The sequence below is a fragment of the Gavia stellata genome, chromosome 1 (genome assembly GCF_030936135.1).
Source record: "Gavia stellata isolate bGavSte3 chromosome 1, bGavSte3.hap2, whole genome shotgun sequence".
Classification (NCBI taxonomy): Eukaryota; Metazoa; Chordata; class Aves; order Gaviiformes; family Gaviidae; genus Gavia; species Gavia stellata.
This window is the reverse complement of record NC_082594.1, coordinates 99,987,236-100,131,414: the sequence shown is the minus strand read 5'-3', so window position 1 is coordinate 100,131,414 and position 144,179 is coordinate 99,987,236. Positions and strand designations below refer to the sequence as shown.

At 42.2% G+C, this 144,179-nt stretch overlaps 2 protein-coding genes across 2 annotated transcripts; one reads left to right on the top strand and one right to left on the bottom strand.

The window, feature by feature from the left end:
• The first annotated feature begins 9,761 nt into the window (after nucleotides 1-9,761).
• KCNJ15 (potassium inwardly rectifying channel subfamily J member 15) lies at nucleotides 9,762-11,326 on the top strand. Its single transcript, XM_009807255.2, has 2 exons — nucleotides 9,762-9,829; nucleotides 10,180-11,326. Exons 1-2 carry the CDS (start codon nucleotides 9,762-9,764, stop codon nucleotides 11,324-11,326), a joined length of 1,215 nt encoding a protein of 404 aa, XP_009805557.2.
• A 38,357-nt stretch (nucleotides 11,327-49,683) lies between these two features.
• ERG (ETS transcription factor ERG) lies at nucleotides 49,684-113,940 on the bottom strand. The gene is made up of 10 exons (XM_059829849.1): nucleotides 113,849-113,940; nucleotides 83,200-83,417; nucleotides 68,817-68,968; nucleotides 65,665-65,868; nucleotides 64,623-64,703; nucleotides 62,465-62,536; nucleotides 56,677-56,745; nucleotides 56,261-56,317; nucleotides 53,566-53,613; nucleotides 49,684-50,767 (listed from the first exon to the last, which is right to left on the bottom strand). Exons 1-10 carry the CDS (start codon nucleotides 113,864-113,866, stop codon nucleotides 50,247-50,249), a joined length of 1,440 nt encoding a protein of 479 aa, XP_059685832.1. The 5' UTR covers nucleotides 113,867-113,940; the 3' UTR covers nucleotides 49,684-50,246.
• Nucleotides 113,941-144,179: the final 30,239 nt, after the last annotated feature.

Below are 144,179 nucleotides of genomic sequence, written 5' to 3'. Positions count from 1 at the left end.
TTTCTGTTTTGAGATTTAGTGACTGCATAGAGACGGAAAATTATTAACATGTTTATTTAAGCAGTGTTTGCGAATGTGTACGTAGAGTGGGATATTTGGGGGGTACTAAGTTCATTCCTCCATCAGCATAACGTCTCATGGTATGGGCTAAAGGAGTGCCATGATTTATGGGAAATGAAGCTTTTGTATGGAGAGAGCACATTAAAAAATCTGCCACAGCAGAAGCCTGACACCCTGCGGGGAGCCTCACCTCACGGCCACACCTACACTGAGCTATGAGAGCCCCGGTGTGCAATGACTAATTAAAAAACAAAACCCAACTTGACTGGGATACAGTGCATACATCATGCGATGAATTGGCACCACAAATGGTAATTAAAAAAAAAGCTGCTGAGCCACTGGATGTATTCATACTGTATGGTTGACATACAGGTAGGAGCCGATGCCCCTGCTCATCAGAGTGAGACAAGGCTGGTGCTGGGACCTGGTGTCCAATGGCGGGTTTGAGGCTCAGGGTATCTGTAGTCCAAGAAAGGAAACAGAGGCACAAGTGACTCTAAATGATTTGAAATATCCCACTGCTGCCTGATAAATATCTTTCATGTACCAGCCATGGTAGCGGAGAAACAGGGAGAAGAAGTGGCCCTGGGGAAGGCAGACTGCAGGCATTGTAGCCAGCTTTCATGAGCTACCAGCAAAGTGCTGCCTCTTGCATAACCATGACTAGGCACATTACTATTCATTTTCAGCCACCTGCTGACAATTTAAATTAAAAATCTAGAGTAAGTGTCTGGTTTTGGTTTTGTTTGCTTGTTTGTTTTTAAATGAAACCAGATTTTTATTAGACCAAGAAATTAATTTGAAGAAAAAAAGCAAACAAACAAGAAAAGGAACCAGACCAGCTTTCTGTCCCACCAATCCTTCCTCAGGTCTGAAACCAAAGCAGCAAATTTCAAACCAAATGCAGACTGGCAAATTAGTTGCTCTGAGTTTAACTTTATTATTATTACTATTATTCAGCAGGTGTCTGCCAGCTTGTGAAGTGACAGGTGAGTACTGGGGAGGTTAAAAACAAGGTGCTGTCCTTTACCTGCTGTGAAAGACGGGAAAACAAGGACACAGCCAACCTATGGTGAGCAGAGATTGACACTCCCAGCAAACTTAGGCAGCGGCCCAGTCCAGTACGTTTGTGCTCCGCACTGAGCTGGGAGGGGAGTCCCTTCCCTATGAACTCTGTTGGACTTCACAACTGGAGAAGCAGATGCGTTCAGACTCATTGTTTTCTGTATCGTTATAAAAGCTGCCACCATGTGACTAAAATACTAGAAGGAAACACGGTCGTTCCTTGGTTGTGTACAGAAACATGAAAACGTCTTGGCACATGAGCTCGTGCGGTCAAATTATAGCCAGGTGATTTATACCAGGCAGTATATAAATAAGCATAAAGAGAGGTAAAATATGCCTCTGGGCAAACAACTCAACCGTCTTGAGCCCCAACCCTGAAATCTGAAAAAAGAGCAGCGCAGCCTGTCTGGGTGCCTTTGCTTGGCCAGTGCTCCCCTGGGAGCCGTGCTCCAGCGAGGTGGCCTGTCCTCGCACTGGGACGGGGAAGGCAGCAGGAGCTGCGTGAAAGCACGCTCTCACAGCAGCCGGAGCAGCTGGCTGGCGAAGTGCCCGTTCCCAAAAAAGGAATTAAGTACTTAAGTAGGACTTAGGTAGGCCTTAGTTGACTAAGTGAAAAACTATTTCGCAGACAATCCCTGCCTAGCTTCTGGTTTGTGCTGGAAGTGCTCAACGTGTATAGGTGTCTTGATTTCCGACCCTCATTTTGCTGGGCACCTAACAGCTCTGCGTTTGGGCATGCCACAAAGCACCCTGTAAGACACCAAATTGATGAGTTTATCTCATGTATAAGCAAGAAGAGCCAGAAATGAGGCATTCCTTGGCTTGTCTTCAACCTTCTCCCAACATCCCCCCTTCTCTGCTTCTCCACCTCCCTCCTGTGTAGCAAGGCTCCCCGAACTATGTGGCTGCTGCCACTTGTCTTCCCAAATCTGACCATCGAAGGCAGTGGAGGTGAGACTCCTCCCCTTGTCTGAGGCAATTCATTCCCACATTTCCATCCATGCAGTGGAGTTCACTGATAAAGAGAAACTGGGGACATGGGAAGGGGGGACTCTGCACTTCCTAATGAAGCTGTATCACTGTATGGATGAGGATTTAATAAGGCTAGAAAGCAAGAAGGTATCAACATCACTCTATGGCCAAGTTGTTAGGGTGCTCAGCTGGCCATGGAGAGTGTGCGCCTCAGTCTTTGCACCAAGAAATGCTTTATGCACTTACACTCTGGCTTCCTGAAGGAAAAGACACCAAAACTGTTTTAACATGGATGTAGAAACATCCCCAAACATATTTTCTTGGCTTTGATTTTGGAAATGGATATTTTGTTCTGACTGACACATAAAGTAAATGAATAAAAAAGTCTGTTCACTTGTGATCAGTCTTGAGGAAAAGCTCAGCAAAATTTGAAACCATTGAAAACAGAGTCATGTAATGGAGAGGTCAGGAATAGGTGCTGTGAACCTATGGTAAAATACTTGCAGAACATAAAACAGTGTGCAGTCTTGTGAGAAACAGCTCTGCTTCCATCGCTACACGCTTCTCTGGTGGTGGTGTAAGCATGACTAGCTTGGACCTTTGGATTCACTGAGGTGGGAAAACAGGATAATGAGAGATACCCTGGTGGAAAAGAGAAATACCTCAGGGAGAAAGTAGGACAGGATGTAGCTACTGAAAACCCCCAAAGGCATCCTAGAAGGAAATAGTGAAGAAATAGTGGCAGAGACTGCAAAACAGGACAACAGTAGGTGTTAGGCTCTCTGAAGGTCTAGTCCTGGCCTTAGTATTGACTGCTAATGTCGATTAGGATGGGACATCACTGTCGTCCTCCCTTAGCTCGGTTCTGAGGTGGTGTTGCCGAGAGGTTTGCCTGTGCCAGAGGCCTACAGCAGCTCAAAGATGTAAATGAAAGTGGAAGTACAGGGTATGAGCTTGATAAGCATAATGCAACAGTAATGTTCCTTTCAGCCTTGCAGAGTAGTTCTGGCACCCAGCTCCCCAAAGACAGCAAGGACAGGCTCCCGAGAGTCTGTTTAGACTTGCCCGTGTAGAAAAAGCCAGGTAAGGTTTGCACAGCAAGAACGAGGAAAGGGTTAGTGGGTGGGAAAAGCATCACAGCAGAGGCAGGTTTTAAGTGCTTAACTTAGCTTTAATTGCTAATGAAGTCTTTGAAACTGAAAATAGTTTGAAGCAACAATATGCCAGCAAGGGAGACATTCAAAAGTATTGAACGGTGCTGAAGAAAAGCCATTTGAAAAAATAAAAGAGCAGAACAGATTTCTGGGGAACCTTTCTTTCTTTTCCAGCAGCATTGTATAAACCATATTACTGAACACAAAAAGGAGAGTTTCAGAAACTGATCAGTTTACTTACGTCTTTCTGAAAGAAGACTTCAGTGTACGTGAGGGTTCCCGGATGAAGGCTCTGCACGGCCAAGTCCCCTGTTCATCCACAGAGCCCAGGGCAGAGGCTGGAGGGCAGGTTTCTGGAAGGACAGATGGCTCACTTGCAGTGTGTTAGCTGTGCAGACGCTAGCGGTATGTGCTTTTTCTCCACTTGGAGGCCTGATCCAGAGACCTGTGAAACCTCTGGGACCTTCTCCATTAACCTCAATAAGCTTTGAGTCATCTTTTGCCTACTCTCTGCCTGCTTGGTTGATTTCCTATTTGCTTGCATCAGTGTAGTTTCCAAGGCTCATCTACGTAAATCAGTAGTTGCTGCAAAGCCTTACATCCCGCCCTTGGAAAGAACAAGATTCCTGTACAAATCTCCCTCAGAAACAATGCACCGTGAGACTTCTCCAGCTTTAACTCATCTTCCATGGCCAGTTGTCAGGCAGACAGCCTAGGAGAGGCAAAGATGGATTTGGGTTTTCACTGTCTTAACACTGGTCTGTGAATGGTTGTTGCCCTGGCCCTGCCGCGAGTGATGAAAAACATGCCGCTAGCTCCCCTGCCGCGCCACTCGACCCCACCTCCGGCACAGTCCCCGGGTGCTACGCTGCCTGCCGGCTCGGCCGTGCCTCTGCTTTCACCTGCTCATGGGTCCCCGAGCCCAGAGAGAGTCACCATTCACAGGGCCGCCCTGTGCTAATGGGTGGCTCTACGGAGGGATGGGGAGCTAGAGGCACAACTTTGGGAACTGATTTTGACTTGAGGGGGCAGTTACAGTTCTTTTGGCTCAGTCGTTTTGTGAAAGAAAATAAGAAGGTGTTAATTCAGTTTTTAAAGGCAGCATCTTTCAGAATATGACTGACTGCCAGCCTGCCTATCACCACTCTCAGTGCTGGTCAGTCCTAGTGCTGAAGGACTCTTATGAAGTCCAGGGTAGCAGTGTCCAGCTGTATGACTGCATGCACTAGTGGCGGAGGTGAAGCATCCTTTTGCATCCACTGCTTCCCTCCCTCTGCTTCTGCTCTCTCCTTTTGTATTTCATACTCAGCTACAGAGGAGGATTTTGCTGGTTGACAATTGAGCAGCATAACCTGGTGCATAGCCCAAAGGGAGGAGGGTGTTCATGCTAGGGAGAGCACTAAGAATTCAGGAGGGACTTTTATAACCTACTGAACCACATCAGACCTAGGAAAGATCTAAAGATTATGTAGTTCTTTTCAATGTTTTCTTTCCTCACCCCTGCTTTTTTTTAATGCCAAGCCTGCTAATGGTTTATGCTGGTTGAAAAAACAGTTCAAGTTTTGACCCTGTATCAGAGTGGCAGTGAAGCGTGCGTGAGGGTTTGCTCAAGTGGCAAAGCATATCTGATTTGAAAAAAAGCAAACAGCTGAGGCCATTTGAACAAGTCATGCTCCTGTACACTTTTAATCAGTTGTGTCTGCCAAAAGAGATCTTGCACAAGCAAATCTGGCTTCACGCAACAGGAACATTTTTGCATGCATGCAAGCTGGCTTCGACTTCTTGATAATGTGGTCTCTGGAAGCAGTGTTAATGTGCTTGTTATATCCCTGGCTGCTGGAATTACCTTAATATCAAGGTATTCATGGTTGGTGGTTTGGTATGTAGCTCTATGTTTTATTGACTTTGTCTGCACTAAACTTCCTTACCAGCATGTGCTCTGATGGGGAGTCTCCTTTGGCTGTTCCAAAGGGCTGATGAGGAAAGAAGGTAATTCATGGGTCATTAGAGTGCTAGACAAGCCTGAGTCGATTTCATTTTCTTCCCTCTTGAAGTATCTGTTTCCTTAGTTGTACTTCAGTTCACTTTTATTTGCAGCTACAGTTTGAGTAGGGTTTTTTCACAGTAATAAAAAATACTTTATCAGTGTAAAATCAGTTAGCTAATGGACAGTAGATGTTCTTTTAATTTAAAAATGTATACTACTATTATTATTATTCAGGCTTGTTTGCTTATTTTAACTTACTGTGGTGGACGTGCTTTCTGATTTAGAGGGAAAGGATTAGAAACCAAACAAACCAAAATCTTTCAGCTAAGGTGCTGGGGATGGTTGTCAGGGCACAGAGTATCTGCGGTGCCTATGTAAGGTGTAAGATAGAAAATAGTAATGCAGGTGTTATAACATTAGTTTTATACATATGGGCACCCACAAGTCATTTATTGTGGAATATTGTTGGATGGATGGTCGCAGTTACAGTCAGGAGTTACAATCAACAGTGTGATGTCCAAGTGGAGACCAGTGATGAGTGGTATTCCTCAGGGGTCAGTATTGGGACTGTCACTGTTTAACATATTTGTCGGTGACATGGACAGTGGGATTGAGTGCACCCTCAGCAATTTTCTGATGACACCAAGCTGTGTGGTGCAGTTGACTTGCTGGAGGGAAGGTATGCCATCCAGAGGAACCTTGACAGGTTTGAGAGGTGGGCCCATGTGAACTTCATGAAGATCAACAAGGCCGAGTGCAAGGTCCTGTACATGGGTCAGGGCAATCCCAAGCACAAATACAGGCTGGGCAATGAATGGGTTGAGAGCAGCCCTGAGGAGAAGGACTTGGGGGTGTTGGTTGATGAGAAGTTTAACATGAGCTGGCAGTGTGCACTTGCAGCCCAAAAAGCCAACCGTAACCTGGGCTGCATCAAAAGAAGCATGACCAGAAGGTCGAGGGAGGTGATTCTCCCCCTCTACTCTGCTCTTGTGAGACACCACCTGGAGTACTGCGTTCAGCTCTGGGGCCCCCAACATAAGAAGGACATGGACCTGTTGGAGCGAGTCCAGAGGAGGGTCACGAAGATGATCAGAGGGCTGGAGCACCTCTCCTATGAAGACTGGCTAAAGAGTTGGGGTTGTTCAGCCTGGAGGACAGAAGGCTCCAGGGAGGCCTTATAGCAGCCTTCCAGTACCTGAAGGTGACCTACAAGAAAGCTGGAAAGGGACTTTTTACAAGGGCATGTAGTGATAGAGCAAGGAGTAATGGCTTTAAGCTGGAAGAGGGTAGATTTCGATTAGCTATTAGGAAGAAATTCTTCAGCCTGAGGGTGGTGAGGCACTGGAACAGGTTGCCCAGCGAAGTTGTGGATGCCCCAACCCTGGAAGTGTTGAAGGCCAGGTTGGACGGGGCTTTGAGCAACCTGGTCTAGTGGAAGGTGTTCCTGCCCATGTCAGGGGGGTTGGAACTAGATGATCTTTAAGGTCCCTTCCAACCCAAACCATTCTATGATTCTATGATTCTGTGATTGTACTGGTCGCTTCACTCAGGAAGTAGTGGGGAAGTGGAGAGCAGGGGATAACCCTCCTCTGAAGCCTGGTTTTGTTCTACTGCTGATTTCATCAGAGTTTCTTCCCCCAGATGACTGCTGCTGGCTGCTGCCAGGGATAAGGGAGGGGAGCAAAGGCAGTGCTGTTCCAAGGCAAGATGACAGATCCTCTCTTCCCGTATCAGTGTGGCAGAGAAGAAGGGAAATATTTCTGCAGGGAAAGGAAACCAAGATGAATTTCCCTGGAGAGGAAAAGAGCACTAGAGCAATTAGAATCACACAGGAAAAAGTGATGTAAGAGAAAAAAATAGGAAGTAAATCAACACAAAAAATACCCTACCACCAAAAAAAGCACCAAAAATTGGCTGGGATCCATTTCAGGAAATCACTGTAAAGCTGAGTAACTTTGTCACATACAGAAATACATATCAAGGGAGGACAAAAAAGATGACAGGGGAGCTCTGATACAGCCTCTTTCATCTATTGCAGAATCCAAAACTAACAGCTCTGCCATGCTGACCTCACATGTGGAGACCAACTTTACACATGGGGACAGTAGAGAGGCACAGTGAGAAATGGCTTTGGTTGTGAGGTGAAACACAGTCTGGAGCATGCCAGACATTGCCTAGGGCTGCAGCAAAGCTTTACTTCTCAGGTTAAGCCTGAAATAGCAAATTTTGTAGCTGTCCCTCTGTTGGCGTAGCCCAGGGAAGACATTGTGCCTTGCAACTACCTTCCTACCTCCTGTCTTGTGGGGGGAACTCTTCTGCTATGGCATTTTGGTATATCTGTGACGTTAGGTGTCCTCTGCCAGGTCTGGAAATGTTGCAGGCTGCAGTTTCAGGATTTTCTCCATTCAGGGCTCCTGGACAGGGAACAATGTATTTCAGGGCAGAGCAGAGGCAGGGGCAAGAACTCTTACCAGACCCTTGTGCTAGTTGAAACTGTGGACCCAGCTGGTTCTGCAGATGAATGTGTACCAAGTCCGGCATATGAAGGAAGTATCAAAGCCACAGTGTGTGTGGGGCAGGGCTGCTCTGCACAGCATGCCCAGTGCATCCCAAACATGCCAGATTTATTACACGTATGCCGATCACTTGCGCAGAAGCCAGTGTTTCTTGGGCATGGTAGAGCCGTGGTGAGTGTGGTGTGCCAAGTCTCCACGTGCCTCTTGCCTTGGGCCACCCCTGACCCTGACCAGGTAAGTCTGCTCTTTGCCAAGCCCGTGAGTGCTGTCCCTGCCCCAGCAGCTCAAGCCCACCAGCTGGAGCACTGAGGAGGGAAGGTGGAGCCTTGGCCGTCTCCATCCTCTTGGCCTTCAGAAGAGGAGGAGGAGCCGGCAGCCCTGGGGAGCTGCTCCCAGGAGCAGGCGTCCAGGTAGGCTGAGCAGGGGGATGGGATGGGGACGTGTCCCCAGAGCTGGATTAGAGACACCAGCTATCTCCTGGCCTAGCGATTTGTAGCAGGGAAATTTGTTCTGACAACGTAATGTTTGTGACTGGAAGTAATGGCTAAGGGGAAGTGTGCTTGAGAGGAAGAACTGTTCTTATTTTGGGACAGATTTTTGCACACATTCTTTATCCATGGCTTATCCAGGGTGATGCTCAGTGTGGGGAATGGAGCCTTTTCACTAAGCGGTATGCATTTTCCCAAAAGGCTTCACATTAGAGGTTGCATGTATTTACCGTGCACTGACAGTAGTGCTTGATTTTGAGTTTGCCTAAAGAGCAGTTGCATGTATGCTCCTTCCCACCCCAACCCCTCCCACCCCCCCATTTCCTCCCGTTGTTCTTTTTCAGATCACTTGAAGGTTTTTTCCTGTTTATTATCCGGACATGCTGCACACTGTGTGTTGATTTGACTGTCACATAAGGAATCTCCTACTGGGATCATTGCTGCATTCCTTTCTTTTTTTTATATATATATATATATGTATGTATATATATATGGCAATGGCTCCTAGGCTATGGGAGAGAAATGTTGGTGATTAAACCAAAATTGGAATGAGCTACAGGTGTTTATGGGAGTTAAGTTTAATTACCCTTTCCCAGAAAACCTGCAACAGTGTGATGGGTATAGTCATAAACAAAAATTCTCTTTAATTGACATAACAGGAAAGGTACTTCAGTGAGCAATTATGCTGATGTCCTGAACTGGCACATGTGTGTACCACAAATATATCTTGTACTTCCTGCAAACTTCTTTTAAGTAGCTATAAGGAAGGCATTCTTTTTTTTTTTTTTTTTTAGTGGTTCACGAAAACGAATCACTTACTTAAGGCTCTTTATGAGGAAAACAATGGAACAAAACAATGCTTTCTGTACGACCTGCCAAAGCACAAAGGATGCGTGGGATGTTTTTTTTCTTTGTTGTTTTTCTCAGCAGGAAGTTTTGTTGTTGGAAACGACTATAACATGCACTGTCCTTGCTCTACGTAATCACTGTCTGGTCCTGCAAGCCGGGTCTTGTTACTTGCCTCATCAAACTGGCACAGGCACCGTTCTTCTTCACTCTGTGGGCTTTGTTCAGTCCTGAGTGTCCGCACACTTACTCTCCATCCGGACTGATGCACAGTAAACAAACTTCAGGAGTCGGGTGGTCCAATGATTGCTGGGTTCGCGCAGGTCAGGGCCCACGGCTAGAATGCTGACTTTGTGAACTGCCTCCTTTTTTTCCTTAGACAGCTTAAAATCGGAGTGCTGTACAGTGCAAACAGATTTGAAGTGTTTGCAGGTGTAAATATTCCTTTCCAAAACTCGACTTTGATGTGTTCAGGTCTGCTTTGTTTCCCTCCGAGTTAGTTGTAGTTTTGTAACAAAGAGCCAGACCCGATTGAGTAAATCACTTGTGGAAGTTAATTGTTCGCAGTGAAAGCTGGTCTGGCTCATTTTGCCTCCATCGCAGGAAGAGACAGAGGTGGTGTGCTGGATCTGCGTTCTAAACCAAGCATTGACGCGACTTTAATTTTGATCAGATGTCTCTCTTCAGGGCATTAAAGAAAACCTGCTCAGTAATCAAAAAGAGCCTCTTCTCTAGAGAAACGTAAGAAAAAGAAATCTAATGCATTTTACAGAAATAAAGTACTAATATAAAATTTCAACTTGGTCAAATTTCTTTTGCAGGCTATCATAAAAGAAACCTACTTCTCCGTATTTGGCAGTCACCAGAATCAAAGAATGATTTTTTTTTTTTCCTGGAAAAAAGAATATCAAATTATTTGTAATGTCAGATATTGTATAATGGTAACTTTATATTCCAACTGTTTTTATTCACTGCTGCTGTGTTTAGATTATGTTTGTGCCTTCTCTCCATCAACATTTTCAAATGCTTTTCAGAATCAGTTATGTGCTTTGATTTCATTAAGTAACAGCCTTCTTTTATTCTCTCCGTAGGACTGAAGCAGTGAGAATGGAAACCACAAAGATTAATATGTCCCGTGTCCCGCTGGTTAATGGAGGCATCGACACTGCCATGCTCAAGGCACACAAACCCCGTGTAATGTCCAAAAGTGGTCACAGCAATGTGCGGATAGACAAAGTTGATGGCATTTACCTACTCTACCTTCAAGATTTGTGGACTACAGTTATAGACATGAAGTGGAGGTACAAACTCACCTTATTTGCTGCTACTTTTGTTATGACCTGGTTTCTCTTTGGAGTTATCTACTATGCCATTGCATTCCTTCACGGTGATTTAGAAATAAACAAATTCACCTCAAAGCATGAGCCCTGTGTCAAGAACGTAGACTCTCTGACTGGGGCATTCCTCTTCTCCCTGGAGTCACAGACAACCATTGGCTATGGATTTCGTTTCATTACAGAGGAGTGTCCTCATGCCATTTTCTTACTTGTGGCCCAACTGGTCATCACCACCTTGATTGAAATCTTCATCACAGGTACCTTTCTGGCCAAAATTGCAAGACCTAAAAAAAGGGCAGAGACTATTAAATTCAGCCACTGTGCCGTCATTACTAAACACAATGGAGAACTTTGCCTGGTGATCAGAGTAGCAAATATGAGGAAGAGTCTTCTGATACAGTGTCAGCTGTCTGGGAAGCTTCTTCAGACTTATGAAACCAAAGAAGGGGAGCGGATCCTGCTGAATCAAGCCAGTGTCAAGTTCAACGTTGACTCCTCTTCGGAGAGTCCATTTCTTATTTTGCCTTTAACCTTCTACCATATTTTGGATGAAAGCAGCCCTTTGAGAGATCTCACACCTCAAAATCTCAAGGAGAAGGACTTTGAGCTTGTGGTGCTCCTGAACGCCACAGTGGAGTCCACCAGTGCTGTCTGCCAAAGCAGGACTTCCTACATTCCCGAGGAGATCCACTGGGGCTATGAGTTCGTGCCTGTGGTTTCTCTCTCTCCAAATGGAAAGTACGTTGCAGATTTCAGTCAGTTTGAGAAGATTAGGAGAAGCACAGATTCCACTTTTTATAGTATGGACTCTGAAAAACAAAAACTAGAGGAGAAATACAGGCAGGAGGATCAAAGAGAGAGGGAACTGAGAACAATGTTGTTACAACAGAGCAATGTTTGAATGGAGAAACTATTCTGATTAATCCTTTTTGCAAACTGAAAAAACATACCCACTGTGCTATATGTCTGCTATGAAACCAGCAGTGAAGTCCTTTTCAGCAAATAGTTTTGGTGTAGAGTTAACCTATCCCTTTGTTTGGCTGAGTTGTTAATCAAGTATTTTGTAATTAGGCAGGATTTCTTTGTTCATGATCGTGACTTAGCAAAGTTGGATTTGCATTAAGTCTCTGCCTTATATCACCACTAAAAGAAGACACACCACTTTCCATTTGGAAAGTGAAACTGGATGCACTGTGCTGATTTCTTGAAATATTTATTTGACATGGTTTTACTGTGAACATGCATTCGCAGAGACAGCACACAGTACTGCTAGAAGAAAATATGCTCCTTTAAAATATGTATATTTAAAATGTATTTTCTTGCACCAGGTATTGCCTTCGTGGGGATTCCTGGCACTGATAGTAAGTTGATTGGAGAGACAAATGTTTGGATGCGGGAAGAGCCCGCAGGGAGGTGATAAACTCCTTAAATCTTGAAGGAGGGTGACAGAGTAGTTGTGCTGGGTGGTAAGGAAGGGAGCTCGCTCTCTGTATCTGCTACTCAGAGTTTGTTTTGTGATTGTTTTGTGATCACTCACTTTTTAACCTTGTTAATGCCTGATTTATATATAATAGCAAAAAGGAGAGATGAGGGCAAGATACACAGAATCATAACAGTAATCAGCTAAGGTTAAAGCTGGCTTTGAGACACCTGTTTTTTATCCAGTGTAAATAGTTTGTAATAGCAGCATAACAATACATTTCTACAGATTGCTTGCTTTGCTATGGACTGTATTTTATTTTGGTTAAAAGAAAGCTGTATAATGTCTGTAGACAATATTTACTTTTTCTAGCAACCATAAAGGATAAGCATTCCTTTCATCCATTTCATTTTTGGTCTATTAAAACCATTCCATTAATAAAGGAATTTAATTTCAGCAGCTCCTGATCTCTTTGTGGCACGGGGAGAGGGTGTGGTACCTCGGAGATGTTGAAAGAGCCGAATGCTTGGTGTTGGCAGTTGCATTCAGCACACAACCCGGGGACTCAGCAGATCACTAAAGTGGTCAGATTACGGGTAGCAAACCAGGTAGCCGTGGTGTCCATGTAGCGTGCCTATTACACGTTTTTAACGGGACTTTGAAATTATTTCTGACTTGTATCACTTTGGCAGCTTTCTGAGTTCTAGAGATTTTGCTCCTTTAAAGCTTTGGCAAGGAAAAGCTGTATTAAGTACGAGTTTTGGGTCTGTGGGCCAGGTCTTGGCCTGAGACCCACCAAGGCCTGCAGTGATGAAAGGACTTTTGGCATCATAACACTTACTGTTACTGTGCTTAGCTTCCTGGCACCGTGTGGCCTAGTGGAATGTAGTTCTGCAGTCTGCCATACAATATTCTATACAATAAATGAATCTAGCTTGGTGCCTAAAGAGGCATGCAGCAAGTTGAGCACAGAGATGCCCATGGCACTAAGATTGAACATAAAGAAGAAGGGAGCTCATACTGCGGGGGGTGGTGGTGGTAAGAGGGGTCATGAGAGGCTTAAAACTGCTTGTTTATGTAAATGGTTAGCTCTCCTGTGTGAGAAGTCAGAGATCCAAGTACTTGTAAGAAGAGAGAGATTTCACTTCATCCAAGAAGGTTCCCTACCCACTACAATGCGAGCAAGGTTTCTCAAACCATTGTAATGGCAGGCCCCGCCTAGCATTTCTGGAAAGAATTTCCAGGTGATATTATGCTGTGTTATCACACAGGTTTTCATTTGCAACCACATGTAAAGGATGTTAATGTTTAAATTATTGATTGTTAATTTTCAATTTTCCTTCTCTTTGTCTGATCGCTTGTTTAATTGCAAGGAAGCGTGTATGCTCCATGAATTTTTGCAGTCACTTTGTAGACCTGAGGTTCATGTCCTGCAACCCAAAGAACACTTCTTTGGTATGCTGAGGTGAAAGTGCGCAGGTCTCTTAACCCTTCCTCTGCCAAGCCTTAGCCTCCGTGTTTTGATAATCAAATACACACTCCAATTCTTTCTTCTGGGTAAGTGCTCAGGTCATTCCTGAAGTCTCAGCTGTGTATTGACTGTAAAACAGCTTCACCAACAGGAAGTGAACAGGTCCTCCTCCAGAAATAGCTGATGATGAACTGATTCCCTTCCTCCCATCCCCTTCCCATTCCTCGAAATAAAGAGAGGCATGTCTATTTGTTTCTTTCAGGTGAGCATTCCACCCATTTCAATAAACTTTCTTGTTATTCCACTTTGTTGCTTATATCTTAAGAAATCCTAGTGCATTGAGCCCTGTAGGGTACACACGTGCCAAGTCCCAACAGGCCTACATATTTCTTGAGTGTCAGATCTAGGAAGTCCTGTGGGTACTCAGCTGCAGCAACGTACTTCTGCGGGGACTTTTGTGGCAGCCATTTAGGAGCCTAGACATCAGGCTGCTCCAGGCTTTGACAGCTGCTGAGCAGTAATTTTTTAGGATCTTCACTTTGGGAGCTAAGGAAGCAGGTAGAGACTTCAGTCCCTGTGTACACCAATCCCAGGGTTCAGTTGCTATGTTCACTAGGCCATTCCAGCCATTGGGTTACTCTGAAAAAAAACATCCTAAGCAAAAGCCTTGGAAAGAAAAGAAGCATGGCAGAAATTATTTCCTCTGAACTTTCAGTCCTACAGGTCTTTAAAAAAAAAAAAAAAAAGAAAAGAAAACACTAGAAATCTTTGGCAAAGTCAAAGCAAACCTTCATCAGGTAGTGAGAGACTATACTGTATTATATATGTACATTAGTATAATATATAATGCACTGCTAGTAATTCATTCCAGCTTCAGAACACAGTTTTACTCTGCAATGGGCCGTACTTTTCCCTCCTGCTTTCATGCAAGCATATCTTCCATTGTTCTATTTGCGAGTTAAGAAGAGTAGAAATGGCCTTGGAGCAGCATGCTTAGCTGTAGAGTACTGAACTGAAGTGGAAAAATGTCATGACATGCGGATCTGACATGAATCACCAGCAAACCACAACCTCTCACTGCTTGTGGTAAGCTCTTCTGGTTGTGTAAACACAGCTATGGTGATTTACCTCGTCTGAGGACCGACAGGATGGAGAAGCAGAAAGCAAAACTTCCATGGCCATCCCAAAGCTGCCTTACCCATGAGTAAGGACTGTCCTACCCACATGGTGATTAGGAGTGTGAGAGCCTTCTTGTCTGCCAACTGCTTGTTCCGAGAGTGTCAGGGCAGAGCATCCACAGCTCCAGCAGGTCAGGTCCCTAGACAGCTGGCAGCAGCACCTTCTCACTCCTCTCCCTGTCCCACAAATGGAAGACACCGCTTTGGGAACCACTGAGTTGGATGATTATACTAGTCTCTAAAATGTACAAACTTTATGAATATATTTAAATTTAATCTGAATCTAAAATTTCAGGGATTAAAGAAAGCAATGGAGCTCCATGTCCCTATGTGCACTAAGTGCGTGAGTATGTCCATCAAGCAAATCCTCCATTCCAGTCACTAGATCATTCAGAAGAAAATAGTCATGGTAAATTAAAGTTTACTTTTTCAAATTTACTGAGGAACATGACATATTTCTCTTTCTTTTATTCGTGAGTCATCAGTGAGCAGAATATTTTTAGAGTAATTTTAATTATTTGGACTTGTACAGCACACAGCTGAATGGGAACTTATTTTAGCTTATGGACTATTTGCTTTGGCTTCAATACTTCATTGTTCTTTTTTTTCCCCTCTTTTTTTGATTTTTCTTCTGTGGAGGTAGGTGATTGAAGAAACAAAATTTCACTTCTGTTGCTTCCTTGCAACGACTTAGGAAGGGAAGAAATGAACCCTCAGGCACTGCAGGCTGACTGTGCCAGAGTCAGATCCACCATCCTTCGCAAATGTTTCACTTTATCTTCCAAACTGATGACAATGTTTGTGGAAAGCCAAGAATTTGACAGGATAGCATAGTGGTCTCCAGAAAAATGTGGTTCTCTAATTTTCTGAATAGAGAGGTAGGAGTATCTAAAAGATACTGTGGGGAGGGGATGCAGAATGGAAAAAGAGAGAGAAAAAAACCCCAATCGTGCACACTCATACTCATCTGTATGACTGAACATTTGCCATTTCCATAGGATGCCAGGTTAAAAAAAAAAACACAACTCTCTCAGATTTGCTGAGATGACTCAAAGGACCGGGAAAAGTGAATGCAAGTTCTGTATTTGAACAAATGTTCCTGATGACTTCTGAATGTGTTTGCTCAGTGTTAGTCTGATGACAGCCCGATCTTGAAAGAGAACAGGTAAGACTCTGTGACGACTTTATCAAATCCATGATGGAAAGAAGCTTAAAAAAGCATAGTGTATGCACTAGCTCTTGCTTATTCATTACTAATACAGTTTGGCTGCAAAGCAGTCATGTCCTGGTCACCCTCAAGTTGTTGGGATTACATGAATAAAGGAATGTTACCCTGACTTGCCTGCTCAGCCTTCAGCAGGTACTCTCTGCAAATATTAGATTACCAGAACAGAGCCTTTTTAATGCAATAGGTACTGATTGAACATCCTGTACCTAAACGGCTTGAAAGACCTTTTGGAGCATTTCCAGGACATCATATATTCTCTCAGCAGAGACTGTTCAGAGCTGTCTTGTCCTGCATTAGCACATAGCACACACAGCAAAAAAACATAATTCCACAAGTAGCACAACATACATATGCTTTTTGCATCTCCTCTTAACAATAAATTCCGCAATGGTCACTGTGCACCTCACCATATCACATGACTGTTAAATTCATTCCTTCTTTACTATCCCCTGTAAATGTTATCCAGACAAAATATGGCATGATGACTGACATTAGTGATACTGAGAGGAGGAAAGTGTTTAAGGACATAGGATTTATGATTCTGACAGACACGTTGCCATGAATCTTTCACAACGGACAAAGACTGTACTGCTCTACCTGCCCGCTCCTCTCTTTTGCCCAAGATCAGCTTCCGCAGGATCAACAGCAGAATGGAACATTGCCTGGCATTACTGAGGCTCCAGCTGAGATTCAAATGTGTGGCAGGCTCTAATGAAACCAAAACCAGCTCACAGAGGTAAGTTGGTGCTAAGATACTGCACTGTAGAGGTGCAAGACATGTTCTGTTCTGCTGACTTTCATGCAGAGCAAAAGTGTCCAATGGGGGCAGCAACATAAAGCTGTCTTCGGCCACCCTCACTCTGTATCTACTCTCTCTCAGGAACATGCCAGCCTCAAACTAAAATGCAGTGAGTCTGAGTTACTATACATTAAAAAGGGCTGAGGAGTCTGAGGAAAAGACTTAACAGAGGTACGATGGCTCCAGTACTCATTAATGACTTTTGCAGTACAATTGTTCACCTCCCATAGGCCTATTTCAACTTCTTTTCCCTTCTACTGCTCATATTAAGCATCTAATTATCTAATGCTGGTTAGGATCATAATTTATTTATCTTTCCTTTGCAACAAAGATATATACTTGAATCATAAGCAGAGTAAGATTTCACTTAACAACTGTGGTTGAACAACAATTTTCAAGTTAGGGAGTTGTTATTCATTCTTTACCCAATGAAATTGGTAAAATGGTCTGTGAAATGTACCCTTCGCTGTGCTCCAAAATAAGAAATATCTCAAAATAAATATAAAAGTCCAAGATCTGGAATGAATTAGGTGATTCATGCTAAATGGCCAATCTTGCTAGTTATCGGAAAAAACCAGATTGTTACTTTCAGAAAAAATTATCATAAATGTTACCCTGATGGTAGACAAAGTTCAGAAAGAACAGTGTATTCAATAGTAGCCTACAAAAGATGCTTGTTGTAGGTCAGGGCATTTTTTCATTGTCAGGCTGTAGGCATATAGTTGCTTCCTGTGAGAAACAAAGGTTTAGGCAATGTTCATTTCCCAAAGCGTGTCCAGCTGATATTCGTGTGACAGAATCACTCACTTCAGTCTCAGTGCAGTACCATCAGGCGTCTGGGGAAGGTCAGAATGGAGGTTAAGTGTAATCCCCAATAAGATCCCCTCGTTTCTTCCTCCCTTCCTCTCTCCTCTGCTCTCTTCTATGAATTCATTTTGAGAAGGTCTGTTCTGTACACCAAGTGCCCTGAAATAGCAGTGAATAACAAATGGCATCCCTACACATTCTGTATGAACATGAAGCATCTCTAAAAGCTGCAGACTTGGGTGTATATTATGACAGTTTATGACTGGCAAAAAATAGGGAAAACACTTACCAAAAGACAGGCAAGAAAAAGAGGAACAGATAAATACCTTCTCTAAGTGAGTAGCACTTCAGAACTGAGACTTGCTTTCCTCTTCAAATAAGTTGCACCTAAGTATAAGGCAAGTTGGGTTTTTTTCCTAGAAAATTGCCTTAAAACCATATTTTGACTTATATCTGGGTGAATATGATAGCTGATCCATTCTCCTTCAACCAAAAGTGCTTGAAAGCTAGAACAGACACTCAAAAATTATGTTTTGAAAACAAGAAATGTTTGAATCTTCCAGCTGATATGTTGAAAAAAGTTTACTCAGCTGTGAAACGTCTACTAATGAAACATTGATTGCTTTATCCTATTTTATTTATACTAACCTCACAAACCTGGGCAAATCTTTCATTCTGAGAGGAAATAAGCAAGCTGAATTTATTCCCTGATAGACTTCTGCTGTTCCCCAGTTCTACAGAAAAATAAGAGCTTGTCTGCACATGGAGTTATTCCAGCGCAATCATTTAACAACTCCAAGTAACTCAGTCTGGAGCGATAGTACATGTGGACGCTGTGAGACTGGAATGCGTGTGTCTTTCCCTGCATCAACTTCACTGACTTTCATGACCGATTCCATCAGAAATAAAAAAGAAATAATTGCATTGCCACATGACTTACTCCATTTTACCACTCTCCCACTTTAAATTTACAGCTTCTTTTATTCCAGATGCATTTACTTGCATGTGCAGACAAGCCCCAGACTGGAAGGAATGGCTCCGGTTTTGCTCATGGAAGTGGTCCTTCCCAGGAATTCTTTCTGGGTGTTAATGTCACTGAAATCCAGAGGCCAAATTCTTGGCTCCACGATTCCCCTTTCTGCAGCAGCCTGGCGTTGCAAAGAGGCTGTAAAGCTGATCCAAGAAGCCAGCTGAACCTTTTCTCTGGCGCGGAGAGAAGCATCGTCAAGACCAGGCTATTTCCACTGGAAAAATGAACCTCATTTTGTTCAAGAAATGAATGTGCTCTAGTGAAATTTTACAACCCCCATAATAAGCCCATTATCGAGATTGTGACAAAATGTGAAAAAGCGTTAAACTTCCAGTAGTTTCATGCTAACCCAGAAGAACTGTAGCCAGCTCTAATTCTGTTTTGTGATGATCAGTTGGTGTCAGATACAGGTTTGTTTAAACATTGTATTTTACAACCATGAATTTGGCTTTTTAGCTGGAATTTGAACTTAGACTTCATTGCTAGTCCATGGTCAGTGATTGAACCAGTATTTCACAAGTTCGTCTGTGGACTTTCATATTCTGAAAGTGTCTATTTTAAACCTGCGACCTGATATCACCATACCGTTACCAGGTATCCATCTCATACCTGAATACAGCTGTTGACTAATAGTAACTCTGTCTATTTTGCTTTTGCTCCTCTTTAGTGCAGGAGGTTTTTTTAGTGCTTTATTAAAGCAGTCAACGCGATTTACTGTCATTCCTCTTCATAGCTGGGAAGCTGTGGCACAAAATAGCAAAACAGCAAGGGCAACCCAGCAGGTCAAAGCTGGAGGTGTCAATACCAGGTGTCAAAGCTGGACACTTGAGTTTTAGTTCAGTGAGGTTGCAGTTAGGTCACATGAGGCATGTAAACATTTTTAATACAGTTGATGCTACCTCAGAAGTGGTATGTGTCAGATTTTCTATCTGATCCTCCTATCATCCAGGACATAGTTCAAATTCACACTGATGTTTGTCCATCAAGGTAAACACCACTGTTACTGGCACAATTTTTGTTCTCCTCCTTGGCTCTTTTGGTCAGCCCATGCTGCCATTCCTGCCTGTTAGGACAGCCTCTCTGGTTATTTTTCTATATGTCTGCTCCATCTCTCTCTCTCCTTGGCCTCCTTCTCTCACAAACATATGTTGTGCTGAAATGGACATATAAAAATCCATTTACTCCCTCAGCCTGTCAATAGGAAAGGTGGATTGCTGCTGCTGAGACCTGTGGCTCGATCTCCAGGCCCAGGACAGACAAGACACAGGTCTGACTGAGAGCCGCCCAGGTGATGCATCCTGAACATGTCCAGAGATGCCATCTGAGGCATCCCACCAAGTCATTGGAAGCAGAGCCTATGAAGAGCTTTGTGTTTAGTTGGGCTTTCTCTGCATTTCTTCAATTGTGTGATGACTGGAGTCACTGCATTGCTCACGTGTACCTTCCCTACCCAGGCTGGACAGTATTTGACAAGAGCAAGCTCTGCAACTTAACGCTACTAACTAGTAGTTAAAATGCATGATCTTGCTCTCCGTCATCCTTCTCCTACCTAACTTCTGTGAGGGAGCTTTCTTGGAAAAATTATGTTTACAGCTAGGTTTAGAGAACAGACAGCTGGTGCAGGGCAAGAATATGTTAGCTTATAACCATATCTTTTCCAAAGAAGCTTCACCTAAAATAGCTTCAATTTTCAGGCAGTTACTGAGCGATTTGAGGGGGTGATGGAATAACACGCTAGAAGGAATTAAACTGCAAACAAACCAAGGGGCTGGACACTAAGTGGAAATTTTCTAAATGTGAAAAGACCAGCTCCAAATGTGGCCTTTGGTTACAGAAATAGAGTGTTTGCTGCTAGGGATGCATTTCCAGTCCCACTCCTGGGTGAGTACGTGTCACAACACCAAATATGTATGTACATGGTGATCCACAGTATAATTAATTCAGTTGCTGGCAAAACACATGGTACACTAGACATGATCCAAAGTCCCTTGAAGTCAAGGCCCCTTTCCATTGACTTCAAAGGACTCTGGATCTGCGCTGCAGGGATGGCGAGCCAAGCTCACCGCTGGAACAAATGATGACAACTTCATGGAAGCCAATGTAACTGTTTACTTGTGCCAACAGTGAATCTGGCCTATAAACTTTGTTCTGCAGCGATCAGAGGCTGCATAATTCATTCAGTGGTTCAGAAGGTAATTAAATTTTCATGGCCGTCAGCATGTCAGCCATGTTATGTACTCAATTACATTTTGACTGTATGAAATAGTTCTTTTCTGCAATCATTTATTTAAATGCTCCTGCTTTCTTGTTGTTGTTGTTGAAGCAGTCACGGTTTGCTCACTCTCCTTATCTAAAATGCTGCTTAATCTTTGAAGCCTTCCTTTTCACACAGTGGCAATGTAATAAAATTGATTGTATGATTATGAGTCTGGTTTTCATTTACTAGAGTGTTGATAGAGGACAAATGAAATCACAGGACTTGTAAAAGAGCAAAGCGGAAATAACTCTGGACATTACTAGCTCTAGTAAATGTAGCAGTAATTCTGAGCTGGCTCTATACTGGCCATTTTCAGCTCAGGCGTTTGAATTGAGAGGAGACCTTCAAAACATTGCATTTTGTCTTCTCTTTACTAGAAGGTCTTAGTGATAAATCCCTTGCTCAGTGATTCATGCAAGAAAGTCATGTAGACTGTAAAGGCAACATTTATGATCGCACAGACAAAATAATAAATAGGAGAGCATTATGGAGGAGGGCCTGGTATTTCTTTCCCTTTCTGGTGTTTTATTTAAGTCCATAGGCTGATCGCTTGTTTTATTGGATTTGTTCATATTAGCAACCTGATGAATGACCATCGTTTGTGGATTGTGGCAAATGAAATGCTCCACAGATTTCCATCTCTTTTTGGCCAGCTGAATGAATAGCCTTAATCCAGATAAGTGGGGTATATCTTTCTATGAACTTGTAAAACATATATGAAAAAAGTATACATTACATGTTGGCAAAGGGAGACAGCGAAAGTAATCAGGGCCCCAAGAACACTTACAAGCCTTATGTTAAAATCAGTCTGGGCAGGAGGAATTTTGTGATAGTGCAGGAAAATGGCACTTACGGGGAAGTAAAGGAATATTGCACCATTTCATTCTTGTTTGTTCATTTGTCCTTATAAGCACCACCAGTGACCAATGAGGAGGAAAAACCCTGTTAAAAATGCTTATTGCACCTCCCTCCTTCTTCAGTTTGGAGATTTCTTCCCCTTCAGGCAGACAGCAGCCCCATAAATAGTTAATCTGGTATTTGGCACATCTAAGGGATCTGTGGTGGAGGAAGGAACAAGTTAGTGATCGGTGGAAAACTCTGATAATGCTAATGAAAGGTAGCCCAGTTACTTTTCGTAAACATGGTCATCAGTAAACTGGTAAAGATTTAACAGCCATATAAGGAGCTATGCTAGAGTAATTAGGTTTAATTAATACAGAGTCGTTTATCAGAAAGAAATGATTCAGCCTGGCAATTTCTCATTCATGTCTTCATGAAGGGGAAGATGCATGCTCCAGTGTGGCTTTGCATCATTTCCTCTGCTTCCCATTGTTTGCACAGGAGTGAGGCCTTGATTCTGTACTGCCTGGAACCGAGCTCACTGGAATGTCAGAATGATAAATGCTTATCTTTCAAAAATGAAAATGCTTTCAACCTATTAAGAGTCTTCACAATTGTATTTGCAGTAATATCAGTCTATCCTGGAAAAGTTTTAGATCTCGGATATTCATCATTCAGGACAAAACCTGTCTCACATTTCACCTATGCAGTGAACTGTGCTGTCAACATTTCTGTGCACCCATGAGGTAGACACCTACATGGACAACCTACCACGAGGTAGGCTTTGTGTGTCAGTCACTTCTCCAGGAGCTCAAAGCATGGGAACTAATGGGTGGGGATGGCTTGGACATTGTACTGAATATCAAATGTAATTTAAAGCATGCTACTGAAGGTGGACACTTAGTCTCCCTGAATATAGGTTGGGATAGGAGTAGTGACATAATCCTGCCTGCAGTCTTCTGCTGGCTGACGTCACATGGGTGAAGTAAGCCCGACAAGCACAGTTTGGCCTGCGTGACCTGGTGGCTAGGTGTACATTTGGGTTTTCCACACAGAATCATACAGAATCATTAAGGTTGGAAAAGACCTGTAAGATCATCAAGTCCAACCATCAACCCAACACCACCGTGCCCACTAAACCATGTCCCGAAGTTTACACGTTTTTTGAACACCTCCAGGGATGGTGACTCCACCACCTCCCTGGGCAGCCTGTTCCAATGTTTGACCACACTCTCAGTAAAGAAATTTTTCCTAATATCCAGTCTGAACCTCCCCTGGCGCAACTTGAGGCCATTTCCTCTTGTCCTGCCACTCGTCACTTGGGAGAAGAGACCAACACCCACCTCTCTGCAACCTCCTTTCAGGTAATTGTAGAGAGCGATGAGGTCTCCCCTCAGCCTCCTCTTCTCCAGACTGAACAACCCCAGTTCCCTCAGCCACTCCTCATAAGACTTGTGCTCCAGACCCCTCACCAGCTTCATTGCCCTTCTCTGGACACGCTCCAGCACCTCAATGTCTTTCTTGTAGTCAGGGGCCCAAAACTGAACACAGTATTCGAGGTGCAGCCTCACCTGCGCCTCCCTACTCCTGCTGGCCACACTATTTCTGACACAAACCAAGATGCTGTTGGCCTTCTTGGCCACCTGGGCAATTTTGCTATTGGGCCCTCCATTTCACAATGCAGTGATGGCATTAAACAGCCAGCTCAAGCTTTCACGTCTTCAACCACAATCAGTTCTCCACTAGCCTTATTATTTTACTCCAAGGGCAAGCATTACATCACACTGGCTCTGACAAGAGCAGTAATCAGTTTTTGGGCTGAATGCATCTCTCACAAACCTTTCTAACAGGAATTTGATGAGACTAGTGAAGTCTCATCTACTTAAGAAAAGCCCCCCGAGCACAGAGCGGCGTTGGGAAATATTTTTCGTGCCTGTGACGAGTCGGTTGGAATTTCTAATCTGCAGCTTCCCCACAGCTGCAGGCACCCCTCCAAAATGGGTCTGTCTTGAGGTATTTATAACGTGTCTGTCACCAGGGTAGCCAAGCACCACATGGAAACGCAGCACCCAGGTTTGCAGCTGATGCGGCTCGTCATCGTTTTGTCTCTCCCAGGTTCCCCACCCTGGCATGCTTCCCACAGCATTTGCTCCAAAACAGCTTGTTACAAATTTTGCTCTTCCAAAAGCTCCCTTATAGGAACAGTGGGCAAGCTTGGCACCTGCTGCCCTGCAGTGCAGCATCCCCTCCAGAGAGAAAAGGCTTTTAGACAGGGCTTTAATTTTTCTGTTCTAGTTTGGGCTAGTATGAAACAGACTTCGGATGCTACAGCGAACAGCCACATTTAGCTGAATATTATTTACTCTAGCTCTTAGCACTCTTTCTGAATTAACTTTCAGTGTCTAAAACTACTGAGCTTGCCAGGTGAATACACTGCAAGGACCACAAGCTAATGTAGAGCACTGCACTTGGTCCTACAAAGCCATGAACTATTTTCCCCTCTAATCTCCTTTCTGACTGACTCTGAAGGTACTTCAACCTGAACTATCTAATAGCCTGATCAGCCATTTCATTTTCATTTTGTCTGCCATTTTCATCCCTTCCTTGCGTTATGCCCAATATTTACTCGTAGGAGAGTAATCTTATCTGAAAGATGAAGTTTCTGCTCTTCAAACTAAATATGCATCTTGGACTGCTAGTAAATTATCTGTAAAGTAGCTGATAAAGGAAAATCACTCCCAAGCAGTTCTGGTCTGATCCAGATCTGAAGCCAAGGTAAAAGACCTGGAACTGCAGAAAGCAGCCAAGGAATTCGAACATTTGTGCTGTCTAACTGCAATATATGTCTGAAACAGTTGCTAGGCAAACTCACCCAGTGCTTCCCAAACCAACTCCACCACTGGGTTTCATACACACTTGCACGTTTGAAGTTTGACAGTTTTGCGAAATACGTTTGGGAAAAAACACTCTAAGTGGCATTTAGGTTACAAACAGCTGAGAATTCACGGGGTAACCGGCATTCCTGGGCAGTGAGGCAGTCCTGTGCCCACACAGCCAGTCACTCAGCCCTTCTAGTAGGGCTCAAGTACAGGGACTTGCTGAGCTTCAGTGGCTGGGTAAGCCTTTTGTGTAAGCCCTCTGAACAGGAGTTTCTACCCACTTTGAATAGTTTGCTCCACCTTGGTGGATATTCACAGGGCAAATTCTCCTAGAGGCGGACAACCTAAAGGATGGGAATCTCAGACAGATACTGCTAACACTCCCTTTCTGTTTTCCTCCCTAGGGTTTCAAACCTGGAGCAAACAGGTCTGCAGTGGGCTAGCAGCAGCCCCCCTAGTGCTCCCTGCTAGCTTTGCCTCTTGCACATTTGCTGAACCCTGTAGTTACAGAAGGTTACAGACACAGAGCCAGATTCTGCCATTGATTTCCCATGTTTTCCCTAGAGAGCAGCCTCATTGACTTCCAAGGTATTACCCACAAAGCAAACAACTGCTTCCGCTCATCTGGGCCTCAATAGCCGTGTTACGTGCTTGCTTTGCCCACACGTTGCTCCACAGAGACTATCACAAACCATGGAAAATTCCAAAATTCGCCTTTAGAATTCCTGCGTGTTTTGAACAGGGGAAGGGGCTGGGTCTGCATCCAGATTAGGTTTAGATTTGGTTTGTGGCTCGAAGCTGACCCGGGACTAGAGTTCATATTCATAATTGAGGAGTGGAAAACTCATGGATTTGTCTGATGAGGATTCTTACCGAAACAGCTGCGTTTGGATTTGGAGCACACATGAAGCAGAGCAGGACACAGAGTATCCCCTCAGCATCCACTGATGTCTATGGTATAACCAGAAGACCTTTCAGTCAAGCCCTAAAACCAGACTATATGAGCCTTATGATTTTCTAATTCTTATGCTGAACAGTATCCACTGAAGCAGGTTTGCTTGTGGGGATCAAAGCCCTGGATATTGGAAAGATATTGTGTCTTCTAGCCTCCATGTGACACCTAGACTATGCCTAGGACTGGGCTTTGTCCTAATCTAGCTGGAGGGGACTGCACTTCTACTGCTGTGGCTTATGTAGGTGGGCATGCTTGCTGCACTGGCCGGGGCACTGGGATTGGGCTAAGGGACTTGTGCCAGCTGGCAGATATAAATATGCATTGCTGCTTACTCTTTGAACTTGATTCTGCAGTAGCACGGCTTAATAGAGCATGCTTATCATCAGAGTTTTTTATTCATTTCTGGGAAACCCCCTTCCCTAACATCTTACAACACTACATCTGACAACACACTCAAAAAGAAGATGGGGTCTTCAAAACTACTGAGGTTGGCATGTCTCTTAGCTTATAAAAGAAATACACTTTTTGGCAGGAACAACACAACCTGCCCACAGACCAGCAGCATCAGATGAAATATGCATCAGGTCCTCCTAGCTGATGTGCTCCAGCATCACTGGAAACAAATCTGTTTGCTCTTTTATCAGTGCAGCAGACAGCACCAGTTTTCCATTCATTCCATTGCTGATCCAAAAGGGAAAGAAGCCAAACCTTTCACTTTTCCACTGTTTGTTAAAGCACAAGCATTTTATTTGGAGATTCTGAGAACGTAATTGTTTAAAGTCTTAAACGAGATTCCTGTGCTGCCAAAGATATCCATTCAGAAACCACGAATCAGGCCACTAGAGATCTTAAGACTGGCATAAACATCATGAGACCTTAAAACCCAAGAAAATATGGATTCTTTCTTTCTTTCTTTCTTCCTTTCTTTCTATCCCTTTCCCTCTTCCTTTCTCTCTTCCTCTCTCTCTCTCTCTCTCCTTCTCCCCCGCTCCTATTTCTCTCTTGCTGTCCACCTCTCTCTCTTCCTCCAGGTTTAATATTTAAAGCTTTTCTCCGGACCATCAGAAGTAGAGAGACTTGTTTTTCAGTGGAAGCTGAGACTTAACTGTAGGACACAAAGTTTTTCTGAAAACTCAAATATTGGGACATTTTTAGTGCCATTACAAGAACCTGCCACACTGACCTGTCATAGGAGTTTCAGATAACTGAGAGAACCGGCAAAGTTTCCACTGGCATAGAAGCTCCGCTGCATGCCATTTATTTCACTTCTTTTTAGTTCGTATCTGGTGAGAGCGATTTCATGGCTACTTTTATTACTATTTATTTTCTATATTAGAATAACACTTACAGGCCCTGGCCAAACTCAAGATACTCATACACACTATGAGAAACAACCATTAACTTCAGAAGCTACAGTCTTAAAGGACAAGATGAACAAAGGGAGGAAGAAATGAGAGATTATCTCTCCCTTCCCCCTTCACAGACAGACACTGTGCGGCACAGTGAGATGGAGTGACTTTCCCACGCTATCTCAGGAAGTCCGTGGCAGAGCTCAAAACTGAACCTAGTCGCTGTTTTCCAGGCAACTGTCTTCCTTTCAACCAAAAGCCAAAGAAATGAGAGCAGTTACACTCAGACAGCAACCTGAGCTATCATCAGGCTCCGCTCTGCCTCCCCCAGGCAGCTGCCACTGCCTGTGCAGGGGAGGCACCCGGGGCGGTCGGGGTCCCTGTTGGGGTGTCCCTAGGCACCAAGGGGTATGTTTCTACAGCACAGGCCTCGGCAGGTGAGCTGTGACCTGAGGGTGAATTCAGGACTTGTCCTGACACACAGCACAGGGAGGCACCAGCGGTGCCGATGCGCAGCGTGAACTGCGGTGCTCAGTCACCCCCATCCTCCCAAGGGCTCCCAGTACCATCGGAGGCAATGGCCGGTTGCTGGCTCTCAGGTGGCTCGTTTTGGTCCAAGAGGAAAGAAAAACATGAACAGCTTCGCTTACCGTAGCATGACAGGAACAAAGGAACAAAGTCCACTATTCTTGAAAGTCAACACATTACGGAGAAATATCTCAGAGCTGGCAGGAATATTACTTTGATTAAAAAAAATTGGTTTGCTGGTAAACTTCCTGTATTTTAAGGAATCCATCTGACCTTATCAGAAGACAGGCTGGGGGTGCTGAATTACCTTCCACATACCTGGAAAACTATCTAATGTAAATAAATTTTATGACTCCCAACTATATATTATTAGGTAATAAACTTAATGGCTTTATGAAGGTTATTAAGAGAAACCATATAAACGGTATCAGGGTCCAGGAATAGGTGTTGTATGTTTTAGTTTAAAGGAGTCTTTGGAAAACTTAAACAGGGAAGTAACCTACCAGTTTTCTGGATAAGGTGATTTAAGGTTATATCAAAAGATAGTAAGCAGTGCTGTTGGGTTCAGAGGTCTTGTCTCCAATGCACTGAAAATTATATATCATTGGAGCTTGGGATCAAAAGGAGATTACAGAACTAAAAACCCTTTCTGGTGGGAGATAAGAGGATGGGTAAGCACAAGCAAGCAACAGGTTTGCTTTTGCAAAGGAAGAGGATGGGAGGGGCCTCCGCAGGAGCAAGGAAAGGTCAAGCCTTAGGAAGGGGCTCAAATCACGTTTTCTGTTTTTTCTTTTCACTGAAGTGGATTTGATTTAAGTAAAATAGTCATTGGCTCTGCAGGTTGTGCCTGCTACTGAAGAGCACTGTCACTGCCCTGGCGAGACTGAAGTCAGAGAGGCTGACATAAACAAGCCCAGATGGCCAGGGTGATGTGAGCAATGCAGAAAGTGCCTTGAACTGCAGCTGGCAGTGCCTGGGGACATGGGGGACCTGGGGAAACCTGGGGGGACCTGGGGGATGCCTCCCCCAGCACAGGGAGGGCTGGGGCTGAAGGCATGGGAGAGGGGTTCAGAGAGTGTGTGGATATCTCTGGGTCAAAGAGGTTGTTCGTTTGCTAACTCTGGCAGCAACAGGGCTGTACTGAAAAATATTCCTCTTCCAGGTGCATCTCATGGGCCAAAGCGTGCTCCCTGTCGCCCTGCGCCCTGACACGGACCTGCCCCTGCCGTGGCAGCTCCGGGGGCTGTGCTGCTCCCTGTCAACACCACGAGGGTCGCTATGGCTGGGCATCAGCAGCTGCACGGCTTCGCCCGCTGCCCCTCTCCTCACCACCATCCCAGCACCAGCTGCTGCCATCACCAGTCACAGGGCTCTGTGTCTTGAAAGAAGAGAGGTTTGCTGTTTACTTTGGAAGGCATTTACACCCCCTTTTGTTATTGCAGATCACACACTGAAGGACAATCTTTGTCTGTTTTTCTCTGATCCCTACTCAGACATTTTTCAGGGCTGATACCGATCTTGCTGCCTGCAAATGCAGGTACCCTTTCCTTCCTGCTCTGCTCTCTCCTTTCCCATGGTTTCCCAAGTAAAATAAATTCTTTACAACAAACTTTGTCTTTGCAGCATTGTTCAATTTAGTAAGAGGGGGCCTGTTTAAAGGCCAAATCACGATGCTCTGTAGACATACTCCCTGGACTTTGATAGGAGCTTACAATAATGTAATCTGTTTTTACTGTGTAAATGGGCAGATACTTTACAAAGCCTGTTTTGATTCTCCTAGAAAGGCTTTGTAGGAGTGGGCTTAGGCCAGCTAATGGAGGGCAACAGACCTTGCATGCACACATGAAGAAAAAGATCCAGGGCACCCTGAGCCTTGTCTGAAATGCACAGAGCTCATGGGTGAGCCACCCACTGACTGTGCCGGGCAGTGGTTCAGCCCCATATAGGGGTGTAAACACACAGGCTGCTTTTGTGGGCTTTTTTTCCTGTCTGAAGGTGGTACTGCTCAGCTGGGCAGGCCTGGCAGGCATCACCTTCGGGACATGGTACAGATCACACACCGTCCCAGACTGAGCTCTGTGGGCACCATCTCTGTGTTGTTTCACAGGTTTCGAAGACTGGGATGGCACAGGAAAAAAATGAAAACTAAGTGCATCTGCAGCAGTTTGATGATGTGTCCTAGACCTCCAGTATCACAGAGGCTTTGTCATTCCAGTTCCCCATTCAACAGGAGAGTAATTACATTCCATACACTCACCCTTTCCCTTTCTGTCCTCACAGAGCACTGACATTTCCCTGAGGAACATCAGGCCAATAAAAGATGCCAGATCACCATCTGTCTTTTCTTTAACATTTACATTTTATTTAACAGATCTTTGAGGTGTTCCAATGATGGATAAGCATTGTTGTTCTTCAGACCAGATGGGCAGGTACAACCAGGGAAAAGCACAATTTCTGACCCAATTGCAAAGTGGAGGGTGAAGACGGTGCTGGTTGGCCAAAGGCAGCAGTTGGAAGAATTTGCAGATCTACTGCAGCCTCTGGGGCCTCAATCTGCAGAACTGCAGCAGATTCTTTTAACCCGCAGCTTTGGGGAGATCCCGGGTCCTCCCTGTGTGTTAAGTAATGCATGATGGTACCAATAATCAACACTTTTGTTCAACTCCCATTGTCTAGAAACTGCCATTTTTTTTCTGACATGGCCCTTTGCACTCCCTTGGCTTCCTCACTTATCCTGTAGACCACAGCAAAACCATAAAGTCATCAGCTCATGGGAACACGAACTGCAAGAGAAAGCTGTGGCAGCTCTGCTTTGCTATACTGACTGCCACAGGCATGCCACAGGTCTGACCCCAGCATTTCTGAAAAACTGCCTCAAGCTTTGAGGTGGAGAATGACTTCTCTGCCACCAATAACTTCCCCCCATAAATTAAATATTCTTCTGTTCAGGAGAAAAGGTTGCTTTGGAAGCTGGTCCTGGGCTGTGAAATTATCTGCCCACAGAAACTGTGGGCTATCTCAGCCCTTGTCACCCTCTAATACACACACAGAGGAATGAGGGTATTAAGAAAAAAAAGCGCATCCTAAAAACCCTGAAAGCACTAAATCAAAGCACAACATTGCACAAGTAATTTTTCCTCTGGGAAAGGAAAAGCAAACCGCATGCACTGTATACTAATCATGTGATTTAACATAGTCTTTGAATCATGTACAGCTCCTGGGAAGATAAAAGCAGTATAATGAAAAAATACCAAAACTATGGACAGTAGAACAGCCTGAGCAGCACTGTTCACTAAATTCACAGAGCCGTTTCCTTTAAGCTGAAGTAGAGGATGGGTGAGATGCACAGACAGGCATTTCTGGTGTTTCTTTTTTTCTGCAGAGTGGAATCAAACCTTCAGTCAACAGGAAAAGCTAAATAAGAGCGCTGTGGAGGGCATGGATGAGAAGCAAGTCTCACACATATACATACTCACACAAAAAAAATCCCCACACATGGTCTTTGAAGCAGAGGTTAACATAAAAAATCCCATGAGGCTTGTGAGCCCCCTGAGGCTCAGTGTAGCGTGGGCACCAGCAGGATGGAGGGCTTGGGGATGATAGCTTCCTGCTCCGCCAAGGCAACAGGATGAGAGTCCCAGCATGGCCCCGTGCATGCCCTGCACTCGGATAATGTCACTGCTGCAGCCACTGAGCCCTCCCATTTCCTTCAGTGAATAAACACCTCTGCTTCCTCTTGATTCTCCCAACAGATATTTGGCGACCGAGCTTCTTGATTTCCTCATGAGAGATGAAGAAAAGTCTAGGTTTTTCCCAGTTGCGCAAATCCCCCCGATTATAGTCTTGGCATACATCAAGAAATTATTTCCTCTTTCATCAGCGAAACCTTTGCACAAGCCTCCCCTGACTCCTGAGCTGGCAGGAAAGACACTGTTGGATTTACCTTGGCTCAAGAGAGGGCACAGCGTGCTATGGGCCGGTGTAGCCTCATCAGTGACTAAATGTAAGCAGCAGGAGAACATTTCTTGGTATTTAGCCCAGTCACACTCTTGATGGCTCAATGGCAATTCATTGTGGACCACCTTCACTCACCTCTGCTCCCCTCTCCAAAATGGTTGGACAGCAGAGACATTGCCAAGTCCTTTGCCATACCAAACCGAGAGCGCTACACCAGTAAAGTCTCTTGCACAGTGAAAGACAAGTGTGATTTTTTTCCCCCCAAAGTTAGACAAGGTATTGGTGGCAATCTGCTAGTAGAAATCACTATAATTCATCAGCACCTCTCTCCCATTCAGCTTAGGAGATCCTGCAGTCCTTGTGCAAGGAAATAGTTCAGCATCTCATTTTCTTCTCTTTCCAGGCAGTGAAGGGCATGTCAGCTCTCTAACCGTTGCTCTGTTATCAGCATGCTCACCTTTGGTACAGGATTCAGCCTTCAGGGATGTGACTCTGCTAAGACAACAGCGTTACTGGGTTAGGCACTCGTAGTTTTCTTTTTGGCCCCTCACTGTGTCACAGAGTGAGAGAAGGACTCCACTTTATGAATAGCAAGGACAGGATGCTGTGCAGTTTTTAGCCTTTTGTGTATTGAATCCATGCTCTGCACAATGGCATGTTTCAGAGCTAACAGTCCCTCAGGAGGAAAACACACCGGAGGAAGCATTTCCTGCTGTGGGCAGTTGACAGCTGGTGTTGAAAAAGGGCTTCTCAAGTGATGGAGACGAGGCTATTTTGGGGAAGTTTTGGTAACATTATTTTACTCCTTTTGTCAACAGCATCGATGGTTACCATAACACAAGTACGGTGACAGATCAAAGGGAAAAGTAGTTAAGGGCCTCAAGTCAGTATGTGTGTCCCACCATGCAAACACAGGTATCTCCACTCAACTCTTGTCATCCTCAGATAGGGCCAGCTGTCCCTCACCTGACAATCATGTTTTTTGACCAAGGATGGAGATGATGAGCACAGAGATGCCACAAATCCTCATGTATGTAATAGCATGCATGGACTATGTCTCTGGAGAGCTGTGATAGCTGGGGGAGTTGCAGTGACAATGCAGAAGAAGGAGTAAGGGGTGAAGTCAAGCTATTTCAGTGGTTCAGCCAGGTCTTAACAGAGCAGGGATTTCATGGGCCAAATTTTCTGCAATGAGAAAAGGACAAGTGGGAATATAAGGGTCCAGATTAGGAAAATTCTGATAAAGTTCTGAAAAGACAGGACCATTTCAGCAGGTAGTGGGGATCTGAGAGGAAGAAACAAAGGAGAGGAGTCAAAGAAACTCGTCCACTGAGCTCCGAGGCCAGCAGAATTGCAACTGCCAGGGTCACGGGGAGCAGTCAGCTGGGAAATCGGAGGCATGTAAAAAAAATACTGATTTCTGCTAACTGGTAGCAAAACTTTTTATTATACTGAGCAAACCAAAGGGAATGCATCTAGTGCAATTACATATTTCTAGCCAATCACTACCTCCACAAAACCAATGGCACAGCTTAGCCTGGCAGTAACATCACTTGTTTTTGGGAGAAGAAATTTGAAATAAAGGTGATATAAATATGAAAAAAAAAAATCAGTTTGGACAATCATACAGTTTCCATGAGTGGAACTGGATGAAACCATTTTTAACAAAAGGGTTTACGTCAGAAAAATATCTATTTTAATTGACCAAATATTTTGGTGAATTCCCATCAAATTCATTGAACTACTTCAACCAGAAAGGGCTGAAAAGATAATGGTTAACCATTAAAATATTTAACTTCAAGATTCTCAAACAGAAATATTTGGTTTTCTACTTTGAAACTAAGTGCAGCTTTCCAAAATATATCTCTGTATAAATATATCTTTAAAATTAAGGAGGGTGGGCAAGTGTTTGTCTCTGGAAGTCATTTATTTGTAGTTTGGGGCAGCTTTACTGGAGATGCAAAGGGAGGTTGCAGAGCTTTTGCTCAAACTCCCTGGCATGTCATGCACCACATATGACAGGACAGCTGCACAGTCTTCTTTTGTCCATCCATCCCCTGGCATCGTGACTGTCATCACTTCTCATAGCTTCAGCTGACACAATGAACTTGAAAACACAGATGAGCTTGTCCTTTGTGTTGCTGCTTGGTCCATGACTACTCCAACATGTTAGACTATCCTTCCCCACATATATAATTTCCTTGTAGTGCTATTGCTGAGGCAAGGCTGATTGCCTTTTCTCCTTTTCTCCGTAACACTTCCTTTATTATAAAAGGGCTATGCAGCCTTGGGGAAAAAAAAAAATCCGCAAGCTGAATGTTTTTTTAATTGTTGGTCAAGAGTTGGCTCCTGTGGAAATGTTGGCTGAAGGCAACGCTGTAAAGCATAGTCCCTTCTACGAGAGTGCCAGAAAACCAAGGGGCAGGTGGCAGTTCTTGAACAATAGTCAATTACACTTTTTAGGCAAATATTTGCTCATGTGTCCAGACAATAATATCTTGTGGAAATGTGTTTGCACAATGTCCTTGAGAAAGGCTCGTCTATTAACCTAGATATAATCGCGTACAGCTCTGGAACAGTATTTAACACATGAACTTCTCAGTTCAAGCAACAACAAAACATCATGCATCCAACTCTGAACAAAATAATCACTGTAAATTACCTTCATATGGGGGGAAAAAAAAGCCTCTTGAAGAGGATTTACTTTTAACCTATAAAAGCATCTGACACGAATCCGTGTGCTGGGATTTGTGACTCAGTTCCTACAATTTCAGTGTGCTTCCAGTTTAGCCTTGCCCAGGTCACTTAAGAATGGAGCTTCAAAAGCCCCTGCGGGGTGCCCACGTTGTGCTGTGCCATGCCACCTCAAGTGAGATTTGCCTGTGCTCGGTGGGGGGCCCAGTGGTTGTCTCAACATGATGCTGCCTCGAAGCTCACGTGCTGAGACCAGTGAGTAGCTGACTTTGCTTGGCACCACGCTGATCATGCACACATGGCTTCTATCTGCCCCACACCTGGGCAGGGGATGAGTCTGACTGAGAGCTATTGAGAATCATCTTTGTTCCTCCTCAACCTGGATGTGGGTGGAAACTCTGAAGCGGGAATCCCCACCACAGCTGGGCAGCATCTTCTTCTGCCGAGCCAGTGCCACTGATTCCAGCCCTCTCCTGAGGATGGCAGGGACAGCAGAGCCTTATTTTCAGGGCATGAAGGGAGTTTTGTGTGGTATATGGTGTATGACAGTGTACCGCTATATTGCTAGCAGTCATAGTACTAAGAAAATAATAGTTAACCCCAATAGTGCCCAAACTTGGAGTGAGGCCTCCTGAGGAGGGGTTGTGGACTAGAGCAACACAAAGTTCAGCTGAATTTTCTATACTTCTCTCTAGATTTGGGGTCACACAAAATGAATGGTCTGTAATGGGCGTTCCAGCCAGAAGCATTTGGGAATTGTTAGTTTCGTACTTTGGGTTGTAAATAATAATTCAAAAGCTGCTCCTCTTCCCTCACGTGAATTCCTTAATGCGTACCAGTATTTTCTGAATGTTTTGGCTGAAAACGTTCCAGCCTCCGCTTTGCACACCACATGTTCACCTCGTCTTAATGGTGATTCAGTATCCACGAGGTGTGTGAGTCACCTCAGGGATGTGGGACTGTTTCCCATTCTCTGACTGACGGGTGGGCACTTATACAGGGGAGAACATAATATTTGCTATAGGCAGTAAACAAATAAAGGAACTAAAGAGCAACAAACACAATAGTGGCTGAAAGTTTGGCAGAAATACACATTTGTGCTAAAACTGATGAAAGTGACAGAATTCTTGTAGTTCTGCCTGGATATTAATAAAAAATTAAGAACCTGTTCCCCTGGTGTCAAGTTCATTACAGGAGTAGCTGGATGAAATCATGTGGCTTCTGCTAATGATGAAGGTCAAGCAAGATGAGCAACTGGTCCCTGCTGACCTCAAAACTGAATCCAGGAGTCAGAGAAAACTAAACTTGCCTTGTTTGTTCATAAAAAGTATTCCTGAGCCAATTGTATAGGTTTTGTCCCCCTTGATGAATGATAAAAATATCTCAAATTCCTGCTGCAGCATTCCTGGCAGTGAAATCGTGCTTGTAACCTTTTATTGTGATCATTATCTTATACCTCTTTCCCTCCCCAAGCTTATTTTTTTCCTGCATCATGTTGATGCCTATTTTTCCATAGGTTTTAAAAGCTCAAGCTTTTAGAACATATTTTGTGCACTAAAAGAAACTTTACTGTTCTGGGAAGCTAAGCTCAAGTTTACGTTGCGAGGACCACAGAAAGAGACATTTAAGGAACAACAGTTATGGTGGATTGTGCTGAAAGCCTTACTCAGTTATTATAATGCTTCCTATTTCCTTTCTTTTCAGTTCTTCATGAGCTATAAAGCAATGGCCCAACTGGAGGCACCTTTTGCTCTCTCATGATGTCCCAGTTTTAACCACTAATGTGTATAACTGAAGAAGTGCCTAATAAGTAGGTAAGTATCAAACACCAAGACAGGTCTAAATTGCACTCAGAATATTTCTTGGGGTAGTGGGAGAGTGATCAAAACTGCTGAAGAGGCTCAAGACCACAGAGTTCAGCACAGGTCAGTAGGTTTTCATGTGCCTAATCCACAGCATCATAAAGGAAATCCTCCCAGGAGTCTTTGTTCTGACCCCCAGTATGCTGCTGGCACGGCGCATGTGTTGATGAAAAAAGAATCATCTATTGAGAAGAGGAAAAAATCGTGCCTTGAACAACCATACTCCACAGCTTCTGAAGAACTAACTAAAATATATTGTCTCTTAATTACCTCTCTCTAGAAGACATTTAACAGCACAATTACAAAAATCAGGGCATATACAACAGCAAAAAATATTCATTCCCCTGGGCCAAAAGCTGCTTTCAGTTACACCCAAGAAACCACATTAAAGCCTCCTGCCTGCAAGGTGCCAAGCCATCCTCAAAGCACTGAATTCCATTTGCTGCCATTGACATCAGTGAGTGCAGCAGTTGCCCACAGCTCCCCATGGCAGCTCAGCACTTGCCAGATGAAGCGCTGGTGCCCTGGTATGGCAACGCACATACACACGTGCCGACTTCTGCATCTACGGCTGGCCCTGCCAGTATCTGCAAGAGCTGGACTCATGCCTACGGGCTGCAGGGAAACAGTCCCTGCAGCAGAGCTAGACTCAATCCAGTGCCTATTTTGGCACTAGAGTTTAGCTCCTGTCCTCTTTGGGATGATTAATTTTGGTAATTAGCTTTGCTTTTTATGTAATTTCTGGGCAATGCTGCTGTTAATGAAAGCGAGCGAAGGAGAAGCGGGGCTGGAGTCAGAGTGGGCTGGCACAGTTGCCGACAGCTGAGCACCTCTCTGCGCAGCGCCTCCATCCTGACCCAAAACCACACGGCTCCTTCAGACCCTGGCGCCTCTTGAGCGGAGGCTGACAAACATGCACAGTCCTGCCAGAACCCAGGATGGGCCTGAAATGTACTCAAAACAGGGTGTCCTGCAAAGAGGAGATTGCTCTAACCCACCGCACCATCTAGTGTCAGGACATCTTAAAACACTCTGTTCCCCCATGTGTCTTGTTCCAAAGCATCCTAAATAAATACTCTACACAGCGCATTTCCACAATCAGGGTCTACTTTGTGAAGTCTTTTTTTGTTGTTGTTTTTTGTTGGGTTTTTTGGTCCCGGGGTCTCCTGAGTTTACAGAAGGCAGAAAACTGCTGCCCTTCGGAAGGGTTATGGGTGAATCCAGCCCGGGGCAGTCCTCTTCTCTGAGACTGTTACCACTTTACTATTCTGCTGGTAGTTGTGCTGTAACAGTGCATGGCAGTTTGTAGTCCACTGAACAGACCAGCTTCCAACCCGAAGATGTGAGTAGCAGAAGTGTATTGCTAAGCAGAACAAAAGGAGTTGGCACATATAGATCACACTTTGCACTATTAAAATAGGGTAATGCTTAGGGACGGTACCATGCTCAGCTGCCACCTCCAAGCTTATGTACTTGGAATAACATCCACATTGCAAGGACCTCACATTCCCCAGGTCTATCATGTGGGCTTTTCAGATCAGGAGTAAGTACAGTCTTCAGACTGCCTTTCACACTTGTGTTTTTAATCATGCTTTAGTGGCGTGGAAAAAAAAAAAAGCATCTTTCTGGCTGCTAGCGGTAGGAATGACTGTATGCTAACCTCTGGTCCAGAATAATCAGAAGCACGTGGGAATCTTTTGGGAGACAGCAGCATTTGTAAAACAAAAGACCTTCTTGCAAGAAGTGTCGCTGCTGAACTTGCTATTGTTAATGAATACTATTTGCTTGGGCAATTGTAGGACCCAGTAGTCCTTGGAGGCTGCTGAGCTGCCCAGGAAGGTGAGCCGCTTTGACAAGGTGCTCCCTTCATTTTTAAAAGTACTGAGGCAGCACTTTCAGCCTTGGAGTTCTGCTGTCTTTAGAAACCCTTCATTTGCACACTTTAACTTCTTTTCATTTATAGAGCTATGATCCTATAATTTTCTTTAACAAAAAGAAAAATCACTGCTATTCAGGTGATGGGTCTATTAGAGACATTAATGAATACAAAAAGTCCATTATCTTGGAAAGGGGATTGTTTTTCAGGCAAAAAAACTATTGCTTCACTGACAGATAAAAAGCTTTCTTCAATATGTTATAAAAATTGCAAGGAAAAATAATCTCCCCAAGTTATATTCATTAGAAAATATTTCTATAATTATCGTTACATAGAAACATTTGCATTCAAAAAAACCTTAAAACGTGGCCTAAATTACCAGACAGACTCTCTATTCACAGGTTTATGGACTGTGTTGCTCAAATGAGAAAATAATTAACTTCTCAGTAAAAATCCTAATGATGTCAATTTTACTACAGCAGATAATGTCAGCATGCAAGAAGATTAATTCCAATACTGCGTATTTGTTTTTCTCATTGCCTTAGAAATAAATCACAGGATGTATGTGGGGGCATATTTCCATCCCACCAAAAGGCATCCCCTCCTGCTACATACTCTCAGCAGGTGGCAACTCATTTTTCACTCTGCTGTTGTTGCCCATAACCTAGGGCCCCACTAGGGTCTGCCCTGGGGAGGTGGTGGTTGCACATTCTGGAGGGCTCCTCCTCAGTTATGGGGGGGTGAGCCATGGACACTGCAGTGGAGGGCCCCCGTGGCATTTTTCACATATGCAAAAATATGCAGGGTGCCTGCCGTGTGGTTCACTTTTGGTGAATCCTAGTGCCATCTTTTGGGGGAAATAGGAATATGTCTTGACCGGCGCATATGCCCTGACACATTTGAGGAGAGCAGCTCTGGTTATTCTGCTGCTGGCACCTGGCTCCTGGCGGAGCAGGACAGGACGTCACTGGGGCTGGTGCCCATGCAGGGCAGGGCTGGACGTGCAGGATCTCCTGGGTGCCTTGATATTGCAGCAGCTTGAGTAGACAAACCAAGGCTGGCTTTCATGAGCAGGACTGTGTTCCAGGCCATGTAGGATGGTGTGGCATTCAACACCGGCCACAGGGGCCCCGGTCAGGGCTGCAGCAGGGCATGAGCACTGGGCTGGGAGCCACTCGCCCCTCGGGCGAGTATGCTGTCACCCATATCACAGGGACTTGCTGAGGGGATAGGAAACATGCAGGCTCTTCCCAGAAGGAGCAGCAGGATTGCACTCCCAGTGCAGTACAGCAGCAGCGTAAAGTCAGGCTGGGGCAGCACAGCAGGGACAGCACGGTCTGCAGTGTCTTCCGAGCCCACACTGCCTTCATCTCCTGCTCTCACACAGCTCTGTCTCTCCTTTGGCTGCCCTGGGGGGACCAGGCTCAGCACTGCAGCTTACCCCAGGCTGGGGCGAGGGGCACAGCCCAGACCTTCAAACAGAAACTTCTGGGAGCATCTGAAATACAGAGGGTATCCAAAAACATCCTGTGCCTTCAGCTCTCACCAGCCACCCAGCTGTAGCCCAGGAGGAGAGAGATGAGTGGAGAGGGCAAAGAGACTGAATATGACCTGTGTCGCAAAACATAGCCCTCAAAAAGCCAGTTATAAACCCCTTGGCAAAACCCTGCAGATCACTCAACACTACAGAGCACTGGTGTGGGAATGACGAGATCATGGGGAGACTTTACCAGGGAGCATTAAGGGCATGGAAACTACACACACGTGTGCGCACATGCACACACACGCATGCATACACTCTTCTGCTGGCATCTGAGGGAAGCCCTGATCCATGCCTGAGGGTGCTCAGCCCTCCCTCCATGGCTGGGGGAGAGGGGGGACGGGTCAGGTGGGGGCCACACAGGGCTGCTCGGTGGTTCACTGCCTGCAAAAGCCCCAACGCCACAGGTTCATGCCCCAAGATGAACCCCGCCATAGGGGGAGAGCAGTGGCCATGCAGGATGAGAAAGCAGGAGGTTTCGACTTGGCATCCCTCTGCCCCAGTGCCCCTTGGCATAGGTTGCTCTGGCAGCCTATGAAGCTTTCGTCCACAGCTCAGAGATGCTGAACGCTGGGGCTGCCAGCATGGCGGTGGCAGGGGGTTTGGTCCCAGCCTGGCAGCCCGCCTTGTCCACTACTCTGCAGGAGCACAGCTGGAGGAGCCCTGCCCCAGCGGTCCAGCCTGGGCACGCTGCCTCCAGGAACACATGGGTTTCAAATTCACTTACCAGTTCCTGTATTTTTTAAAACAGACTTTTGTTTTTCTTGCTGAAGAGAAAAATGCCCGGTGCCTTGCACACTCACAGCTCTGTGAGCAACCTTGTGTGTATGGACTGATGAGTCGGGGTGTCCAGCTGCCGCTGGAGCCATGGTTTCTGGATCTCAAAGCCTGAGCTAAGTGACAGGAGGAGTTGCAGGACCTGACTCAGTCAGTCACTGTGTAACATCAGGGGAGGTCAAAGTGGAGGCATGAAGTATTTGCAGGCTAAGCCCAGTGTACACTCCTGTACTTACTTCAACAGTCAAGCAAACCGTACCACTCCTAGAAAATGTTCAGGTCACTTCTTTCTATAGGAGGTGCAGGGGACTAAGCCTGAGAGTCTCCAGGAGCCTAATTATAAGGCTAATTACATGAATCATGCAAGACCCACCAGGTGTATGGGAGCACTGCGCCTTCCCTGGAGGCCTGTCAATTCTCCGTATGGTTCACCATGCACCACAACCCTGCCCAGATCACTTGGCGGTCAGACAACGCCACAAGCACCCAGACCTTCCTTAGTGTCTCCTATTACATTATTGTTCAGGAAACTCGTCAGCACCTTCACAGTCTGTGAGAATGCTTCTCCCTACAGATGCTTGGTAGCCTTGAAATAGGTGACGGCCCAGAGACTTGTTGGCTGCTACTACCCTGAAGGCCGTAAGAGGCCCCAGCAGCTCCGTGTAATGTGTTAGAAAATGCATGGACATTTTTTGTTGAGGTCCAAGAGTCATAAGGCCTGTATTTCTGTCTGTGTGGGAGAGCTTGCTTGGGGAGAGAAGGTCACATATGCACTTCAACATGCAGGTGTCAGACCAAGACTGTAGACTTCATAGTCAAAGGTACTCAAACACAATCCCAAATCTACATCGTTGTCCAGCACTTTTTCTTTTCAAGACCACCCCAAGCCCCACCATGAGGACATAAAGCTATTAATCACAGTTTTGGAAAGTACTTTGGTGAAATATTTTTTCTTTAACAGTGAACACTTTGTATGGTGGCATTTTACCCCCTGATGGCTGCCTTTGCTGGACGGTGAGTCACCCCCAGGGCTTTGCACTCAGCTTCGAGTCCTTCGGAATGAACGTGACTTTGTTAAATGACAAAGCACCAGGGAAGGATTTCTGGAACATCTGAGGGCCACAAATCCCATCGCAAGCCTATCAGATTTGAGAGCCTAAGATACTTCGGGTTTTTTGGGAACCTTATCATCAGTCAACTAGCTACATTTTTCCAGGTATTCTGACTAAATATAGCTGCTCTACCTCTTCCAATTTCTCTACTTTTGTATTGTATTGTGCCAAAATTGAAGAGAAAAGACATGTTAGACTCCAATGACTCTCTACAACGTAATTATAATTACAGTAAAGCCCATCAGACATTTTTGAGAAATAGATAACTGAGCCAAAAAACAAATGTCTCAGCTTTTAGCCAAAGTAGGGAAATGGAAATGCAACAGTAACTAAGAGTACCTGCCATGTCTCAGCTCAAGAGCTATCCCAGCAGTTACAGTGGAACATCAAAAATGTTGAAGTAGAGACTGGTTTCCCACGTCACAGACTGCTATGCTAAACCTTTCAGTGTGATCTGCATCAAGTAGGAAAAGGAGAGCATATTGGATTTGACACATAGTGGGAGACACACACTGTATGCATAAAACTCTACTGTTTTTTGGTATACAATTAAAATAACAAGAGTGAATAAAGCTGTTTACAGAGTGCTAAGCCAGCATTTTATACAGCTTATGACAAAACAACAGAGATGTATCGTCTGATGCTTTTATACAGTCTGGAATGATTTATTATGTTCTACACATTTAGCATTGCAATACATTTAATTGTTGAGGTAAGTGGTTAAAGAAATGAAAAATGCCGGTTAGCTCATTTTGCATAGCACTCATCAGTGATTGGAACTGGATATTACATTCCCAGTGCAAATTACCAGCATTGGCAAGGCTATTTTACAGCTGTTCAGTGTGCAGTCTACATTGTAATGAAGTCGTGACATGAAATGTTTGTGGAAATTATAATGAAATGTTAGCTGAAAATACACTAAAGTGGTAAGTGTAGAAAGAGAAATGAAGTATAACGTTTACAAACTCCATCATCTCCTCAGCTCAGGCGGCTTCAGCTCTTACATTAGCCCAGATGTGCTAACCTGCCTCCTACTGAATCACAAATCACAGTTCCACTCCAGCATTGAACTTCGGGCTCAGTACTTTAAAGTAAACCTGACCTTACCTTCTCTTTAAGCCTTCTTTGGTTCTCTTGAACCTCTAAACTCACTAGGGTCTATGATCTCCTTTTCTTCCACTTTCACCTCTCTTTCTGTTAACCTCTTGATAGCCAGCTGCTGTTTCCTTCCCCACATCCCTCAGATCCATCTTTCACTTGCCATGCCTATATAGGAAAACAATCTGGATTTTGCCAGGTATCGAAGCCTCCCTTGCATCCCCTGACTACATGCAATTCCTCTTTCCCTAAGGGGGAGGGGAGGTTAGGCTAAGTCAACCTCCTTGATTGCTGCCTTCACATTGTCAGCCCATGTTTTTATCCTCTGTTTGGCTGTTTACTGATGACTCAGATCTGATCTCATGTCAACGTCATCAAATCAAATCAAATTCCCCTTTCCAAACCCAACTCGTAATAGCTCCGTCTGCCATTTCTATGCATCCTTGGTTGTATGCCCCTTTTCCTGCCACCTCCTTCACTTTAATCTTCCAGGAACAGCCAAGGTAACAATCTTTATTTTCACACCTGTTTAGAGAATCAAGCCCTGCTGTGCTCCAAAGGCTGTGTGCCACTTGTTTTAGTTCTAATTTTCTGTCTTTTTCTTGGAAACTCGTGGTGGGAGGTTTACAACTTGCTTACAACCATACAGAGCCACATCCGACTTTTCCATAGTCATATCCAGCAGTCATTCAGGGAAACAGCAGGCAGTTCGGGCACTTGGGGATCCAGGCTGTGAGCTGTCTATTTGTGTCAGTATATAAGTCCATCCCAATGTCCAAGCACCTTCTATACATTTCCTGGATTTATCCTCAGAGCATGTTAGAAGAAAAAAACAATTCCACCCTCCTTTCTTGAAGAAAGAGCTGAAATGGAAAATGTTCAGCTAGTCTTGGTAAAAAATACAGCCTCTTCCAGCATTTATTAATCTTGTGTATTTAAAGATATGAGCACTTCAAAGCAACATCTGTTAGTCATGATCTCTATTTACCATATCCACCACAATAGGATCCGACTCATGGCTGGGTCATCTGAATGCCATTCTCATCCCAGGAAACTGAAATATCTTGATGTATCAGACTAGTGTTTCTGGGAACTAGACAGCATGGGGTGATTTTTCAACCATGAAACAAATGAATATTTTGACTTTCCCCTTTTTTTAATTCCCCTTGTATACTGTCTACAGTAATGCAGGTGAGTGAACGTATCCCTCCCCAACCCACAAGGGAAAAGGGACATTATGTTAAAAATTGACCATTTCAGTAGTCAGTGCTGTAGCCTATGTACTGGAGACCTTCACAAGCCCTCCAGCTTTTCTTCAGGAGGGTGCACAAGGTAGTCTTTGAAGCCCTATAGCATTGCCGGCAGTCCTACGCTCATGTCTCAGGTGGCCAAGGGGTCTACATGGCTGGTTTGCTGATACAAACTGGTAATTAGTTTTGCAAAAATGTATGAAAGAATTGAGTGAAATATGTGTCTAAAACTTAAAACTTGTCTTTCATATCCTCTTAGGACTGCTTTGAAGCCTAAAAGGACCATGGCAATCATTTAGCCCAAGTGCCTGTGCCTGTTTTAAGAACCCTGTGTCCATTTTCTGCAGAGCAGCTTTCAAGTCTCCAGTGGAGAAGAATGACATCACCATGAAGAAAATGGGAAATGTATAGGTACTTTTTTTGGTAATGTTACTCATGATTATCTAGTACTAAGCAGCAACACACTGCTGGGTGCTCTGTGGATGTGCATTTTCTGCCTGAAGCAGCTTTCAGCCTAGCCAGGACACAGACAGAACAGGGCCAAAATAAACACTGCGGAGTCAGGCGAGATGAGCTGGTGGAATTAGTGCAGCAAGTTCACAACAATAGTTTGGAAAAACCTTCCTAGTGGTCTGTTGGTGGAGAGATCTGAGGAAGGGAGGTTTTTCAGTTCATGAGAAAGAAAATGCTCTGAAGAAGAACGTGGAAGTCCATTCAGAACTGAAGGTGTGAAGGGTCTTTTAATTGCTCAAGACCTTTCAGCCAGGTGAGGCTACAAGCACATCAATTGCTTGACTGGGGAGAGAGGCATAGACTCCAGTAGGTAGGAGGTGGAAGTCAGAGAACTCATAGATGGAAATGGTTTAGACAGCAGGAGACATCAAGCTTGCTCATGTGCAGAGACAGAAAAAAAAAAAAAAAGAAGAAGGGCCCATTAACAATTATCAGAGAAGAAGAGGGATGGGTTTGTGAAGTGGAATACGTCTAAGCTTGGCTAACATCCAGTCGAAGGGAGCATGATAACAAGCTACAAATATTTGGAAAGCCATAAACATTGAGGCAGGCTAGGAACTCTGGAGTGTGATGCATGGGGAGCGTAATCAGAAGAAATTGCAAAATACAAAAATAGCAGGAAAACAAAAAACCCCACACTTTGATAATGAGATGTATTAGCCTCTGTGTTAAGGGAATGGGTGGAAATACCCTGGAGTTCAGACCTTTTCCAATGAGAAGAGGGTTAAGGAAACATCAGTAAGTATACAATAGAAAATAGTTCAGTAATAGTGAGGGGGATGTATGCGGTTTCCCAAATACACTTTCTCACTACTTTTTCTAGGCTTGTGCATAGAAGATGATTATGCCCCTTATTCTTTTATGAAATATATATGGCCCAAGATTCTGGTACACAACCCAAGAAATTTTCTGAGGCTGGTTTTGAGAAGTCCTCACTCCAGTGACTTAACAGTACATCTCAGGGCAATTCCTAGCCTAAGCAGCCTGGCTGTTCTATTTAGTTTTCTTGAAAATATGTGCCTTTTTAAACAATGATGACCATTACATTTTGAAACAATTTTCCACATTCCAGTTGGCCTAATATCCTCATTAACCAGCTCACCAAGTGGTCCCCCTTCTTCAAGCAAGGCTTTCACTGGGTCATGCATCTAATATAGTCTCAGCTGCCAGTGCCTCAAAGGAGCAGTCACACCGCCCAAGGGGCAGCGGTGGAGCCGAGCCACTTTGGAGGTTGCAGCTGAAGCCTGAAAACAAGCAGAGAGCCAGGACAGTCTTCTCAGCAGCCTCATTTGCTTCCTGAAAAAGGTGTGGCTTACCCAGACTTCATTTTCATGTTTTCTCTTGCTGAAATCCTGGTGTGACCCACTCATGTGGTCTGCACAGAGGTCAAGATATAACAGATGGTCAGAGGCATGAGGGAGTGCATAGTTGAGAGCTTCATGCCTTGACCAGGTGTGTGTATATGCAGTGCTCATTATGGAGGGAGAGGCATAGTGCTAATTAACCAAGGGAGAGGCCTCATGGACTCCTTAGCCCTTGCCTCCCCCAGTGTAATGCCAAGTGCTGGAGGGTGGCCTCATCTGAACCCTAAGGGCTGTGAGCTCTTAGCCAAACTCTGATGAGGAAGGGCTCGCCCAACAGCCCAACACAGCGAGGGTTGTGACAACTCCAGCGAGGGTTGTGACAACTCCAGTGAGGGGAAAAAAAGAAGAAATATCTTTACCAAGAAAGCACAAGGGAGCTCTGTTTTTTTCCACCAGGCGTTGCTGCCACATAACTGGGTTACTTGTCACTCATGAAAGGCCTTGTCTTGCTGATGGTCACCAAGGTCCCGGCCAAGCCGAAGGACTAGCCACAGTCTGCTGTGAGCCTCCGTGGTAGCACCTAAAATCCTTAACGTAGGTCCCAAAGGCAGGCAGGACCTGCTGTGAAGATATCCGAAGGCTCCCTCCACTGACCAGATAAGGAACTAAGCACTTGTGTTGCATCAGGATTACTTCAGGAGGCAGTTACAATTCAGGCATGAGTTAACTGCATCCTTTGGATGGATGAGGTGCTATTCTGACTTATCAGCGACTTTAGCAAGCAGAGGCTATTCTCAGGGCCATTCCCCTGGTGTGACCAACATTTTAAAAGATGGCACAGAAAATGATCATGGAATCTTTAAGCATCTAATATAAAGTGGAGTGGTTTTTTAACCTGTCTTTAATGCATCGGTAATTAAAATTTTAAAATTAGACCTTAGCCGGTGTAAGAAACAGGCTGAGCAAGAAGAGTTTGAAGAAGAAAGTCTAAATCACTAATGATCCCTGTGTTTCTGTGGGCAGTTTAAAAAGCTTGTGGCTTTTGAGGTACCCAACGTGGACTCTTCTGAATGTGGAAAGTATGGGGAATGAAGGACTTCATTACAGTTGGTGCTGTGCTGTCCTAATCTCTGTCGATCTTCCCTTAAGACTCACAATACAAGTGTTGTAAAATACATCCTTCAAAGGCATTTTTATATACTCACTAAAATCAATTTAATATCAGGGGAAATATCTTGATGAAGAATGGTGAAATTTGAGCTTCCTAGTTTTACTTTTAAAACTTTTCTCACCATCACTTTCCATGTTACAGTATAGCTTCTCAGACAGGTGTGTATTTCTTGGTGAAAGAAAAGCACACATGTATACCTCTAAGCTTCAGGTAAAATAAAGCTCCTACTTTCAGAGCAGTCCTCAGAATGCTGTAATAAGGTATGAGACTTGATTGAGAACTGATTTTAAAAGAAGTTCTAATTTAAACAAAGGGCCAAAGTTATCAGCATGACCAACTTATACGTATGTGGACTCATCAGGGCCATGGTGTCCATGCATTCAGATGCTTAAATGGCAAACAGACGTCATGTTCAGCCGAGGTCTTGGGGTCTGGCTGAGTCTCCTGTGAATGTTTCTCATGGTATGGATGCAGAGTTTCTCAGCTTCCCTGAGCATTTTGGCTGTACCGGACCCATCCCTTGTCATGGTCTGAACTGGGAACCAGCCCCTGAAACTCTGGCCTCACTTCGCTCTTCCTGGCTCCCAGTAGCAGGGAGTAGCAGGTAGCAGCACTGGGTAGCAGACAGTGAGCGGCAGAGACACTACCATGGGTCCACTGCCCCTTTTGCTCCTGCCAGTGCCCTGGGATACTGGGCTGGTCCTTGCCCTCTGCCGCCTCTGGGGTAGGGAGGCCCTGCAAGTTCCAGAGCCACCTGTCCCAGTGCAGCAGCAAAAGGGTCTCTCCATCCTTCACTGTCGTCTTTATCCTCAGGCTTGCAAAATCCAGGTTTTCCAAGGCTCCTGGAAAGCTGTGAGGTGGTCCTGGGGAAAGGTGTAGCTCTAAGATGGGTGTCCTGGACTGGTTCACCAGTGAGCTTACCCATGGCCTGCTGTAGGATTTTGCTCTTCATCATGAGGGGTCTCCATCACGCCATCTGCTGTGACTCCATCCCTGTCCCAGGATTTGGACCCTTTCTTTCAATGTCAGGATGTTGTTCCCATTGCACATGATAGCAGCCAGGCAACACAATCCGGAAATCCTGCAGGCAGCTCTGTGAGCACTGGGCATGCTTTGGAGGACTCCAGGCATGTCCTTGCCAGTCTAAACAAAGACGGTTGTTTTATCTGGATTTTTAAGTGTTTAATTAAAAGCTGGTTCAACAATGCACTTACCATTTTTTGAGTTGTAAGTACACATGAAGTAGATAGCAAGCATCTGTAGATACATTTCCACTGAAAAGAAAGCTATTATTCTTATAGTCAGCATGTAGGTGTGCCTGCCATAACTTTCTAAGTGAGTGACTAACCTTTTCCAAAGGTTCAGTTTTTCTAACCTTTCCATGAGTTTTTATTTTTTAAGAGATACAGACTTACAGTGCTTATTTCCCAAATGATCACAAGGCTTATGATGCCACTGCTCAAGTCTCAAACGTTAGTAATATAATCCTGTGCTTATAAACTGCCACCAAGACACCCATAACATGGGAGTCTGGCAAGTAGGCTCCCATTGCACAGCACTGATTAATGCTCCACAAAAAGGATATGCGGAACATTTGCTATAAAACCTGAAACCACACCCATTTTGTCTGGAAAAGAGACAAAAGAACAGCAAAAAAGAGGGATACAGTTGGAGGTCTGAGCTGTCTGGGGTCTCTGCAGTAAACACTGCCTGCTGCAGAGACCCACTCATAAATGTCAGTGCTGATTTTCCAGACCAGTTCTTCAGCTGGTGTTGCAAAAAAATGGAGTCATGCCATTAGGCACCAGATGTAGTTTGGGGGCCCAGGGCACAGTGTGGGAAGCCTCTAAATCTGAAACAGAAAGAAAACATCCTGCCCTTTGTAAACAGACAGGATGGACTGCAGTGACAAATTACAAGCTACCATACACTTCATTCTAAAGTGAGGAATAATGGAAGTTATTCATTACTCACTTTATTTACTAATAATGATACAGTATGTATTAATAGCAAGGGGGCATGGTAATTCAACATATGATTCAGTATGAAAATACATCTCAGGCTGAGATTATGCTGCACAACCTAATGGCAACAAAAGATAATTTCTGGGTGTCCTTATTCTTCCTTAGAGGCCTCCTTTAGACTTAATTTTCAATCTTGGCCATGAAGTTGTCAAAGAATTGGGCATGGTTACAATCTCTGGGCAAAGGAAGCTCAGGACAAGAATGGCAAGGCACTGTTAAAGAAGGGCTGCAAGTATTTAGCAGAACTGTCTGGAAAAGAAGATACACAGAACTAGTCCACTTTGAACTTAGGCTAAGCATTGCTATTTGGTCCTACATTTTCATGATTGCCACATTTCACGAAACAAAATTTTAAAACAAAATGCCTAGCATATTTTAACATGGTGAGTACGAGATCTGATAGGCGTGTCAGGCACTAAAAATGCAAATGCAAACTACAGTGTCAATCTGAATTGCCATGCTAGGCCAAGCTTATTTTATTACATACATTCTGCATTCTAAGTACTAATATGTTCATAATGTAAACATTAAGCATACAGAGTTAAAATTCAAGGCCACAATATTTTTGATTGTCCCTTTTTTGTGTCTTTGGTTGGCCGAGATCAACTCGTAGTGTATAAATGCATAAGTTATATAATAATTATATAAAAAGGAAAAAATAACATTGACTTGTATACTTCATTCTGACAAACGCACAGCGTTCGCGACTCGATAAAGAAAAACTGGCGCCCGCCTAACAAAAATACTTAGATGATTTCTGATTTTGGCAGTCAGGGGTTGTCTCTTGCTTTAACCAATAGAAAACAAACTCCCTTAATAATGATGAGGTTCTAACTGGTAAATTTAAATATCAAACACAATTCCAGTTTTACTTTTTTTTAAAAAGAGATGCATATTCTGATTTCTGAATTCTTCTGCTTTTCCCTTTTTCCACTTTTTTTTTTTTTAAACTATAAAATCAAGCCTGTTCCTCCTGTAATACTGGGAATGGTATGATACTGAGCAATATGTTTCACAAGTCCAAACAAGTGTTTCTTCATAGTCCCAACGCTACTAAGTTTTCAGTCTTTTCAGTCTCTACTGGTAAAGAAGTATCTTTTCTCCCATTCTCATCACCTTTGTCCTCCTCTTTTTCCTTTCTGCTTCCTCTATCAGGTGCAGGCCTCTGATCTACAATCATACACTTGCCCTTCAGCACATCCTTGTTTCCACTGTTTGGCTCAGGGTTCCTGTAATACTGTCAATGAATCTTATAGTTTGGGTTGTCTTCACAGTTTGAGTAGCTGATAACACTCTGATGAATAGAACGCATATAATTTTAAACGAAACAATGCTGTTATACTCCAAATCAGCTTCCACACTAAACCAGTCTCTTTTGTTGATATGTTTTGATTTTTTTAAATACAGGTAGGGGTTTTTTTCTTTTTTTTTTCCCCCCTTCTTCCCCCCTCTTTTGTAATGATTCATATATTGTATGTTAGGTCACTATAGACTTATCCTTATATTGCTGTAGTATAGTCCCAGTTTTGCACTAGCAAGATATCAAACTTTACACATAAGCTTATCAACTTTTTAAGACCACTAGCTTTCGTAGGTTTTCCTTATCATTTCATGCTTTTACCTACAATAGTCTATTGTTGTTTGGTCCACAGAGTCGATGCCCATATACATTACATTTTAGTATCTTAATACTTCTTGAATACCTCCTTTAAATCCCTACTACAAAGAGTCTTTGACATTTATTTTTTAATGTGTTTTTTCCCAGCCAAACCTTCACTTGTCTCTTCAGGCACTTTTAATTCGTGTACTCCAATAGAGTTCATTGCAATTCATCAGGGACTGTATCCCAGCGAGAAGTGTCTTTCTTTGCTTTTTCTGGTGTTTCTTTTTTTCCCCACTTACTTAGTAGTAGGTGCCAAGATGAGAAGGCATATGAGCAGCTGGCAGCCTGGTATTGGGGTAGATACCTCCAGTTGGTGAATTCCAGTACGGATTAGGGGCAGCGAAAAAGCTGGACGATGTTACGGGCAAAGCAGGGGGATGGGGAGCTACAAAGTTCATCTTCTGAGGGTGCGCATGATAGGAGCTCATGTAGGGGAGGTCTGACGGGTATTTGTACATGGACGACTCTGGGGGGTGAGGCTGGAGAGCCTGAGCGATTCCATGGAAATCAAATTTGTAGGCGTAGCGCTTACCATGAACCTTAGTCATAATATTTTTATCATAGTAGTAGCGAAGCGCACGGCTGAGTTTGTCATAGTTCATGTTAGGTTTGCTTTTCCGCTCCCCCCAGCGTCGAGCCACTTCATCAGGGTCGGTCATCTTGAACTCCCCGTTGGTGCCCTCCCAGGTGATGCAGTTAGAGTTGGAGCTATCGGAGAGGAGCTCCAGCAGGAACTGCCATAGCTGTATCTGCCCGCTCCCTGTGGAGGGAAACAAAATAGAAATGTCAGGGCTAGTGACTAATAATGTTAAGACATCAATTCTTCCAGGCTCTCACATAGGACCCTACTAGGAAATGTTGCAAAGAAGGTTCCTATTTCTTGCTCTTAACTAGTCCCCTTTCTTCCAGCCCTGTCTCATGAAATCCTAAAGAGCAGAGATAATGGTAATGTGTCATGTTTTACCTCATCTGAGTGGCAGAATGCCATTACATGGAGATTTAATAGTTACCTAATGTCATTCAGTGTAGACAACTGATGGGGAAATAATACAGTGCTCATTTAGGAAACTAATCTCTAAAGTTCAGGACAAACAGCTTTCACTTGCGTAACATTTTGCTTGTTCTCACAGCATTATGTTGCAACTAAATGTTCTCTGCTATGGAATAAGCCTACACAAAATGGAGAAGTTTAGAGAAAGCTGGGCTCCTGCCAAACCATACCATCCATTTGCAGCATTTGGGGAAATGCAGAACGGAAACTTATTAGCTTGCTGTTGCACTGCATACAACCATAGGGCAAAACATTTGCAAGAACAGTGAAAAGGTCCATAAAATACATTCTTGTCATCATTCTGTGTCCAACAGGTTTAAATGATTATTGAAGTTAAGACTTAAAATGTCGGTTTTTTCTCCCTCCTCTGCCAATTTCATCTTAAAAAGAAAATAATTAGTCTGCTGTCAACTTTGCAGAAGTGTGTTGCCCAGAGTTATAGGAACAAAATTTGACCATTTTAGGCAATTGAAAGTAGATTTCAAAGGGCCTTGCCACTGATACTCATGATAAAAGTTTAGCATTTCTTAATAAAGCAGCACTGAAATGATGCAAAATACAGCTGAAGCAGCTTGCAAGGCAATCTGTTTCACAAGCACAATGTCAGCAGAATTTGCCAACCAGCTTATATGTGCTAACTTCTAAGTACATCTCTGACCAGGAATTGGTTGGATTCCTTTTTTTTGCCAAACCAGCTATGTGGGTATAATAAACAAGCTTTTCTTTAGAAAGCTTATAGTAGCGAATTATAAGATCAAGCTAGAGTAGCATCTGAAATCCATTAGCAGTTTATACTTCAGTGCAACTGAAACCCATATTCATTTAAATTATATTTATCCAAACTGTCCTTAATGAATTTCTTCTGTTCCATTAACATGCATTAAATAAACAAACAAACAAAAGAATTCATGGTATGAGCAAGGCATGCAAGTTTTAATACACGAAACATAACAAGAGGATTAGCCTTTGAGAATCAATAAACAGTTCAGCACTGGACAAAACACAAATTTTTGAATAAGCAATCCAACATATGTTCTAACATAAACACTTGCCTTCCAAACGTAATACATAGTCCTATGAAAATAAATGGTTGCTGTCAATTTCCTTTTAATGAGAGAGTAATTCCACCAATTTATAAACACACACAAAACATGTTAAAGCACAGGAACAATGGTGTGTAGGAATTCCATATCCAAATGTTAAAAAAGTATCCCAATCCAGATCATGTCAATGTCTTCCACAGTAATGAAGGCTACCAAATGGACACTTGACAAAATTATAGAAGCCAGGGTTTATGAACAAATTAAAGGGAGGTAGTCCCCCACTTCAAGTTAAGATCAGGGTTACCTGGAAACCCACTGCCTTAGGCCATCTGGAAAATCTTATTCTTAATACTTACTTAATTGCCTTCCTATGCCATGCACAACTGTTTAGAAAGTAAGCTAATCTAGAACTGTGCTTGATTGCACTTGGGATAAAGTGAAAGGAAATGGATGAGTATTTTGGCATTTTCATGCCTTGAAAAGCCATACAATTGTTATAAGAAGAAATATTGTTACTGGGGGTTGAGGAGCAAGGATCACTGTGCCGTGTGGCTGTTAAAGCAAGGAAAATAGGAAGTGGCATGCACAATGTCAATCCATTGTGGCAGATTATGACGTTGATTATGGTGGTGTACGGCCACAGTGTGTCCTGCAGGCTCAGAGCAGCAACAGTGAAATCTGCACAGTTCACAATCAGTGTTACTAACTCACCAAGAAGGTTCCTTGTCTTTAGCTAAAATGCGCTACAAGCCCCTGTTCACAATGTGCCCTGTTGCTGCCTTCTTAAAGTAGGAGAACATTTTTGAAGTGTTTAACCCAATTATTCCTTGCAAATAGATTATGCTTCCCTGTTTCTTCCCTCTATATTTTTGCTGGTTTGGGTTATTCATCCCCAAATTTTGTATTTGCCAAGGTCAGTATGGCATTGTATTGTGGATTAACAGAATCTGGGACACATATGACACAGATCTATAAGAGAGTCATGCCCTTCTGGAGGGGTACCTGGAGGCCAGATGAGATATCTTACAGCACTTAACAAAATCCTGATGTTTAGGCAACTGAAGTGAACTCCTATTGATATGAGAAGTTCAAATACCTCTAATGAGGTATTTGACTGACTGAATGTAACCATCTACTCTAGGATGATTTGAATAGCTCTCTACGGAGAGCCATATTAACTATGTCTCCAATGAGTATCATGGGAAATAAGACACCTAGCTCATAGGTAGACACCTACATTAAGATACATGAGTTTATGTGTCTTAATCTGTGACCTCAGTCCCACCCTTGTGTGATTTTTTAGACACCTAATCCTGCAACACATTGGGTATCATCAGCTCCCACTGAGTCATACTGAAGAGTGGTAAAATAGGTCACATCACCTTCCAGGTCTGGCCTTAAAGCAGAAGCGGGGACACTAGCAGTGAAAAGAAATCTTCCTAAATCAGCAAAATCCCTTCTCACCTGGATTTGCAAGTCGGCTGCTGGTCGGTCCAAGAATCTGATACGGATCTACAAAATTGTGAAAGAAAGATTTTAAATCATGTAACAATGATGTCAAATATTTTAGGTGTTATTTTTTAACCTTGTAAGGGGCAGTGTATACCACCTGATGGGACAGAAGGTCCAACACCAGGGAAAGTAGTTCCTTTCTCTGCATTACAATATCTGCACATTTTCCCTTAAAATTGGGTGTGCACATGAACAATTGCAAAGATATGCATTTGCCTTTTGTACTAATACTAATACTAATACTAATACTAATACTAATACTAATACTCCCCTGTATTAACCTTGCAGCTAGGGTTTTCAGAAGAGCCTGTGTCAGCCACACAATGCCTGTAGCATTTCAATGTTTTCCTCAAGGGATTCCCTCCCAAAACGAAAACTTATTTTGGCCTGAATTGAAGTACCACAGGAAAAAGGGAAGGTTGTGACACAAGTACAAAAGCCAAAGTGATGGGCTGCAAGCACAGCCTGGAGCCCCTCGCTGAACGACGCTGTCACTGGGCTGCCTCATCTCCGGACAGCTGTTCTCAAACGGCCGCCAGTTTTACAGCCAAGAAGATAATCAGGTTACATTCCTTATACATTTAAATAATCTGTGCAGCTCACACACTGCCATTAAATGGTCCTAAGGACTTACATAAATATCAGTATATTTCTTGAAAGATTCTCATGATTGGAAGGCCAGGCAAAAAGGCAAAAAGCAGTATATTACTTCCCAGGCAGCATGCATATGAGTTAATGAGATGTAGTCATGCGCACAGTCTTATTTAGCTACAACAATAGCCAGAATAATGATTTGAAATCCATGTGATAAAAACAGGCTCAAAGTCTTCTGAGCTAAGAATATCCTCCAAATGTCTTTTGTTTCCTATTTCTACCCTTTTGCTGTTAACAAAAGCCGTGCACTCTTCACAGATGCACTATTCGCTGGGTAAAAAACTGGCTGGACAGCCGAGCCCAGAGAGTTGTGGTGAATGGAGTGAAATCCAGTTGGCGGCCGGTCACAAGCAGAGTCCCCCAGGGCTCAGTTTTGGGGCCGGTCTTGTTTAATATCTTTATCGATGATCTGGATGAGGGGATCGAGTGCACCCTCAGTAAGTTTGCAGACGACACCAAGTTGGGTGGGAGTGTTGATCTGCTTGAGGGTAGGAAGGCTCTGCAGAGGGATCTGGACAGGCTGGATGGATGGGCCCAGGCCAATTGTATGAGGTTCAACAAGGTCAAGTGCCGGGTTCTACACTTCGGCCACAACAACCCCATGCAACACTACAGGCTTGGGGACGAGTGGCTGGAAAGCTGCCCTGCAGAAAAGGACCTGGGGGTGTTGGTTGACAGCCGGCTGAAGATGAGCCGGCAGTGTGCCCAGGTGGCCAAGAAGGCCAATGGCATCCTGGCCTGTATCAAAAATAGCGTGGCCAGCAGGACCAGGGAAGTGATCGTGCCCCTGTACTCGGCGCTGGTGAGGCCGCACCTCGAATACTGTGTTCAGTTTTGGGCCCCTCACTACAAGAAGGACATTGAGGTGCTGGAGCATGTCCAGAGAAGGGCGACGAAGCTGGTGAGAGATCTGGAGCACAAGTCTTTTGAGGAGCGGCTGAGGGAACTGGGGTTGTTCATTCTGGAGAAGAGGAGGCTGAGGGGGGACCTCATCACTCTCTACAATTACCTGAAAGGGGGTTGCAGAGAGGTGGGTGTTGGTCTCTTCTCCCAAGTGACGAGTGGCAGGACTAGAGGAAATGGCCTCAAGTTGCGCCAGGGGAGGTTCAGACTGGATATTAGGAAAAATTTCTTTACTGAGAGTGTGGTGACAAACTGGAATAAACTGCCCAGGGAGGTGGTGGAGTCACCATCATTGGAGGTATTCAAGGAACGTGTGGATGTGGCATTGTGGGACATGGCTTAATGGGCATGGGGGCAGGGGGGGGGTGTGTTTGGGTCTTTTTTTGGTTGATGGTTGGACTTGATGATCTTACAGGTATTTTCCAACCTTAGTGATTCTGTGATTCTGTGATTCTGTAACTGACTCAGAATCTCTGCAGTGCTTTCTAGCTACCTGTCCAAAACAGTCTAATTCACAATAAGGAATTCAGTCCTACCCCATGGATTAGCTGCTTTGAAAACACAAAATGCACCCATTTTGCAAAACCACTAGTCTACAAACTCATAAACTACTTTCTCCTCAGTTTCCCAATAGACTGAGAATCCTTCCCATTTTCCTGCTTAATTTCAGGAGCCCAATTAAAACAGGTTTCTGTATGCTGTAATCCATTTTCCTTTCTTTGCTCATGCACATTTTCCAACTGCTAGCATTTCAACTACTGTGGAGTATATGGTCTTTTGACATCCTTACCTTACACCTTTGTACCTAAACTGTGCATACGTACTTTGTTTAACAGCTTTTTCACTCTGCAAGGTCGTCACTGCCATTAAACATTACTAAAAGCAACTTTCAATGGCCATGGGAGCCTTCATCTCAGATCCAGACGTAGAGCCAACACATACATGCCTGGGGTCACCAGCTGGAGCTCTCATTAGTGGTCTGAATCACATGTTGCAATTTGCTTCTGGTTAGTAGGTGAGAGCCATCCTTCTCATCATGTTCAACAAACCCCATCAGACCCAGGCATAGTTCAAACAAAATGACACCCACCTAACTGAGGACGCTGGTCTTCTGTTTTGGGAACTGTTGAGGATGATGGCTGAGTAGCTGAAAATGGAAAAACCCATATAGTTATTTTTCCAGTTTGGAAGATGGTCACCAAACAGATCACAGGCCTGGGACTCCTGCTGCTCACCACTCAATGATGGTCACAACAGGATTTAGCTATATAAGAGTACATGGTTATGGACCCGATGAAGCCTGAGTTCAAGGAAGGATGTGGCTGCCCCAGTGACTCCACCCAGTATTGCCTATACACAGCTAACAGACTTTCCAGCCAAGGCACAGGTAAAAATCCTCCAGAGCCTAATGCTGAGGCAGCTCCTATCAGTTCACTTCAGAGTCTATTCAGGTTGCACCAAATGTGCATTAGGCCCACAGGCTAGACACACACAGATGTTTTTTACCTTTTGACTGAGGACTGGGGTGGGTGTGACTCGTCCATGCTGATCTCCTGGCTTGCTCATAAGGCAAATCTACAAAGGAAAAATATACGGATTCATGCAGATATGGCATAAAGTGTTTATGTCCATAAAGGGCACACTTCTAGGTGACCCATTGGATTGGAAAAATTACTGAAATAGGAAGGACACTCTATGTTAAAACCTTTATCATCTTTATTGTCTCTAAAAATAACAGTACCACATTGCCCTCTGCATTCCTTTTTAGAGGTGCCTATTCTTGTTAGATGTCTGAACTGCACTGAAATAGCTGGTACAAACACTCAATAGAGTCCATCGGTTCCAAAGTGCTCAGAGCACTCCCTTTGGTCTCCTTTCTCAGCCCAGGACACCAAGGTATGACACGCACCACACATCATGGACAATTTATGCTGGAGTCTTGCAGGAAAAGTCCCCCAAGAGGTCACAGCTCAGATTAAGCACAAACCATTCCCCTCCAATCTCAGCATGTAACAGTATTTTAAGAAGATAGACTTTAGCTGATTTAATGTGCATATATATGTGAGACAACGAAGTCTTGGTTTTGTCTGTTGGAGATTCCTCTAAACCACTGTTGTATGTTTGTGTTTGCACCAGCTTTCATTGCCATCACACACTTTATTATGCTCTCCCTGCGATATTATTCCTCAAGCTTGCAAGTGCTCTCCTCCTCAGATGCACCCTCTGGTCTCAGTCTCATCATTCAGAATCCAACCTTTTGGGATAATTGATTGCTGCACTTTGCCAAAGTCTCACTTGTTTCTCTTCTACTAGGCATTTCAAATTATTAATAATTCTTTTTCCTTCACTTTCTCTTCCACACCCCAGTATCCTCACAGATCTTTAGAAACATCACGTGAAAACAGCGAACATGCTTAGATGTTAAACATATATAGGTATCCATATTATATTTCTTCCAAAAAGTGGATAGCTTTTTTCCTGCTTCATCTATTTAAATATTCCTTTCTGATTCTTGGGACAAGCTCCTTAACTTTACGTATCTAAATTTTTGTTTGCCTTTTCTTTCATTTACTCATTACTTCTATTTCATTTAAATGTTTTATCATGTAAAAGTAAAGAAACTAAAATGTAAGAGCTTTCTTCATAAAGTGTATGTAGTAAATTCAAATGTTTGGTTTACACTTTGAGATCTTTTGCAGTTGCCTGTGCTTTTCTATGGCTGGCTTTAACACATTAGATAAAATTGCCTCCAAAATTGGAGACTTATGTAGCCTGCCCAGGATCTCAGGAAGGCAGCAGTACTCACCTGCTAGAACTAAGTTGGTGCAGATGATTTGATTCTTAACAGTGCTTGTGCTTTATTTTAGAAATGATGTTTGGATATGAAACCAGTTAGGAAGTGAAGTTACAGTCACAGACTGGCTCTGTGCAAAACAGATGTATCTCTGCCCATTTCCAAGCACTATGAGCAGAAGTACTGAATGGAAATAAAGTGTAATGTGAAATTCACAACCAAATTGCCTTTAATTTATTTAGTCTGTTTGGCTTGAGGAGCAGACTGGCACCACCAGCACTGTCGTCTCCTGGAACCTTACACTTCAAAAACTTTGCTTTTGCTGAGATATGCAATTTATATTTGTATTACATTCGAATAACTAGTGCCTTTTTATCCCTGATTTCTTGAGAACTATTCCAGTCTTGTCCTTCAGAAACTTGGAGAAAACAACATGAATTGCACAAGTGCTCATCCCTGAGCAGAATACTGGTGTGCAGGTGAATCATTGTAACATGCAGATGTCCCGACCAGGTTGAAGTCAATACTGCTGTTAATTGTTGTAGTTAGAGCCACCTCATGGCCTGAGGAATTTATCATCTAACAAAATAATTCAGAAGGACTCTGGTCATGTTTCCAGGGGTTTCCGAGTTCTGTTTGTACAAAGGGGTACAGGGCTCAGCTGTGGGCTGCTTGCATATATCTTGCCCAGTCCTGCCTTGCCTGGCCAGATCTCTACATCCATGGCAGCCTTGCCAGGGAGATTCTGGTGACATAAGGAACCTATTTTTTCCCCCAGTTCTTCCCCAGAAAGACAACAGGCAAGTAAGGGAAAAAGATCACACAGAAGGTATGTGCTCATCCTTAGGTTGTGCAACTCCTCCCACAACCTCATCTCTCCTCTCCTCTCCTCTCCTCTCCTCTCCTCTCCTCTCCTCTCCACTGTCCTCTCTTCTCTACCTCTATGTATTTGTGGGTCTCCAAATTATTAGACACCTGTACACTGACAGTACTGCGTGATCTTGTATGCTTGTACTTGGTGGCACTTGCAGCCTTAAAATATATTTGGTACAAATTTAGTACTGTGAGAAAACTGTTTTGCCTTTTAACTCAACACATCATAAGATGGTTTTCTGACTACGCCCTCTCCATTAAAAGAAAAATCCAGTTATCAGCCTTTCTTGAAATAGCACAAAATTCCGACTTAATTCTTAGTTCAGTGTTGTGCCTTGATAAACATGTTGCTATCCTAGATAAGCAGATCTGTTCTTATTCATGAGATATTAGTACAACATGTCCTTATCTTGGACAGATCTTTGATGGGAATGCTCCTGTTTGATGAGACATGTAGACAAAGCCATATTAGGTCTTCCTGAGCTCCTGCTAGCTTCATTGTATTACTTTCACCTTGTTGAAACCTCATGTTCTGTTGTAAAGGTGACTGAAGAAATACGCCTTTGTCATTGCAGTTCATTACAAGCCCTGCTCATTTCCTATTTTCTATTGTAGTGCCTTAACAATGGCAATGCTTAATTACTTTCTCCAGAATTGCATCCCAGGATTTGGCTAATTCCCATTTAACATTATTTACTCCCCCTCCCCTCATTTTTGACCTTTTTCATGTCATCAAGTGATTGTCCCCACGATCTGCTATTGCTCTCACATGAAAGGCACTTTGTTATGGAAAAGCTTCTTTGCAGTCTAGTTGAAAAGTGACATTTAACTAAAAGGAAAGCAATGGTATAAGCAACAAAAGAGTTTCTTGAGAGAAAATTGAATTTCTGCAAAAAACTCTTTTTTTTTTTCTGAATGAAAATTCTGACTTTAAAGATGTTTGCCAACTTTCATTTGTGAAAGATAAAATAAAATAATACTTTCAAAATCACATGATAGTTTGTTGTAGGAAATGTTTAGTTAGGATACACCAGTTTACAGAGGAGAACAGAGACACCCCATATCCAAACTACAACTCCCACAAGGAATTGTGTTAACACAGGAAGGTGCTTTTAATGTTGACATAAAGCATTTTGTTTTGTAAGTGTCGTAAGTGTGATTTGGGTAAAAATGTTGAAATGAAGGACTTCACCATATATGATATGTGGGTGTTTTTAGACCCTTCTACTTCAGAGAAAAATAATATTTTATTTTTCCATCACAAGTCAAGATGAAACAAATAAGGAAATAATAGACTTTCTCATGGGATGAAAAAATCCAGGTTTTGTTCAAGTCCAGTGAAAACATACCCTTAAATTAATATTCTTTCACAGCAGACACATTCTAGCCTTTGCATGAAATCCTCTCAATTGGCATGGTTATTTCCTGAAGGACACCTAGGTCACTCTGGTCTTACCTTAGTTACATGCTCATTTTCATTGGAAACTACTGAGAGCTTCAGGCATCCATTTTTACACTGCGTAGTTGGTAATTGTTTCTATAGCTATGCTTTTGTCTTCTCATCCATATTAATGTCCAGATTCCTCTGTGCCATTCAAAGCTCCTGGGTGCTACTCTAACCTGTGACCATGAGAGCCACAGTCTGCTTTAATGTTTCATGAAAATGTCTAACTTTTTTTTGAATATCCTCTCTTCTAATACTGAGACTAAGCAGGTACTCTGGGACACTCTTTATTTTGATAATTATATCATTTTTCCTCATCCCCAGACCCTGCGTTGAGTAATTTCAAACTATTACATATTTCAACATGCTGGAAAGATTTTCCATATTCCCATGGCTTGCTCTAAGCACCTTCTAATTCTGCAGATAGCCTTTCTGATAAGGGATGATTCACACAGCTTTCCATACAAGGTCACACTGATGATTTATTTAATGGTACAGTCAGATTTCCTATATGATCCTCCACTGTGTTCCTTCATTTGTTTACTTTTTTTTCACTTTGGCCAACAACTACAGCAGTGTCTTTCATTGTGTCATAAATAAAGATGCCTATGTTAAGTTCTTCTTCTATGAGTGAAGAGGGTTAATTTGAAATCAGTAAGATATGCAAATAACTTGTGTCTTATTTATTTATCAACTTTTATTCTCAGCTGTTAACATATTGCCAGTTCATTGATCTCTAATAAGGCTCTAGTCACCTGTACAGGAATCCTTTAGAGGAATCTCTCGTTTTAAGCAATGACAGAATCATATGTCATCTCTAAGTTTTATACCAAATTTTATTGTGTCTTTTTTTAGTTATTAATAACTACAGATCATGGCAAAGAACGCTAAAGAACCAATGACTTAAGCTGTCCATTATTTAGTCCTCAGAACAGGTCAATGAGCCAGTTCTGGATCTGTTAAAATATTTTGTTTCTTATGACATGCTGATTCAACTTTCATTGTAAATAGTTGTGGGGCACTTTGGTAAATGCCTTATGAAATCCAAATGCCAAATGTATGCATTGGATCAATGCTTCCTTTCTATTCACTACAGTATTGTTATAGACAAACAAACCTAGCAGAAGAGTTTGTTTTCCTAGAAACTGCGCAGGGTGGATTTGATCATGTAATGGTCTGGTAGCCATTTCCCTATCTATCTTTTTAAATTATCAATTAACAAATCTACAGACATGCATATATACAAGTGTACATAAAAGAGTTACTTGTGTATACTCTCCTGGATTATAACCTAGAGCGTTGATAAAAGATAGGTAAAATATTTGCTATCCAAAACCCTCTCAGTTTTTAATGAGAGACTGTATCTTTTCACAAGAGCTCAGTCAATTCAAGTGTATCTCCCTTCAGAAGTATTTTGCTGCAACTCCTCTTCATGTCTCACAGTACTTTGCGCTTATTACTGGAAAAGCGAATGTCCAGATTAGGCATTTTTCCAGCATCTTTAGTGGTGAAGGGTGATGCAAAGAAAATTTTTTGCTTCATAGCAATGTCCTCATCTTCTTTAATTATTACCCTTAGCCCTTCATAAACCAGCACACCCAGAATACTTTAATGGGCTTCAAACTTTTGAGCAATAAGAACTTTCTTATGTTTTGATTTTACTTATTTAGTCTCTTAAACTCACAATCAGATGTGGTGGAGTTTATTTGCCTCAAGCATAAATAAAAAGTAGATAGCAGGAGAAACACGTATCCTGCATTTTTAGAATACTTTTCCCCAATATACTTCAAATAGCATTACGAAAGAGGGTATTCTTGGCTCATTTTACAGACAGAGAGCTGAAGCACATCATTGAAAAGTGACTGCGCTGGGACAGTGCAACAGAACCAGTGAACACAGCTCTGGTCTTCTGATTCTCTGGTGCTTTAAACACTAGATAGCATTACTTCAAAGACAGAGATATGTGGAAGAAACCGACATTTAACTGCTCCACTTAATCATCTCACTCTACATAATGATATATGCACACACATACATATAAAATACATGAATATGATATGTGTGTGTATTCAAAATATAGCCTAATATTTATGAAAAGAGAGTTGAAGGAGAAAAAGAACGAGATACTTCAGGAGATGAAACGAGGAAGATCACAGCATACAAAAGGTGGTCATTGTTCATACCTGGCCTGGTTGTAATTCTTTGTGTTGCTTCTGGATAAACTGATGTATTTGGGAAAATAAAAGTGGCACCTCCTAAAGAGAAAGAAGAAGACATAACACCTAAAGATTCATTTTGACAGTCCCTAAGTCCACTGAAATTTTCCCTCTTGTACTGTGTCTGAATGAAGACTATGAATAGCTATTTTCTATCATCTTAGGACTGTTATATATAAAAGTTAATTCCGATAGCCTTTGCATCTGTGTAAACCCATTCAAATTACTGCATAAAAGTCTATGCAAAATCTGTGTTAAGAGAGAAGAGTCAAGTTCAGGAAATCCCTTCTACCTTTCCCACAATCACCTGCATCTGTGCAGGTGGTTTCATATCTTCTGAAATAAAACTTCTTTGCCTTCTCTTCATTAGTGCATGCACTTCCCAGACAGGTTCATATTTTCAACAGAGACTGTAGGCCTGGGCCAAAGCCTGCTGGTGTCTGTGGGAATCTTCTCACAGACTTTGATCAGCTTTGGGTCAGACCCTCAGAAATCTCATTCTCTTCACAGAGTGAGAAAATCAAAAATACTGAGCTTGATATAGAAAATGGTATCTCACTTATCTCAGGCATTGAAATTGCTCTAACTACATCAACAGACTTCTAATGACCATTTCTATGAACATGAGAAGGGTCATAAGGTTTTGTGCAATTACTGCTGACTTCAAGAAGAACTTGTTTCTAACTCTTTTGTGGTCTCTTGAAAATCCCGCTCCAAAGTTCTTATGCCACCAGAATAACAAGTTTTCCTTATGCTGATGACCAGCATGATATTATTCATCCTCCCAATGATAGAAATGCAGACAATCTCATTTTGGTGAAATGAATTTCAAAACATCTTTGTCAGTGCACACATATAGAAAAAGATAATACATAGAACTGCTGAACAACACTTGGATAACTGTATGTGGAAACTGCTTGGCAAATTAGAATCTGGAAAGCCAAAGATGGAAAAGACCATCGAGTCCATCTATTTTTAAAAATGGCTTAAGGCTTATTCCAAACCCCATCAAAGTCAATGGAAAAATTTTGTTGCTTTTGGTGGGGTTTGAAGCAGGCCTACAGCGCACAGTAGGACTTTATATCAAGTGGCAAACATCTAAGCTCAGGGAGAGATCTTCTAATCTAGTTACTTTTGCTAGGAAACTCACTGCTGTTTACCACAGTGAAAAAATAAATGAAATATGAAAAAGGCATCGCAATCCAAGGTTTTCTTTTTTTTTTTTTCCTTTTGCATTATCCTTTGTATTATCTTTTTCATTTCTCATAAAGAATTGTTATTTCTGGTCACTGTAGGTAACTAATACCCTCAGGCATGATGATGCAATATTCCAAACATCTTTAATCAGTATGTATATCATACTATATGTACAATTCCATGCCATCCTCTGTTGCACAACTGCGAGAGCAAGATAAAATTTATTCTGAATTATTTTCATAAATATTTTAAGTCACATCGTGAAAGACAGATGCTTTTGAGGCATGTATTGTATTGTTCTCCTACCTACACTCAATACTTTTCTGGGCCAAATTAACAGAAGGGTGAATATTAACAAAAATCATTTTACATTCAGATCAGACTTAGTGGAAGTTACAACATCGAACGTAAGAGTTTCCAGCTCAAGTCCCATATAACTGACAAATGGGATGAGCTAACTGCCTAAATAGCAATTTTTTTGAATTATACGATATACACTGCATGGGAGGGGAGACAGACCCCATTCACCAGAGCCCAGAGCACTTAGGCCAGCACTGAAGCACTTTTGAGCTCCACCAACCTTCTAGGGATCCATGGAGTAAATGTGACAGTACAATGAGACAGAATGAGAAAAAAAAGTTCTCCGAGACAAAGGCCCTGAGCCTGCAGTTGATCATGTGTCAGGGACCCCATTCTCTTGTAGGACACAAAAAATTACCAGTAAGGAGACCATTTTTGCACCATCTGGTCCTACATGACCTCACCTTTTTTCTGTGTGTCTGTGCGTAACACTCACACACACAGCAAGGAGAGAATACGCTTGTCTCCCTCCTGATATACCATTTCCATTTTTAGCAAGCAACCCATAAAAAGGAATCCTGTGCTTTTAGAAGATGACCTATAGCAATGGGAGCAGTGCCAGCATTACCTGTGTTTCTAGCATGCATTAACCGTGGAGAGTTTTGTAAGGCCTTATCAACATCATCTGAAGTCAAATGTGGAAGAGGAGCTACAAAACAAAACAAAAAGCAACACCAAAATGAAAAAAAAATTGTGAATTATCTTTTTAAACCATATTTTCCCCTGACAGGATTGTCTGAATGCAAGTCTACCGACAGTCAGTTTCAGTCTGCAGTTTGGAGGGAGGCGTGTGTGCTACAGCTTAAACTAGGGCATTCATTTATTCAACATCATGAATGCATAATATTTCTGACTGATTATTGACAGCGTGCGTGTGGAGAAGACTGCACCGCACTGGTGTTGCAATGCTTGTTGTTTTTTTCTTTAAAAACCATGTTCACTTTAACTTCTTTAAACTGAGGCAAACCTGCAAAATTTCCTCAGCTTAGATGAAAGCCCTCAAGCCAGCAATTCACTAGTCCCTTCTTTCCCTTTGAAATGCTAGCCATGCACTACAAGTAATTTGCATTTGGACTTCAGGGACTGTTAGTTTTTTCCATGAATTTACAGAACTTTTATTCAATTCAGTGAAATCTCCCTGATCCTTTTCAGAGTAGAGCAAACTGCTGTCAGTCCTTAGAATCATGCCTGGAATTCACTTTATGAGTCAATGTTTGCACTCTTGTTTAGCATTTTATCGTTAAAATGGAAAGAAATGAGTATGTGACCAGAAAAAACATTAGCACTGAATCCCATATTATTTTCTTCCTACAGTATGCTGATGAATATGCTGGGTTTCAATTTGATTTTTCTCTGAGATGGACATGTAGAAATATTCCCTAACTCTTTTCTTCGATGAACATGAGTGAAAGCCAGCTAAAATTAATGGGAATCTTTCCATCAAGCTCAGGAGGCTTTGGATCAGGCTCCCTGCTATGTTCTTAGGAACAGCAACATTTGCAACAGACATTTGAAAACCCCGCTGAGCGTATCCACACCGTTAAATCTAAGACTGATATCAACAACAGATTGATTGTAGCCACTACCATAACGACAGCAAACTAGCTTACTCTCTCTGAGGTAGTGTAGGTGTGACAGGAGGATATCTGCATTATAGCTTGGGGTGAGTCTCTGGAAGTCGTCTTTGGTCATTTTACACAGCTCCTTCCCATCAATGTTCTGGAACAACAAGATGTCCACATCTGGGAGACCGTACTCCTTCACCGCCCATTCCAGCCACTGGCGTACATGGTCTGTGCTCCATAGCGTAGGATCTGGTGGTATCACAAAGCATAAAATTAGGCACAGAGGGGAGAGTGCTGATGCGCTGGACCAGTACAAAATAAATGTAGACCTCAATCAAACTGGAGAGACCTTAATCCCCTGTTTACTGGCTGCTGGAGATACATGAGGAATTAATTTGGCCTGTTGAGTGCAAATGAGAATAACTGTCTGTGAAAAACTATTAGGGAAGAGCTGTGAGCTCTGATTATTAACAACAAACCCTCTGCTGTTGAGCTCCTTCTCCCATTTAGTTCTTTTTTCTTGTTATTTTTATGCATTACGCTCTCATACAGAGAATACTCTTTAGAAACGTATTTAAGAGAGCCCACTAACAGCACTGGGACTTCTATCGGAACAATTTTCGAAGCTCACTGTTGAATTTATATCTATATTCAAGTGAAATTTCCACTCCAGTCAGAAGTACTGTTTCTTTGGCATGGGCTAAGTAAGCATTCACAGATTTGGCGAGTTATTTCATAAACTAGAGTGGGTCATATTAAAATATCCTGCACTTCCTTTCCTAGACTGCTGTGTTGTAGTGGTGTACATTGCTGCATGGGTTTTTACTTGCTACCTGAAGTATTGGCAAAACCATCTGGGGTAAAAGCAAGAACTAGTCCAGATTTTTAGCAAAACATAAGGCCAAATACCTTGTGTTTTTGACTGAAACCTTGATTTCAACTTAAACTTCCTTTTTGCTTCTAAACTCCTTTTCTATTTCTCTCCCATTCTACTTTTCCCCATTCTTGAGTTATAGTAAGCACCCATCAACATGCAGGCCTGTAACGACCTGCAAAGCACATCCCCATAATGGAAGACAGCTCCTACCATGAAGAATTTATACTTTTTGAAGAGAAAAGAATAGATTTAAGGGGAAACAAACTCCTTGGGACTTTGTGCCTTCCAACCTAAATGATTCTGTGATTCTGTGATATCCTGAAAACTGAGAATGGAGCACACAGAGGTCAAACGGCTGTACTCTGTCACATAGAAGTCTGTGGAAGGGCTGGGACTTGAGTGACAGCCTAAATAGTTTTTCCGTGGCTTAATTCAGTGCCATTCCCTCTCTTTTGACTGTTGTTCAGGCTGGTCTGAAAGAGGTGGGGACCTCTTTCCATGGGCTAGGAACTATTCAGAGTCTGTCATGCTGTTGCTCACTCCCAATCCTTCACCCACTAGTGCCTCCCCTTTTCTGATGCTTCTTTTGGCATTTTAAGTCCATGCAAGTCGGAATATTTAATCCTCTGGAGCTGCAGAGGGTTTCTCCGTTCTATGAAGTGCACCAAAAAACACTTAAAAGAATGCCCCCATCTGATATGAAATACGTAGCAATCTAGAGAGATGCAAGTCTGGTTGATAAAACTAGGGTCTGGATGAGATTGCCCACATTTACAGCTGAGAACTCCAACAACTACATTCAGTTTGGTTTGAAGTAAACAACCGAACACCAGGAAGTTTACCAAAACATTTCGATTATGACTATAATTTTTAAATGCTTCTTATTTATGATAATTAGAAAGTTACCACAGCTGGAAATGTGAATTTTGTTTTTTCTATTCCTAGACATTGCCACATAGGCTGCACACTGCCTATATGGTAGTCAAACAAAACCAACTTATTTTTACCCATACGTTTCTTCTAGGAACCTCAAAATAGCAAGGCTGTGACTGACCATCTTGTTCCTTGAATGTCACTCAAATCCACCTCAAAACACACCTCCAGGAATACACTGAGAAAAAAAGGTCTTGCTGAGCTAAACATGCTAAGGGTTACTAAAAGACTGAAAAAAGTGCCAACCACCAAGAAGACAAATGTTTTAGAAGAACATTGAAATGTCATGAATTTCAGTGTGGTCTGCTTCCAGTTAGGCAGGACACTTCATTATTCAGTGTATCACTCTTCTGTGCTTCAGAATAGAACTGTCAATACCATTGCAGAGGATACTGCAACATATTTGTCCACACATATCTTGACAAATAACTGAAATAATCACAGCTTGCAAAATTGGCCACAGTTAGTACTGTTGCATATCTTAGCAACTGAAAAACTGTAAGAATATTAAGCAACATAGCAGTAGCAGAAATGTTTCAGATAGGCACATCTCTGCTGGAGAGGAACTAGCAGCAAAACATTCCCTTCTGTTTGCAGGTTGCAGGTGTTGTGTCTACGCTGCGTATATCCAGTGGTTTATGAACAGCCACATATGTCATGATGGTCTAATGCTTTAACTTCAGAAATAGGCATGCTAATTATTTTGCAAACCGAGGCAACAAACCTTCCAGCAAAGGTTTGTTTGGAGGACAAGGCACACAGGAGTGAATGCCTTCTTGTTCAACTAACTGCTGAATCCCACAACCAAGCTTGCCAAGACTAACCAAGAATTTCTCAATTGTGCTCTTATATTGCAGTGGAGTTGTCAGTTTGCTTATTAAAATGTTTTACACTGTCCAAACTCAGGGGATAACCTAGATAAATGCTTTTCATGCACTGTTAGATTTCACAGAAGCTATTGTGTTGTTAGCATGCTGAGGGCTGGACTGCATTTGGTACTTGCAGCAATATCATGTGGTCCAGTGATCCCTTCTCTCTCCCACACACTCTGCACCCAGCTAGTCCATAGTGTTAGGAAATGGAAGTGACTCTTCATTTTGCCCACTTTAGGGTGAAATACTCCAAAAGGAGCTAGAGAAGTCATATAAGATCTGACTGTCTGTAATCAGCCAGTTCTGCTGCTGAAAGGGGAAGAACAGGTTGAGAAGGTGGCTTCACTATGATATTTCTCAGCTCGTTCTCTTAATAACCCTGGGAAATTACTGCTCTTTTCTTCCTGATCACCTGTATCACATTGCCAGTTTTCTCCAAATCTTCTTAAATAATGTCAGTAGACTTAGGGGAAATGCATTTTTTTTGCTTGAAATTTTTGTGTAGAGGGTCTAACCTGCTGGCACAATGACTCTTCGTTCATTGGTAGTCATATTTGGGGGTGGAACGTGCTTCTCTTCCATGTAGTTTCCATAGTTCATCCCAACATTATCTGAGCCGCTAACCATTTTCCCTCCTTTTGCCACGCTGCAGTCATCAGGAGAATTCCTAGACAGAGAAGAGAGGTGTGCTTCTATTATTACTCCAGTCCCTACTAATATCCTCAGCAAAGAATCACGCTGAACAAAATGGAAAAAATGAGACTCGAGCACCAGGGTCAGGCTGTCACCAGAAAACTCAGTACCTACCATCCAATGACTCTGCTGATTCCTTCAGTTGCCTCAGAAAAAATTACCAGCCTCAATGGACCAGATATTTATTTTTATTTTCAAAGGATTAGGCTCTTATGTCTCCAAACATATAAACACTAACAATTTATTTCCAGAGACTGGGTTAGAACGGAGGCTTGTTCATGAGCTTGCTGAGCCCGATGGCTGCAAGTAGCTCCACTTCTCTCTCCAAACATCTTACAGACAACTCAGCAAACATAGAGATGCACTCATTGTAAATTATGAGGGAAAAACTATTATTAGTTGTCATTGTCCAAGCCTTGGACAAGGCTTGTCCAAGCCTTGGACAGCTTCCCATCTCCACTGCTGTCATTGTTTCATGTAGGCCACGCTCAGTTGCATTTTATGTCATGCAATGTAGACACACTTCTACGTATGGCTTACAGAAAAAGAACATTTGCCAAAGCCATGATTCAAAATACCACACGCATGACTGGAAAAACCTTTCAGCTCCTGACTAGTACAGTCTCCATGGTACTGTAGTCAAGAAATGGAAATCTGCAGAGGATCTGCAACCAGACACCTCTTTAATTTTGGCTTCACTTTCTGAATAGAGTCTTTAGGTTTAACATCCCACAGAGGGTTCCCTAATGGTATTTTAATTGCATCACAGTTTTCTTTCTGGCAGACACAGACATGCTTGTCCCTTAATTTAACGTCTACAACGTGTTTCATCAGAGAGAGAAAAATTGTTACAAAAATCAAAATAAAGAACAGAGCCATGGGGAATATCTTTAGATGTAAAGAGGCTGTTTGGCAAGGGAAGGAGGGTGTTAGTTGGGTTTTGGTTTCTTTAGTGATACTACATTACTAACAAGCTTTCTTTTAGTCCTGCCATTTAACTCCTGAAACTGTACTTGGTCTTACTAAACAAGCAGCAAATCAGGTTGCAATGCTTCATTTTGGTTCCTTGCAAGCCAACTAATTTGCAGTCCAGAGAACCAAGAGACCCTCCGAGACCCAGACTCCTGGAAATGAGTGGCCCCCAAAACGTGTTTAACCCAGAGCCTCTTGCTCTCCCTAGGTTGGAAATCCCACCTCTTGCTGCAAGTGTTCGGCAGCAATGTCACTGTAAACCCACCTGCGGTCAGAATACAGGTGCTTTCCCAGAAGAGTTTTGCTATTGTTTGAGGACAAAAGATGAAGAATAATATACAGTTTGGACCACTGTCTGCTCAACATACATCAAAAGGATGTGGCAGATATTTTATCCAATGTCCAAGTGATTCGGTTGAGTTGACTGCTCAGCACTACCATGGGTCAGGAACTAATGCAGTTACAATTCTCACATGTGTGTTTTAAAAGATAACTAGCACTTGGAAAGCTGAAAAGATTTAGTATACATCTTAAATACTAAAACTAAATTTTATCAGTTTTTTTCTATGCAGTGTTACGACTAATTTTACCATATTGTGTTAATGTATATATTAAGAAAAAATTAACTGCTGATGGCTTTCAGTTTAAAAATAAAATGTAACACAGAAACCATTCAATGGGTACTGTCATCTTCTTTAGGAGAAGGAACAGGGCCTTGAATGTTGCCTGGGAAATGTTGGCTTCACATACCTCTTTCAGGTATAAAATATCTTGGGTGCTGCATAACATATTACATGTGAAATCTGCCTTGTGTAAAGGTCCTACAACTGCTTTGTCAGCCACAGCACTGAATAATAACCACAAGGGAAGATAAAATCAGCACATGGTCTTGCCTGTCATTGAGTGGTGGTGAATTTAGCCTTTCCTCTGAGAACCAGAATACTTGGGCATTATTCTCTCAGGTTTAACTTTTCTATCCCACTACATACCTCTAAATGTAATTCTGGGATACAGCTTATTTCTGTCTAAAAAGAGCTAAGCAAAACAAAGTAACTTTTTCTTTCAGATGTAAACATGTTGAAAAAGAGCTTTTGTGATGATTGCTTGTGACTGAAATGTTGGCTTTTTCTATTTACCTTTAACAAATACAAATGGCATATATGCATAAGTGAGTCTGCATACTAAATCACGTATATTTGGAAACATCATCTAACTCCTGCCCTTATACTTCTGCAGATGCCCACCCTGACTCCTAAGGTCAGTTATGTTACAAAGACAAAAGAAAGAATGATTTGGCCCATTCACTGACTTTTTAGGGATGTTTTTGGGAAACAGAGAGCTAGCAGCATCCTTTGGCCTAACTGGCACAGTTACTTTATTTTGTTTTTCTGTCAAAAGGAACTTGGGATATAGGGACATCAAAGTCTTGCTGCTGACGTGAAATATCACATCAGTATTAGCCTACACCATTTCTATGGGCAATCCTGCATTTAAAACACTCTTGTAAACACTGAACAGTAAATGATGTGAAAGATCCAGTAGTAGCACACAGCTTTTGGCAATCTGACAGGGCTTCTGAGCTGTTTTTCTGATCTGAATATAAACAGACGGGAGTGGGGAAGAAGAGCATAAATAAGTCATAACTTTTCATTAAAATCCAAAAGCAGATGGTCAAGGGTTTTGTCCCATTAGCTTACTGGGTGAACAAGCAAATCCCCAGTTCAGCAAATCTTCTAAGACCATGTTTAACTTCAAGCATGTAAGCAGCTCCGTGGGAGCTAACAGGACTACTCAGGTACTTCAAATTGAGCGTGTGCTTATGCATACCACTGAACCAAGGCTTAATTCAAATGGCTGGAATGGACTCCTACAGTATAGAAAGCAAGACTGAAAATGCAAGCAAACACTAGAAAATGGTATTTTTAGTGCCCAGAACAACAAGAGAATGATTGTCTGCAAAGGCTTTTTTTAGGACTTTCCGTGAGTCTGCTTTATTTCTGAACCACCAGGGGAGCAGGGGCAGTGGAAAAGTAGCTTTCAGAAAGCGTGCCCAGTGTAAAGGGTGCAGCTTTGCAGTGATTCATCCTCAGCTCCAGGTCTGAAATGAAACCCAAGATGTTTTTCTTCACAGCTGCATGTTATTTTTACCCTTTGTAAATATACTGTGTTACACCTGGAATTTACAAAAAAAAAAAAAAAAAAGTGGAAAGACTACGATCATGCTACCCAAGAGCACTTTGTCCAGTCCTGAGCTGATTCAGCTCTGATTGCTGATATATGTCTATTGAAGAAAGTATTTCTCCACGGGTCCTTGGACCTGCAAGCCTTGCCTTTATTCAGGGTTACTTAGAATCAAGCTGATTTGATGGTTAAATTTAGCGCCCACTCCTACTGAAGACGATTGGAGTTTTGCCAACCATTGACTCTGATGAAAGCAGATGTAAGTTCATAAATAAGTGTATGAAACACATTTTTTTCTCTTCACTATGCTACTATTTTCCCCATGTGACGTAAAACACCTGTGTTGCGTTAAAATGCAAGGTGTCAGAGAAACACAGATTAGGAATCAGCAAAATTTTACATGATCTCTGTGACATTCCCATAATATAAACCCCTCTATTTAATATTTCTGAATTTCAGAGGGAAATAAATGAGAAAAATTGTATTCTCCAAGTATCTACATAGCTTTATATGTTTATTTAATAACCACAGCTTGGATAACTTCCTTACAGAGGCTACTTATAGAAAAGAGGTCTCAGGAAAGCAGAGCAGTGTTAACGATATCTTTGAAGAGTTTTCCATGCATGGTCACCATCCAGCCCATGGCTGGTCAGGTCAGAGGACATGCTGAACTACCAGGAACTTTTCTTCTGTGAGGCTCTTGCGAACAAACCATGACACTGTCCTACAGGATACAGATCCCTCTCCTCATGTCTCCTTTCCCATTTCGTAATGCCAGTGATCTGAGAAAGAGGGGAATGGCCACAGCAGGGCTGAGATGGCCCCACCCTGTCCTTTTGTACAGGAGGGAGAGCTCCGCAAGTCAGCTCCCTCAGATAATTTGGGCCAACATACGTAAATTTATATTTAGCCAAAATGACATCATTTAAAGGTCAGCTCATATGGAGTGTATTGCAAAGCATGCTCAGGCTCATCTCCATTCACTGCAACTACTCAAGTTATTGTGAATTTGGTCAGCACTTCCCCCCCTAAAATGGTTTGTCACTGAAAAAGTGGCCGATGAAGAAGAAAACAAAACTTGCCTGCACAAATAAAACAAAACTTGTCAGCACACCTGACATACTTTAGTCCACAATATCAATTCAAAGGGCTACAAACCTGTAGCCCTACATCCTCTCCCCTGCCCCTCTCTACACCCTCTTCCTCCTCATGAGTAAGTGGGATTCATATCTGCTGAGACCTGTCACAGCAGTGACATGCAAAGAGGGGTCCTACAGATCCCCCTTTGGGTTGCTTTTTGGCAGCAATCACTGGGGACAGCCCAACCCTCCCTGATGAGAAGGAGCCCGTGCTCCCCAGCCACCAGAGCAGGAATGTGGCTGCACTAGCAGCTTTGCAGAGCCCCAGGGGCTGCTTCCCTGGCACCAATGGTGATCCCTATGGGTGCTAAGTGAGACTCTGAAAAGTGTTTTCAGTGGTGATATCAGAGGCCCCAACACGTGCTTTGACAGAGCTCGGTTTCCACCATGCACACTCATCGCCCAGCACCGCAGCTGGACGCAGCTGCCCTGCTTCTTCTGTGTGTACACCAGGCCAAGCCCTGCAAGCACACCAAGCGCTCTGCTCCTGTGCAGGCACCTGCCCTTAAATCTGCTGCATGAGCACCACCACGCTTAACCTGCTGAAAGGAAAACAGAGGTTTTATTTTCCCTTCCAAGGATTCTTGTGAAAGCAGCGCAAAAATCCCCGCAGAGGACTCCAGCATAACAGAAGCATTAAAATGCCAGAAAATGCATGTAGGTCGAAATATCCCTGGGGTGCTCACACAGGTTCTCGCGCAACTGCTTAGTGAACTGGGCTGGGGAGCTGTGTCCCCAGCAAGTACGCGAATAAGTAAATAAATGGGTGGGTGGTAAGTATTTCAGTGCTTAGCTATAACCTGAGTCACTCCCCCACCCACGTGGGGCAGCTGTGTGAGGGTGATGCTCGCCCACAGGAAAGGGGACAGCCAGGGTGGAAGCGAGCTGCAGAGGTCTGTGGAAGGGAGGGAAGCCCCTCGGGACCCACACCGCTGGCTAAAGCTGGCTTAAGCTGATGCTGAAGCCACCGTGACAGTCTGTTTATCTTTGCTATAAGGTGAGTGTCAAAAGCAGTCCTAACAAGACAAAAGGAAAGAAAAAAAAGGAAAACTGAAGTCCTCCGTGGGCCACACAGTCATGGAGGTGCACTGCTCCATGCGGGGCTATGCAGGGGTAACCAAACCTGTCTTCAACAGCCCCAAGAGATCAGGGCTGCCGTATGGCTGGGCTTGGAGTAGCCCCACGCTAACACACTCCCTCAGCATCCAAAACAGGGGCAAACAGCACTGTGTGGGGTGCACAGGGCTTGGCAGGTGAGCAGGATTGCATGGAGCCGGCCCAGGGGTCACTAGGAGATGTCACAGTGTGGCACATAGATATGCCTTCAGCTCCTTCTTCCAGTGAAAGGAGAAAGCAAACACTACGTGCCAACACATGCAACGTTGTTGGCTTTCTGTAAGCAAAACAAGAGATGTTTGTTTATTGAGTTGTATATGCAGCAGCCATTCATTTTCAATCAAACAATAACTTTTGCTAATTGAAACAATCTTTTCTCTCTTTTTTTTTTTTTTTTTGCTTAACTTCCCCTGGCTATCTTGCGGTCCACGGCTGCTTCAAGCCTTAAGGCCATCATGGCAAATTAAGGCAGTCAGCGTCTGGCTCACTAGAGGCCAGTCAAGCTATAAATATTACCAGCCTGGCTCTTGGTGTTCAGAGTGTGGAGAAACAGCTGGTTTAAGTTTGACTGCACGTTGTCATTTCTCCATTAGTGCAAACACTTCAATATTTCTTATGTGTGAGGTTGGAGTGAAGAAAGGGAAAGAAGGGAAGGGGGTCACTAAAAGCCAAAGCTAAGAAATGATGTTCTGTATATACATAATTTACAATTAGATTGCTGCCTGGGAGAAGGCTGAAGTCTGACATGGTGATAGCTAGGCCAAAGCCACAATGACTTCCCAGTTGGCCTATAACTTTCAGGACCTATTTTCTCTTGTTTTTCTTTTATTATTTTTAGAGAAATTCTATTATAATGGTAATGGATTACATTTCTCAAATTGTATTTCATTTCAAGAGCTTGTAAGACTGTTGTATTTGTGGTTTCATAAAATTTGAAATACTGGGAGACAGGGCCCTTCCCAAACCACATATGCCTTCTTTTGTGGGCAGGGATCATATAGAAAGTTAGCAAAGTAGAGCATGCCAGGCATAAACAGAAGTGACATCTTGTATGGAAACCATAATCCCCCTTGTCTGTGGAATGTCTGCTGATTTTTGTGATTAGCATTATCAGGCTGGGAGGCTGATAGGTGCAAAATGGTAAAGTCAATGATTAGCCATTTTTATTTTTCTTATTAGCCTTCTGCTTTGTCTTAAAATGCTATTCCCAAACTTTAAATACTGAACACCCCCACTGATACTACCCTGATCAAAATAAAACACTAATGATGGGGGAGAGAAGACTCATCTCCAAATGCGCTGGGTCAGAGACAACCTACCTACTGACAGTGCCTGTGCAGTGCCAGCCTGAGGGAACACCATGACCACCGGCTCTAAATGCTCTAGACGCAGTAAATACTGTACTGGAAATAAAGCAGTAATGATAGCAATAGTCATAAATAATGACAGCGATCATAACTCTTGTGGGGTCCTATGTCATTATTTGAAGACTAATTTTATATTTCACTACTCATAGGAGAGCTTTTGGTTGCTTAGCACTTTTGAAATTCTGGCTGTCCTCATCTCCCTCTTAAACTCCTGAAGCTAAGCACACAATTTAAGCATCAGTGCTCAATCCAAAATGTAACCACGCCAATCATGAATGAACACATTATCCCAAAGTGGAAAGCTTCTTAGCTAGCACCTGACAGCCCAGCAGCCCCCAAAAAGCTGCAAAAAAGTAGCTATAGTAGTGGTGAGCTGGGTTTGTTTTCCTCCTTGGCAACACGTTTGCCTCAAGAACAGAGCCAAACCATGCACACACACACACACACACACACACACAGAGGCACACATGCATGCAGGCACTAACGTTAAGCTGGTGGATTTTCAGCACAAAGAGGAACTTCTTGACGTAGTCACACGTAAAGCCCTACATGGAGAAGATCCTGAATTTGCAGTTTTTCCAGTTTGGTAGGCAGCCATTCCACCAACCACCCAGTCAGTAGGAAAAAAGATTATCAGTCTGAGATAACTAACACCACTTCTTTTTACCCAAGATTAATGTTACTTTATATAGACAGCTCCAATAAGTGCATTAGGAAAGTCATCCTCTTAAGACAGATCTCCCAGCTTTGCTGTGGACTGACATAGGGGCTGGCTCAAGCCCTGTTGGAGACAGAGGAGAGAGTCCCATTGACTGCAATGGGTTTTGGACCATGCTTGTTGTTTAGTCTGAGCTGAGGTTTACCAAGAATACCAGGGCTGCATGCCTGTGGTACGCCACCAGATGTGGAAGGGATGGCACTGAGCCTCACCCATGGGGTTGTGCTCCAGGGATGGAAAAAGCCATGCCCTTGAAAAACAAGTGATGTCAGGGTGATTACTGCAGATCAACCCTGTTTCTCCACATGTCAGACACACGCAAGGTGTGCAAATGCTGTAACTAGATCTACCAGTATCATACCACAGACTGGAGCATAATGCAGAGGTGCCTTATCTAGCTTAAAGCCTGTCAGCCCGGATCCTGGGAGCAGGATGGTTCTGTTGTGGTGGCAATACAGAGCTTCACATGGATGAATGCACCCTCCTTAGTGGCTGGGCACATCAGCCGGCGCATGGCTAGACTGCAGAAGGTACCTCAAATGCAACCCATTCAAATTTGCTGGTTTGTATAGCACAAAATAGCTACCACTTAGGAGACTTTACATCAAGGGGAAAAAGAAAAAAAAAAAAAAAACAAAAACTTGAGGTCACTTTGGACGCTGAGAAGTCCTCCTGTGTGTCAGATGCACCCGACCCAGCTAGTACAGAGGCTCTTTAATGAAAATTTAGAACAGTAACATGCAAAGAAAAACGGTAATTCCTAAAAGAGTCAGCACAAAAGATATATTCAGTGATAATTTCATGCTCAAATAGTTTTCAAGCCACAATTGGTAGCCCTTTAAACAACATTTTGCACATGATTAAATCTTAATGACAACTAATTATTTCTTGCATTTCTTTAAAACTTCTGTATCAGCCAAGCTGATGTTGGAAAACTTCTGCTGTGCTTTCACTGCAGCTAACTTTCAAAATGCTTTTTCAATGAAATCATCACACTGCTCACGGCAAGTGAAATTTATCTGTGGCCTGAGTAAGACTCTGTGTTCCACTTCAGCCTTCCTTAAAAAGATTGATTACCTACCAGTAAATGTAGTTCTTCCAAGCTACCTTTGTACAGACCCACCCATGGGCACACTGGAGTCCCGTGAGTGAGTGTATTCAGAGACCACTGAGCAATCAATGGATTTAGACGTTGTTTAAGCAGTACCCACAGCCTCATGAGAACATTTCCTCAGGACTGAATTTCACCCTAAATGCATAACATGAATTGCATTCATTCATTGTAATAGAATTGCTCATACTTAATTTGATAAAACATATAAAGAACAATAAACAGAAAAGTAAGTAACAGTATGACATACGCAATCTCCAGTTTTATGTTATAGTACTATAACAGGGCGAATCTTTTTGTCTAACTCAAGAGCAATAAATAGCAGGAAACAATATTATTACATTCAGGTGAATTATTGACTATATGGTGGCACAAAAGGTCTCATTAGATTTATGTACCTAGAAGAAATACAATGGCTGTACCAACACAATGGATTTGAAGAAACACAATTTGATAGCACCTGTGACAATCTGCATTATATATGCAACAACAGCAAGGTAAATTACAGCTTTATTTTAAACTTTTCTTGCTTTATTTAATTTAAGGTAGCCCTTATGCTATATTTTCTGGTTCTGCGCAGGAGGGTTTAGCTTTAAAAATACTGTTATTGTTAAAGAAAACTGTGTAGCTAACCCCTCTGCAGCACACTGGAAATAACCCTGTCATTTCATTCTAATGTTATTTCTTTGGTATTCACAGGAATGCCATTTTTGGGACTGTTACGTTTTGAGATTTAATGTAGGGCAATTACAGCCAAAGTATATCTGGGGAGAGTCCTAGCAGAGTGAGTATGTTTCTGCTTTGAGTGGGTACTTAATTGTTTATGTGTAAGAGGTTTAGTATACTCCTAAAATTTTATACCTCCTTCCAGATGACAGAGTATATGGCCAGGAAGCAGCCTAACACAGTGAGAAGGGAGAGCCGGAGAGCAAAAAATCAAAAAGCTAACATTCTCTGGTTACCACTTTGTGGGGTCTGGTACCCTGTTTTGCATCCTCTTTACACCATATTATTCACACCCAGGCTCCCCCGTAGGAAGACGATCACCGAGGATACTCTGGAGATCCTACAAGTAGTACTTCTGTGGCTCTGCAGTGTGGCTGTGGTATTTTAGACTCCTTTGGGATAACCCAGATTTTAAAATGGGCGTAAACAGAGAAGGTACAGTTTTACTAAAAATGAAAAGCAGCCCCAAGCTCTACAGCTGCTGCATGTGTTAATTTTGAACATACGAAGCATTTTTAAGAACTGAGCATTTCATTCAAGGAAATAGATTTATGGACAGCAAATGAGCAGGGTGGGGAAGGCTTCTGCAGAAAAGAAAAGCAAAGTAGCCTACAGAATGGCAGGGTACCACTAATCTGCACATATATATTGTGGCTGATATTATGTATGTGACGAACAGCAGATAACGTGTCAGGAAACCAGTGAAACACCAATATGCAAATGGCAAAGGCCTAGCGGGACTTCAGGAAGGAAAAATGGTTTTCAGATTTGTAGGAGATGCAACTATCACACTGACCTGTAGTGACTTCTGTATTGACAGTACTAATCAATATATCAGAATATTTGTTATGATTATTTAGCAATAACTCATTACTGATAAGTAATTCCATTTTATGCAAGGCTTGAGTGATACACACTTTTTTCTACAACTGGCAGCATTACAATTCCCAAAGTATTAACTCTCTATATATTACATACACACATGTATATACGTTTTAGAAATGCCCTAACATATTTATATTCGTTACTTGGCAATGTCAGTTCTCCATTAAAAGTGTAATATTAAAATCTATTTTTTCAGGCATGTGTTAGGCCTTATAAAATAATAGTTTTCTGATGAAATAAAAAGTGTATGTTAATTACAATAATGATTTTTTATTTGTCTGTTAAGTATAAGCATGCTATATATGCATGAAAATTTTTTTGTACTGTTAATATATTCTTATCTTTGGTAGTTTATAAGTGATTTTTCTTTGTTTATTTTTCAGCATAATGTCATGTCTTAGGAATTGCAGTGAAGTATGAATTTTCCTTGTTTTCTCCAGTTAGCAGCTCCGCATTGCTCTGTAATTAGGGGAGGCTTTCAAATCCAAGATTAATAAATGAAACTCTCTCTCCAATGCTGCAGGTTATTTTTAATTCAATACAGAAATAACTACATTTCTTCCCATTATATTTTCAGCCAGAATGTGCCCTTTAGAAAACCAGTGTTCTGATCAAAAATGTTTTGCAGTTCAGAGCAGTAACTTGTACAGCCTCTTCTGGCAGCGTAGCCCGTGTGCCAGCTCACACGCTGGTTGATACCGGGAAAGAATGGCCACTGCTGAGCTGTTCACTTCCTAATGACGGCCACATTAAGCACCTCTGAGTGATGCTGTGCAGAGAAAAATGAAGAACTTATTCCTCATGTGCTCCTCATCTCATTTGCACTAAAGTCCCAGTCCTAATGATGGAGTAGGTAGACCTAATGCTATTTTTTTAGAGAGGAGGTATACAAAATTTCTTCTCTTCATCTCTTTACTTCTGTAATGGTGGTAAAGGTGGTCAGGATGGTACAAAAGTGTGTCACTGGGGTTCCAGATACCTTGGCAACTCCTGGCTGCCACCTCTTTATAACAATTAACAGTTCTGCTGGAAAAGCATGAATCAAAATTATGCCTTGTGACAAATCAAAAAAGATTGATTTAAAGACAATTCCAAGATTATATATCCTTGCAAAAGTAGATGCCTTTTCTGCTAGTAACAGTGCGGACCATATGCACAAACATTTTATGCAGCTAGTGTGAAGACCAGCGTACATCTGAAGGAAAGTAGATACCTCTCTTTGCAAAGAGCAACTCAGGCAGCCTAAACCAGTGGCCAGTTCCTGTCTATTGTCTGTGCAGGTATAGCCTAAGTATCGCCCTCAGTGATTCAATGCATGCACACACTGATAGAAAATGGCATAAAGGAAGGAGAAGCGATAGGTATTATGAAGTTATGTCCAAACAGCCTGTTTAATTCAGGGCTTCTGAATGCTTATCCGGGCCTGGAAAGTATTCTGAGTTCACTTATATAAGGTGAACATACCTTAGATTTGGGAGATACAGCCAGCGAGCCCCCCCAACCTGAGTGCATGCCCCCATCCACCAGGCTGTAAAATATGCTGAAGACGAGCCCGCCCTGTCCTGCCTGCTGAAGTCGGGCTGCCAGGCAGGCAGCAACACATGAACTGCGGGTTCAGGCGAGGGTCCCAGCCCTGCAGCTGGGACGCTATGCTCTGGTGGCTGCGCTGTGGTTCCCCGCTCCCTGGGTTACTTCTGTTTTTATCCAACGACAGCAGGAGAGAAGCAAAGGCACTGAGCACAGGATCTCTCCCAGCTGCATGGCCAAAACCACATCCATCCACAACGACACTTTCAGGCCTCTCTGGATAGCAAGGCAGGGCTCGGCTGCCGCTCCAGGCACCCCGCAATAGCAGGGGTGCCTCAGGCTGCCCGGCTCTCTCTGGACCAAGGCAGCCCCTGCAGAAGCCAGGTACTTTAGTGCTTGGAGTTGTCTGTGTTCCCAAATCAGGGCTCTTACCAGTCTCTACTGGTTTGGGGCATGCTGGTGTGTGACAGCACATTTTCTACACCATGCTCTCACCCACAGGCTATACGGGTTTGCCTGGAGACCCAATTTAGCTGATCTGACTATGGACACGTATTTGGGTCTTGGTAAGGGTCCTAGAATCTTAAATCAGAGTATAATCCTTACCAGGGTTGCTAACAAGGATTAGACAGGACAAGGTTTCAGCTAATAAAAGATGGTATTACTGCCTACGGTTTTGTTCTTAAACCATCACAGCAACAGCCAAATACCTGTGATTCACAAACTGAGCTCTAATATTCAGGCTAGTTACATATTTCAGGAATCCAAGACAGCAAATTTGGGATTCTGGCTTGATTATTTAAAAAATGTGATTGACCAACAATTTCAAATGGATCTGTATCATCTAGACTCTTCCTTAAGGTCTGGGAGTATGTCAAAGTAGGAGTTTGTGTATGACTGACTTTAGTTGTATATAACATTACAAATTATTACCACTAATCTCAGCAACAATTAACACTAATTTTCTACTCGAATGTACTTCATGGAATTTACACTGAGAAAAACTGTGATCATATCTCTTACAGAAATGCCAGCACAAATACTCAGAGGTAATTTTTGGAAGCAGGTGAAACTGGTTTTGAATCAATACTCCATTTGTGATTATATCTGTGCATTTGCTTGGCACAAAAAAAGAAAAAAACCCACACGCTGAAATTGATTGTGAATAAGTTCTGAATAAGTAGGTTTACAAGAAGACTTCCCCTAATTCTTTGAAACTTCAGTTCACCGTTCATTTCTACGTATCTCAAATCTTTGACTATTCACTGGAAATTCTCATTTGACTTCAGCACAATTTCCATCCTTACCAGTGAAAAGTGTAGGTGTGATAAGCTGTCAAACCACTTTGCCCTGCTTGTGGTGCTCATCACATTAGCACAGCAAGTGTGAACAGTAACCACAGTGCCCATGGCTGATGCTGGGAGATGAGATTAGTAGGCAGGTGTTTGTGACAGAGAGATGTGAAGCACAGTTTTCACTGGTACATCACCAACAATTGTGAGCAACCGACTCTCTGGACCTCTGCCCTTCGGCAACACCAAAGGAAAACTGTTTTGACAGACAGGCATTTTAAACAGGAAAGCACTTGTTTGGATAGTTTCCTTGGAAAAAAAAAAATCTTCATTGTGCTTTTTCAGATGGAAGAAATCCCACAGAGTGCTCCTATGCTTTGGAGAGCTACCAGTCAATATCCACAAATCCACTGCATTACCCTTTCAACTTAATTGATACAATACTCCTTCACAGCAACATCTATAATATAAGTCCTGAGACATCAATTAATACACTGACACGCTGTTGAGCTGAGTAATTTCTTTTCCTGTTCCCTTCTACTCCCCTGCTTGCCTCCATACATGTGCTCTTTCCTGAGCGTGAGCTCTTCTTACATCCAACTCCATGGTTATGCTTCTTGGCACTGTGTTTACAATAAATATAAAAGTAAAGATCAATAGTTCACTCCCACTGAGTTACAAGAATTTACTTGCTATGCTTCTCTGTTTGGTAATATTTAGAGCAAAGGCAATTGCCCAAATTACTGTATTTTGACAACTTCCATCGAGTGTTAAATCACGTATGCCATACCCTTAGATGGATCAATGGTGCTGCCCCAAACTACAGCAAACACATTTTGCTAACTTTAGTATATGTTCTTTCACCCAGAGCGCAATTCAAATTCACATACAAAATTATCCACAATCAGAATAAACACAGAAAGGTGTTGCACAAGCTCATGAGAAGACTGAGCCTGTAGCATCATTTGAGACCCTCCATAACATCTGAATGGGGCTGGCAGGTGTGACTCACAACATATGGAAGAGCTGTAAGCTTCTGGGACAGCAGCTGGTGGCTAGGTGGGATATCTTGGGGCATCTAAAATGGTGCTAGATTCACAGATGTAGACAACTGAGCTATACCTATCACAAGAAAAAGTGTACTTGAGCACGGTAACACTGGCCTTATTACCTTGACCCGTTAACCTGGTTTGGGTTACACTCCATCTTGATGGTGACTCTGGCTGGGGGCTGCGATAACCAGTCTTGCTGGGGAACACGTGGACTCATCTTTGATGTCTGCCCATATTCACTGGAGGAGGAGGCCGTCATCTCTGTCTTTGCAAGGTGGGGCGATCCGTAGGTGCACTCGAACAAGGACTGGTCTTCACTCACCACTGATAACGCTTCCTGCAAACCCGAGAAGAGAAGTCAGCACGACCGTGTTTCGGAGCAGACATTACAATATACCCCAAGGCAAAAAGAACTTGTCCATCTCACGAGAAGACGAACAGCTGGTCACTTGCTTAAATGCTCATTACTTTTTAGGCACACCACTGCTCTTGGTGGAGTTGAGGACTCATGGTGCCAGACACGTCTTCAGCGTGTGGTGGGAGGACAACCTCTCCCCTGAGGAGACCCTTCCCACCAGTGACTGAGAAAATGCACAGACACATGCTACCAAATGCTTAGGAATTGCTGGGAGGGAGGAGAGGGCAGGACGGGCAGCAAAGCTTGGGCCTCTCAGGTCCCAGGTAGGGATGCAGAGGGCTAGATCTGCTGGGGGCGTAAGCAAGCTCCCATTGCTGCTTGAACTGCCCCTGCAAGAAGCAACTGAAAGCCGTGCCTTGCTGACTCACTGGGAGCTCCTCTTCCTTCCTCTGGGACTGAGGCCAAGTCCCTTCTGGACAGGGAGCCAAAACACAGCTGGGCACAACCTCTCATCCAGGGACCTTGCTCTTTCTGCCAGCATCCACTGCCAGCTTCGGCGGAGGTACCTGCCACCAGCCCCAAGAGGACACTGTGACCACCAGCCGCCTCTCGCTCTCTGACGGCAACCCGGCTGGCTGGGCGTCCCGCTCCAGCCCTGTGGGAAGGGCTTCCCCGACCACCTTCCCTCACCATGGCAGCACTGCGATTACAGCCCTCGAGGGCAGCAGGGTTCGCCAGGCCCCTCAGCAGCAGGGCAGCTGCCATCGCGGCTGGCTGGAGACTGGACAGACACCAGAGGGAGTGAAGGCCACCCTCTCTCCCCACTGCCACACACTCACATCAGCACAAAATCCTTCCCCACATTATCTGGAGCCGAGTCATGGGAGTGTGGCGGTGCCCAGGCCTGGCTCAGGCAGGCAACGTGTCCGCCAGGCCCATCGGGAAGCCATGGGAAGGGCTGATGCTGCTGGAGGGACCCGTCCTGCCTGAGCCGAGGCTCCCTGGTGACAGGAGTCGGTCTGGGCTCCCTTACTCCTGCTGGCCCTCAGCACTGCACAGGCTAGGGGGGCTGCCCCTCCAAAAGCAGCCTTCCGAGGAAAGCTCCCCTCTCCAGGGGCTACTTAGGGTGAACACGGGGCCTAAGAGTGGAAATGGATGGTAACCCATAGCACGACTCAGACTCTGCCCTGAGATGACTGAAACAGGGCAGGCGGGCAGCCCAGCTCCTCCCTCTCTCCCGCACGGGCCCCTCGGTGGCTGGGGAGCAAGCCCCAGCACTGGGCCGGCGAGGAGGCTCAGCGAGCAGCGCACCAGAGGACAGCAGCCGTGAAGGCGCCAGCTGGTGATGGCTGGAGGCGCAGGGGCCAAGGATGGGGGCGCAGGAGGGGAGCCTGAGCCAGATTCGGGGCAGGGTGCTCCGTGTGTGACTGCACCCTCGCAAGGCAGCCTGTGTGGGCGCACGCTGCTGCCACCCCCACTGCTGACGGCCGAGGGGGACAATAAAGCTGTGTGGCCCTGCCAGCAGAGAAGGACACAGTGGAGACGGGAGAGAGAAAAGAGACGGAGCGATGGGAGTCCTCCGGCTCCAGGAGGAGCCTCCAAGGGGCTGCCTGCAGGTTCTTCCCTTCCCCGGCTGCTGAAAGAGGGCTTTGCACAAGCTCCGGCACTCGCATGCTGCCCTAAAAATCAGCAGTTGTATGTGTTTGTTTTAAGGGGGTATACATTTATCATTCTTTTTATTCACCTGGTTTGTGAGTCCTCAGGGTGCACTCTGTTAATATTCATCGTTTTCTCTGCAACCGCAAGGGCTGGAACATCACTTTCTTATTATTACTTCTCATGAAAATTGAGATCGTTCCTTAATCTCTGGACTTGGGGAATGGGATCTTAAGCAGCCCTCCAAATGACACGAGACTCGTGACTGAATCACTAACGCTTCCCACCACAGGCCAGGATGCAAAATTCAGACAACCATCTGCACCATTTCATTGCTGCTATTCAGATGTTGTTCAAGCGCAAAGGTCACCACCAAGCTATCACCATGAATATTAACTCCCCAATTAGCACCCCTGCTTTGCTCTTCTCCTAACCTGTGCCCAGCTACCAAACTGCTGCCTCTTGGGTCTCTGGGGGTGTGAATGCGCTTCTGCGAGACAGGAGGCATGCCAAAATAACACCTCTCCTTTTTGCCATGCCTCTCAAACTGCTGTTGGTCTCTGGCTTGTTAAAAACTGCTGCTGTTGGTGGTCTGAAGCTTTTCTGATGAGCCATTTCTGGGAAAGCCTGCAGATGGCTCTTGCTTTTCAAGGAGGTGTGGGGGGAGATGGCTGCTGGTCCCTTGCTCCCCATAGATTGCTCTCTGGCTACACTGCGCTGAGAGACAGTGGGGGGACTTGATGTGCTTGGATAGTAAAGTAGGAGGGATCATATCCCAAGAACTAGAGAAAGAAAATATTACACTGGAAGGAAAACAAAAAGTTCTGTCTCAGCAGTCCATGAGAGTTTTTCATGAACAAAAAAATATATGTACTAGACACACACAGTGCGCCTGGCTAGGACATCACAATGTATCCCACGCCTGAGACTGTTTACTGCACAGTTCCCTCTTTTCTGCCCTGCTGTAGAGCTAATATATGAGCCAAAAAACATGTAATGAAATGTTAATTTTTGAAGAGCTAGCATCAGTAAATACATGAAAGTGTGAATTATACAGGACAAAGCAGATACAAGATTGCAAATACAACAGGCAGAATATTATTTTACTCTGTAAATCATTTACTAATAGACCTCTTCAAAACAGGCATCAAACACTATGTAATTGATATATTTCTTATCCTTCCCCACACAGGTGAAAGAAAGCAAATTTATTCTGGTTCCTATTCAACTTGACTGCACCTAATGTAAGCTAATTTATGAAAACTTAGGGTAAGTGTAAATGTAAACTTTTTTTCCTATTTTTTTTATTTTTTATTTCTATTCATTGGCGTTACTAATGACAGTAAATATTGCTTATGCTACAGATGCCTATTGTGTTGCACAAAGAGGGAAAGTACACACACTTTAATGTCCTGAGGCGGACAGCATATGCTGGAAATAGGAGCCCAATTAATAAGGTTGTGTGAATATCTAAAAGTATGGCAAAAACAAGACAAACATAAATGAAGCCAAGAGACAGACTCAGAATTCACACTTCAGGAAAAAATGCCTAGTTATTAATGGACAAGAAAAGTTCAATTTGCTAGCTAGAGTTTTGTTTTGATTCAATAGCAAACACTCATCTGTACTCCATCCTGCTAGCTATCAGTTAGTGCATGCTGACAGGTCTTTAAAGGTTTCTGCCAACTTTGCACGCTGTTGGGTTGGGCCTTATGCGGAAGGCTTATTAATGTGTACTCTATGATAGTAAGCATCTCAGACATCTTACTCTGAGTCCTCGCTCATCTTTACTGGCCTGTCTTGAGGGACAGTAGGACATGTATCACCACTCCCTTGAGCACATTACAAGAGCTGAACACCAGCATCTAAGCTTTTGCATAATTTTGAGGACTCAGCATAACTAGAGAACATGGTCTAAACTAGAATTAGCCTCACTTCCTCTTTAACCATCTTTTCTCTCTTTTCACGCATAAGTGTGATGGAGGTTTCAGTGTGGGAAACATGGAAACTATGTTTAGCATCTGTTCTGCTGCTCGTCCTGTCAGCCAGGACTCAGGCAGTCATACGGACTGTCCTCTCCTTCAAATGCAGCCAGGACTATTTATATCAATTTATCAGCAACCGCTACAGGTGATATATGTGGTCCTTGCATATCCTCATGCACAGGGAAAAGTTTTCTCCAACACATGGGTGGGAGTTGTGTGTCCAGGGCTGGCAGCTGCTGCATTTCTTCCTCTCAGTGATCTTAAAAAGTGAAGAAATTCTGAATCCACTGACCTTGCAAGACACAGTGATGCTGAACAATCAGAGCTCGTACAACCTGATGTAACCTCATGTGAAACTCATACTGTGGGAAAGCATAGAAATAGCATCAAGAAATGTGAAGCATTTCTCAGCTATACAAGAATGTCTGATAACTGGCATAATTTGGTATCCCCAAAAACAGATAGAAAATGTCCTTCAGCTGCTTCTTGCATGCATTGTTTCGTCTTGTCTTTCCTTGATTTCTCTTTACTAATTAAAGCCTTCAAGCCTTAACCCTACATAAGCTGTGAAAGGAAGGCTCTAACAGCAAACTACTGTACTGAACAGCTGACAGAAAGCAGTATGGGTATTTCTTTCTTAAATACAGGGACTTAAAAATGTTCTTTCCGCTGTAATTCTAAATGCAAGCTCCTGGACCAAATGTAACATAAAAATTGTCAGCATTCACCATCATGAAGAATAGCCACATGGTCTGGCCTCATATAAACATAGACAAAACTATTAATACTGACAATGTTTGGCAAAGGTTTTTTACATATGGATACCAGTTCAATTTCTAGTAAATACTTTTCATTACTCATTTACATGTTAATCTTTTTTTCTCATCCATATTAATGCTGTTTCTGGAGCAGTTTGGCAACATCAAGCAGTAGAGTGGGATAAAATAAAGCATTTAAACATTAATAAATATTACAAAATAGATGCATTATAAGACTTCTTTCAATCTTGCCAAGTTTTGTACCTTTATGGTAATAATTTTAGTAGTGGATGGGTCATCTTCCTGGATTTCGCATGACAATAACATATTCTTATGACATCCCAGAAATAAAGCCTTTCATTTCCAGTAACCAGTGTCTGGGGTAATGTAATATGAAGAAAGCAACACATACTGCTTACAGTGGCAGGTGAGAAAGGTCTTTCATACAAGTCTGTGAAATAGAGCTGTTGGCAATATTATCTGAGGTCAATATTGGACATGTATTTTCTTTATTTCGTCCTCCTTTCTCCACACACTTCCTCTCATGACACCACCAGCAAAACATAAAAAACTGTCCCTTCATTAAGATTTTTTATTTTTTAAACACTTGTACTATGCAAAACCTGGCTTTTCACTTGGACTTTCCGTACTAATGATAAAAGAACAAAATGTCTTCTCTATTTGGTTTCGACTTACACTTCACTGATAAGTAAAAAAAAAAAAGAATAACAGACTGACAAATTTGTAGAACAATAGGTACAGCAACGCCTTTAAAGTAGGCATAAAGTCTTTAGGACAAAGGTGTTTACTTAATCAAATGCAAGATTACTTGGCCTAGAAACATGAAGTTACAGGAAATGTGACTGAAGTAGTTCCCATCATGAGAAGTATATGCCAGCTGACCTGTCCTTTATATGCAATGTCAGGAACTAAGGGCAAAGACTTTTCCTAAAGCTTGATCAAACTTAAGAAATGGTTAAAGAATACAATAAGGTGTGCAGTTGTCTAGCATAATTTGCTTGTGCTGAAGGTTATTGGGGAAAAAATACTGCAGCAGGATTTTAAAAGACTTTGGAGGCCATTCTAATCTGGCAATGCTTTTTCTCGTGTTAATTCTGATGAGGGAACATGCTGGCGTGTGCGTGAAATACATTTGTGCACTGTCCCTCCATGTCATCAACCCAGCTTCCACTTTAGACATGACACCACTTCCATTAATTTGTATGGCAATCAAATTGAATCATGTCTCCAGGTACATACTCATTGTATGTGTGTGTATATATGTATATCTCAAAATATTCAGCTCTGTTTTTTTCATTTCTTCAAATATTTCCATGGCTTATTGCTTAATCCTTGTAACAGAAAAGGTTTAGAAGATCTTTTTTATCCCATTGGCTATCCAAACTCTATCAAGTGATTTGCTGCTCAAGAAAATGCTTCAAGAACTTGGAAAGTCAAGAACTTACTGGCCAGCACTGTCAAAATCCTAGCAGGCAATAGCACACCAGTATGATGAAAAACCCTGGCCACAAACCAGCAGGACACCGGGCAAGAACTACACATAAAGAGGAGGATGCCTGAGGAGACACAAATACAGCAACAACCCTCATTGTATGTTGAGAGATGCTGTAGACAGTGAAATGCATTTATTGCTTGTGGAGTCATCTTGTGGAGTCAGCACTCCCACACTCCAAAACGGACCTGTTACCCTTGACTATGAGGGACTTGCAATAACACTGCAATCGAGGACTTTTAATTAGCTTTGCCATATGTCATTGCATTTATATAATCTATTTTTTGACACCAGTTTTATGATATTTCTCCTCATTAATGCAAACAACTTTTACTTCTTCTCTAATCTGATTTCATAATAATACATATGTAAGCACAAACTTAGAGCTCCACACAGCCACAATCCATTCAGACATAGGCTGTTTTCTATCACTTGTCGGATGTCTACAGTTGGTCAGAAAAATTAATTCTCCTTTCTACGAAGACTTCTGACATACTGGAACTTATTTTCATTTTAAATTAGACAAAAAGCTGTTATATGAAAACTTCCACCAAAACGCTTATTAAAAGGATAAATTGCAATGCACTGGCGTGTGTTTTGCAGATGTTAAAACATTCTAATAAACAGTTACATTTGGAGAGGACTTCCATTTTCTGAGGGAAGATTGTTCTGATTAAGACCATGCAATTAGCTCTATTAAGTGTTTCCATGCTTTTTTGCACTCAGTATCCCTTGTATACTTGATAACATTTGATATTGAAATTGTCTGCAATCGAATTATATACAATTGTAACTGAAAGAAAGAACAGGTGAAAGTGTGCAAGACAGCACACAGTATGCACCTTGGTACAGCTGCTCCAGACTTACCAAGTCACTCTTCTCACTTGCTACTCTTCTTTTTATTCTTCCTCAGACTGCATCTTCTGATGCTCTAGGAAGCTGTCTATCTGGAGTGAAAGCCTAATTTCAAACAGGCCAAGAATGTCATTTCGACGCTGGAACAGAGAGCACACGCGAGGCTGGACACCAGAACCTCGCTGAGCAGCGGGCAATCTTCCAGTCTGAAACTCTGCTCTGCTCACGTCTGCAACAGGCATCACTGCATGATAAAGCAAGCTGTGGTTGAACTGCTTAAAGAGCTTCTAGCCTAAATTTGCGGTCCCGCTTTAAAGCCAAGTCTTTGAGCCTTGGATTCATTGCATCCAGCAATAATCGGTGAAACAAAAGACAAATGATTGATGTTTTAGCCTTGCTATAGCTTATTAATCATGATGCTCTTACAAGTCTTTTCTGACCATTTCCAAAAGAAGCGGTTTCACAAGATATTCAATATGGTGTGTGGAACATACTGGAAAAGGTTACTACTTAAAATGCAGTCACCTGAGTCAGGAATTGCAGCACACATCTGGAATATGTTTTCCTTCTAAATCTCTGAGTCCTGGATCCATTAGATCAGACAAAAATTCACATATTATATTCATGAGAGAGTTCAGGAACAACAAAAAGCCTTGGCAAGTACAAGATAGGAAAGACAGATGTTGTCCTCACCTCCACCCATGAGAATCTTATTGCCAGCACAGCTAACAACCTCCACCTATTTGCAAAAAGCACTTGGATAGTCCGTGTTAATCCAAACACAGGCCCGGTGCTGCCACTTATCTGATATCTTCACCTCTCGCTGAGAAAAATACAAAGGATGTTTGGAAGCAAAGGAGAGCCACTGCCCCAGTCCCACTTGAAAAAAGGAATAATCAAACATCCATCAAAATGATGTTATGAAATTGGAGGCTAGATTCATTTCTGGGAAACAATAGCAGATGTTTAAGGACTGATCCTGCATCCCTCTTTGTGTAAGTCATTCTCCTGGCCTCACTAGGACTAGTAATGTGAACAGAGGATTCATGGCTAAGCCCAAAGGTTTAACATTTTGTGGCTTAATGAACAAAATCTGAGACATTATAAATTCAAATGTAGACTGTGGTGCTTTACCATCATTTCTAATATATAGACTGTCATTCCTGAAATGTCAGCAAACCCTATTTTTGCCTAAGCTATTGTTGTCACCTCCTTTCATCATAGGGTAGTATTTGTAGCACAAGGCATTCAATTCCAGGTCTCCAAGTGCTTCATAAAATAAGAAAAAATCACTGTTCCACTGTTGCAGATGGGGAAGCTTTGGTAAGAATTACTAAAAATGGGTGTTGGCTTAGAAAACATAACTCCCTCATGCCAACCTCCGCGTCATCTTTGGGACTACCCTGCATCTCACACACTAAAATTACCATGCTGAGTAGAGTTGATGAACCACTAACTTCCAGAGATCAGGAAGTGTCCATGAGCATCTGATTTAAACAGCTACCATTTCACAATCAATTATTTCATCTCCAGTCTTTATTTGACAGTAAAACGCAAGTGAATAGTTTAACCCCAAACCAAGAGTTAATAAATGGAAATAGGAAACTCTTTCATACATGTCACATGCCCTGGACACTGTCAAAGCAAAGCAGTGGGCTTGTTCAAATGCAGTGATGAAAGCCTCCATCCCTCATCTGCTTCAGCACATGTGCAACGCCTGAGTGACTTCAAGAGGGGTATGCTTGGAAGCAGCTCTGCCCATGCACAACCACTGAAGAACTGCACCAGGCTTCTGAATGAAAGTGGACCTCAAAATTCACAAGACTGTGTCAAAAAGCCAAGGGAATAAAGCAGACAATCTAGTGCTAGACAGTGATGAGTCTGGTTCCGTTTTCCCTTCTGCGTGAGCAGAATGCTGGTGAACTACTTAAAGGCTGAGGCAACACCAGGTTTTATCTGCTGCTCCAGCAGCTGAACGAACAAGGTTAGGTGGCTGCAGTGCTGGAGCAGCACAATGATCGGTTGGGCTCAGAATATGTATTCCTGAATGATTATGTCAACCTTAATTCACCAGTGCTAAAAACAATACAATTGTATCCTGCAGATTGTATATTGTATACGCATTTTTAAAGAAACTGTAGCTTTGTATGCTTATTTTAGCACTTCCATCCATATAAAGAGCTGTAATACTGAAGTTTGAATGACTATTTTTTCAGTCAATACAATAGACTTTTCTTCCTTTTCATCTTGATAGTATTGTCAATTATGAACTTTGAAAGCTTGAAGTTTTTTCCTCCTTCATGCTTGGCTGTTAAATTCTAGGGCTTCAAAATGCCTAGAAAACTGAAAATTTGGATACAAAATTCCTTTTCATTTCGGCCTCAGTCCAGGACTAACCTGTTGCTTCTACCTTGCTTTTCCAGTATAGGACTTTACCAATCTGAAGGAGCAGCCAGCCTTCCACTTTGTTAAAAAATACATACATACATCTGGGGTTTTTTTCAGCAATATTTCAAGCAAAGATTTGTTCGGCAAAACAGGTGGCAGGGTTGTAAAGTGGCCCACAGCCGAATAGGAAGTGAACTGAGGCTGCATGCCACACCTGCTATGAACTTTTGCTAATCGATAAAAATTATCTTGGGAAGGAGTCTTAGGACCAAAACAGCTGCCCAAAACAAGACACCGATCCCATTCCAGGTATGCAATCCTGTCCTTTCCATGTTTCCTCTTAAAATCTTTGGCATCACAGGTAGCCCCAGCAGTTTGAATGGGATGTCTTCAAGAATTACTGCATATTTATTGGAGTTAGTCATCTGTCCAGAACTAAAGGCTTTGCTTGAACATGGTAACTGCCCTGGTACTCTGGTTTTGGAAACTTCAGTGAGAATATTCTTAACATAAAGATACCACATGATTTTCTTCTGCCTTATTCAAAAGATTTGTCCAGTGTTATCACAAGAGGGTAACATTTGCAGCTTTTTCCTACCTTTTAGCCAAAACTACAAGATTATACATTACATTTATACTAAGTTTAATACTTGCTAACTGTGGTGGGTTGACCCACCACATATATATTTGTATATATAATTATATATGCCTCATATATACACACATAAGTATGTGTACACACATACATTTTTAGATAATCCCATCCTCAATCTCTGAACAAATTTTAAAGTAAAAATAATTCAGGTGTTAAAATACTTTTCTTTACATCATACTATGTACCAAAGCCAAACTCATCAGCAAAGTGACGAGAAATGTATAGGAAGGAATGAAGAGACCTTTACAGTCATTGCATTGATGAAAGAATTAAATATTAGGGGTAAAACTGAAAAAGAGCATCCAACTTACTTTCCTTTCCAGTGAAACTTTGGTTTTTATGAATGCCTAACAGCATTAGGGAAATAACACTTGGACAATGGCCATGAACTGAACTTCTGCGTGACCCATCACTTCCCTGTAGTGCCTCTGTGTGTGGTGTTTGTGCACATGCGCACACGTGTGTGCGTGTGTGTGCATGTGGGTGCGATGAGTGGGTCACTCACTTTCTGGTTGGAAAGACTGCAGTTACAAGGGGTTCTTAGCTCCAAACGTAATATTAGCTAGGAAAACAAAAGGGTGTCCATCAGGCGTGTTACCCGTTAAATCTGGCTGGTCTTCTCAAGATAGCAGCCAGGCACAGCAATCAGCCTAGAGAGAGGGAGGGGGAACCGTTCTCTCCTGCAGCTCAGCTTCCTCCTCAGGGACCCCCTGGAGCTGGAGATCCTCTTGTCTGCTGGCTGACAAGGTCTCAGATGCTCCCCTATGTTCTCCTTCACACACATTTAAAATTCTCACCTTCCTATTTAGAGAACACTTATCACATCCAACACTTATTAAAGTAACTTCCTTGCTTGATAGCTTTTGCAAACACTGCTTAAGCCATCTTTATTTGTACGGATATTTTTATTTGCTTCCAAATGTATTTGTCTTGATATTTTTGACTGATTTCTCTGCACTAGGTAACTGGAATTAAAATGCAAATTGCTATTGCATTTTAAAAATTCACTACATTAAAAGTGCTCTCCATTTTTGCACAACATTGTTACAGAAAGTCTTTTGTTTACATTATTCTCCCTTCCTTTTCCTCAGCCACCTTTTATTCTGGATCTTCCATGTATACGTTGAATATACACATATATAGGATTATACACTTCTCATGGTATTCCCCATTTCACAAGCATATGGAATATTGCTTAGATGGGTAATCTTTCTAAATTCAGAATGGACTTTCCAAGTGCACCCACTGTGTATGTAAAATATGACTTCCTGTCATGATAACCTTTACAGTGTATAGCCTAACATACTTTCCTATAATTGTTTATAATGAGTATCTTGATTCATACTTCAGCACATGTTATTTTAGTCATTTGCCACAAAACATGACTAATGAAATTAATACGGGATTGAATGCCACAGTATTAAGTAAGTTCTGTGTGTGCAAAGATTAATACAGGAGAGCGCTTAGTAAAATAGCAATAAAGTTAAGTGTGTGCTTATGTTTAAGCATATTTAACCCGCTCTGCTTAACCAGTATAAAGTAAGGATATTGTTTTACCTCTAACATTAAGTATGGGATCAGTCAGGGAGACTGGTATGGTTTTTGATATATTGCAGTTATAGAAGTAGCCAAACCAACAGATCAGAAGAAAAATGTTGTTTCATACCTATGACAGACAAAGGTTGGAGTGAATGTTCTTTGTTTGACCCCAAACAAAACAAAACAGAACAACCACAACAAGAAGCCCTCACATATACAAAAAAAATTTGCTTTGTGACGGTCAAAAAAATTTAATCCCGATTACACCTGTGGTTTTGATTTAAACTGAGTTCTTACTACTTTATTTAAGCAATTTCTTTCTAAACAAAATCACCAATCCAAAATCACAAAATATAAACAATTAGTTCAGAAAATTTTCAACTTTTTTCATTCTTTTTCACTTTTTTAGGAGAACTACCTCACCAATTCAACCTTTATCTTTATTGTGCAACTTGTGGCTCTGCGACCATGCCTTCTGCTGAATATCATATGCAGCAGAAACAGGTTGTGGCCTATTTTTAATTGTACATGTGAAGAAGAAAAGGAAAATGCACGTGGCGATATCTTTGATGTGGCTACAAGAAAAATCCTGCAGTTTTTCTCTGTAGCAGTATCTCTTCTGAACCAGTGATTACCAGCATGATCACTCTTACTAAAACCATACCCGGCAGCTTTGATATTGACTGTATTTTTCAATGACACCAACATTAGCTCCAGAAGGACAAAAAAGACCACCTGCTGCCACTGATGAAAAGTGAACTGTGAAAGTCAATGCAAATGAAGACAATCTCAAGTCCAGAACCTTGAAATATGCATTTACTACAGCAATAGAAACCATTAAGATGCTTTTCCCCAGACCTTGCTAATAAGACCAAGTGTCTAATAAGCATTACTATATGAAGTGAAGCTGTGTGGATGCAAAGCTTAAGATACGATAAAAGAAAAGATTTTTATTTACTTTTCTTTGGAAAATGACCCACAAAATGGCTTTATATACTCTACCCTATGCCTTCAAACATACAGGAGAGGTATGCCGGCTGTTTCTCTTTTATTGTTTCCCCAAACAAACCCATTTCCTACAAGCTGTTCCCATATCTTTTGTGCCGTGTCCAGCTTCCCAGAAAAACAGCAGGAAAACAAAGTGTGAACTCAAAACAACCCATTTCCACAGAACAATGTGCCATACCAAGGAGAGAGAGAGCTAGAGGGGGGAGGGCAGAGGAGAGGGGAAAGACTGAGAGAGAGGGAGAGAAGCTGTTTTGATGCTGCCAAGGGACTTAAAGAAAAAAGGAAGGAGGAACTTTTAAAAGTCACAGAGAGGAAGAGTTGTGTAACTGTAAATATGCAACAGGCAAGTTGCCAACTATTTCAAAGGATTTGAGGTTTCAAAATCATCAGGAAGGCTAACTGATTTGCACTCTGGGTTTTGCGCTTCCAGGAACACCTTTATATGTCTGACAGCCAGAAACTACCATATCTTTTTATAGACTACTCAAGCCATACTTGGTCATAATTTCAAGTTGAATCAGTAAGGAATGTAAACAGACACCATTTATGCTTCTCTGCAATCTAATAAAACGAAAGCATGGACTAAATAAAGCAAAATGATACATGTTGTTCTATAAGAAGGGAAAACCAGATCATGTTGATTTAGTTCCTGGCTGACCTGAGCAATCTCCAAAGTTCCTGGTATTCAGTAAACCAAGAAAACCCATACACTAAACTCCCATAGGTATAATGCATATCACTCATTGAGACACATATGATAAGAGTCAATGATAAATGTTGCCATGCCATTTTTAAATCCTGTTTCCATATTTGGCTTGTCAAGGCTATAAAAGCAGAAAGAAGGAATAAAAGTAAGTAAGGAACAAACTATTTTAGCCTTGCTGTCCATGACAATTATGCAAGTAAGAAAGGAGCCATTTGTAGAATCAACAATGCAACTGGAAAGTTTTTCCCCAAATCAAGAATCTGATCAGCTTTGAAATCTTTGGGTATGGAGAGACTGCTTTTGCACTGAAAAAAATGCAGTTCCTTTCTTTTTTCTGTTCATAAAAGATGCAAAAACACAGACTTTGCAATCCTTTGCACTGAAAACCCACAGTCCAAAACACTACCCTGTGTCAGCAAGACCTGGCATTACCATGAAAGGTGTACTCTACAGAGAAGGAGATATGGGGCAACACTCATGTCACGATGTGCTGACTTCCTGCTGTGGACTTCGAAACTGCCATGGTACTGCAGCAAAAAGAACCTTTCAAATGCCTCAGTAGTATTTACTAACTATGAATGCTATGCAGTGCTAGATGCAAGAAAGAAATGGACTCTGCTATCTTGGGCACGGAACTAAGGCAAAGCAGCAGACAGACCTTGTCACAAAATGCTTGCAGCTAACACAGAAGGGACACAAGCAGAGGGAAACAGATTGAAAGCACAAGTTAAGAGCATAGTGTGACCAACGTGACTGTCACAGTTGTGCCAGAGGTTATTATTCAATTTGAATGAGCTATGCAGAAGATAATAAAAAATGAAAGGCTGTTATGCAAGGCAGGCAAGAATTGGTGTGGAAGTGAAGAGAAAAGACTGAGGAAGGGGGAAGGAAGAGCAAAGAGCTATTCAGCACAGTCTGGAGCAAGCCCAGCTAAAACCACACAAACGACTTATCCCTGTCCAGGCTCCTTCTGCAGCTGCTTTCTCTGGCTCTGCTCTAAGCTGATCACCCTCTCTGTGTCAACATGATGGTGGCAAGGGGGAAACTGGAGGGATCTCTCCACTTTTGGATGCCCTTTGACTGCCCAGGACCATCCCTGGACCTCACAGCGGGGAGAATATGCAGGAACAAATGCAATGTGCAGTACTGACAGTGCCCTCCTGCACTCCCCCGTCAGTCCTGAACCCTCCCTCCTATAGACAGCTGTGCAGGGTGGGAGGGAATATCCCTGCAGGCTCCTGCTGGGGCAAATTCCCTAATGCAGCATGTCCCACCAAAGGGAAGATAGCTTTCATCCCTTGGGTGCAGAACCCTCCTGCCCTATTGCAACGCTGGGGCTTGGCTTTTGACAATGTCAGGAGCTGCCAACAGCTGAGGTAAGCCAAAGGCAACAGTAAGTCAATAACTGCACTTGACATGAGAGCAGGAAGGTGGGATTTTTATGTTTTATTTTCCCTCTGAGAGCCTGACAGACTGAAGACTGGAATTTGACCAAGGAAAGGCTTAGAGTTTTCTTAATATATCATTCAATTCACCTGGAACACATCCAGTTAATGAGGCTTTTGTAGTTGTGGGTGTTCAACACATTTGCAAGTCAAACAAGTAATTATGATGTACACATACATGTAGTGCCCAGCCTCAGGTATCCATGTTTGAACTAGGCATCTGTGCAAAGCATGAATTTTTCAAGACTGTAATTCTGCAGCCAGCCAAATACAAACTGATTGCTGAGGATTTCAAACGCTATTTTGACCAAAACAGAATTATTTTAAATTGTTCAATGCAAACTAATTTCGCTCCATCAGAGCTAACAGAAACACATACTTGGTTTTACTAAGAGAACGCTGACTCTTCTGAATGTCTTTTAAATATATAAAAGGTTTCTGAACTCTTTTCTTATAAGATACTTCCAGTAACACTGAAATAGAAAACAGATCTTTAGAAACCAACTCTTTTGTAAGAATATGGAAAACAGATCTAAGGCTTCAGGAAGATTTTTGCTTCCTCATGTTGAGCATTTCATCACTGACCAGGCATGTTTTAAAGCTGTTTATTATCTTCTGAAGCTTCAAACTTCAGTCCCGACTGTGGAGAAAATGTTTGCTAGAAACATTTAAAATTCCTACCACATCTTCTTGTATTCTACTTTTTCTACAAATAGGCTTTGTATGTTGAGTACACTAAATATTATATTTGTCACATGCACAAATAATTTTTTTTTAATCAGTTATTTGAAAATTCAGTTCGTATTTATGCAGTTTTCAAAGTCCAGAGTTCCTGACTCTGTATTTCTAGTACAATCCCTGAGGATATTTTTCTAACTCTTACAATATTTTTAGGTGTCAGTGAAATATCAGTCCTTGCAAAGAAAACTACACTACTCATTTTAAAACTTGGTAGCTAAAAATTTTGCATTCCACTCTGATCTTTTATATGAGTACTTCTACTGACATAAATAGAACTATTTGTAAATAAGAGCTAACAGGCTTGAATTTATAGATATTTCTCAAAGCACTAGAACAACTTCAGCATTAACTGAGCTTTGTGGCAGCCTACGAAATTTTAGCAGCTGTGTAGTATAATGTCCCATTTCACACCAGATTAGAAGTGCAGAGATGTTAGTAATGACACCAATTCCGTGGGAAACAGAAAAGCTCTGAAAATCACAAGGAAAGTGTCTCAGGATGGGAACCTGAAAAAACAGCAGCTGTTTTTGAAAATACACAGTAGTTTTTTCAAGTCACTCTGTGGATCCGTGGATATAACTGAAAAGCCTCCCTTCCAGTCCCCTGTCCGAGTCATTAGCCACCAGATCATGCATGTACAGAACCTGCTCTGATGCATCGATGCTACATAACTCTCTGTTCCCACTGGGCTTACAACATGGGAATTAAAAAAGACAAAATGCCCTGTACTTAGCCAGCAATAACAGGAGTAATTAGCAGTCTACCAATTATACAAATAGGAGGGTTTTGGACTTTTTTTCCTCCTGTGTGTTCATTATTCATAGGGAAATATTTTCTCATACAAGCAAGGTACTGAAATTTGCAGAGTCAAGTGAACTGTGTTTCTGGTAAAAAGGGGTGTAAGACATTTGTGTGAAGATGCAGGATACAGACAGTGTGAAACCAGCTCTGTCCTTCAGAAATGTGTGTTTACAGGTTGAGGGTAACTGAGGATTACATAAAGCAGAGAAAAGGCAATCTGAGTGAAAAAGAAAACAGAGAAAGAGATGAAGCAGTCCTAAAGGAGATCAAAGAAATCTAGAGAAGGAAAGAATATGGATGATTAAAAAATAGGCTGAAGTCTGTGAGACTGGAGGATTCTGCTGGTGGCTGGAGCACTGGGAAGGCATGGAGCATAACAAAGTAAACCAGAGAAACTGAGACAATCAGAGACAATCGAGGTAATGCTCATGAGGACTTGATGTGCTGAAGATATCCACAGTGGCTACAATTTAGAGACTATCCATCGCTTAGTGTTGTAAGACTTCAATATATGGGGACAAATGAGGTGGGGTTTTGTTGAGCAGTGTACAAAACTAATTTTAAAAAATATTCATTTTAGTTTAGAGATTTGACATTTGATCAGCAAACGCGCAGGTTCTAGGAAGCTTAAAAAGTAAATCAGAAAGGAATACTAAAAGAGAAAGGAGGAAAAAAGATATCTTGAAGGTCAGGGAAGTGAACACTTCTATTGTGAGCTTCTGCATTAAATTTCCTCTGTCATCTAAAAGAACATAGAATCAGCATTTGGTATTTAGTGGACACATTGGGTAACAGACTGGAATAGAATGGGTAGATATTAACACGTTCATGCTACAGCAAATACAGAAGATACAGCTTAGAAAAACACAGTGGCTGGTTGAATACATTTTTCGTGCCAGCTCTGTTGGGGCTTTTTAACAGTAGGATAAATTAGGAAATCACAGTGCAGTTTCTTTCTGAGCCAGCTGAGTTTACAAATAGTCTTATGTGAACCTCCAATATGTTATGCTAAACTGTTTGCTAAATGACCTGCCCCGCAAATGATATGGTGATAAGGAGAATGCATTCACATGTATGAACTGAGGACTCCTCCTTGTGTATCATTCCCGCAGTCGTGCCGGGACCACCACAGGCATCACTTCCCCTAGAACAGACAGATGACTCGTCTGCCATTTGCCAAGTACAAGGCAGGTAGGGAAGTGCTTGTCTTTGCCCTGACACAGCGTGCTTGGAAAGGACAGCATTTCCTCATTGCAGGGGGCAGCACATCCATTCCAGCAGTGATGATCTCCCAGAGGATGGCAGTGGCCTTTGCCCAGCAACTGGCCAGCTGCAGCTGAAGGGAGCAATGGAGCTCACTGCTTGAGCCCAGCCATATTTAATAAAAGAAGCTCAGGACAGCATCTTGGCCCAAAAAAGAGTCTTCCACAACTGCCCACTGTTCTGTAAAAGCAAATGCAACTTTTCAGCTTGTACTTTGAGCTTTGGATTCTCTGTGCATTTGCCTAATTCACAAGAAAAATCAGGAAATTTTGGTGGTGTTTTGTGTAGGACTTCTTTGCTTGCAAAGCTAGACTTTTTTGGAAGTTTGGGCCTCTGTTCTCCTTTGCTTGGCCACATTCTCATTTATTTATACAAGTCTGGTGATTGTAAATGGTCTCTGAAGTACTGGAGATTACAGTTTATACTGACTGTCACGAAAAGTCAGAGTATAATGACTTGGTTTTTCTTTTCTTCTAGTGTCTCTTGTATACTATGCTGATAGTTTCAGAAAGTCTAAAACTGTTCTCCTTAGGATACTTCATGACTCAAAGTACCTCCTTGACAGATTTTGTTTTCCCGCCTTTCATTTTGTTTTTTTCCAGCACTGACTGGCACTGATTATTATTGCTTCAGTTGCTTATGCAGTAGTTTGTAAACTATTTTGAAGAAAATTGCGTTGTTCCTGCTTTTGCTCAGCATTAGTGTCATTATCAAACTTCGAAGTTTCATTTTCAGCATCATCCCAATCCCATTTACTTTATCTTATCTAACTAAGATTTTAAAAGAGTTAATTCTGAGGATTTATCAAGCTTCCTTTTTAACAACAGTAGTTGCCAACTTTCATGATCTTACTGAACCTTAGGTTCCTTTGAACCTAAATTCTAGAGTCAGCTGAAAACCTAAGACTGTTAGTTTCAGCTAAAAGAATGTGAATTTCAAGCTTTAAAAGGCAGATAAGAAGGTGAACAATATAACATATATTATTTCCTGAAATTCATGTCATCTTGTGAATTCTGAATTCTGAATATTTCTTACTGACAAAAATTATAATGTTCCTTATTGTCACCTTAATTTCAATATTGCGTCCCACTGCTCTCTACTTCCACCTTAAAACTTTCATATAGAACCTTTTCCAACACTTTTCATCATCTTCTTACTCAACCTTCTGAATTTCTCTGAGTCCTCCTCTTTTCACTAAGGAAAGGAACAGAAGAGCAGCTCGGGGAAAAAAAAAAAGGAAAACAATGCCTTGGGGCTCACAGGCACCCCACGTAATGCTGACCTTTCTCAAGCAACCTACCAGTCCCCTTAATTGATCCTTTCCAGTGTCATAAAAGCCTTCAAGCCCCCTAAATTGCAATATTTGGAGAGAAAATTGCTACTAAGATATATAGAGGTGCATTATTTTTACCTGTGATATTATAAACATTGGGTATTTTCAGATTTTAAAAAATGAGCTGAAGCTTTTGTCAGTTACTATACAGAAAATACGTTTCTCCAATAGGTTAGACTGCCAGCTTTATTTCTTTACAGCCTCAGGAGTAAGACTTAATATTGAACATCTGATGGCACGAATCCATCTGAATCCCAGCTTACAAACTAGAAACATGACCAGAAATGCGTTTGATTCATTATTTTCATTAATTAAAAAGAGCACCCTAAAATTCCAGGTTACTGAGTGTTCATCTGCATCAGACCCTTAGACAAGGTACTTGTTTTGTGTGAGCTCTACCTCTGCACATAGGACTAGGTCAAGACCTTAGTGGTACTAACACCACATGCAGCCCCTTAAGAAGCGGGTAAGCAATGTCCAGGCGGTGTGTGTAGTTATTCTGCAGGATCTCTGCCCTATGCTGAATTCAGCCCTGTTATATGAAGTGTTCAGAGTTTTTAAGTCAGGCCTCAGAAATAGAGACTACTTAAAAGCAATGCACTTTGGGTCTGCCTGCTGGCTTTTGAGCCTTCAGGGTAGATTCTTTAGTACTAGAGAGTCTTTTGTCAATGAAGACTGAAGACTTCAAGTGTTCATATAATCTAAGAAACTGTCCTTTAAGAAAACTGCTAAATATCACAAGACTCCTGATAAAAACTGTGAAAGTTGGCAAGAATTGCATCCTCCAAGAAGCAGCTGAGACTGACAAGAGATCGAGGCCAAACAAAACCTCTGTGAAAGAGGAAAACAGCACTGTGAAGGCCCAAGCTCAGAAGAGAAACATACTTGGAATTGAATTTGGTCCGGTCTGGGTTCTAAAAGGTTAGATTAAATATGTGATGAAGATGTGGGGAAAAAAAAGTGAAACCGAAGACAGCTAAGATTTAACATTCATGCTAATTGGAAAGGATCTGGCACCATTACAGAGGAAGAATTAATGCAGAATGAGTTCAAAGTCAGTAATTTACACATACATTTTATAGATTATGCTTTACTTAAAATATTTTTAACACCTACTTAAATGCATTTTTTAAAAAAGGTGCTGTAGTTGTCAAATCTGCAACACACTTGCCCGCCAAGCAGTTTTTCAATTCGTAGTTCATTGTTATCCCATTTTGAATGTTTGGAGCTAAAGTTTCCCATCCTAAGTGAGAAAAAAAAATGAAAGCATTGCACGAGTAGTAATAGTTAGCAGCAATTTTTTGCTGAAAGCATGTCATTGATACCCATGTGAATAAAACACTATCAAATGAAAGGTCTGAAGATTTAAAAGGGAACGGTTACTTGTTTGCAAAACAAAAACAGCCTCTGTTTCTGTATATTAAAGATGGGAGGGAAAACACAGGAGAAGTTTTGCAAAACTGCAGTTTTCTAGCATTTCAGCTGGTTAAAACTACAGGTTGGGAGGAAGGTACAAGAAAGAAGAGTACAGCAAAGCCACTTTGCCCAAATTCATCTCCTATGTGACTTTCTTTCTTCACGTTTCAGTTACATTATTTTACTAAACAAAGACTTTTCCTAGGAAAAAAGATCTAGCCCCTTTCAATTTTCCTTACTTTTTCTAGAAAGGTAGCATTGACTAAGTAGAGTTTTTTTCACATCAGTGAGAGCAGGTAAGTGGCATAACAACACATTCCAATTATGAGTAAGCAGTCCATCCTCAAAAAACCATCTGAAGTCTCACTGAGCAGAAACAGTGGGAACTCTCAAGTTGATCAGCACCTTGGAAAATCAAGATCCTTATTCAGGGCTCTAAACAGAGATTTAACCACCTAACCTGAGGGACCCTTTTTTTTTTTTTTAAATTTCAACCTCGTCCATTTAAAGACTTTTCTACTAAACTTGCATCCTTTAGCATAAAGCACCAATGATTTAGTTGGTATTGTAAAGATTTACTATGCACTTTTCCTATCTTATTAGAACCCGTAATGGAATCCACTTACTCGAATTTCTTTGGCTCTGAATGCATATTGCTGAAGAGTATGACATCCATAGGTTAAATTCCTGTCTACCTTTCATTTCAGCTTTATAACTGTAGTGAGTACATTTCCTTAAAACCTGTGGATTCTAAATTAAAGGAAAATTTATTTTTAATTCCACCAGTATTCAAAAAACCATGAGAGTTCAGCATTAAAGTTATTAGACTACTCTGATGATTGAAAGAAAACAAAAAAGAAAACTAAGAAATTGACAGAAGCTTGTAGATAGACGTTTTCTAACAAAAAATGGTTTTCAAGACAATTTTTTAGTTTTGCTAAATGTTTATAAAACATATGTTAAAAACAAACAGTTTCAGTAAAGACCTTCACTGAAACATTTTCAGGAGAATAACTGTTTCTTGACCAATATTACTAACAATGCATACAAATTTATTCTTCTCACTATGTAGGAGCCCCATGCATGGGAACAAGGATGCCTTTTTTGCTGTGTATCTATCAGACAAGGATGATGATCTGTCTCTCTGTAACCTTTGTCTATATTTTCACTCCTAATCAGAAGAAATAACATGATTTTCTGATGTCTCCCTGGACATAAGTCTCCTCACTACTTAACATGTTTAATGCTGCACATGTGCAGACAACTCTGTCCTTAGAGGTATATAAAATGTGCTGGATTTGTCTTGTTAGTTCAATAAAAAGAAAGTGAGGGCCATCACCTTGCCATTGCAGAGTCCAGCACAATGAGGCATGCTTGCACACTCTTAATCTAAAACATCAGTGGAACAGCTCAGATGCTTTCAGTTCAGCACGTGTCTATACAGTTTGATGGATCACATCTACAACAACCACTCAATGAACACTGTGCTGCCTGCGACCCTCCACAGAGCTTGCTTTTTTGGCTGGGGCAACATAGCCCGAATCAAAGTCCACTGAAGTCAATGGAGAGACTCAGCACCGTCAACAGGATCGTGCTGATCTGAAGCCAGGACAGGAAACTCTGAGGAAACGTAAGAGCTACCCTGTTTGTTGCCTTGAATATTTGTTTAGTGTTTTGGAATTCACTGACTAAAGCTGCATGGAAGAAACTTGGCAGGCAAAGACTTTTGCCAAGCTGTGTTATTTTGGTTGTATCAGAACTCCTGAAATAAACCCAAAACTCCAGTGAGACTTTCGTGTTCATGCCATAGCTTCCTTGAACTCACTTAATCCAACTGTTCACGATCACCCTGGACTGCCAGATCTGCTGCAGTCTTGGCTAGCCTGGCAATATTGTGCTAAGAACATTATGTGCCCGGTTGTCCTCTCAATTTACATCCATCTTACACCTCTATAGCCCATTGGATACAACTGGATCCACTACGGGATCCAGTTCTGATTTACTCCAGCTTAGAGAAAGAGGAAAATTCAACAGGTTTACTGTAGAGCCCAAGACAAAACTCCCAAAGTTTGAATTTCTTTGAGTGGCCACCACGATATATTTCTTCTCGCTGAAACAAGCATTAACTGAATGGCCACGTCCACCAGTTGATTAACTGTTCAGAAGCGTAGTCCCGGGTTCCACATCTCACAAGTGGCTATTTTGTTGACTAATATTTTCAACAAAAATACACCTTTGGAATTAAAAAAATACCACATTTAGAAGAGAACAGACATGAAAAATAAGCCTACGGATGATTCAGCTGGAGTTTGTGTTCATTAAGAGGGTTAATACAAAAGTTCCTGATTGTTTCTGTTGTTTATGAATCTCGACCTTCAGAACAGCACTGAAATGTGCTGTCTCCTAAAGATGTTCCCTACCGATATGACACACATTTTGTATTGTTTCACTGCACACAAGCATTAATATCCCAGAGGTAACCCACCCTTCTTTTAACGGCTGGTGACAGGTCCAATGGCTGAGCAAAAATCAGTTGAAGGAAAGGGAAGTCTTGTCGGAAATGAGATTAATCTTGTAACGAGTGTTCAGCCCTGATAACCCATCTGTGCAGAGAACTGCTTTAACTGGAGAGCAATTAACCTTCACCTGACAAGCTCTGTCCAACCGTTATAAACAACATTAAAGGCACAGGATCCCCCTCTTTTTCCCCCCTTTACATAGACTAAACAATCAGATTCTGAATTCCATGAAAACGGTACATGTAACGCTGCCTTGATGACAAATTGCAGGAAAATTTTTTAAAGGTAATGGCTGTATGGAAATAATGTGAAAAATGTCTCTGGCCACCACTTTAGTGAGTTGATGTGATTAGTAAAAAGCAACAATTTTGAGCACTTCCAAGGGAATACCTTACGCATGAGGGAAGCTGATGTGAATACGCCAAAGACTAACAATAATAAAAACATATGCAAGCAGATAAGAGCTGGCTAACCATGTCCCAGGAACATTGCTTTCAGGACAAAGCATCTGTGTCCCCAACACCCCTGTGAACCCAAAGCCAAGGGGCAACTTCCTAGAGCTTCTTCACCTGTGGCCTTGTGGAAATTACTTGTCAAAACTAACTTCAACTTGCAGAACCCATCTGCAGTAACTGGGCTTTTGGGTCAGATCCCCACAGTTCCAAGCGATGCAGTCTCTGAAAAGGTCTGTAAATCCAGCCTGAGATTCCCAGCTTGTTAGACCACAACACAAACTAAAACAACTGCCTTTCCCACAGTAGTCTGAGGAGATAACTGAATGTGGGTCTATTCTTCAAAGAAGAAAAGGCGCAATATACATGAAGCCAAAATAGCAAAGGACTACTCAACTCTATGGGGAAAGGCCAAGATACCAATCTCAGTCACTGTGGCAGAAACGTAGAATGACTCCAGACGAATCATCGACAAAATTTGGGCTGAGCTCCTGCATATCTTGGGTGAAAGCCTGGCTCCAGTCAAGCCATTGGCCAAATATTTTGACTTCATTTTGGCCAATTTCACTTCAGGTTTCGTAAATCCTCATTCATTCTATTCATGTGCCTGAAAGCAATTACCCTGAAGTTACAATTAGCAATGGAGGTATTCTGTCTTTGTTTACTTTTCTTTTGCTCTAGATTTCTTTTTCTTAGCAGAAGTTCAAACATACAGGTTAGTCATGGTTTTATTTTTCTGTACAGTGAGGAAAAATTCCATTTCAGTCATTTCGGTTGAATATATATGTCACTGTTGATTGCAAGAGATGGCCGTGACTCTTTAATATGTGCAGAACAAGCTCTGAACTATTTGTTGGAGAAGTCCATCTCAAGGGCTAGTGAAATGTATATTTTATTTGGTCATGCACACACATAAGGAAAGGATGCAGGCAACAAGGAGTTGGAGGGAGGTTGCTTGCTCTTCCTCTGACAGAATGACAATGTATTTTGAAGCATCCTGATCTGCAGTATTGTAAAATGCAGGGCCACTTTTCCTACCATTGCAGAGAAAAACCCTGATATTTCATAGTCCAGCATAACAGCATTGGTCTTAAATTTTTACACAAACAGATGTGTTGTACTGTGCCTTAAATGTTTAAATAGTAACAGGTAGAACATTACCTTTACATCAAACAAGACAGGCTTAGATCTTTTCAGTGAATTAGGTATTAACAGATAGGAAGTTCCTATTGAAAGCATTTCCTGTATTGGTAGTCCCTGATTTTGGCGACTTATCTGGGTAGGAAATGAACGCAGGAAGTATCTGTCTACAGTCTCTTTATCATCAAGGTAATTGCTGTGGCAGCATTTTACTGTTTATCAAGGTAATAAACATATCGTCTAAAAAAAGATGTTTTTCAACTCTAAAGAATGAGGTTTAAAAAAAATCTTACAGGCTAGCATTGTGGTTATGCAAAATCTTCCACGTAGAATTAATACGCTGCTACTTGTTTCTCTCAGCACAACTGTAATTAGGGATTTGTCAAACGAAACATCTCCAGTCTCCTGTGGCTTTTTTCCCAGTTATAGCACTGTTTCTCTGTATCTCACTCTCTCACCTCTCTTAAGTCAGGCAGGTCATTTTAAAGAGTTCTGCCACTTCCCATAAATAGTTACTCGCCACCCCTTCCTGCAGGTATTTGCATATACCCAGTCCTTGTCATTTGTTGTTGTATTTCCTTCCCATCTATCAGGCATTGCTTAACCTGGCAACACATACATTTAACTGAGCAAGTCAGATCTTTTCCTAGTGTAAAAAGGTTACGCCAGCCTAGCGACACCATTTCCCACCCGTCAGTTGAGATATACACTCCAAATAAACATACATTGCAAGTGAAGGGACACATCATCTCACATGCATTCCTTCCACTCATTAATTTCCAAAATCCACCACTGCAAGAGACCATTTGCCAGGTCCACTGTATGTGGACGATTCCTTGGTGTGTCCTTCACCCTAGCCTTAAAAAACTGCTGTTACTCATTATTCTTTTTTACCTTTTAATGTTCAATGACATTTTAATGACAAAAATTGTCATTTTATTCATTTCATTTTGAAACAAATCAGATTTATGACATGATAATTACCAGTTTGTACACTGGTTTGTACACAGTACTTATTAAAAACCATTACTAATATTACTTGTTTATTACCAACTAATATTCCTTTCCTGAAAGCAATGCTTAATGTTTCTAATAGGATGACTATCTGCATAGTAAAAGTCAGCAACCTGGTGCCTAAGGATGCATGCCAAGGACAGAGGTACCTTCCTTGTGATACAAGTTTGCAACCTGAATCTCACCAGATTTCCTGAAACAACTCCCTCTGTTCACTGAGATGAGTTGTTTACAGGATTATACAGTCCTTCTTTTAAGGGGGGCAGGGGGAACAAATTGAGGGACACAGCACTATCCAATCTCAGGCAGGCTTGGTTACAACATTTAAAATTACCCCTTCAACCACAGAGACACATCCAACCTTTAAGGAAAGGATTGATACCTTTTTCACATAAGCACTTCAAAGTTTCTGTATTGTTGTCAGTGTTTGGAACACAGTCAACATTTCTTCTATAAAACACAAATATATATTAAGGACAGCAAGATGACCAGCAGTTCACATGCCATTTTGTCCCCTCATTGGCTTTTCATTACTGACAATGTGAAAAACTGATAGTATAATTATCTATCAAAAGAAATTAATTTTTAAATAGTCAATGATGAATCTGAAAGAAAACACGCTGCAGACAATGAAAAGATTTTTGTTAACTTGACAAGGATTGGCACTGCATGTGACATTTTCTACTGCATCACATTGTTAAAATTGATTATACAAGTGATACAAACCCGATTTTTCTTTTCTCTTTTCTCCACTTTGCTGATTTTCAAAATAATTCTGTTGGCTTGATTTAGATACTTGCATTATGAAGCCTACTTCTTTTTGAGTGAACAGCATTATATATTTTTACCGGATTATAAACTGTCACTTGGTAAATAAATATCTTCTTTTGGCATTCACATTTCTCAAGACTACTTCTGTATTTATCTTTCAGCAAGTCATTCTCCAAAAGCACTTGATTCTTTTAACATCATGGAACTTGCTGAAAAATATTTTGATAAGAGATAATATAGTTCTTGTTAAATAAAAACAAACAAACAAACCAACTCAGACAGTCAAACATATGCATTTTGCAGCTGCTGTTCCTTGCCTGGGGACTTAATTCCGGAAAGCAAAATCCTTATATTTGACTTCATTCTGGCATATGTAGCCACAAACCAGATGACCGAGTTAAATGACTGCTGATTAAAAGCAAAAGAAAACAACACAGAAATCCCCAAAATATCTTCTTCTGTTCTTATATGACTATTTCTTCCTTGAAATTGTACATTTGTATTTGAGTCAGAAATACTGTTTTACCTGGAAATAATTATAGGTCTGATTCTACTGCCTTTATTGGCAGAACAAAATCTTCATGAAATTGATGGAAACTTTGAATTAAGGAGTGCAAGATCAGGGTAAGTGGTTTCAGGCACTCTTTATGTTCTTGCCTCTGATTCACCTGAGCACTCAGGTGTGTGCTTAGCTTTAAGAGGGTTGTGTTATATCACCAAAGCCAATGGAAGTATTTAGAGGCTTAAATATACCATTGGATCATTTGCTAACTGAGATGAGAACAAAAAGAGAATAACATTTGTCATTTTTTTAATGAAAGGAACAGAAGTACAAATTATGTATTAATTCTATTGGATTCAGTGCAGATGCAGTCCTCTAAACAAAGACTTAAATGTTTCCATACGCTAAGAACAGATTTTTTTTTAAACTGTCTCCAGCATTCCTTGGATTTAGAAATATTTGAGCAAGTACTTGAATTTTCTAAAAGAAGGTGAGAGAAAAGTAATACTATAGAAAGAACCACACACTAAGATTCCTCACCAAAAAAAAAAAAAATCTTGCCACTATATACAGCTTTAATCAGTATATCCCTACTCTTTCAAGCCTTAGAAACCACAAAGATTTTCCTGTCCTTTATCAAATACACAGAGTTTTTTCTCCCAGAAGTCGTAGCTTCCATGTGACCAGCACATTAGAAATCAATAATAAAAAGTGGACATACGCATATTTAGAAGTAAAGTAGAGTAAAAGAAATATCGACAAGTGTAATCAATAAGTCATTGTAAAGTCAAGATAACTTACTGAATAGCTTTTCTAAGAATAAATATAGTTTCATTGGCAGGTAGGAAGAAAAATATAACAAGGCTTGCTACATGGCAAGGAAGAAGATTCTAGTTGTATTTTTCTATTTAATGTTTTTTCCTCCACTATAGGATAATGGGAAAAAAACCCAAAATGACCTTCAGGATAAGTATTTTTGCTTCATCCCAAGGTAACACTTAAGTAATTTTTGCTCCATTCTATTAAAAAAACCACCAAAAAAAAGACAGATGCCTAATTCAGAAGCCTTTGATATTTCCTAAAATTGTATTTACAGTAACTACTGGGATGCTTATAATTAGCAGTGCTGTATTGATTTGATAGTCTTCAGCTTCAGTGCCCTCCACCGTTGTGCTACTGCACATATCTGTCAGGTACTACTTGTGCCAGAAGGAAACATGTCACCTTATTGCTGAAATCCTGACTGTTGAAAAAAACTTGGAAAAAAACATTTTATCCTTCAAATGCCAAAAAAGCATACAGTGAGATTAGCTGTGTGCACACCAGGTATAGGGAAGCAAGTGGATTAGAAATATCAGCCCCCTGACTGAATACTGAAACCAAAATCCTGGCTGTGGAGGCACACACCTTATCCCACCACTCTTCTCTCCGCAGTTTCTTATGCCGCCCTCCGCGGGAGCCAGCCCCGCTCCCAGTCAGAGGGAGAGGTCCCGGCCCGAGCAAGGGTGGCCGCTCTTACAGCGTAAAGGTCAGAATTAAAGTAACTTATACAAATGCTTGCCCTCATAGATCCCGATTAGGCTCAGTTAAATCAGCCTGATTTCTCATGAGCCCCAAGTGTCCCATGGGTCTGTCTGCAGGTTTGTGGTAAGAAAAGGATGAATCAAAGTTTTACTGGAAGGCCACCTTCGCATGTATGTACATCTAGAGCAATTTCTACCTAGTTATGAAAAAACACATAGCCATTCACAAACCAATTTTGACCTTTAATGACTCCATGGCTTCCTTAAAGAAGAGAGTGAATTCCTGGTGCAGAGATAAGGCTCTCCACCTTCCTTGGCCACAGCCTCTTGTCACCTACACTGGGACAGCTGAGCTACAACACAGGCCATTACATGGAAATCGCAAAAAACATTTGCTAAACATAACTGTTTAGCAAAAGCACAAACACCCATTTGGCGTTCAAATGGAATTTCTTTACTTTGGAAACCTCTCAGTTAAATGACTTCTTTATGTACTCAGTATAGAAGAGGAATTGAATCTCTTTGGACTGGCTTAGCTTCATGTCAGAGTACTTTTCCTGCATCCAGAGTACAAAGCACCTGTCACTTCTTTTCAGTCATTTTACATTTTGCACTTGCATAAATAAAATCCTTGCTTCAGAATATAAGGCCTTGCCAGCACCCTGGGCACCAAAATCCCCAATGTTTTGGGATGCCTATTTCCCCCTGAAAGTTTCACGCTTCCAGATGAGGAGACAAAAATGTACATTTTTCCACTCAGGAGGCTTTGCTGTCTGCATTGAGTTATCAGGCTGCATAATACACAGCTGCACACAGTCTCTTTTCACCTCTGTAAGGTGGAGGTGAAATAATAACGATGAGATATTGTTTACAATCATTTACTCTATTATACTTCAGTCAACCAAAACATCAAAAAATAAATAATAATATCTCCTCAAAATACATACCACATCTAATGTCATTGTACCGTCATTTTTGAAAAAAATTTCCCATCAACATTGATAGTACGTTCTGATTAATAGACGCAAAAACCAGCGTTGCTATCTCAGCACATAGCCCTTTCTTTTAGCAATGCACAACTTGACCCCCTGAACCTCAAGATTTTCGTAGAGCGCCTGTCATGTCCTGCGTGCTCTGAAGTGTGCAGCAAAACCAAAGGGAATTCAGCTGTTTCAGGAGCTACTTAGCATATAATAGATACTGGCCAGTAATGAAGAGGAGATTCAGATCTTTGTCTCTATAGATAGCTTCTTGAAAGCATCAGTGACTGCGAAAAGTTCATTAGTCTTTTTAATCACATTGTCTTCAGGCAAGACTTTCTAATTTCAAAAATGATAACAAAAAGCATCAAATGATCTTTAAAATGTAAACATCTAAGCAGAAGTTACTGAGAAATCCAACTGCAGCTCCACTTAGCTAATGGCCAGGCACTGCTGCTATTCCATATCTCTTACTAAATCTCTGGCATAGTTAAAAAAGTACAGAAATACACAATACCACGAAGAAAACAAATACCTTGATCCCAACTCTGATAATACAATGCTGCAGAGTCCTCACTGTACATGCCGTTTTGCTCTTTGCGTAAAATTAGTTTCACTATCACAAAGCGTTTAGTTACAGTTATACTTCTGCAATTAATCACAGCTATTGCTATATCTGTAACTGCTATCTATTGCAACATACAGAGAAGCAAAATCTACATAGATAGACATATAGATACATTCAACTTTCTAAGCGACACAACCTGAAAAACTCAGCAAAGCCATTCTCAAAAAAAAAAAACAAACCATGCACCGAGATCAATTTATAAGCCAATAAGAGAATTTTATTGTCCAGAAAATTAAAACAAAAAGAACACACCCATGAGATCTCACCGCCACCATTAAAATAACATTCAGAAAGGTGCCGAGTATCAGGATAGAGTTTCTAGAAAAGCACATAATTAACACCTGCACAAGACAGAAACAAGAGCTGGTGCCTCTCATTCCCGCTTGCTAATACTTGAGTCCCCATCAACAAGAGAAACATTTAAAAGTATCCAAAAGGTTAGTGGTCTTAGGAACCCTCTTTTCCCTTCCAGTTGCACACCCTCTCCCCTTATGGCAGTCCGCAAACACATCCAAGTTGTCAGAATGATACCTACAAGAAATTTCAGAAGCTCTCATAAAAGGGCTTCGCATATGCAATCCACAGCACTGAACAGTGAATTTAAAAAACCCAATTTTTTTTCCGAGTTTGAAGTTTTTAAGCCTTGCGGATGGTTGGAGTAGGAAAAAGGAAATTTACTAGGCAGTACAAAGGAAATCTTGTTGTCCTCTATTGTGGCAGTGGGGGTGTTGCCCAATTCTAACTTATCTAGGTTGATAAAGGAAACCAAAGAACATGCCACTGAAAAAAATTCCAACAAAAAAGGTACCCCTTCCTTACCTTAATAGTGCTTGCCATAATGTGATCAAGATTATTGATCGCTAATAATTGCTAATAATAATTATTGCTTCGCTCTGACCAGAAAGAAGTTTTGATGAGGTTGTTTAGAGCGGATGAGATTGTGCTAACTCTGGGAAATGAAGTCAGCCAATGGCAGGAAGAGGTTTCTATTGGTCCTGGCCACTGCAGCTCGAAGAAACAGGATATTTGGGAGTGAAGAGATAAGAGTCCTAAAACAATGTTGTTTTTCTTGATGATATGTGACTAAATTTTTTAATTTTTTTTTTTTTTTAACAAAAAAGTCAATTGCCTGTGACTGCCTGGGCAGGTGTGATCTGATGTGCAGTAAGTGTGACATGCCACTTTGAGGCAGGATGCAGATGTCAGATGAAATGGGCCAAATTCGGCAGTAGTTTCATGTAGTCTGTTCACTGGGGAATTGCTGATTCAGGGCCAAAGCCAGACTTGGTATTAGCGGGTGTAACTCCAAATATGTTAATGAAGTCTAGCCCTGCTTACACCACGTCTGTATTTGTCCATTAGCTTCATTCCTGGATTCTTGAGCTATTGACACTTTCTAGACTATCTGATCTAGCACATTTTTTTTTCAGAGAAGAAGCAAGTAGATTGGAGACAATCATTTCTTTTTGATGCCTCTTTCTGACTGAAGAAAGGAAGTCACAAAAAGACATATATTTCAAAAGCAAATGCCTGAATGCCATAAACAGTCTTAAATTTTCCACACTTTTCCTTTACTTCACAGCTCTACCCATGCATGAAAATGAGATAGTTTCACTGGTAATTCCCTTCCCGGTTGGAGTGTAATAGTCATTTTTTATTCAGTGTTATATTTTCATTTGTCCTTTTGTAGCACTTGGCAGTCACAGGGCACCCCAAAACTACCACCGGTGCAAACAAAATACCGTCCCTGTCCCAGACCCTTGCTTAGGAGCGCTGAACTGAAAAAAAAAAAAAAAAATGATGGGAATAAGAAAGGCAAAGTGTTTCCACAGTACCAGCCAGTGTAAAAGCCCACCTGTAAAGAACCTCTCAGGATCCAGTGCTGGCACAACCCTCTTGCTCTTACGAGTCTCGCAACATTTTGTGTTTTTGTAAAAGACACAGTTCCTGATGTCACGAGATTCTGAGCCTTCAGCTAGAAGAGAAAAGCTTGAAAATAGGACCCTCAAAAATTAAAGGAAAAATTAAAAGAAGTCAGAATGTATTAATTTTTTAATAACCTTGTAATTTCAAAAAGCTGGTCCTACTATAACCAGTTTACGATTTCTTAATGCTTCCTATAACAACATCAAACCATGAACGTGCTGCTTGAAAGCACTGCAGCGCTGGGTAGGTAATTCCCGCTGTAATAAGGTCCTGCCCTCTGAGCAGGGACGCTGCTATGATAAAAAAGAACAAGAAATAGTGATGGCTTGTCATAGCATTATTTAGTGGAGGTAGATGACCTCACGCTCTGCCAATACCTTCCTCTCCTGCTCCTTAAGAAAAGAAAAGGAAATTGGAGGGCTGTTCTGTAACTGGTGATGACTGCTGGCACTTGGTATGCATTTTTTCCAAGTGGTACACAATGACAGCTGTAAGTCCCAGTTCACTCTTCCCCTCCTATCCTGACCTGAAGAAGGTGACACGCGGCCACGCACTTTTCCAGAGCTGAAGGGGAGGAGATGAAGTGCTGCCTGCTTGGCCCTCGGGCATTCGTCCTGCAGGCGCTGCCCCATCTCACACAAGGCAGGGCAGAGGAAAGGCTCGTCCATCTGCCCCTACTAAGGAGAATGGCTCTGCCACCCGCTAGGTCCTGGGAAATCCTCGTTTCCAGATGCCCCATGGGGACCTCAGAGCTGGAAATCCCTGAACACAACGGAGTAACACAGGACCAGTGCAGATCTGGCAGATCGGGATCTGGCAGAGCTGCCCCTGGGGAGTCCCTTTTTCAAGCTTAGCGGTGCATGTCCCTGTTGGGCCTGTATCCCAACTCTTCTCTGGCTGCCTCACAAGCCTCAGGGCCTCCTCAGGCAGCCCAAGGGGCTGAGCAAGCCTCCAGCAGACTCCAGATCCCGACGCAGAGACTGGGAATGGGAGAGCAGACACCCTGCTTTTCCTCCCCACTCTGGATCCTGAGGTGCCACAGGATCAACTCCCTGTAGAAGTTTAGCTTGAGCTTATAGTTCACTTTAAGGAACTCTGGTTTCTTCCACTGCAAAGATGACCGGTCACTTCAGAGCAATCCAGACTCAGCACTGCTGTGCAATAGTTTATATTCTCCATTAGCTGATTCTTATAGAAATCTGGTGTTGCACTGATGAACGTCTTCTTGCAGTCTACATCCCCCGAATTACTGTGCTTCTGCAGAGTACGCAACTTCTGGTAACTTTCCTATTTTCATTACAAACAGTACGAAAAGAAAGCAATTTACAGTAATTGTATTTCATGGGGATGTTGATTTCCTCCCTTTTCATCTCCAAACAATGAGCAAGACAGCCAAAAGATTAGAACCTTTTTCTTGAAATTTCAAAGCATTGTATAAAGTTTCAGTTGGGTGACTTCCACTCCAGTTAAGCCCATGATATTTTGGTTTTTTCTCTAATATATTGAGAGGCTTGAAGTATCAGTTCCAGCTCTCCAGTGGATGGGGTCTAACAAATTCATTCACAAGCAGGTTTTAGAAACGATTCTTCTCCAGCCTACCTCCATATAGACAAACCTCCTCTTGATTTATGTAGGGCTTTTAGAAGCATAAGGCAGGCAGTATCAGACTCTGCTGAGCTCTGTTATTATTATTATTATTATATAAGTTTTACAGAGCCCATAGCCCGGTAAGGATTTTGCCATTTTAAACTGGCACACATTCCGTGCCAAAGAATTCAATGAAGTTTATTTGACTTTCAAGCTAATACCCACAGGCAGATTTCTGAGTGCTTACACTTATGTCAAACCAATTGCAAGACACAGCCTTGGTATTGTAAGGAAAGGAAAATATTGGGTTATCAAATCACCATCATCCAGTTGCAAAAGAAAAATAGTGCAAGCACTTCTACTATTTTTCTCTTTTCTGCATTTTGTTAAGGTTAAATAGAAAGAAAATATGTTTCTGTTATGTTAGGCAACTATGTGTTATTGTCTGAAATAATGCTGTGTCCGTTTGAAAAAATGCGGCTTGGTCAACAAACAGAAAAAAGACAAAAAAAAGTATTAAAAATCCACACAAGTCACCTAACACTCCCTTTCGCCCTTTATTTCTCTCTAAAGCTTGTCACCCTAATTTGTTTGGGCTCCTTTCTGCTGGAGTTTTCTTCTACATTCAAGCCTGCATCTAGAAACCACAGAGCAATAAAACACTACTGCATGTGCTTAACATTACACATGTGCTTAAGCCTTGATCAAAACAGGGGTTTTGCACATGCTTCAGAATTACAACTGTGCTTAAATTCTTTCCTGAATACAGACAGGCTTAAATACTGCTTTAAGTGCCTTCTACCTTCAGGACTAAAGAGCTCCCTCTTTAGAGAAAAGCTTTCTAAACTGGAGACAAAGGATCTGATCTATGCTGATCTAAGCCTATTTAAACCAAGAGGGCCCTGTACAGACCTAAAGGTTTGGTCTGACCATGCAAAAGAAGAGATTAGACTAGATCCTAAACAAATAAGATGAATTTCCAAAGAAAAAAGTTGGTTTGCTTGTTGCATCCTTTCTAGCATGTACTAGAAATATGTTCAATATGCATGTACTCACCTAAACATATGTAAAATATTTCCAAAGAGAGCATTTCTCATGCTATTTGAAACATCACTACTAACTGTAAAAAACAATCCTGTCCTCAGACTTTTTCATATCATATCCGCTAGAGTGTTAGGATGTAGGAAATATATTGCAATACTCCCTATGTAAACAGATCTGCAATCCATCTTGCTGTCTGGGAGGTAAACCAAGAATGCTGCTCTCAGCCTGGGATGACCAAGAGACTAGAGGCGCGCTCTGCTATCCTCACTAGTGCCACTATGTCTCTTACTTTCACAACGCTTGTTCAGCAGTCTGCCTGGATAGCTTCTTTCCTTTTTAGCTTCAAAATGTTGTTAGTACTGCTAACAATGTGGCCTTCATTCCTTTAACTGTACAGATTTCTTTACATTATAAATAACTCTGGGTAGATAATTGGGCAAGCTGGAGATACTTTCACCTTGTGCGTTATGCTTAGTATGCGTACATACAGTGTCTGACGATGTGGGTATTAAAAGAATAAAGAAAAGAAAAGAAAAAGTGAGCTCTGTTCCTCTTGCCAACATCACAGGTAAAAAGGAGGTTCTCCTCTAGGTAGAACCAGGCTACAAATCAAAAAAATTGAGTACAATAAAAGACTTTGCATTACAGTTTTGGGAAGCAGATTTTAAGAAATTCAGGCAAATTAATGCTACTTCATGGAACATGAAGATACACCTGTGAAGATCTTAATCCTCTCAAAAAGACGCAGCATTTTGCTTTAAATGTAGCTCCAAACATCAGTTTGGCCATACTCAGCTCGGTGTCTGAGGGCCAAATGCACTCTCACCAAGTTGTCAGCAAGCCCTTCAGCAGGACTTCCTCCCTTTAATTCACAGCTTTCTGCTGGGTCTGAAGAAAAAGTCAGTAAATCTGCTCACAGAAGGGGAAACTCTGCCCTCACCACAAAGCAAGCTCTCACAAACAGGCTTTTAGCAGGGGAACAAACACGGACTCTTGTCCCCCATCCCCAGGACTGCTGGGCCTTTGGGTCTGCTGAAGGGACCTCTTCCTTCCACGCCTGAGTGGGTTTGGTGCAGCACCAGGTCTGAGGGCACAGGACAAACTCCGTCCTGGGAAAAATGAGCTCCAGTTCTGGGGTGGGCTCATGCCCATTGACCCATGGCTGGAAATGCGGAGGTCAGCTCTGGGAGGAAAGCGCTACCCTGAGTGAAGTGGGGCATCTGCTTTCGCCAAACTCCAATTACTATGTCAAAGCAAGCAGCCCACGTAAAGCCACGTAATTAATACTAATTATCACCGCGTGGCCACCGGGGCAACACAGCGCGCATCCCACGAAAAGCACCCTTCCCTCCAGCATTGTTTCCAAGCTCTTGTGCTTCTCATTTCCCTTACTACCAGGTCTTGCGCTGCAGTGGAGCGAGGAGGAGCACGTCCTCATCCCTTCGACGTTCCCCCAGTTGGTGCTGAGCGCCGGGAGCGCCCCGGGCAGCCGCGGGCAGCTCGGCGGCGGCGGTCACTAGAGGGTGCTCCCGGCCCCTCCAAAGGAGAGCTGCTGGCTCGCCCGCCTGCATTGTTTCCTCCAACAGGACGCGACGAACCGCTCTTTCCAAAGTCAGAAATCACTCCTTTTAATAAAAGGAGTACTTTAACAGACGCAGATAAAAGATATTTCTTCCTCCTGCCATGGCACCTACCGTCGGCTTTGCCCTCAGGGCTGGTTACGTCTTCCCACTCTCCCGTCTTTGCTTCCTTTCAATCACCCCATGCGCTATCTTCAGCTGCTCCAACCCGTTCGGCCAATTAGTCCCTTCACATCTTTCCCCCATCTCCACTTTCCTTCCTGTCATAGCAATGAATTCACTTCACTCGGTGGCAGAGCTGAAAAGTGGGGAGAGAGCCTGATTTGGAGGCAACACAACCTTTTTTTTAACTTTACTTCATGGAACAATAGCAATCAAGAATGGATTGTTTTCCAATGGACAAAGTTTTACAGAAATGAAATGTTGGAAGTTTTCAAAGTGAAAGTCAAAAGCACTTCATTTACTGACTCTGAGTCCCTAACTCAATCTATTTAAGCTTCTACCAGCCAAAATATTTTTGGTGACTGCATCACTGTTTTCCCATCTTTTCTGTTCTGATCGTCTTTGGAGACCAGCTACACTCTCTACATAAAAAAAAATACCACAAAAGTGGGAAATTAAATGGGATCTCTGTTTACATGAGTTACATTGACACAGTCACTATTATATTGACACTGGAGTTATTTGCAATAGTCAACACATGTAGTTCATAACAGGGAAGTGCTGACACACTCATTTGCAGACAGGGAATCGAATCACTATTGCTAACGTGGGATTCACTTTATCAGGCTTCAATGATTTTAAATGTAGGTGTCCAAACTAAGCTAGTTCTCCAAGACTTCTTCTGCAGTCCCCAATACAGCTATCTTCATCATGTCATTCAGTCTCACCTACAACAGCTACTTACAAGAGGTGGGATGAATCGCACCGTTGCAGTACTTCTCTCTCCATTACCTACAAAGGGAACCTGTACAATTACCTGAGACACTCAGCTTTTGGATAACTCTGACTACGTGAGATGAATGTCACCCAACTTTCCTTTCATTCTTCCTTAATTTTCCCATCTCCAAAATGTTAACACTTGTACTGCTAAATGCCGAAGGAGTGCTGTATGGATTAATAATTAAAGTGTGCTAAAACCTTTGGCTGAAAGTTGCCACCAATATGAAAGCTATTTGTTTTGTGTTTGATGATAATTTAAATCTGGTTAAGTGACAATGATACCACAGGACACAAAAAAAACCCCAAACCAAAACACTTCAAAAATCTCTGCAAGGAAAAAAAGAAGTAACTGTGAGGGCAAAGGCCAACATTTTTCATCACTTTCTTCCAAATGTTTTAGATATTTTTAACTGAAATACACAATAGTTTGAACTGGTTATTACAGACCACTGTCCTTCAAGGTCTTACCATCCCTAGATTGATGGGCATTGCACACAGCAAATATGTCTGGCATATTGGATTTCTATACCATATTAGTGAGGCTGTTTCAAGATTTTCATCAAGAATGGAACCTATTAAAGTGTCTCTCACACTCTTCTGGCTTTTATAGCATGCTTTGGAGGGCTGCATGCTCCTTTTTCCTCTCCACGACCAGGAAGTCTATAGAAAATGCTTTCAACTGTTTTATTTGACCTTTCACCTCTGAGCTTTTGCCTAATCTGCAAATTTGAATAGGAGGTATAGCTGTGCTTTTTTTTCTCTCTAAGTAACTAGCTGAATTCCTTAAAGGACCAGACACGCATCTAAAAGTGGGACTCTTTCGGTATTGTACTTCTTTGTTAGCAGCTGTGAACAAGAAACAGATGTTAAATATCTGTGTTTGAAACTTAGTGACCCAGAAAGCCCACGGCTAATCCAGATCATTCTTAATAACTGAAACCTGCCACCCTTTGACCACTTTGAGATACATGCGCACACCTAGGAATATCCCCACCCCAGCAGACAGACAGACAGACACAAATAGAAACCCTCAGGACTTTTATACATCTTTATGCTAATTATGAACTCAGATGAGTTCAAGATTTGAACAGCAAAAACATGGATTCCCCATTGATGTTCTTCCCCAGTATCGATCAGCCTCCTTCCATTTAGACAGCTGTCTTCCACCAAAGGTGAATTCTTCAGCAGCGGGGAAGAGAGAAAATGTAAAAGAAACAATAGACATATACACAAAACTTTGGTCTCCATCCATGCCAGGTATCTCACAGTATCTTATGTTAAAACTGAAATAATTGCCCTGTTTACAGTAGGTACCCCTTGCCTGGTGCCACCCTGGGCTGTGGGTGACAGGGCAGAGTTGGAAGAGCAATGGGTTAGGGGCTGAGGGAACAATGCACTAATTAGGCTCCTCCATGAACACTCTTCTTTTGGCAAAATTATGAAGGAGAAATTCAGGTTGCAGGAGATGCCATTCCCATCATTGTTTCCAAACACTAAATGCATGCTGCATACATATACAATAAAAGCAAACTACTTCCACTGCACTGGTAACTTGCTTTTCTTTTATTTTCTTTTCTTTTTTCTGTCTAGGACACATGAATACATTTAGCTGGCCCTTTTAAATACTGAAATCATGAAAACAATAATCATTGAACAATTATTTTGCAGTAAGATTCAAAAAGTAAATCGAAATTAAGCACTTGGAAAATGTGATAGTACATCTTCTAGGAATACTCCCAAGGCTAGGCTGTGTGGTCCAAAAAGGCTAAGATTCACACATTTCTGTAACTGTCTGATATTTCTGGCTCTCTCTAAGACCCAGTAATACCATATGCCTTGTGAGAAAAAGAATAAAATTAAAAAATTGCTGTTAACTAACACTCGTCTATCTTGAATCTCAGCTATATAACTAAACTAAAAATATTTATCACCTTTTTGAAGAGCAGAGAAAATACGTTGAGAGGAAATAACAAGCAAAAATGTCCATAAAGACTGCAGTTTTCTTGCAGCTTTCTGAAGAGCAGAGAGGATAGGTCTCAAATCACAGCATGATGTTGTGCTACAAATAGCTCACTCATTTCTCTAGCCATGAAACCCCTCATTCCTCTCTTCTGCTAGATCCCATGTCTGGGAGCTTTACCCCATATCTGCAGTGGTGGTCATGCAGGATCGTCTGGGTAGGAGAAAGGACTTTTGTTTGGAAACCGGGTGATCCCAGGAACTGCCTGTTGGCAACCCTCTACCTTTGGCGTTATTCAAGCAGTTTCTAAAACAAATTTTTACTAACAGAATGAGAAACGTGCCTGTGAACTCTTCTAAAGAGTAACAGCATACCTTGGATCTGTAAAGCTTGATGACAAATACCAAGCATTTCCAACACCCAAGAAATGCCATGTTGATAGAGTCCTACCTGATTTGATTTCCGTACGACCACATTTCTAAAGCTCAGTACATTTAGAGAAAGACATTTCCAACAACATACAAGAAAATTAGATTATTATCTTAAAAGTACTACAGTGAAATCAAAGGACTTGGCAACGATAAAACAAAATATTTTCTCTTGGGGACTAAATACACCCACAAGAAAGAAAGCAAAGGAATTCTCAATTACTTTAATGGATAAAAACTGTGGGCATAAAATGCTTATAACTTCAAAAAAAAGCATTGAATATGGTTAATTGCCAAGATAATTCTAACTCAGAGTTTTTACAGACCTGGGATTTGTCATCAACATCACAATCTCTTTACCCATATCTAAAGCACTTTGTAGGTTACACAGCGTTTTAAGAAAAATAAAGACAATGTGCTGCTTCCACTGACATGGATGGCAAAACTCCTTTCGCCTCAGTGGGACTAAGGTTTCAACCCACTAAGAATGAAACAAAATTACACATTATAACAGTTTTCTGCAAACTGGAAATTCCTAGTTTCAAACGGCTCTAATTAAGTCATGTTACAAGACACAAAAAGTACTGTCCAATAACAAAAAATGAGCAGAAGTGGAAACAGGGAGGGAACGAATAATTGATATGATTTAATGCATGATTTAAGGCCCGGGAAAGAACCCCTAAAGCCTTCTCCTACTATGAAAGGCTTGCCAGACATATGTGAAAAACTTGCTAAAACATGTGTGTTGAATTACCTTGGTGGCCTGTGACTTTCTCAACAACCATTCGCAATTAGCTGGGATCCATTAAAAAAGAAATGAAGTTTTGTATGCAGCTTTAGTCCCGTAGAATGGGGCACTTATTCTAAAAGGGTCTGTGTTTTGGGCCCGGCCCTAGAAGATGCCAAACTTTTCCAGTTCATTGCACTCAACTCCATGGGGTGTCTACTTCTTCATCTCCATCTTCTCAAAAGACTGTATCAACTGAAAGATAAATGTCCTCCTGCCTTTCCCTTGGTGGGCACACAACTTCCCATGGTAGGCACACAACCTGTCTCCCTCACCTCCCTGCTGAGCTACACAACCTCGTGGAAAGCTTATTATCCTTAAGGTCTCAACCTCTCCATTGAATGGGCGGAGAGCTCTGTTTCCTTATGAAAGCTGGACAGGATCTACTTGAGACAGACAAGTCCTTGAGACTTGAGGACAAACCTGTCCCAGACTGTGCCTCCAGTCAAATCTGTCCCTACACTGAATGGCTGCCTTGATGGAGGGGCAATCCTCTTTTCACCCATAAAGTTGTAACCAGTATCCCATACACAATTCTATTTTAACAACCAAGGAAATCAAGGTGAAAATTTTCTTTAGTTTGTAAATGGCAAATTTGTTATGAGGAGAGGGGAGAAGACATGTTATTCATGTCAGTGTTTGGTTTTTTTTAATGATCTGGCATTAAAAAAAAGGAAAAGGGAAAAGAAAAAGAAATGGGAAAGGGAATGGTAACAGGAAAGGGAAAGTAGGAAATTCTCCCTAGACTTCAAAGTAACCAAGATTTATGTTTTCTCTAAGTGTTAATATTTCATAGCTTTTCAGTTCTTAGGTTCAACAAAGGACACTACTGATACCTCCACTGTTGTCACTTAGCAACTGTAACTGTTGGATTTCTTTTTAATAATCTCATTTTGATTTTGAAAGTAATACCACAGATGCGAACTTCAGTCCTGCAAAAACTCATGTATGGGCATACCTTTACACAATTGAACACTACATTCTCATTGACTTTAGTGAAGACTACATAAAATGTAAGAAAGGAATTTATGGATGTGGTTTTGCAGGCTTGGGACTTTATTTTTTTAATTTTTACTTTTTCTGAGAATTTTCATTCTAGCGGTAACTGAGCCTCTGTTCATGCCTTCACATACCGTAGGCACAAATGCTTGAAGCCACTGGTTTGCATGTCCAATGTAGGTCAGTCAACTGCGAGATTTACCAGTGTAATCAGATATTCAGAGTTTTATGAGACCTAAACACCAGGTGAAAAAAATGCAGGTGATTTTCAGAAAACCTGGACTTTCCGATCTGATGTGAAAAACAGTCTTCAACAGACTTTTTTTAGACATGTTATTGATAATGTTCTTACCAAAAACATAGAAAAATGCCATTTGAAAACCTGCCCTGTATAGATGAATTGACCTTCCTACCCTGAGCTGCTGACACTACTGTTAGTGCCAGTACTTTGTAAGGAGTTACTCACCATATCAACCTACTTTGCCAGCTAGCCACAGGTATTTAAGATGACCAGGTGGTTTAATACCCTCGCACTCAGGAACAGTGCTTGTTCCCCTTCAAGGCCAAGCTGCAGTTCCAGTCTTGCAAAGATTTCTTACACTATGCAATGTTTCCATCACAGTTTGATGCAACTGTATTTTTTTATGGGCAATGCAGTTATTTGCCAAAGAATGTGGTTTGGGGACAGCTGAAGCTGTTTGCTAGTTCAGAACAAACTTGCTGAGTAGTTTTGGCCTGAACAAAAATAACAGCAGGTTTTGACAACACTGGACATTCCCTTGAACAGATATTTTAAGTGGTTTCAATGCTTTGTTTTCAGGGCACTTGTCATGAAAGCAAAGGAAGGAAAGAGCACAATTCTCAACGGTTTCAAGGAGAGAAAGCTCTCCCCTCCTTTCTCCACAGTAGCCCGGCACGTGCCCATGCACAGCACTCAAATCACCTCCATCCCTGGCCAGCAGGACTTGCCATCTGCCAAGACAGCAGCTTCATCATTCTGTCACTCGCTCCTAAGCTCAGCCTCTTGCTTGCTCATTAATTGTCCTGCGCAAAGTGGGACAGAAGGAATTACAAGCAACTGAACTATGATATAACACTTGGTCAGATGCTTTCCTGGATCAGGACCTTCAATCACAAACTCCTCCCGGGTCCTGCACAATGGTAGCCCCAGATCCGGAGGTTGGGGAAGCTTTGTTTGCCATTGGAGTACAAATAACACACAAGAATAATGTTATAAAAGAATGCATTTCTCTCGAAGTTATGTTTGTGTAGGCTTTGTTCAAGCCAAGCATATGCAGAACCAAAGCTGTGTATCTGCCAATATGACAAGTATGATCCAAGCAAGTCCATCAAGATATTGCCAGCCACACAGCTCTCTCCGTGAGGAAAGAATTTGGAATGTATTATTTGACACAGAACCATATAATTGCAGCGTCAAAAATTATAGTAAATGGTTCTAATCAACTGCCAAGAAGTGGGATATTTTTCTGGCTTGAGCTTCTAATAGAAAAATAAAAAAATGCAGGGGTTACAGCAAGTCCGATGTTACTAAGCTGTCATTCTAGAAATTGTCCTTTGAAACAAAATTGAAGTGGATAACAAATAAAATTATATGTGTTAGTTCAAGTAAGGTTGCAAAACGAGTAAATTGCTTTCGCAAGCTTCTTATACCAAACAACAGAACTTTGTGCACTATGAATAGCCAGATTCATACATAGTAATTTGTTATTAATTTTAAAGACTGTACAAAAGTCAAAAGAGTTAACTCTTCAATTATGATGATGATTTTAGTGTTTTCAGCTCTTAACAAAATATTCAGCTGCTATGGGTGAAGTTTCAATTGAAGGATTTTCTCCCTCTGGCTAATATTCTCACTGTCTTTTTTTCTTCCTTTTTTTTTTTTTTTTAAGTTACCCTGCCGTTTTCAAGCTGGAACACCTACAGATTAAAATAAATCTCATGCATTAAAGTACCTTATGGAAATTATATAAATAAATTTATGCTCTAATCACCATGCTATTTTGGGCTTCAATCTCATTCATTACATGGTGATTCCCTGGCCAAGACATGGAAAGAACATCCTTGCCCAAATATTTAGCATGTACTAAGGAAATTCAAAGGATACAGTAGGGTGACAAACATCCTTATGTACTGGATAAATTAGGCTAAGTAAAGCAGATCATTAGGGAGTAGGACTTTACTGGGAGAATGTTTTTTGAGGAGAACTGAAAACATATCATAATGGGGATATTGTTCCCACATTTTGGGGAGAAGTGAATAATATATCCCTTATAAAATAAAATTCTGAGCCATCTGAAATATTTGCAAATTAGAGTTTAATTCCATGAGTTGCTTTGGATTATCAAAAAAAGTGAGAAAATCAGGAAATGTCAAAACATTCTACAACAACATTTCTAAACCAGAATGTTTCTGTATACTCAGAGAGCCATGCCCCATTTACAACAACATGCCACAAGCAGGAATAATGATGTGTATCTCTAATACTACATTTATATAGTAGTGTGCTGTGTATTGACACTGTAATTCTTCCCTTTTCAAAGTTTTCAGTGTGTTGCCTGTCCAAGGAAGAAGAGACATTGGAGTCTACATGCCCCTTGCACTTCTTGCCCTTTCTTTGTTTTGCAGTATTTGTGTTTTACCATCTTGTGCCTATTTCTTCAATCTTGGAGGTTTTGATCTTCATCTGACAATTTCTACTTTCAAAATGTTAGTACAGAAGCCCAGCCTGTATTCACAAAGGGGGTTATCTGCACAGAGATAAGAAATAAAAGTCACACCAGCTTCTTATGTGTGATCTTTTACCTATACAACCATAACACTACGAATCTTTCCACACGAATGCTCTTACAGCACAAGCAGCTGACCAACAATATCAAAGCAGCAGACTGAAAGTGAAGGAAACTTGTGGTTTCTTTATGACTCTGAGATGAATTCTTTCATCAGATTAACCACTTCTGAAAGCATCCGGCATGTCTAACATACTCAAGGGACAGCCAGGATCTATTCTAAGGCAATGCATGCAGGGTCTGACTCAGGAGAACATCCTTATTCAGGAAGGACATTTAATTTTAGGTTTCACTTTAAGCACATTCTTAAGTCCCATTAAAATTGGTGAAATTTAAGCTTATCCTCCAAGTTAAGCATGTATTTAGGCAATTCCCTGAATCTAAGGTCAGTGGACAAATGCAGGTAGAAATATAGGTTGCTACTGGTAAATGCAGAAACTAGCAGAAGAAAAAACAACTCAAACTGGGAACGAATAGAATGTCAATTATTATTAAGAAAGTTTCTAGAAAACTAGGAAGAAAACCTAAGTGAATGGGACTAGAACGAAAGTGGTCTTCTACCCAAAGTCAAAAACATCATCCCTGTATACAGTATTAAAAGAACAGCAGAACAGAGACACACTGTGCTGCCACAAGGTGATTCATGGAAGGTATCTGCTCACACCCATCAATCAGCTGTTGCTTGTTGCCCCCATCACCTCTGAGCAGAGATAAAAGGGCCATCACACCACAAGCTGAGTCCCAAGCTGTGCTGAGACTGGCATCTCTGAAATCAAGGTGTGTCCTTAGGCACCAGCACTTCACCAGGTCTGGCCATGGGAGAGTTACAGCTGGGGGCCTTGATAAAAGAAAAATACATCTCTGCTTCATAGAAGCCAGGCTTATAAATGAGAACATTTTGCTGGAAATACTCAAATCTGACACAGGCTTGGACATCCTCCAACATTTACAGAACAGCAAATCAGGTAATCAAATGCATGTAAGTCAGAAAAAAACAGCTTTGCCAAACTACAACCGCACCAGATCTGGTGACCAATGGTAGAGTCAGAAACTCAGAGAAGCATTCAGGTAAGTGGACAAATTCACTAAAAATTGCCTGGAATCAAAAATAGTCTTTGGACATGCAGTAGGTTATTTTGGCATCATAAAGAAATAAACAAAATTTTAAGAAATCACTGTTTATCTGGTTGTGCTAAGAAACAATCCTGATCATGCTAAAGCATGGCACTACTTCTTGAGAAGAAAAGTTGTTATTTGCAACATTTCTAGCTAAGTGTGACTGTATGTAACTGACTGGGGGCCTGTGCTGCCCATGTGTGAGTCCAGCTAATAGGGCTAGTCATGAATGTTGCAGTTTAGTTCTAGATTCAGACTTTTTAGTCTACTGAGTTGGAGTGGGTATTTATGTCTTTGTGAGAACTGACAATAATTCTGCATTCAATCCCATGGGTTGCAAAACCTAGTTGTAACTAAGGGATCTTGAATTTTCTTCTGGGCATGGGACAAATAAATATGGACAGCAACCTGCCTCGAGAAGAAATCTCAAGGCAAAGGAAGTAACTGAAACCAAAACAAACTGTGAATCTGCACTGTTATTAAGCAGTGTGAAACCAGAAGCCTGTGGCAGCAGCATGTGATCAGCCTGGCAGCACTATCCCTACGCTCCCTTCATGCCTTGGGGTTGCATGCTGCTGTCAGGTGTGGTCCTCCACAAGAAAGATTTCCATCCAGACCTTTCTAGGGAGACAAGTGATGCAACCTGGAAACCAAGATGAAGCTACTAAACTCTCTGGCCAAAATTATTTCCCTGCAGCTCACTGAAGAAGGATGCTGCTTCTTGGTTCTGCCTCTCTGGTGCACTCCTATTAACTGCAGGGGATGATTGCATGAGGTTTCAGAAAAGGCATCACAGGCTAAGGGTGTGAGAAGGGCACACTTATCAGAAAGACTGGCCAGTACTTTGTGTTCCAGAGCAGAAGACCTATTATAATAGAAATAATATTAGTTACTATTTCCATTAGTGATTTCCATACTCTCTGTGAATAGAGGAGGAGATGCCTTGTAAGAGAAAGTGAATTGCTGACACCTTACTCCTCGAAGAATTTTGTTGTCTCCTGTGAAGGGCTCAGAATTGCCAACCAACTTCTTAGAAGGGCAGACCAATGTAACATGTGATGCAAAAGGGATGGGTGAAATGTTTTTAGAAGGTTGCTTCCTTAGTTGATTTTATCCGAATTGCTTTAAATCACTTCTATGGCTCCAAAATTATGGAAAGCATGTTGGGGAAAAACAGTGGTGGTGTGGGAATGAAAAACAGTAGACTGTATTTCTAAAAAGTATATAGCAAAGACTTGTTTTCTGTTCTAAAATAAATCTTGCATTATTAGCATAGAGCTAGACTGTCAAATCCTGACCAGGTCATCTATGGTGCATCAGACGTGTGCAGGCCCAAAAATAGCCTTTCCTAAAGGGGTAACTGAATAGTCTTTTGCTCTAGAAGACAATTCAGGTTGCAGAGGATCAGTACTCATCCCAGACAGCACCAGAATAAATCCTAAGGGACCACTTCAACCTGTGTAAGGGCTGTCTGTAGGTTACCCCACACCCACCTGAAAATGAGGCTGCTCAGGTGAGCAGGAAAGTGATCTTTTTCCTCCACCAGCTCTGCACAGTAGTTGTTGTTGAGCCTGTGCCTTTTGGTGAAATTTCTGATGGCTCTGTAGCAAGCCTGATCTAATAACAGGCAGCCTAATATCACACAAGCTGTTGGTCTCCTTGTGGGACTCAACTTTCATTAACATCAACTGCTGGGGAGGATGTTACATGTTGTTCTCAGCTTCAGTGGGTTCCCAGAGCTCTGCTTCATGAAATAATAACAAAGTGCAAAGATACTTGCCAGGATAAGATGGCACCATTTTTTATCAAGTGAAATCAATAGAGAAAATTTTTAAGAAATGATCACACTCATTCTTCTCCACAACAGCAGGAAAATGTCTCCAGTTTGCCAAGTGGGAAGAGATGCAATTAGCTGAGGGAAGCAAGTATTACCAGGTTTTGAAGAAGCACAACAAAGCACAAGCACAATAAAGATCAAGTTTCCAAGAGTAAACAGCACCCAGCAGTCTTCTCTGGCAAAGAATGGAAATTGGTGGTTAGCAAGCCATTTGGGGAAGTGATCATGGAACTGACTAAAACTTATTTAAAAGGATTTGCTAATGGGAGAGTATATTTCTGTGCTGGCACAAAGATATGAACGTTTGCAAAAATGTTAGGGCAAACTTAATGGAGGAGAGCTTAGAGTAAATATTTTGAAGAAAACACTGTTTGGAGGAGGTAGCTTTTTGTATTACAATCTCCATTTCATTCAACCTCCAGGGAAGGTCATTGATTTAATCAAAAGCTTTTTTCCTTTGGTTAGACTCCCAAATGTACATACCATCAAGATCTGGTGCACAGAAATAATTTGAAGCAAATCTTCTAAAAAAGGTTTTGAAGATGCTTGCCAGTAGAACATTGTGCCTCACAGCTATAATATCAGAAAAAGCCATTCAATTTAAATTAATATATTTGGCCAGACAGCTATATTAAAATTCTTGTTGTTTTTTCTGTTATAATGGTAGCCTGTGGTATGACTAGCCCTCTTCAAAAATCTGTATAGTTATTGCCTTTCTCTTGCCTAGGGTGCATCATATGTTTTTGATTTTGATAAGCTGCGTTGCACTACCTCATTAAAACAAACACTTATGCAAAACAAAAGACTGTGTATCACAGCGCAGGGTATGTGAGCCAGCTTTGAAGACTACGGTGTTTCAAAAGCATGTTTCAAAGGAGAACTTCCGTCGACCCAGCTCCACTTGTGTTTAACATTTGTGGATGATGTCAGACACATTCGGTGCTTTCTTAGCCCCTGCAAACAAGGAGGCTTCAAAAGCAATCCTAGCTGCAGCTGTAAAGCACGCAAGTGCAGTGCTCGCTTGCTGCTGGAAGGGGCAGGTAGGACTTTCTCCCCATGTGCATGTCCTCTCTCAGCCAGAGAGCGCAGCGGCCGTACCCCGGAGACGGCTCCGTGCGCTGTGCCGGCGCTGCTGGACAGCTCCGCTCCTCCTCCGCGGACACCCTTCCCTCCTCCAAAGGCCTCCCCACCTTTCGCAGAGGTCTCCTTTTTTTCAGGGAGACACTGTTCCCAAAGACTCTTTTGGGGGAATCATACAGAATGCAGTCCTCCTGAATGTGCTTCTGGTTAATCTTCAGCGACTGCTTTCAGCTGAGATTATTTTTTGCCTTTAAAAAGGGCTGGTTCCCTCCCACTGCAAAGGAGTGCTCATGTAAAGGGAGCTTTGGATGAATAGCTTCAATGCAGACATTACAGACGTCTGAAGTTAGGTGAGATGAAGCCTACCAAAAAAGCTGAGATATGCGACTCTTCTGTGTATACATTTTTTGGTGGCTTGTTTAAAAAAACCTCAAGTGCCAAGGTTGATGTTTTTCATCCAAATCTCTCAAGCTGTTTACAAGGCAAACTACATCATCGCTACTACTAGCTTAACAAAGTTTACATCGGCTAGATTTTGGAAGGTCATCAAGATGTTATAGAATCTCAGTGATTATCGTGGCTTTGTATAATGTATTCCTCATGCTAACACTTTTTCATTATGTGTCAAAATAATTAGATTAATGCAGGCATTAATGCAAATATTTGCATACTTTAAAAAATGTTCACTGTTTAGCATTTTTGATGCTCCACAAGCTGATTTTTAATCACTTATTTTTTGAGATTCAATAACCACTGCTAGCAAAAATTCAGTAGGATTTTCTACAAATTCCCTTCAAATGTAGCACCATCAGCTACTGTAATTGTAACTCAATACCAAAAAGGAATCACCAGGCTGTGTGCTATATCATCCTTTTGAAATAACTATTGCTAATCCATAGATTCTACAGTTGTAAAAATTTACATATTAGTTATCCACGTGGCACATTTTGAAGTCACTGACATAAAATTACGACAAGACTGTGGTGTTTTGGAAGCTAAGGATACAAGTGCCTTTCCACCATGTCTTTATTCATGGAAGTTCTGTACTGAAGGATGACTTCAGTGAAAGACAATTGATCACTGCCAGATTTGTTTCTGGCCCTGTAGCTTAGACAGTTTTGATTATCCATTCAGAAAATGTACTACAGGAAATGTAGGGAGCGGACTGTTCATACAGTTTGAGCTTAAGTTTTTAAATCAATGTAGTGAATTCATAGCTTGTGAGCAAGCCACAGCCTGAATGCATTGATGTAATGTGTAAATTACTTCAAAGGGCACACAATCTGTAGAAAACAATTCCATGCTCGTGGACAACCAGGGAAGGAAAAGACAGTATGTGGAACTTGACTAGTTTGTTAAAAAATACTCAAACATTTTGCTTTTTAAAGAACCCTACTCACCAGTTCATCTTGTCATCTCCCTCTGGATGGCTCTACTGTTTCCTGTTTTTAACACCTTAATACAGCCATTTTCTTTCAACAGACTAATTATGCTTAAAACTGAGTATTTAATTTCCTTTTACCAAGCTATCAACTTGACTTAAAAAAATGCATACTGTTATCTAGTATTCAACTCTGCCAAAATAAAATGTCAAAAAGTGACACAGTTAATAAACAATAAAAGTATCTACATATAGCTAAAAAAAAATAATGGTGGCGGTTAAATCCTGTCTCCATTGAAGCCAGGGGAGTTTTGTCACTGTCTTCCTTAGAGCCTGCACGTCACCCTAGCTACTGCTAACACTTTTCATATTTGATAGGGAACAATTTAAAGTGATAAATAGCAGCCAAAATGTGTGTGTGTGAGGGGGGAAGATTTAAAAACAGCCTCAGTGTTGGAAGTAAACTACTACTAGCGGTTTTGACATTTTTGCCCTACCAGGATAAACCAGAGTTTAAGCAGGGGATACATTTCTGCTTACGCTAGGTATGTGAAAGCTCTAGGCTAGTCAGACCAGCTCCCTCTGAAGACAATGGAGTCCCTCTGGAGTCATCTTCTAAGATGTTAGGTTCAGGCTGCCCAGATTTAAAAAAATGGTAAGGGCCACCAACCCACATAACCAACCTTCACTCAGAAGATGAAGTTATTTCTATTTATGTGGCTATATACCGGTTCTAAGACCTAGTTTCAGGCAGAAAAAAAAAGCCTCACACTACTCTGAAGAAAAATTTACACCATGAAAGATGAACTTTTTCCTCTTCTTCTATTGGTAGAAGCTTTACTGTGAAGTCTGGATCCTGGAATCACATCCACAATGGTTGTATCTCTGTCCATGTAGAACTGGCTGCAAAAATTTAATCTTTGAGACTCAGTACTTGTTGATGCTGATCGTTGCTGCAAGGTGCACTGAGAATGGTTAAATCCAGCCTTCTGGCTCCATAAACCCTGCCCAAGAGGGTGGATCAATCTCATGGGGAGGGAAAGCATTTCCCCTGCCACCCTGCCCTGCTCTCCACCGCATCCTAAGCTAAACCCTGTGGTCTGAACAATGTCCTGAGGAGGGTTAGATATGTGTTTGAATGCCCTCATGTTAAAGAAGGGAGAGCAATCCAGGCCTGCCGGGAAAATATTTTCCCCACCCTTAAACAATATGGGAGGGGGAGCTGTTTAAAGTTAGGCAGCTTCTCCCAGAAGAAACATTTTTGCTCTAGACCAGCCTGGGCGCAGGGTCCTCTGCCTGGAGCAGGGCAGCTGCCCCCCACCACCACTGCTTCCCTGCTCTCCTGCAACGGGACTGTTACGTGCCCGGCTCCACTTCACCTCAGCTCTTTGCACCCAAGAAGGTGACCTTTGGAGTTAAAAGCGTTTGGTCAGAGGCAGCCTTGGGATGGTTCCCCTGGACCGTGGCCACACAACGGGCCCCATGCTGTGCTGGTGCTGAGCTCACCTGCGGGTGCGCGGAGGCGATGCTTACATGGGTCACAACCCGACCAGCTCCCCTGCTCCTTACTGAGGGCAGGCACAGGCTTGGCATCCTCTCCGGGGACCTCTGGTTTCAGTCATTTTGTGGTTGCACTCCAAAAGTATGAGAATTAGCCAGTGTGCAAGAAAGCAGACTGGAAATATTACAGTAAGTTGTATGTGACTGTCTTTTCTTGTGAAATGTCACTATACTTAAATTAAGAATTGTGAAGTTCTTTTACATCTTTTTTATTTCCTTGATAGGTTTCCACGGTAATTCTCCTACATTACTTCAATTTTACTCCATTTAGAGAGCAGAACTCCTCAAAGCAGGGAAGTATAACATTTTGTATTGCTTTCCTGACAATGTGTTCAGTGATATATAGCTAAAAAATGGCAATATTCATATACGCAGTCCCTTCGAAAAGATTTATCATTTTTTTGCTTCTTTAAAAATACCTAATCTAAAAATATTTCTTGAAGAGTTTTGTTTTCAAATGTAAATATACAGGTTGGATACAGAAACATTTTAATGCTTCAGAGTAAGGCTATTTGAAAATGGAATGCTGATTTGCTTCCTGAAAATGAAAACCATTAAAAATGGATGTTGGCGTAAATGAAGGTTATGTAATTACAGACCCCTTCCTTTCTTTTAAGCACCCTCCTTACAAAAAAAACCCCGTTTCTTATGCTCATGCAAGTGAAATATTTCAGGAAACTCCCTCACAACCTTTCTCTGAAGGAGGGAGGAAGATGATGTGTAATAGGTTATATCTATTGCACACATGTGCAGCTGATCTTTGTCTCCCACATCCAAGCCAATTTTTAGCCAAAATTATTTGCCTGTCACAGAGGAAATAATAGTTTTAAGTTATAGCCACATGCAGAGCAAGACAGATAAGAAGAGATGCTACCCCCTGTCAAGCCTGTCAGATTTCTGGATCTAGAAAGACTTTTCCTGTGCCTGCTGTGCCAAAACCAGTAATATTAACAGTGCTGCTATTACAGCCAGCACTTCCAAAACTGCCTTCTCATTAAAGACTATCTCATTCAAAACAATATAAATATTCTATATCTAAACCACATGAAAGTATCTAACAGTGGGGCTAGGCGTTATCTGAACCTCACCCAGCAGAAAGTCAGCCTGGTTTGCTCATCAAGATCACCAGCAGTAACTTGTAAAGCATCTGAAACCACAAACCCACTGCCCAGTTTCCTGGAAAAAATGCTGTCAGCCACACGCTCGCTTCCACACCGCTCCACCCATAACGTCACGGCCCTCATTTTTATTGTATCTTTTAGGAGACACTCTCAGAAAAACCCAGGTGATGTCGTGGGAAGTCCTGCATTACCAGATCCCAGGGTTCATATTAACCTGTCTTGGAGAGCCTCTAGTTAAGGCACGTAGTTACAAGTTCATGAGAATTTGCACATCTTAAAGACAAAAAGCATTATTTTGGAGCTGCAGTTTCATTTCTTCAGTGCGAGAATACCCTCTGTCAAAGAGTGCCGCGTCTGCAAGGGAGAGGCATGCCAGACCAGATCCTACAGCTCCGACTCAAGCAAACACCCCACAGATTCTAAGAGGGGCTTTTGACTACATGAGAAGAGAGTTTCCTTTCAAAAACTTTCACCGGGATAATCTCTAATTTTGACTTAGCTGATGGCAGAAAGCTACAATTTCTAGATTTAGGCATCTGATATGGCCTTGTATTGTTTACCTGGGAATTTTACCTGGTGTTTGTTTGTTTTTAACTAACTTGTGCATCCATCTTGCAGCTCTTTGCCTGTGTTACTCGATAAATTTACCCTCATAATAGATGCATGAACTGGGAAAACACTGCTGCCTCCTTTGTTGCTGGCGAGATGCTATCTCCCCACTGCACAGCAGGAAACTGAAGAAGAGGGAGACCTGATGCCATGCTCAGGATCCAGCAGGCGACTGGTAGAGCTGCACCATCTCTCTGCAAATCAACAGAGACCACCTGGGTCGTTACCTCCACCTGGTGTTGGCTACAAGGATAAGCCAAGGGTAAGGCTTCTTCCCATCTTCCTGAAGTGAGAAGGGTGCAGGGCCTGCACCGACTGCGGCTCACGGCTCTGGGAAAGGCTTGGGGAGATCAGCGAGCAGCAGGGGCAAGGACCGGGGAGGGACAGTGCTGGTGTCCGCTCCGGACAACATCAGATGCTTCCTCTGACGGCTGCTTCACGATTTACGAAGTGGGACATCAGACACAAGTGGCTTTTGTATAATCAAGGCTTCAGAGACTGAAAAGTACTCAGACAGGGCCAGTTTTGTCATGGGTAGAAATCACAGCAACTCTGCAAAGCCAAAACGTTAATTTATTCCTACTGAGGACCTGGCCTCCCGTGACCAGTGTCATCAAAAATATTGACATTTTGCAAAACGGTCCCAGTTTTTCAGAAGTGCTGCAGACTCCCGTTACCACTGAATGGTTGCCATGTTTTACCCCAGCACTGGCTCCAGTGATGAATGAAGCGACTCCTATAAAAATACTTTGAAAAGCACTTGGGGATTCCTTCATGATAAAAGCTGCAGTTATTCACCATATGGTGCAAATAGGCTGGAACGCTGTGCCTCCTTGTCACCTAATGTTAAAATCCGCAAGAGGCACGGGGATCCTAGCTAGGAATGATACCACCAACTTGGGTAATAGGGTTGTATGTTTGAACCCATTTTAAAAGAACCTCATTCTGGAGCAGGGAAAGAATAAATATTAGCGTGTATTTAATTTTTAGGCAGTGCCAAGCAGACACAAAGCGTTAAAGTAAAATATTTCACCAAATTCCTAAAGAGACAGGATTAAATACACTTTTAAAATTATGTGTAATCCTGCGAGTGTTGGTGAAAGGAAAATTAACATACAAAACGGAGTTACAGAACTTTAAAAAGTCACAGCCCCATGAGGCCATGAATGACTTCTGCCCTCCTATCCCCCACAGAAACCATAAAAAAATTAATTTAGTAATTTGTAAATCCAAATTGCTAATCCCTGTACTTCTGATGCCTTTAACCGAGTACCAAAATGACCCAAGATAGCAGTTTGAACATTTTTGGTAGAAATTTTTTTCCATCTGGTCCATTGTTAAAAAGTTGGCATGTGATTTTTCTTTTAAAAGTTTAAGGAGACTTTTCAAGCCTGTGAATGCACCTTTCCACTACAGAATCAAGAAGCAGCAACGTATACAAATCCTTTAGTGAGATTATCTTTACCTTACCTTAGTTGCCCAAAGTTCAACATCTAGGCTGAAAGAGTTCCCTAGGCTCCTTTGAAATCTGTTTTAAAATGGGATTAAATACCCCCTGGATATGCCTCTATTTCCATTAGCTCTGAAGACAGGTTTAGCTTTCAGACAAGTAAAGTTAGGTGAGATGAATCTTAACCCTAGCGACATAAAGTAATGAAGAAATGGCATGTAAGTCAGAGGAGGGTTTCATAGACCTTACCTGCAGGACATCAGGAAGACAAAAATAATTGGAGATGGTAAGGCAGAAAACACTTCCTAGAAAACGGGTGGCACCGGGCAGACAGTGCCAGCCACACGAGCTCCCTGATCTGAGGGAACTCAAAGAGCACTGAGATCTCACTGACATAAGTAAGAACTGGACTTGGCACCCTCTGCACAAACTGATACTAATGGAAACTCTGAAAGAAACACGGCAGCTGCTTTATGTAGTTTCCCAAGTAAAGGTATATCTGGGAGCATGGGAGAGCTGAGGAAACTATACAAAGGAATTGGGTCATCCACATTACCATTTTAAATCCAGCTCAGCTTGGGAACAACCAGAAGTCGTCACCAGCAGATAGGTGGTTATTTAGCGGTGGTTTTAATCCAGGTCCCAAAAAACAAGATGTTGACCACACCTCAGGTTACACCCATGCACAGCTATTAACCTTGGCAGTCTTCTCTGGAAAGGAGAAGGCTTCCTAGAGGGATGGAAACCAAACTATTCTCTCATCTTGCAAGTGGATGTTCGAGGCCGTGCCTGAAGGCGCTGACGTGACAGGAAGGATGCTTACCTGGCTTCCTCCTGCTCCATACCATTCTCCTGGGCCAAAGGGGTCTCCAGTCACCAGGGCCCACAGTCCCTTCCCAGCGCCCAACCCTCATGCAAATGCAGACGTGATGCCCAGGTAGAAACTCCACAGAATAATACAGCATCTTGCAGGGGCCACAGATAACCTTGAGGCTCACTAAAAGCATTTTTCCAAGGACACCACTTGACAATATGGCCATGGCCTTTTGTGTTACAGTTTCAGAAGAGGTGAGATTTCCTTGGCCAGGGGCCAAGTGTTCAAAAACACGTAGACGTGGCACTGCGGGACATGGTTTAGTGGGCACGGTGGTGTTGGGTTGATGGTTGGACTTGATGATCTTACAGGTCTTTTCCAACCTTAGTGATTCTGTGATTCTGAGTTACAGAGCGGGTTTCTAATAAGTCACTGAGCACCAACTCGTCTGTATTTCTTTTCCGTATTCCATTCCTCTATTCCTGAAATTGCTGAACTTCTCTCACTTCTGTTAATACAAGTTGAAAAATGAACACTTTTGTACTGCAAGAGACAGTAAATGTAAGCCAGCTAAAAATATTTCATACGGGTATCTCAAAAAAATACACTGATAGCAAACTCTGTACCAAAACCAACAGCAGAAGCACTAAGAATGATTCTGTGGAGAAGCAGTACGTGGATGTGGAGAAGCAGTATCAGGACACACATTAATCCTGTATCCATCCCAGCCATCACGCTCAGTCACAAGCACAGAGGCCCATCATAGCAGCTACAACAGCTGATTAAGGTATTCATTACCATCACTGACATTTGTCAGCCACTGCACCACGTCGATCACTGGTTGGTCTGGACAGAATACAAGTGTACCAGAAGCTCAGGACTTTCTGCAGAATAACTTTAAGAAAGTTATCAAAGAGGAACAGTTGTCATCAGATGCAGGTTCATATTCCACGACAAATTAGAAACCGATAAGCAAGGAGTAGGAGACCAGTTTTCGGCATGGAAGAAGATCAATGCAGTGTGTCTGAAAAGCGGTATTCAGTATATTTAATGGCAGTGTTACCTATTCGATGGCACTATTTTTTTTTTCCTACCCACATTACTTTTTCATATGCATTTTCATATTGATTTGGCATAGTACAGTGCTTTCTACTTGGCTCGGTGAAACATTCCGTATTTCCTTCAGCTTGTCTTGAATAACCTAAAAAATACATGAACATGCGTATCATCTCCAATCTGATTGGGGCCTCACTTCCCATTTTCCAGCTCATTACTAAATGCATTAAACCACACCAGATTTAGAATGCAATTTGAGACACCCTGCTGCTGATCTTGGGTGCCAGGATGAAAACTTTTTACTATTATTTTCTTATTTTCTCTTTCCTGTCCATTTTAATGGGTGACTGGATGTCACTTTTTCCCTTGACAAGAAAGTTCCTTGAACTTTTAAAAAAAAAATTAACCTGTTCTTCCAAATCTGCTTTTTTGTGCATTCTAAAAATTGTGGTACAACAAAGACTTGCAATTTTCCTCTGGAAAATACATCCCACTTCATTTCTTTCATGTCATTGATGTAGGAGGTGTATTTATAACTTCACCATTGTTTATTATTGCAACTAGTTAGGTGTTATTTTTGCCCTGCAGTAAGGCTCGGAGGTGCTTCCCAGCACTGCTCTCGCGTTTGTTTTTAACAGTAAGTACAAAGACTGTCACTCCCAAGTTGGCCGCTTCCCTTGAGTCCCTACATTTCTGCTGTGAGCAGCTCAGGCACTTCATTCTTCAGGCCTTTCACAACTCCTGGATTAGTACCATCAGGTCTGGGTAACTTGTTACTATTTAATTTATCAGTTTGTTCCAGCACCTCGTCTGTTGATCCTGGCAATGGAAGCAAAATGCTTTAAGGGCGCCTCTAGAGCAGATATCTAAAGCAAGTCACACACACATCCCTAAAAAATTCCCCACTCCAGCAGCCAGAATTACAGATTACAGCCTGGTTCATGGACACAAGCCACGCCAAACCAAACCGGGGATTCAAATAACTCAGGTCTTTCTGCTGCTGAATGTACGGTACCACGTCAAACCGCTTTATAATTGGTACGATCCATAACAGATTATTTTTTTTCCCAAATGGTAAGCAGTTCATGTGCTTTATTCGGCTAAGGTGGCTGCCGGTCTGCTCCCAGCTCTGTGTGTCTGTCTGCTCCCATATTGCAGCGGCTGCCCTGAGGACAACGTCTTACACCTGAAAGACGAACCCGACCCACACTGCAGATGAACACTTGGTGACATGACTACCGTCACTATGTGGGTATCATCCCAAAAGTGCCTGCCTCAGATAACGTGCACATTAATTCAACCACAAAGCGTTGGGCTCACTGCAGCAATCACTTGGCAAGCTCCTGCCGCCCGAGCAGACCAGCTGGCCACGCGTGCCACCTCCTTGCCCAAAAAGTGCGGCAGCAAGAGCAAACCGAGGAAGCAGACACACTTGAGAACCTCTCTGTTTACAGGAAGACCCAGAGCAGCCCGGAGACAGATGAACTGGGGGGGATTGGGGGTGGGGGGGTGGGGCTGACCTGCCGGCAGCCCCCTTGCCCTTCTCCCCCCACCCCAGCGTTATTAGGGCTGCAATGGGATCCATGTGTGATTGCCAGCCGGCCCACATGTGCGCTGCGCTTCCCGCGCTCCCAGCCCTGCTGGGGCGGGCGTTTTAAAGGAATGACAGCATTATATTTATATATCTGCTGCCAGAGGCCCGCAAAGGCTTTGCTAATTCTGGACACCTGCAAGGTCCATGAAGCGGACAGCCAGCCGGCACTGGGGCACGAGGCGGCTCCGGGGAGGAAAAGGGTTGGGAAGAGGGAAGAACAGTGCCAGCCCCTGGGATGCAAGTGCCGGGAGCAAGGGGAGCTGTGCTCTTCATTTGCTTTGGAGCAAACCCTGACGTTTTTCAAGACCAGACCCTAACCTCATTAAATTTGGAGTTTGTCTGAGCTTGCCACAGCTGCGTGAACAGGTCCTCGCTCCCGCTGCGGGGGGCTGCGGGTCACCCCGGCGGAGGGGCAGAGCCCAGGCACAAGCCGGTGACCAACCCCCAAGCTGCACAAAAACTCTGGTTTTTGGCTCCCTTCCACCTTGAGCACATTAAACCAAACACAGCCAAACAAAGGTGGGGGAGGATCAAATCTGTGCTGAAGCAAACAAACAAAAACGCTTTCTCCAAAGCCCACCTCATAGATTTAATATGACTGGGGTTTGGAGGCTATCTATCATTTTCGTTCAGCATTAACATAAATCAAATAATCCCTTGATCCCGAGAAGGCACTGAGGAGACTCAGTCAAGGCTCCAGAAGGGATGTGCTCCTTAACTTGGAAAGTTGGCAGATGATTTAATTTTGTTAGCAAATTTGACAGTGCCATAGGAATTTTCCAAAATCAAAGAGCCCTTTCATAGGCTTCTCTACCCAATACTCAATCCAGTGTCTAAGAATAACATTCAGCCCTCATTAATTAATGATATCAGTCCGAATAATGTCAGATTGCCTCAGAGACCTTGCCGGGATGGATGAATCACACCCTGCCGGCTCCAGGGCTCTCACTCTGACAAACTGCAGTGTGCGATGACGGGCCGCTTCGCCTGGAAAGCTCTCACCCACGGAGCCCCGGCAGCTCTCAGCCCAGCCCTCAGCGCCGGGGCTGACTGCGAGGTTAATGGGTGTCTGAGATAACACTCGGCTCCTCGAGGCCCCGCAGGGCAGGCGGCCACGGACCCCTTACTCCCCTCTCCTGGGGCGAGAGGGGATGCTGAACCCAAACTGCGGCTGCCAAGCAGGGTGAGCTAGCGAGCTGTCAGCATCACGCCAGTGTGCCTCTGCTGTGCACAGCACCAAAGCTGGCCCGCCCTCAGCTAGCTTGGTTATCTCTGCCAGGCACTCAGAGCTACACCCTGGCTGTATCAGAAAAGAAAATATTATTTTCTTTCACCCCAGTTGGGTGCTGCTGCACCTCCCCATGTACGTTGTGTGACAGATGCAAGAATGATCTGCAGAGGTCCACTAACTTTTGAGATTCACAGCAGAGTCAAGATCATATCCAACGGTGAAATGCCACAAAGAAATCTACAACTGCGAGTCTGGCTTTTACCAAAACTACAAACTGAGATTTCTCACAAGACCTACTCAGCTGATACTATTCCAGCATGGGAAAAGATACACCAGCTGTCTCTATAAATTTACAATTTTACTGGAGCCGTAATTATGTATGAAAACATCCAGACTGCTTCCCAAGTGCACTGTACTAATATTGATATAAATTTGCCTTGTTTCTATTTGCAACATAATCACAAATCCACTCTTCAAGTCTTCACATATCCACTTTCTGCTCTCCATGATAGCTGAGAGCACAGTGACTCCTTATCAGTCATGAATATGAGGTTTAGTAACATTTGCATATCACTATCTTTTTACGTAAATGTTGCATTCCTGAGGCCTCATGAAAAATTTACAGGCAAGAACAACAACCGCATTGTTTAACACATTCAAATAAATGTTTATTCACAGATGCTCTCCCTCTCCTCTTGTGATGACCATGGCTGGTCAGGCATGCACATCGTCTCCTATCACCGCACCCTGGCTTCCCCTCGGACGCCCTGATCCTGCCACGAGTGGGCAAGATCAGCACAGGGCTGAGCCGAGCTCAACGTAAACACGAGCTCAGCAGAAATACACATGTGGCATTCGTTGTGGGATCCCGGTCACAGAGGCAAAGTGTCAGAGAGACAAAGCTGGGACTTGTCTTTTTGTGCAGTATTTGTTTATATGCCGCACATGTTATGCCCAGTAACATGAAGCCATCAGTTTCAAGTTACAAATATACCATAAATGTCATAAGTAATTTATTTTTCTCCTGTGCCTGGGAAAGTAAATTTAGGATTTTTAAAAAATCTTATTTGATGCTGATGTATACTGACTGCCACTGCAAATATATATGTTTTTATTATGCATAAGCATCGTTTTGATGTGATGGCCAAAGCTCTCAACGGGTTTGATGCTGAGGGGTGGGGCCTCAAGAAAGGCCCGTCAGACTTTAGGATCCCCTCCACAAACAAGTTTCAGTTCAGTAGGACTGGTTTGAGAACAATTTTAACGTGCTGTTTACACTAAGGCATCTTGGTTCTAAAAGCAGTTGACAAGTTTCACACACGTACACCTGTGTTTGGAAGAGGCACTGCCAAATAAGCCTGTAAAAAGCATTAAATCTAGAATTTGTCATTTTACTAAAGCATTCTGAAAAATTACCCTAGTGATTGCATTTGAAAAATCTGGTAACGTTAATTTCACCACTGAAATATGATTTCTTTTAAAAGCCTTCTCCTTCATGGTCCCTTGCATAGGATCCACCCCAACATCTGGATAACAGAATCCAGGCTGACAGACTAATGCACATGTGGAGGAGTGTGTCTGCTACTTTGCTGCTTCTCAGGACAGACACATTGTCTCCCTCTCCTTCTCCCTGTCCCCTCCTTTTCTTTTCCTTTTTTTTTTTCCTTCCTTTAATAAGACTGCACATGTCTTCCAGCTCTCTGCTGCGAATGTGACCAGTATGTGATATTGCCTTGCATCGACACAGAACGTCTGGCTTAGGTGATACCAAGCGGTTACTGCCCTGGCTTTGAATGCTTGCTAGGTTATTAACCGGCACATCTGGCTCTCTCCCTAGGAGGGTGAGTTCTGCAGTGCCCCAGGAATTTCTTTCATACACCACTTTTATTAGCTTTTCAAAAGAATACGGATTACCACTGGAAAGGAAGACTTAGGTCATTTGCAAGCATATTGGTCCCCAACCTGTTTACCATGTTTAAAAAGCAACAATAACCAAAATTCATGATTTCATTTTCAGAATTAATCTTTCCTCATTTTAGCACAGTCCTATTGTTCTTGTATTTGACAGGTCTGCTTTTCTGAAAAAATGGCTGATGATTTGTGATAGATAGAATTAAACAAACATTTCAGAAAGCCACAAAGATAACTTAGTTTAGAAATAAGGCTCCCAAAACATTAATTTCTAATCCTGCTTTTCCTTCGAACCTCAGTCCATCATCACAGGAGGGAAGACAAAAGTGT

What these genes read in the sequence shown, in the direction of transcription:
- KCNJ15 (XM_009807255.2), top strand. Translation starts at nt 9,762, where the DNA reads ATGTCTCTCTTCAGGGCATTAAAGAAAACCTGCTCAGTAATCAAAAAG. An exon ending in AGCCTCTTCTCTAGAGAAAC is followed by an intron (nt 9,830 to 10,179) that starts GTAAGAAAAAGA and finishes TTCTCTCCGTAG; the next exon opens with GACTGAAGCAGTGAGAATGG.
- ERG (XM_059829849.1), bottom strand. An exon ending in AATGCATGCTAGAAACACAG is followed by an intron (nt 62,537 to 64,622) that starts GTAATGCTGGCA and finishes CTTTCTCTTTAG; the next exon opens with GAGGTGCCACTTTTATTTTC. An exon ending in CAGCCGACTTGCAAATCCAG is followed by an intron (nt 50,768 to 53,565) that starts GTGAGAAGGGAT and finishes TTCCCTCCACAG; the next exon opens with GGAGCGGGCAGATACAGCTA.